General features: G+C 42.2%; 12 protein-coding genes and 2 long non-coding RNA genes across 19 annotated transcripts; 8 read left to right on the top strand and 6 right to left on the bottom strand.

Moving 5' to 3' along the window:
• Positions 1-13,265: 13,265 nt before the first annotated feature.
• Positions 13,266-20,167, bottom strand: LOC114453840 (catenin beta-1-like). Of its 2 annotated transcripts, none has more exons than XM_028433757.1 (17): positions 20,011-20,167; positions 18,981-19,030; positions 18,446-18,655; positions 18,119-18,369; positions 17,738-17,976; positions 16,736-16,937; positions 16,502-16,646; positions 16,316-16,419; positions 16,065-16,199; positions 15,762-15,965; positions 15,516-15,674; positions 15,309-15,428; positions 15,055-15,205; positions 14,842-14,963; positions 14,712-14,772; positions 14,332-14,527; positions 13,266-14,218 (listed from the first exon to the last, which is right to left on the bottom strand). In XM_028433757.1, exons 2-16 carry the CDS (start codon positions 18,991-18,993, stop codon positions 14,337-14,339), a joined length of 2,307 nt encoding a protein of 768 aa, XP_028289558.1. In that variant the 5' UTR covers positions 18,994-19,030; positions 20,011-20,167; the 3' UTR covers positions 13,266-14,218; positions 14,332-14,336. The 2 variants fall into 2 exon arrangements, with proteins under 2 accessions (XP_028289558.1, XP_028289563.1); XM_028433762.1 differs by lacking the exon at positions 20,011-20,167 and adding an exon at positions 19,796-19,888.
• A 1,340-nt stretch (positions 20,168-21,507) lies between these two features.
• On the bottom strand, positions 21,508-28,121 carry dync1li1 (dynein, cytoplasmic 1, light intermediate chain 1). Its single transcript, XM_028432215.1, has 13 exons — positions 27,963-28,121; positions 27,637-27,710; positions 26,479-26,595; positions 26,124-26,354; positions 25,768-25,922; positions 25,538-25,631; positions 24,944-25,079; positions 24,755-24,866; positions 24,601-24,660; positions 24,414-24,458; positions 24,231-24,318; positions 24,000-24,122; positions 21,508-22,489 (listed from the first exon to the last, which is right to left on the bottom strand). The coding sequence occupies exons 1-13, from the start codon at positions 28,064-28,066 to the stop codon at positions 22,371-22,373; spliced, it is 1,458 nt and encodes a 485-aa protein (XP_028288016.1). The 5' UTR covers positions 28,067-28,121; the 3' UTR covers positions 21,508-22,370.
• Positions 28,122-29,051: 930 nt separating this feature from the next.
• On the top strand, positions 29,052-45,667 carry cpne4b (copine IVb). The gene is made up of 16 exons (XM_028432203.1): positions 29,052-29,283; positions 32,523-32,713; positions 34,915-35,094; positions 37,195-37,266; positions 37,477-37,551; positions 38,052-38,135; positions 38,227-38,316; positions 39,892-39,990; positions 40,552-40,638; positions 41,396-41,455; positions 41,568-41,701; positions 41,921-41,975; positions 42,159-42,210; positions 42,747-42,880; positions 43,278-43,514; positions 44,955-45,667. Exons 2-16 carry the CDS (start codon positions 32,543-32,545, stop codon positions 45,084-45,086), a joined length of 1,662 nt encoding a protein of 553 aa, XP_028288004.1. The 5' UTR covers positions 29,052-29,283; positions 32,523-32,542; the 3' UTR covers positions 45,087-45,667.
• Positions 45,668-46,868: 1,201 nt separating this feature from the next.
• mrpl3 (mitochondrial ribosomal protein L3) lies at positions 46,869-52,697 on the top strand. The gene is made up of 10 exons (XM_028398642.1): positions 46,869-47,080; positions 47,878-48,059; positions 48,153-48,244; positions 49,407-49,505; positions 50,726-50,825; positions 50,940-51,000; positions 51,154-51,265; positions 51,385-51,462; positions 51,718-51,795; positions 52,473-52,697. Exons 1-10 carry the CDS (start codon positions 47,007-47,009, stop codon positions 52,620-52,622), a joined length of 1,026 nt encoding a protein of 341 aa, XP_028254443.1. The 5' UTR covers positions 46,869-47,006; the 3' UTR covers positions 52,623-52,697.
• Positions 52,698-63,499: 10,802 nt separating this feature from the next.
• Positions 63,500-71,965, bottom strand: LOC114431955 (chondroitin sulfate proteoglycan 5-like). 3 transcript variants are annotated; one of them, XM_028399648.1, is made up of 6 exons: positions 71,486-71,965; positions 67,188-67,965; positions 66,123-66,311; positions 65,717-65,879; positions 65,452-65,514; positions 63,500-64,137 (listed from the first exon to the last, which is right to left on the bottom strand). In XM_028399648.1, exons 1-6 carry the CDS (start codon positions 71,565-71,567, stop codon positions 63,943-63,945), a joined length of 1,470 nt encoding a protein of 489 aa, XP_028255449.1. In that variant the 5' UTR covers positions 71,568-71,965; the 3' UTR covers positions 63,500-63,942. The 3 variants fall into 3 exon arrangements, with proteins under 3 accessions (XP_028255449.1, XP_028255451.1, XP_028255450.1); XM_028399650.1 differs by having other exon boundaries at positions 65,801-65,879; XM_028399649.1 differs by lacking the exon at positions 65,452-65,514.
• A 2,163-nt stretch (positions 71,966-74,128) lies between these two features.
• LOC114453872 (uncharacterized) lies at positions 74,129-75,175 on the top strand. The gene is made up of 3 exons (XR_003672483.1): positions 74,129-74,165; positions 74,435-74,556; positions 74,644-75,175. It is a non-coding gene; the product is annotated as an uncharacterized LOC114453872 (long non-coding RNA).
• Positions 75,176-76,482: 1,307 nt separating this feature from the next.
• LOC114453868 (uncharacterized) lies at positions 76,483-77,420 on the top strand. The gene is made up of 4 exons (XR_003672482.1): positions 76,483-76,557; positions 76,840-76,894; positions 77,092-77,192; positions 77,329-77,420. It is a non-coding gene; the product is annotated as an uncharacterized LOC114453868 (long non-coding RNA).
• Positions 77,421-78,125: 705 nt separating this feature from the next.
• smarcc1b (SWI/SNF related BAF chromatin remodeling complex subunit C1b) lies at positions 78,126-84,940 on the bottom strand. Its single transcript, XM_028433776.1, has 28 exons — positions 84,764-84,940; positions 84,325-84,444; positions 83,996-84,081; positions 83,792-83,873; positions 83,613-83,705; positions 83,458-83,527; positions 83,292-83,361; positions 83,130-83,205; positions 82,754-82,879; positions 82,530-82,609; positions 82,334-82,440; positions 82,183-82,242; positions 82,059-82,087; positions 81,857-81,972; positions 81,692-81,763; positions 81,495-81,608; positions 81,075-81,228; positions 80,875-80,985; positions 80,551-80,610; positions 80,131-80,389; positions 79,988-80,059; positions 79,852-79,898; positions 79,665-79,770; positions 79,432-79,574; positions 79,046-79,180; positions 78,764-78,896; positions 78,588-78,674; positions 78,126-78,472 (listed from the first exon to the last, which is right to left on the bottom strand). The coding sequence occupies exons 1-28, from the start codon at positions 84,938-84,940 to the stop codon at positions 78,405-78,407; spliced, it is 2,853 nt and encodes a 950-aa protein (XP_028289577.1). The 3' UTR covers positions 78,126-78,404.
• Positions 84,941-85,234: 294 nt separating this feature from the next.
• On the top strand, positions 85,235-88,850 carry aste1b (asteroid structure-specific endonuclease 1b). Its single transcript, XM_028433788.1, has 7 exons — positions 85,235-85,283; positions 85,551-85,801; positions 85,948-86,214; positions 86,331-87,295; positions 87,389-87,620; positions 87,744-87,936; positions 88,120-88,850. The coding sequence occupies exons 2-7, from the start codon at positions 85,564-85,566 to the stop codon at positions 88,448-88,450; spliced, it is 2,226 nt and encodes a 741-aa protein (XP_028289589.1). The 5' UTR covers positions 85,235-85,283; positions 85,551-85,563; the 3' UTR covers positions 88,451-88,850.
• Positions 88,851-89,015: 165 nt separating this feature from the next.
• klhl7 (kelch-like family member 7) lies at positions 89,016-92,743 on the bottom strand. The gene is made up of 12 exons (XM_028398623.1): positions 92,305-92,743; positions 92,093-92,195; positions 91,679-91,772; positions 91,451-91,575; positions 91,192-91,367; positions 90,915-91,089; positions 90,657-90,799; positions 90,312-90,552; positions 89,989-90,190; positions 89,779-89,876; positions 89,484-89,667; positions 89,016-89,393 (listed from the first exon to the last, which is right to left on the bottom strand). The coding sequence occupies exons 1-12, from the start codon at positions 92,428-92,430 to the stop codon at positions 89,228-89,230; spliced, it is 1,833 nt and encodes a 610-aa protein (XP_028254424.1). The 5' UTR covers positions 92,431-92,743; the 3' UTR covers positions 89,016-89,227.
• A 302-nt stretch (positions 92,744-93,045) lies between these two features.
• Positions 93,046-96,047, top strand: LOC114431574 (uncharacterized). Its single transcript, XM_028399118.1, has 4 exons — positions 93,046-93,189; positions 93,634-93,706; positions 93,806-94,027; positions 94,104-96,047. The coding sequence occupies exons 1-4, from the start codon at positions 93,136-93,138 to the stop codon at positions 94,487-94,489; spliced, it is 735 nt and encodes a 244-aa protein (XP_028254919.1). The 5' UTR covers positions 93,046-93,135; the 3' UTR covers positions 94,490-96,047.
• A 548-nt stretch (positions 96,048-96,595) lies between these two features.
• On the top strand, positions 96,596-112,917 carry hycc1 (hyccin PI4KA lipid kinase complex subunit 1). Of its 3 annotated transcripts, none has more exons than XM_028395638.1 (12): positions 96,596-96,771; positions 102,548-102,629; positions 103,132-103,233; positions 103,495-103,674; positions 104,464-104,544; positions 104,625-104,740; positions 105,201-105,296; positions 106,012-106,128; positions 106,417-106,504; positions 108,595-108,757; positions 109,726-110,069; positions 111,359-111,498. In XM_028395638.1, exons 2-11 carry the CDS (start codon positions 102,579-102,581, stop codon positions 110,022-110,024), a joined length of 1,293 nt encoding a protein of 430 aa, XP_028251439.1. In that variant the 5' UTR covers positions 96,596-96,771; positions 102,548-102,578; the 3' UTR covers positions 110,025-110,069; positions 111,359-111,498. The 3 variants fall into 3 exon arrangements, with proteins under 3 accessions (XP_028251439.1, XP_028251455.1, XP_028251448.1); XM_028395647.1 differs by lacking the exon at positions 96,596-96,771 and adding an exon at positions 99,158-99,236; XM_028395654.1 differs by lacking the exon at positions 109,726-110,069 and having other exon boundaries at positions 111,359-112,917.
• Positions 112,918-113,299: 382 nt separating this feature from the next.
• On the top strand, positions 113,300-116,223 carry tomm7 (translocase of outer mitochondrial membrane 7 homolog (yeast)). Its single transcript, XM_028399282.1, has 3 exons — positions 113,300-113,457; positions 115,036-115,084; positions 115,893-116,223. The coding sequence occupies exons 1-3, from the start codon at positions 113,355-113,357 to the stop codon at positions 115,906-115,908; spliced, it is 168 nt and encodes a 55-aa protein (XP_028255083.1). The 5' UTR covers positions 113,300-113,354; the 3' UTR covers positions 115,909-116,223.
• Positions 116,224-117,231: 1,008 nt separating this feature from the next.
• On the bottom strand, positions 117,232-118,421 carry LOC114432195 (interleukin-6-like). Its single transcript, XM_028400061.1, has 5 exons — positions 118,340-118,421; positions 118,053-118,252; positions 117,858-117,947; positions 117,616-117,759; positions 117,232-117,450 (listed from the first exon to the last, which is right to left on the bottom strand). The coding sequence occupies exons 1-5, from the start codon at positions 118,353-118,355 to the stop codon at positions 117,232-117,234; spliced, it is 669 nt and encodes a 222-aa protein (XP_028255862.1). The 5' UTR covers positions 118,356-118,421.
• Between the last annotated feature and the right edge of the window lie 1,988 nt (positions 118,422-120,409).

Genomic DNA, 120,409 nt, shown 5'->3' with positions numbered 1-120,409 from the left:
CGCTGCCATCTGTGTGTGTATGAAGCACAGTCAGCCAGGACTTTAACCTTGATCTGAAGCCAAGAGCAGATAAAGTCTGTACAAAGGGAAGCCCTTCCCATTGCTTGGATCAAGCCGTCTTTCCTTGATACCATGACGCTGTTGTCTAAATGAGCAACAATCAATACCTCCCTTCCCACATGTGACTTCAAACAGACTCCTGACCTGAAGTGGTGTCTGTAGTGAATGGTGGTGTGTCCTGTCCGTGCAGGGCTCTTTGTGGAAATTTCCACACCTGCAAGAGTGTGCCTGTTACACAGTATGAATCTGCCAATAAGTGCTAGTATTGGCAATGAGTGTGTGAAAGGTCCTTGTCAGGATACAATAGCCTCACTGTGGGCTTGTAATGTGAGGCCCTCAATAGGAACCCATTGGACAATAGCTGCATTGGAAAGGAAAAATATAACCACTATGCTAATTTCAGGTCGGAGCAAAGCATGGCGAGCAGGCAGATCTGACACAAAATACCCCCAAAGACACTATAAAGACTGCATGTAAATACAGAAATAAACAACAATATAATAGATAAAAGTACATTTTGTATATAACTTATGTTACATAGTGACTCTCTATGTGAATGTGCATGACTTTACAGCATCTGCAAGCCCACCAGAGATTCAGGTCAGCATATGTGGGTCGCAGAGTGTCTCAATACATGATGATAAAAACAAATGGACTTTCACCTGGCTGATTACACAGTTTGTAGGAGCAGCTGGCATATAAAACACCAAACAGACATGTGCTGCTGCAGCCCTTTGAGATAGATAGATAGATAGATGTCATAATACAACAAGATAAACCCATCTACTGCTCTCTCTCTCTCTGTCTGCATTCTGTTGCCAGAATGAGGGGTTATTGAGTTGTGATATGTTTGATTTCTAGTTCATGACCACGATGCTGTTCAGTGCAAACAAAGCAGGGGAAAAAAGGCAGAAGAGAAAGTCAAAGCTCATCCTGACAGCTGCTGTACAGCAGAGGCTTTTACATTACACATAACATGATTGTGGGTTGTTTCCTGCCATCTGTTTCTTCCTCTCTCTCTCTCTCTCTCTCTCTCTCACACACACACACACACACACACACACACACACTAAACCCAGGTTCATTGTGAGGGTTCAGGCTGGATTCAGCCGGTGATAAAAGCCACAGTGATGCAACAGGCGTGTAAGAAGAATGATTCAGACCCACATGACATGAGTCTGCAGGACACATAGTAAGAGGTGTGTAATAAGTGGAGAAAATAAGTCAGCAAGGTGGATTATATCTGACTTTGTATGTTTGGTTAAAACAAAAAGAGAAGAGGAGAACAGAGAAGTTATTTTTGTATGTTCAGCTGTAAATTTTTTACAGACGTTCTAAAGTTTCTGAAGTTGAAAAGTTACAAAAGTACCTGACGTCCCTGAAGTTGAAAAGTTACAAAAGTACCTGATGTCCGGATGAATCATTAAACATAAACAATTTCCCCCCGGGGATCAATAAAGTATTTCTGATTCTGATTACACACAGCTTGATCTGCAGCAAAAAAGACCATCAAAATTTAACACTTGTGGGTACATGTCTGCCACAATTACACAAGTGATGAGACAAGTGATGAGACAAGATATTCATCTGCCTCACACAGTGCACCCACCGACATTTGGGTAGCTGAGCACACATCCTGGAAACAGGTGGAAGTGGATGTCAGTTCTCGACCACATTCCACCTATGTAACTTACAAATTACATAGGTCATTTTTGTACTCCCTAAAACTGATCAGCCATGTGTTTTATGGACCAATAAACAAAGTTTATTTAGCTTTAAATTGTCTGTCAGTGCAGAAATGACCCCTTCAGCCTGACCTGTATTGATTGTCTCAATAAGATGCAGTAACTACCATGATAAGACTGTTCTCTCTTCTCTTGATGTTGATAAGGCTGTTACTGAATGACTAACCAAGCTGGGTAAATGTTACTGATATAGTAATCATTGAACAGTAAAACTTTAATAACACTGTTTGTTTGGTCTGTGAGCTCTGGGGGGGCAAAGGTCAAACTACCTGAAGCATGCATCCTGATTAAAAATTATGATGACCGTAGGTCATTAAGGGTGACATTGCTGTAATGTAAGCTGTTTGGAGACAAGTCACAGCTACACTGACAGTCAGCTGACATGCTCTGAAGACAAACAAGTCTGTGTCAGCTAATCATTAAAGGCCTTATCTCACCAGGGCATCAGCGACCTTTGGCTTTTTCTCTGAAAGGGAAAGTAATCAATTATCTAGTGTGGACATTTGTGTATTCAGACTGTTTAAAAATGTAGTCAATTGGAAATAAAAAGAGGGAGGAAGTGCGTTCCTCTGGATGAATGACAGGCATGCACCTGAGTGAGCACGCCATGTGTTGCATAAGAAAACAAGACACAAACAGTGAGTTAATCCTCTCAGGGCCAGTGTCACTGTTCGTCAAGTTCTCCACTGCGGCGCTAATATCTTCATCAGCAGCACCAAGTTTAGTCGGAGTAAACATGCCAAGGCACAGTGGGTTCTGATGACACACAAAGCTGTAGTGGCACTGTACAAGATTAGGATTGGTGGAATCCCTTTGATACCCTCTTTCTTTTCACACTTTTTTACCCTGCACCTCGTTCACATGTGGTAGTTTTTCACGAATTCAAGCACACTGCTTAATTTTTACATTTTGGTCTTTCGAGCAGTGGCAGGTCGACCCGCACTGATGAAACTTGGACCGGCTACTAAAGAGGAAACCTAACAAGCCTCTGTTTTGATTCCTGAGTAAAATATGTGAGGTCAGGATGACAGGACATTAACTGGGAGGGAGAAACTGCACCCTGTGGAATACACCAAATTTCCCTCAGTTAAGATATGAGTATTGAGTTTGACTTGCAATATCAGACCCTGATGGACAAAACAAAAAAAAACTATATGAAGGGGAGGGGTGCTCTGTGGCATACTGAGGGAAGCCTGTGAAAACAGACTCCTGCTGTGTTGCAGGTGGGATTCTGTTTTTACTCACACACAAGAAAATTGGCTGATGAACTGCAGGGGGGTGTAAAAGGGTACAAGGGGGTGTTGGAATAGATATAATGGAATATCTAAGGCTTTGTAGAGGACAGACATGGTGTAAAAATGTTTTCATTTGTCCCTAAAGTTACAGATTTCTACAGGACACTCTTAATTATTTAACTCAGCGCGGGTTAAACCAAACTGTACTGCTCCAATAACTGAACGTACGGTACTCATATTTAATGATTGATAGATTGTTTTGGTAGAAAACACAGACCTGGAGCGCTGCACTGCTGTGTTTCCTATTTTATTGTCCAGATTGTTGTTAGTAGTAAATAAGTGAGTGACCTAAATAGCATAGCTGTTAATGATTCCTTAATAACCTCATAGTGAGGATAAACAGTGCTCTTCAAAAGCAGGCAATATAATAATCTATTACTGCTGTAAATCAAAGGTCAGCCTGCACTCCTCAGTATTGTTAATAAAGCTCTAAAACTAAAGTGCTATTAAAAAAAGTAAATATTTAGCACATCGTTTAAAAAACCTTTTTTGGGTTTAAATTATTTTCTTTTTTATGAAAAATAAAATAATAATAATCTGTGATAATGATGACACCGCTGTTTAGGGATGACAATGGCTGCTGTTGTCGGAGGAGGAGGAGGAGGAGGGCGGGACGAGGAAGACGAGGAAGACGAGCGCGACGTGACTGCCGCGCTGCTCGTTTGTTGTGAGCGGATATCAGCGTGGTGCCTGTTTATCCTTTGACGTCAGCGTGACACGCCTCAGGGACACCTCCACGGGACTGCGTGGAGTTCAATCAGTCTGTCCAGGGAAGAACAACCTATATCTGCTGCAGCCTACCTATAGATAGCAACAACCCCGGAGACTGAACTTAGCAGCACCGTGAAGGTGTTTCCTCCTAATACCTATGATACCTACACACAAAACAAACCAATTAAAAGACATCCTGCAACACCCCCCCCCCCCCCCATCCATCCATAAGCATGATAAGACATAACAACTTTTTTTATCTTGTGTTTATAGTGCATTTTGTTGACCTTATCAAAGTACTAAGTGTGGAACTATTTACTATAATAATCCAAACAATGGCAAAGTACCATATTAAATAATAATGGCCATCAGTATTTGTACAGTACTCCAGATATAGCTCTGTCAAATGGGAGGAAATGGAAGTTTAAGAACTAAAATTAGCTGATTTGTCCTCAGTACAGCCGGCTCCCATGGTGTCTCCTGGCCTACATATAAACAAGCGCCAGAACAACTGTCTGGAGATTAGCCTGAATGGACACACACACACACACCTATGAACACACAACAGGTCATGCTAAGAGGTGAGGATTCTTCTGCGAACAGGTTTTTCAAATGTTAGATTGACATTTGAAAAACAGCTACATAGTCGATGACCGTTTCATTGAAAGCAACACACAGGCCTGTACAAGCTAATGCATGTGAGGATTCTCTGCACAATACAGAGTTCAGGGGGATTAATGCTTGTTGAACCAGCAAGTTAATCCGTAACAGGCAGCGCACAGACAGACAAGCTCCAGTTTCATCTGATTGTGCAATTAAAGGAAATGTTGATCCAGTCTCTATTTTTGCTCTGTGTGTTTTTTTTCATTGCATGTATGAAACTCTCACGGTTAAATGTGGGGCATTTAAAACCAAAAACATGAGATGATACGTATCAATTCAGAGATGAATCAGAGAAGATAATGAGAGGCAATGAAGAACGAGGGGTGAAAAAAGAAATGCAGTTTTGTCTTCTGCTCCTCAGTGTGTCACTCAGTCACATGCTCAGTGATTCTGTCTGACTGCCAAACTCACTCTCTGAGTGTAATCTCTGTTGACCAGTCAGTAAAGGGAGGGAGAGAGAGAGAGAGAGAGAGAGAAAAGATGGAGGACAGGAGGGCTGTGTCGCAATCTAGGTCGTCCACCAGTAATCCCAAAGGGTGGAAGTATGTCGTGGGCATACAGTGCCAAATGCTGATCTCACCCAACTCCTTCTCACTGTCCACTGCTCAGTAGATTCTTGTCTCCTGGCAGGCCTCCTTCAGTTTGCCCTCAGCTCACATGCTCTGATGGTATCTGTAAGAGATCCCAGACCTTGACAAGAAGCATTTACATAAAAGCATTTCAATCATGAGAGACTCAGCGAACTGAATGAGAAAGATTTATTAAGTACAAAGTTTGAATGTGCATTGGCGTCCTAGACCCCATCGTGAAGACCACATCCGGAAAGGGAGTAAAAAAACACAAGAGGAGAGGCCGCTGGATCAGAAGATCCCCCCAGGGTCTAGACCTGGTGGTGGTGGAGAGCTGGAGGGCAGGAGATAGGAGGCCTTACTGGCATGGATCTGGTGGTGCTTGGGGTGGAGGGTTCGATCAGAAGACAGCTGGAGAAGAGACGAAGACTTTTAAATTTCGTGCTAAGCTGTGATTGGTCAGGAGAGGGATGGAAAGCGACAGCTGATTGTTGAGGGAGGTGCTTTCTATTAAGCACCTGACTAAGAGAGCGGAAGAGAGGGGGAGCACAGGAGTGAGGGATAGAAGGAGAAAGATTAGGAAGCGGATAGGGATAAATGGTGAATGATGGGAAACAGTCTTCCTGATTGAACTTACACTAAGAGCTACATTTATAAGAATGGGAGTATGAACTTAATCTGTAAATTGATGATAATGTGATTTCCTGCTGCATAACTGAAATATAGACTAAACTCTTGCTCAAATGTCATATTTTTCAGATAATTTGGGTTAGAAATACATGAACTGCACACTATAAACCGCTAATGGAAGACAGTTTGCAAGTGCGTGCAAGAAAATACCTCACAGTGAGAAGAATTGGATCAAATGTTTGGCCTCTCAGCTGAATCTGGGAACTTTTTTTCAGTGGGTAGGAGTCATGTATCAAAAGTTTGGGGTTGGTTTAAGGTCTTCCAGTGTTCTCTCATCCTTCAATGTTCCACTCACTCCATATATTATTTCTTCACTTTCACTGTGCTTGTGTGTGAGCTTCAAACATACTTCTAGTGTTGACTGAGTGGGTCATAAATTACCACCTGTCCTGCCAGTGTCCTGCAGGATGTAGTAATGGATGGAGTGGGACTGTGCTGTTTGGTCGAGGTCATGAACTGTTTAGCGTTTGCATGTTTGTGTGGAACTGTGTCACAACCATGTACAAGAGGTCACTGTGCAAGCAGGGGGGGTATGTTGCTACATGTGTGTGTTGAGGTCTGTTTTTTTTTACCTCTACTTGTCCTCTTGTCACACTAAAGATATAAATAAAGTATTATTTCTAATAGCAGCACATGTGCAGCCTTTGCTGTGAATTGTACCTATGTTCCTCAGCAGGTTCAGAAAAGGCACAGTGTGTATCTGACATGCTGCAAATAGAAAACCAAACAGATTTAATCTACTATATATTTACTCAACTCAACCTCGCCACCTTGGTCAGTCAACTTAGTATTATGTCACCCACTGTGTAGCGTGACTGTAGCCTCAGAGAGCAAGGGTCAAATGTTAACAAGGGCCACCGAGTTTGCATGGTTGGACTTGTAGCTTGTAGCTTTAACCTTTTACCCATCTTGGGGTGAAGCATGCTGACTTTAAAACAACATAAAACACAGTATTTAAAAAGCAGGTGTCAGAACATCATGAATAAGGTAGCACCTGGATTAAGGGGCAGCAGTGGCTCCTCTGGTTCAGTGCACATTCTGTGGATGGGGTGAGCCGGGAGTCCTTGGTGTGTGCTGCCTCCTGCTGGTAAAGGGTAGATGTGAGAGATTCAGTGGATGGAACTCTTCCAAGACATCATGTATATTTGCCAAAAAAAAACAACAACCAAGATTTCAGCTTAATATGAAAGCATGAGAATAACCCACAGTCTTCATTTTTATGAAGACTTTGCAAACAGTTCATAAACCAACTATTCAGCTAATATGTGAAATATTATTTATTTATTTGATCCAATGAGAGGTACCTGGCAGGACTACTGGAAACTGGACTGCTGTCAGATCACTGCAAAGATGGTGTACTCCCACCACACTTCCCTGAGCTGACCGCCATCTTGGAAACAGACAACCTGAGACCATAGGATGGAGTCTATGCAGCTGTCCACTCTCCTGAACCTCCAGCCTCCACCTATTGCTGACAGAAACTGCAAAGAAGATGTGCACAGAACCCTCTTTACCATCCACACAAGTGCTGCTGCTTATTCCACCAGCACACAATGTAGGTACATCACTTAGCCAGCAGATTCCCATAATCCTCCCTGTTTTTGGTTGTAATGTGATTTATGACCCACATGATGTCATTAGCACTTTGTTTTAAATAAACATAAAAAGGTTTGTGTGTGTGTATGACTATTGTTTTAAAATCAAATTTAAAATTATATGTATTTGATATAACAAACTCTCCTTGCAGTGTATTAATCATATTAAATAGACCCAACGTCAGGGAAGATTTGATAAATTTGAGAGGAAAAAATATCCCAGTGATTGTTATTGAAAGTGAAAATCCAGGATCAACAAATTGCTCAGCCTATTGACATTTTGAAAGAATTTTTTCCACATAATTGATCACTGACTTTGAGGAAAGGTTATCGTGTTAGCAGTCTGTGAGTGAATTGAACAGGACTGATGAGGTGTAAGTTGCTGGAATGTGGGAGTCAGAAGCATGATGTTTACACTCCAGTAATTGTCACCTCGTCTGCCAGTGACTCAGGTGGGTAAAATGAACTAAAGCCTAAAAGATACAATTCACTTTGTTCTTGTATAGAACACACTTCACTGAAATATCATAAATACATTTATTTACATTTACTCCACCTTTAAATGTTTTAAGAGCTAACATAGGCAGTCTGCTTCATAAAATATATATGTACAATGTTTCCCTTTGAATTGTGTTAATATAAAGCTGAAGTACTGTGAAGAAGTAGCCGACAGTTACCTCAGCACAATACTTACTGACTGCACCGTGTAAACTGCTGTGTCGTTTCTGAGCCTTGGAGAAGAGCTGAGCTGTCCAGGTATTAGAGCACATGAGTCAGTGCTCCCTCATCTGTGCCTGTCAGGTATAATCTGCACATTTAGAAACTAGAACTGGTCCAGTTCTCTCACTGACTGATTATGATTGTCAGCAGCCTTGTAACACTGCTGTCACTGTGCCTCTGCACAACATGTGTTGTGGCACATTGTACTACATAAAGTATGATAACAAATGTGTCCCCATATAACTGATATGTTATATTATATATAACATATATATAGTATATGTTGATTACTACTAATACTATTAAGCTAAGAATTCCACAATGGGCATGTTCCTTCTACCTGGTCACACCCAAGTCTGAAGGTGTGAAGATGAAATGAGGTGAAAATCACAGCAATGTGGTCAAAAGCTTTCATTCATTTACATAAACTGCATCGTTCATGTTTAATCACCCACCCCAGCCACAGTGATTGTCGCCTCATTGATCTGTGACAAAGGGTGGCTGCACTTTCTAACGTTCCTTAATATTATAAATGTTTGGTTTGGAATGCCTTAATTCTGACTAAATCAGTTCATCAATTTATGATATTGCTAGAAGCAATACACACAAAAATGTCATTTTAATGTTTTATTGAAAAAGTAAATGCTGTAGAGTGCTGGTTTGTCAGGTAAAAAACAAAGACAACATTACAGCCAGTGACAAAGAGCATTGTGGGTAAAAGCTGGAACAGAGTAAGGGATGTAATGAGGGCTGGTGAAATATGAAGCATTGCTGGCTCCTGAGTAAACAGGGAATGAGGGTTCAGAACACCTCCTTTTGGCGTGAGGAGCAGCTCCATTAGCAGTAAGTCCATGGTATGTGCTGCCTCCTGCTGGCCCCATGGGGAAACTTCCAGCTGGAGTTTGAAGGGGCACATGCTCCTCAGAGTCCCAGCTGAAGCTTCTCTTTGTCCCTGCCGGCGTGTGTGTGGGCAGGGGGCGCTGCTCCACTCTGTGTTGCACACTGAGTGGAGCTCTGGAGGCCAGAGCAGAAGCACTGTCTCTCTTCAGGAGGGATTCAATTGAGAAAGGACTGCTGAACTTCACCTCACATTTGATCTGGACAGATGCACAGGCTGCAGGTTCAGGAGGCTGGGGGGGTGAGCAGGGCTTGCTGTTCTCTGTCTCCACCTTCCAGGACAACTCAGGGAAGAGATGCAGGATTCCTTTAAAGTGACGACGCACCATCTTTGCTGTGATCTGACTGCAGTCCAGTTTCCAGTAGTTCTTCTTGCAGTCATGATTAGGGTCCACTGGAATCTGAAATTAATACAGATCAATTACTACAAAGCACTGAGAGGCCATTTCCTCCTTACAGTGTCACGATTGTCATACTGAACAAAATAATGCAATATAAACCATACCTTGATGAAACATTTGTGTGTTGATAAACACACTCGGACGTTGTTCTCAATAGACTTTCTGTCCTCACAGATGGGTCCCAGTCGTTTCATCAGCTACAAGATATCAAGATGTATATTAGACATGTAAACTCTGCCAATAATGCCTCACACTGAAAAGAAACAGGAAGTTAAATGAAGTGAGAAAGATCTCTGTCTTACCTGGGTGAACGTGAGCATCTTGCCTGGAGTGTGCTGAAGGATGCTTGCAATCATAGCCAGGTAGGTGCTGCTCTCTCTGAGGAGTGTCTGCTGGTGGAGCTGAGGTCCAAACTTCTGGTCAGTGCTGATCTGCATGTTGTTTGCTGAAGAGTCCCACACAAAGTAAACTGTGTAGTCACAACCTCAGTGAGTGCTGATGTGGACCTGCAATGGTCAGCTCTGGGTTTAAGTCCAGGTAGAACAATAGGACATTAGAGGGTGTGCACTGCAGGTTAATGGGCACCCTTTGTTCCCTGAATGATGGAGATATTAGGGTGGGGCTATGATACTATTGACTGTTTGCAGTGGTCCACTTTTGTGTAATTAAAGGATAGGAATTCATCAAAAACTATTTTAAAACATTACTGCTCTTTTAACTTTCCAATAAATATTTATCAGGAGAACAGTTGAAAGAGAACAACTGTCTTATTTTTGTCAGTCATATATTAACAATTTAAAGCTTTGTAAAAAGGAATACCTTAAAGGAATAAAGCTAGTTTACTCCCATGTTCATTTTAGATAGAAATACTAGAAATACTAGAAACTGTATCTTAGATATTTGAAGAGGGTTGTATGATCAGAATTCTGAAATGAAAGTTAAAATTCTAATAAAAAAAAAAAATTTTTGGTTTTTAGTATTTGTATTTTCTTACTTGGAATTGCATACAACACTGTACATACACAGATTAACAGTCTATTATTCATTGTGATAAATTGTATTTAAATATAATAAAAACATGACTCCTCACTGTTGATGGAAAAGGATGGAAAGGACCATCAAACACATCATTATGCAGTGTGTGTAGCAATTTGTGAGAATCTTATTTTCTCATATTGATTGTGAAGGTGTGAAGATGAAATGAGGTGAAAATCACAGCAATGTGGCCAAAAGCTTTCATTCATTTACATAAACTGCATCGTTCGTGTTTAATCACCCACCCCAGCTACAGTGATTGTCGCCTCATTGATCTGTGACAAAGGGTGCCTGCACTTTCTAACTTTCCTTAATATTATAAATGTTTGTTTTGAAATGCCTTAATTCTGACCAAATCAGTTCTTTATGATATTGCTAGAAGCAAATTAATACACACAAAAATGTCATTTTAATGTTTTATTGAAAAAGTAAATGCTGTAGAGTGCTGGTTTGTCAGGTAAAAAACAAAAACAACAAACAAAAACATTACAGCCAGTGACGAAGAGCATTGTGGGTAAAAGCTGGAACAGAGTAAGGGATGTAACTATCATGAGGGCTGGTGAAATATGGAGCATTGCTGGCTCTTGAGTAAACAGGGAATGAGGGTTCAGAACACCTCCTTTTGGCGTGAGGAGCAGCTCCATTAGCAGGGAGTCCATGGTATGTGCTGCCTCCTGCTGGCCCCCTGGGGAAACATCCATCTGGAAGTTGAAGGGGCACATGCTCCTCAGAGTCCCAGCTGAAGCTTCTCTTTGTCCCTGCCGGCCTGTGTGTGGGCAGGGGGCGCTGCTCCGCTCTGTGTTGCACACTGAGTGGAGCTCTGGAGGCCAGAGCAGAAGGACTGTCTCTCTTCAGGAGGGATTCAATGGAGAAAGGACTGCTGAACTTCACCTCACATTTGATCTGGACAGATGCAGGTTCAGGAGGCTGGGGGGGTGAGCAGGGCTTGCTGTTCTCTGTCTCCACCTTCCAGGACAACTCAGGGAAGAGATGCAGGATTCCTTTAAAGTGACGACGCACCATCTTTGCTGTGATCTGACTGCAGTCCAGTTTCCAGTAGTTCTTCTTGCAGTCATGATTTGGGTCCACTGGAATCTGAAATTAATACAGATCCATTACTACTAAGCACTGAGAGGCCATTTCCTCCTTACAGTGTCACGATTTTCACACTGAACAAAATAATGTATATATATATATATGTAATATAAACCATACCTTGATGAAACATTTGTGTGTTGATAAACAAACTCGGACATTGTTCTCAATAGACTTTCTGTCCTCACAGATGGGTCCCAGTCGTTTCATCAGCTACAAGATATCAAGATGTATATTAGACATGTAAACTCTGCCAATAATGCCTCACACTGAAAAGAAACAGGAAGTTAAATGAAGTGAGAAAGATCTCTGTCTTACCTGGGTGAACGTGAGCATCTTGCCTGGAGTGTGCTGAAGGATGCTTGCGATCATAGCCAGGTAGGTGCTGCTCTCTCTGAGGAGTGTCTGCTGGTGGAGCTGAGGTCCAAACTTCTGGTCAGTGCTGATCTGCATGTTGTTTGCTGAAGAGTCCCACACAAAGTAAACAGTGTAGTCACAACCTCAGTGAGTGCTGATGTGGACCTGCAGTGGTCAGCTCTGGGTTTAAGTCCAGGTAGAACAATAGGACATTAGAGGGTGTGCACTGCAGGTTAATGGGCACCCTTTGTTCCCTGAATGATAGAGAGATATTAGGGTGGGGCTATGATACTATTTACTGTTTGCAGTGGTCCACTTTTTGTGATTAAAGGATAGGAATTCAACAAAAACTATTTTAAAACATTACTGCTCTTTTAACTTTTCAATAAACATTTATCAGGAGAATAGTTGAATTCTAAAATGAAAGTTCAAATTCTGATAAAAAAAAACATTTTTTTGTTTTTAGTATTTGTATTTTCTTACTTGGAATTGCATACAACACTGTACATACACAAATTAACAGTCTATTATTCATTGTGATACATTTTATTTAAATATATATAAATAAAAACAAGACTCCTCACTTTTGATGGAAAAGGATGGAAAGGATCAATTGGCCCCATCAAATACATGATTATGCAGTGTGTATAGCAATTTTTCTTATTTTTTTCATATTGATTTGTGTAGGAAAAATAAACACACACAAGTCCTACTGTGAATTTGCAGGAATTCATCAGACTTATTGAAGTTTACACAGAGTGAGAAGTTTGTATGTGGGAGCAGAAATATTCTTCTTGTGATAAAATGCAGGTTGTAATGTGTTGTTTTTGTTTGTACTGAAGTACTAAAGTTCTTTGTTGAAACTTTGTGCCCATCTTGTTTACTTACTTTACCCTAATCCCATACTTATGGCAATAATGGACAGAAAACACCCACAAAAGGCACTGAATAAGCATCCATATGAGCCACTGGACTGGACCTATTGTCATGTACTTAACCCCCACCCAGGAGTTCAGATCTGTTTTACTATCAAATGAATCCTCATTTAGGCACACAATTCAGCTCTAATGTCCCATTGATCTTTAAAGACTGTGTTTAGGACCTAACATTGCATATTTGCAAGTCATTTGAATAATGGAGCCATTATTCTTTAATGGTGTTGGGAAGGGCACTCAATTCTGTCTGCCTGTGTTTTTGGTGGCTAAAAATTACATGTAAAAATTAGAAGCCACAGCAGCTTCACTGCTTTATAAATATAACCGAGGCAGAAAAGTTATAGTAAAGATAACATTTAACAATAGTGACATATCTTGATATCTTTTAAAAATTTAAATGTTATATAATTTTAAATAATATTCCAGCTAAACATTTACTTGGAACAACTGATGACACGAGGGTCTAAAAGAACAGAAGACACAAGACAGACGCTAAATGAAATAAAATGCCGTTTTATTGTTCAGCCGTGTCATAACTTCGTCTTCAAAATAAGCACAGCAGGACTACAGCTGTTCATCGGACTAGCTACCTCTTGATAGCACATAAAACTGGGTTTTATTACACCACCAATGATAGCGTTAGACTTTTCTATCAGACATCCAATGATGGCATACAAAATAGTTGTTAACCTACCAGTGATACTGTATATAAAACACTTGTCTCTAGATTTATCCCCAACCCACCCTCAAATTTTACCCATATCCCCCTCTTTAGAACATTTGTGACACTGACATATTTTATGCTTAAACAAGCACATATTAAGAATGCATAATTCTCCATTTTTGAGATTATAAAAAAACTACACAATGTTACACTTTAAGTCAGAGTACAATTCAACTGATTATTAGTGTTCTACACATTCGACCATAAACCAAAGGAACATTGTATAATATCACTATAACTTAACACTACATGTAATATACGTTTAAAAAAAAATTACAAATGATTAGCATTGAAGAGAAAATGAAGATGGCTAGTGCGAAGGCAAGCTGGGTCAGTACCATAACAGAGAATGAGTAATACAAAAAGAAATAAAAAAATAGAATAAGAAAAATAGAAACAAAAAACTGATAAGAATACAGGCAAGGCTAAACATATGTGTTTCAAACTTTTAAGATCCACCTCATGTGCACTCCATCCATATAGGTAACCTGCTCTAAGACCTCCATTGTGTGATTCCACATCTCTCTGATACTTTAACCCATTCTTTTCCCCCTGTTTCGACTTGCTTAAACATTCCTGTGGCAACCATCTTCTTTTGTTTTCTTGTGTCAGGCACTTTCCAAGACCCCCTTATTCATTTCTTTACCTTGAACACTCAACAGGCCAATCATAATGCTGTTTGAGACAATATAGGCCAATCACAATGCAGGTTCTAACAGAATACAACTGCAAAGGGACAAAAGGAAAAAAAAAAGGTTCAATGAATATCATGTCATTCAAAGTATATACAGACACATTATTCCAGAAATAGGTATTTCTGTGGTTCTGGGGCATCTTACCAATCCTACAGGTCGGTGTCAAACCAGGCCAGCTGGTTGCTGTCCATCAGGTCTTGGGTGTGGCCAAGGTCTGGCAATGGATCGGTGTGGTGACCCAGGTCGGGCAGAGTGTCAGTATGGTAGTCAGCACCTTCCAACATGGGGTCCAACAGTGTGTCCTGGCCATAAGCTGCTGGGTAGGCCCGATATGCTCCATCTTGAAAGCAAAAGGTGCAAACACTGAATGTTTTATACTGCAAAATGACCAGGCAATAATGTCAAGAACTTACCAAGACATCATTAATCAAAAGGCAGGACTGTGTTTTATTATCTATTTATGAACACATAAACTAAGATGCAGAAACAAGAGAATGGATTTGAAGACAAAACAAAGTACTCACCATCCTGCCTGTATGTCAGAGGGTCTCCCTGTGCTCCCATATCCAGTCCCAGGTCTCCAGTCTATAAGTAAAGACAGTGTTAAGTAACCTTGTTGGTAGGTTTTGCGTGTCTGTGTGTGTGTACACATACATCGTTCCAGGCCATGGGCTCAGTTCTGAACAAAGAGCTGGTCAGCTCCACTGACAGACGTTTCTTGTAGTCCTGGGGCTTGTCCTCAGACATACGGAACAGGACGGCCGCAGCATAGGTTGCTACAGTGTAGTGCACAGCAACACAAATCAAGTTACTGCAGTGGACAGACAATTTAGAATGTTTACAAAGTATCTGGACTAGCATTCTCACCGACGCCCTCATTACGGGAGTGCAGCAGCTCAGTGAGTGGTGCAGTGGCTCCTTCAGCTTCGATTGCCTCAGCAGCTTCCTTGTCCTGGGCCAGTTCACACAGCACACCTGCTGCCACACGCTGGATATTTTCCACTGGAGAATACAGCAGCTAGATACAAGAGAAGGAAATGTATGATAAACAAAAAGAAGCATGTGGTGGATGCATTTTAACTATAAGGATTCTTTAGTACAAATTACAGGTTAGGTTTTACCTGGACAAAGAGTGGAATGGTGTTGAGCCCTCTGATGACAATTCTGTTGTGGACATCCCGGGCCAGGATGTGCAGAGCTCCTGTGCAGCCTTCCACTATCTCCTCCATACGCACACCTTCCTGTTGTGTTTAAATAGGGCAAGAAGGCAATTAAACTCACACAAATCCACATGTTCAATTACAGAACATCTGAACCTGGTTACGCACCACAAACTGCTGTTGGTTGCCTCCCATGCTTGTGCGCCTCTGAGTGTCCTGGTGAGCTCTGACGAGCAGTTGGACCAGTCGGGGGATGGCTCCCTGTTCCCGCAAAGCACTGTGGTTGGCCGGGCAGAGAGCCAGGTTGCGAATCAAACCAACTGTGGCCTAACAAAAATGAAAAGTTAAGTTTTTTTTTTTTTTTTTTTTTAACTATAAGTATAAAATATGTACACGCAAAAAAAGAGTAATTACCTTGATTAAAGGCCAGTGAGACGGAGGGTGCAGTAGTTTGACCACCACAGGCAGGCCGTAGTGAAGACGCACAGCATTCTGGGCCATCTCAGCATCCTGGTGGCGGGAGGTCAGGTGACGCAGGGCACAGACTGCTGGCTCTGTGATGTCCTCTCTGTCACCAGCCCGAAGTACTGTTCGCACTAGAGCCTCAATTCCACCAACCTAACATGACATCATTTACAATTTACATCAGAAAAGATCTAATCTGTGTCACAAAGACACAGTTATATTCACATATTTAAAAAACTGTGGTCTACGTACCTGACAGACCATGAGTTTGTTACTATAGTTGTTGCAGGTCAGGTTTGAGAGGATGCCAGCAGCACATGTCACTACATTGATGTCATCACTGCCAAGTAGCTGGACCAGGGTCCCCAGAAGACCTTCCATTCCCTCCTACAGAGAGCAGGGGAGATGATAGCAAGAAAGACAGAGAAGGGTAATCAGTTAATGTTAAACCTGTGTTTGCAAGTAGATAGCAATGTATGTGAGGGGAAAAAGGCGTGTTGTACCTGTTTAGTGGCAGCATCGGAAAGATTCCTCAGAGTCCAAAGGCAGTTCTGGACCAGACGCTGACTGGGGTCTGTCAGGTGAAGCCCCAATGCCTGCATACCTCCTATGTAGAAAGTCAAACAAATTCAAGCACGCCTATAAACCTGAAGTTAGACCTGTTATCTGTGCCATGACTATGTACGTACCAGCCTCTACAATGGCAGGCTTGTTGCTTGAGCAAACAGAGAGCACCTTGAGCACTCTGCTTGTGGTCCATAGCAGTTTCTCATATGTAAAGGTCCTCATGATGTTGACCAGGGCCTGGGGACCACCGCTGGCCAGAATGATCAGCTTAAAAAAAAGGTTTTGGTTAATGTTTGTGTACATAAGTAAGGCAAGCCAAATTAATACATGTATAGCTGCTTGCACAAACAGCTTACCTTGCTTTCCTGATTGCCATATGCCAGGATTTGCAGGCAGTCAGTAGTGATTGCCAAGAACTTGACGTTGGTGTTAGACAGCAAAGCTACCATCTTCTGCAGTCCTCCAGCTAGGCGCACTGCCATTTTGGCCCCTTCCTGGTGCAACAACAGGTTGTGGAGTGTGGTGATAGCATAGAACAAAACACTGTCCACTGGTGAGCTGGAAAAAATCCACAATAAATAATCAGAAAAACAGGCAGAAAACATTTGTTACAATTCATCTCTGCTTAAATTCACAGAACCAGGAAATAGTTAGCACTGTCTCCTTGTAATCCACTTAGATTTTTTTGTAAATTACAAAGAATAAATAGCAAGCATAAAATAACAGGGAAAAAAAAACAAGCTGCATGACTGGCCAATATAACCAATATAACTACTTTCAATGAATCTGCAAAATTATGGGTGGCAGGGGGCTTGTACTACCTCGTTCACCATTCTGTGCTCATCTGTACTAACCCAAACTTTCAGCAAACCTGAACATAAAACACTTTTCAAAGCAGTTGAGCTTTAGAAAGGAATACAAAAAAAGTTGATAGAATAGCAGATAATCCAAATCTCTTCAGCAACACAACAATATTGCCATCTAACAAAAGGTAGCAGTTAATCTTGTCTCATGCTCTTGCTGCACCCTACATCTAAAGCCTGACAATGTGAATTCAGGTGCAAATTCAAGCACACACAACATCTAACAGGTCACTACTTGTCAGAGACCTAACGGTTTTGGCTTTTTAATGGGAGAAACAAAGAGGCTGAAGGGGGAACGGCATTTTAACTGTTTCAAACTAAACTGGGAGTTTGTTATGTAGCTGGTTGTGAAGATTTGAAATTTGATATGGTTTTGATTTTAATCACAACATCAGGTGAATTATAGAATACTGTTGCATTCATACAGTGTAAACATATAGTAGAAAGTGAGAGGGAAACAAGCATCTGAGAGAACTATTCCCAAGCACTTCTTACCCCAGCATCTTAACCAGGGCGGGGATGCCTCCAGACTTAAAGATTGCAAGGAGTCCTTCACGGTGGTGCGAAAGGTTGTGCAAGGTGCCAGCAGAGCAACGAGCAGTCTCCACATCACCAGTGTTTTGCATGGCACGAACAACTGCTGAAACCATTTGGGGCGAACGCATCAGGGCATGGCGAGAAGCCTCCTTCTTTGACAACTGATGCACCATTACAGCGGCCTTATTCACAACAACCTAGAACACAGAACATGTTTGTGAGGGATAAATAGTTACAAAGGTTTTTTGAACTGTATCGCTACTACTTTGTTAAAGGTTTGGCTGGCAATTTAGGCATTTTAGTGTTAAAAAAATGATATTTGTTCATTTGTACACATACCTGGTCCTCATCATTGAGCAGTTTGGTGAGCTCAGGGATAGCACGAGTGGCCAGCTCAGCATCATCTTGATAGTTAATGAGGTTGACTACAGCATGCTTGAGCATCTGTGAGGGCTCTGCCAACCGCTGCACTGCTGTCGGGTGGGCAGCATCCAACTGGGTAGGTGGGATCTGGATCCCCTCCTCCAAGGTCTCAGGGAACATAGCAGCACGTACACGCTGGGCCCGGGTCATGGCATAACCCTCAATATCTGAAAGAAAAGCAATATAAATACAAGACACAACACTTTGCATGTTGTCTCACTGATGTGTATCAGCATCACATACCTGTAGGCTCAGGAGTGAAGGGCTGGTTAAATTCCCAGTCGTACAGAGTTGGATCATCCTCTTCTGCATCAGGGTTCCCCTTGCCACTAAGAGATGGGGCTGTGGTGGTGACGCCAGACTGAATGCCTGAATCCAGATAGGACTGCTGCTGCCACTGGCTCACAGCAGCCTTGCTGTCACCCATTGCCATGTCCAGCTCCATCAAATCAGCTACACAAAAAGGGAAGAACACACGATAAATGATATACAACAATAACTGTGGCCTCACCCATCCATAAAAAAGTTAACAATTTTGGATACAAATTTCAGTAATGGTATTTGTGAGGTTTTTTTTGTCTAATACACTCATGTATGTAAACATCAAATTCCTGTTACATTCCCAGACATGTTTATTTCTCTGCATACTGAAATCTGAATAATGTTAGTTAGTTTGGCTCAAACAAGCTCCACTAAGTTACTAAGAGATAAAATATCTGCTGCATTTATATTAAGACAAAACAAACTAGTGATAAAATAAATCATTTTCCACACTCACACTGGGTAGCCATTGTTGTTGCCTGCCCTCAGCCCGCACAGCAGAAAATTCTGTAAAAAGAAACAGGAGAAAATTACACAACTTATACAAATTTCTTGTTTGTCAAAACCAGTCATATGCGTTTTCCCTACGTGGTCTCAATGCTAAACCTACTGTTTTTTAGCGCTACCTGTGTAAAGTCCTAGTGATTCATCGGACGCTTGTTTGGTTTGCTAACGTAGCTATGAGGGGAAATGCCGAGCCTCCACCTCCAACCGAGAGAGCAAAGCGGTGGGTATTTCCAGGCCAGCACGAACACAATTCACCATTCAGCGGCAAAGAACATCAAAGGCATATTTCCCCCTCCCCCTACCACGGCCAAGTTCCGACCTCGCAGCTTGGGTTTCCAATGAGAGAAACTAAGCCCTCCGCCCTGCAATCACTTCCATGACTCCTCCTCTCGCGGTGGGTCTAACTACGAGCTTACCAAGCTCCCGAGATAAAAGTGAAGACAAAACACCGTTAATTGTATAGGTAACATCAACCACCCAAGCATACTCAATTCGTCTATAAGTCATTACCAAAGCGCTAGCCTACATTAGCCACCACTGGTAGCTAACAGGTTGGCTAGCTTACCTTGAAGGTTCGCTAAGCTAACCTAACATGCGTAGCTAACCTCTTCGCTAGTTAGCTAACTAGCTAACATAAACAAACACCTTTCGGGGATTTGGCCACTAAGTAAAACCACGAACAGCTCATCCGGAAGCGCAACCAGTATTAAAAGCGAATATTTTTACACACGAGTCCATTGTTGGAGTCGTGACTTTCAAGCATACCCCAAATGTTTAATTCTGCTGTGATTAGCATCGGTAGCCAGGACGTATGAAAAGTAGATCCAAGCGCCACCGTACAAAACCTGCTGTGCTGCCAGCCAAATCAGAAAACCCCACCGGAGCCCCCTCCCCAGCCAAAGATGATTTCCTTTTCAGAAACAAGCGTTGACGCGCTCTTAAACCGTTAATTAATAGCTGTACAAAACAATCGATCTTACCAGAGTCGAGCGCCTCCTCCGTGGTTCTTGTCAGGAAAATTTTCTCCTTTCTCTTGGCTGAAAACAGGAGAAGGGCTGCTAGGTGAACCACCCGTAGAAGTCCGAACCACACCCGCTCTTGCTCCGCCGAAGATGTTGCTTCCGCCTGTGCCATCGAACATCAAGATGGCGATAGCAGAAAATACAGTATTCTGCCGCACTGGAAAAAAGTAGGGCGTCATTTTAAACAAAGTTTTCGCGTCGAGACAATTATTTTACAGTTTTTTCGTCAGATAGAAACGTCTTCTTTATTTTACGGAAGTCCCGTCATTTCAGCTGTGCGGTTATTCATTGACGAACATAAAAGTGGTGGTGGTGGTGGTTAGTGGTGGGGGGGGGGCGAGGTGCATTTATTAGAAAGGAATGAGATTCATGAGCTGCTGTGATATGACAGGGATTTAATTAACATGCAGTTACCTGGAACACAAACATTTTCCATGACATGCCTATATCAGTCATTAAATCAGATTACTTACTTAATAAGTTATCATTTAGATGGCACAAGAAATGCATTTTACACAAATGCACAGTGGACATTGTTTGAGGTTGAGGAGGAGGTATGAGGACACATGGCTCACAGTTTGATGTAGATGTGCAACACATGTGCAAAATTAATTATGTATTCTTGACATCACATAGTGTATATACATGCATTTTGTTTAGGACAAAATTTTGCTTTTTACACACAAAAGCACACCATGCGTGAATTGAATTAACGAAAAATAGTTTTGGTATTAAATAAACACAATGAAAACAGAAAGTGTCCATGTGTGTGATGCATGATGAACAGACTGGGAAAGGTCAAAGTCTAAAGTGGCACAGAGAAGCATATTTGTTGTTTCTGCAGGAAGTGTAAACTACGATCAGTTACTAAGCAACACTTATCGGTTGAAGGACTTTCTGACTTTCAAAATGAAAGTTTTATTAACAAAACCCAATGAACATCTACTTCATGTGCAGAAAAAAATGCATTGTTAAGGATTCAATTAGTCTGAGCAGCACACAGAATTTTGGAAAATGTAACAGTAACTTGCTCAATGTGACTTGATCTGTGGTGACAAGAGGTAAGAAATATATAAAAAATGCAAAGTAGCCAAGTGGATGAATCCGAATAAATACACCTTTTTATTTGACTGATTGACAGATCTGATTATACAAACGCCAACACAGAGCTCTGAAATAACAGGACCAATCAGCGAGACAATGACTGTACATTCTGGATGTGACCCTCCCATGTTCTGACCCCAATTCCCAACCACTACCCTGCCAGCAGAAACTACGGAACTTAATCACTAGTGCTTTTTTTTCTGTACAAGTAAAGCTCAGCTAGCCACCCACCCTCCCTTTCAGTGCACTGTCTGTTATCTAGAAGTTTATCTTTACAGCATGTAGTACCTCGTGGGGCAGTTTGGCCAATTGTAAAACTGGGTTCCATGATGGACCGTAGAACATAGTGTGTTGAGTTTAGAGTTTTATTTATTCATTTTAAATCACAGCTGCTGTTAGAGTCTGTAGTGTACGAGCATAGTATTGTATTTTTGCCATTTGGTTGAAATGCAAACAGTCAAAAATCTCTCAACACATGGGTTAGGTTGAAATGACATCCTTCATCTTCTCTATTTGCCTTCTTCCTACACCCTCATACACACTCACACAAACACACACACATGCACACAAATACTGGTATGTTTTTTTCCCTTCATCGTAAAAAACAAGACTGTTTCCATTTTGTTGTTTTATGTCTTTTTTTTTTGTTCTCAATCTCTCCGTCTGGCCAAGAGTGACTTGCCCCACATACATGAAACACACAATCATCCCTATGTTACCTAAGTGCAGTTTCTTCACCATGCGCCCTCAGCTTTGTCTACAGTAAAAACACAAACTGTACCATCACAAAAAATGGATGGATAAAACACCCTCACTTTCATTCTTCCAATCAATCTTTATCAACCCACCTCTCGCTTCTTCTCTTCCCAACCTTCACACCCCCATTGGTCCCCCCCTTACCCATATACTCTCATGTAACAGACAGTCTTGAATGTAACAGTGACAAATAATTGTCCTTGGTGTAACAGCCAGGAAAAAAGAAAGGGTGGGTGGGAATGAGGTGTAGGTAAAGGCGTAGGGCAATGCAGGGAGAGTTCTTCTCCTTGAGGAGTAAGTGAAAGACGATGGGGAAGGGAAAAAAATGACCACCTCTCCCTTTTACCGCACATCTTTATGATGAAATGAAGGGTGAGAGTGGAGGGAACAAGGGAGGTGGACGGTGACTGAGGTGGAGTCGGGGGAGAGAGGGAGAGCAGGGTGAAGCGTGTTGGTCTTCATGTGTCCTGGCCATCGGTGGCAGGGGTCTCGTTGGCATTGGACAAGTCTGAGTCAGTCTCCCTGCTGGATATGCGGTCCAGCTCCGCCTGGACGTCGCTCAGGCCCAGCTTTGAACCTGTATCAAATCACACTGATTAGTTCTGTCACAACAAATACAATCAAATGAAAATGCTGCTAAGACAATGCGAAAATTTTTCACAGCTCTGCTTAAGACACAATGCAATAAACACAAAGCCTAGTGCACATGGTTGAAATAAGAGCTGGGAGAAATACTGATATATACAAATCATTTTGTATATATATCAACATTGACATATATGAATACTAACACTATTTTAGTATTGTTAATTAGGCTATTTTATTAGTCTAATATGACATTTGAGAAGGCTGCACTTTTTGACAGCGGTCTCATTAAGTCCCAACACATTTGCAAGAGTGGATAAGAGCAGCAGCAAGAATAAGAAAACAAATGTGAGAGGCAGAAAGACAGAGGGGGTAAAAGGCTACAGCGGCAATGTATGGCATGAGAAAGATGACTTTTTTAAACATATGATTGACCCTGAAAATAATTTTATGAACCTCACTTGGCACCTTTGCTGTATTAAAACACATAAAAAGTGTAAAAACTGTCCCTACTGGTATTGTGTGTTTAAAAGGTATTAGATATATATCCCAGCCTTAATTAGAATCATGTGCATGACAGTGACTGATGTTAGTGATGAGAAATGCAATGCAACATGCAAAAATAAAAATGAAAATTAATTAAATTGAAAAATCAGGACTGTACAGTGGGGAGAGGGTGTTAAAAGGGAAAGATTAGAGATGCAACCATCATTAAGGAATCATTAATTCATGGCTTTTTGCTTTTCTGTTTGTAGAGCTAAATCCAGTCAGTTAAAACCTATGGTACACTAGCCATTAAATACCCATGGGATCCTCACCAGGACTGCTACTTTAGATGCACATATTGTAACAACATAAAGCATATAAAAATATTTGTAATAGGTGAAAGACTGCAGCACAGGTGTTAATGGGTTAAAAAGGAGGCTAGATCCCAGCAATGTTCCTCCTTAGATGCTGGAGAAAGGCTCAGGGAAAGGGAGGTCAAAATAAAAAAAAAAAACAAAACAAAAAAACAACAAGGTGCTCCTGAGAGTCATACACAAGCAATAATACATGAAAAATATCTTGCTCACACACACCTTAACGTGGCCAGCATCCTCTGACTAGCACATACACATATACACATTATGAATGATGTTAACAGTGAGATAGCACAAAAGACCACGAGTGAAGTTATGAAGACATTCACACAGACATTCAACGGATATTGAGATGATGGTGATGGATGTGTGTTTCAGAGATACTCAGAATTGGAGCATAGCCTGTATGAAAGAACTGGACGTTAAACTCTAGGCTTGAAATATTCAGACAATGCAGCAGTGCAGGGTTTGCAATGATTTGTTTCTGCCAATATGGTCGCTTGTAAAAAACTGAGATGATGATGATGATGACAGAAGAAATGCCAAAATCAAAATCTACTGTGATAAGTTGTACAGCTGAATAATTGATCACTGTTTTGATGATTAAAACAGAGCAGCTCTGACGGCATAGTGTGTACCCACCTGACTTGCGTACAGTTCCTGGAGTATTGTTTCCACCACCTGGTGTCCCGGGCCCCGCTGTCCCTGCTTTCTTTGTCAGTAGACTGTTGAAGAAGTTGGCCAGCACGCCCTCACTAGTCTGACCTGCAGCATAATATTACTAGGGTTTAAAAAACACGCAGATAATGGCAGTGCACAGACAGCAGCATTAGAAATGAGTGGATGTGTGCAGCAACAAAATACCCAACTTACCTGACTGTGGCATGGCGTTTGCTACGTTAGCCGCTGCAGATCGATTACTCGTCCTTGGGGAGCCTGTGGGTGCTCTGCTGGTGGTGTCCTTTAAACAACAACAGCAAATTATTTGAGACCAACGGACACTGGAGGGAGGTGTATTTATCGCATGAGCCCAAACCCGAAACAAGGAGCACTCACCACTGGTCGCCCTGTTGTCACAGCAGGCTGTTTGGCGAGCAGCGACTGCAAATTAGAGCACAATAATCACACTTACTCTAATTAGTATTTAATTAACGTATCAAGACCCTCAAGTCAGATTTAATTTGAGTACCCACAAGCAGCAAACAAACAAAGAGGTATCAACACAACTGAAATGTTTTCTGACCTGCAGTTTAACCAGAAACACTTGGTCATCTTCTGCTTGAATCTCCTTTTCATGTACAATCTAAAGAGGAAAATAAATATATACACATATATTATTCAACATCTTAAGCAGACATACTGTACATCAGACTGATATTTTTAATGTGAGCGTATACCTTTCTGACAGGTGGTTTGACTATTACGTCCTCAAAGGTGTCGTCTGACTTTACTGTTTGGAAGTTCTCATGAAGTATGGCAATCTTTTTCTCATTATCCCAACCTGATGGACTGGCAGAGAGAAGCGGGAGGGTTACAAACCAAATATAAGTGATGTTACAGTCCCTGGGACATATGCACTCACTTACATGAATACAGCATCTCTTTCCACCACTTGTGCAAGGCAGTGGAAGGGAAAGCCGTAGAGTCTGTGGACCAGATATTTGTACAGAATGTCCAGGTTCTTCATCTCCTTCACTGATGTGTAAATCAGAGAGGCACCGTCTAACCTAACTGTCAAGGAACACCACAGCACTATAAAACATTTTCTAATAACACTAACAAATACAGATGAAGAAAAGCTGGTTTAGACCTATTGTTGCAAGCACACAGAAGGAGTGAGGCAGCATGCTATCTTGACTCATATTAAACACAATAAGTCTTGAACATGTAATATGGTTTCTATTCAGCATCGACCGGAGAAAATTATGCTGAAAAACAACCAATTCGAAGCAGTACTGGGCAATCTACGACTTGTATTGAACTTGCTTTGCAGCAACACAAAGCAATAACAATAGTTCAATAGCTTACAGTGACCAAACTGCTACAGTAATACAGCATGGTATTGAAAGCAGATGAAGAACCAAGATTATAAAAGAATTTCACACATTTCCATTTTGTCCTCTGCACTACAGTGAAGCTTTGCATCAGCCAAGGTCAAGGCTTTGTTAGCTGAAGGATACACTGCAGACAAAAACGTCTGATGTGAGACTGGATGAAGTCCAGGTGTTCGTCTCTGTAGTCGTGCTCCTTCTCCAATGTGCTGATAGCATCACACTGAGGACAGATAAACAGGAGCTGGATGTGAATGCTGATGATTAGACTGTGTAGGTATAAAATGACCCAGAAATGTGAACATGTAAACTTAAACACTCACACTTTTTACAAATAACAGGACAAATTATGTGTGTACCTTAGTGCAGACCACCACCACTGGTATTCCCAGGTTGTGCGTGAGTGTGTTGTCTCCTAATGGCAGCAGCACGCTCTCCTCCTCTTCACTCCTCCTCTGCGGTGTGCCATCCTCCCCACTGCCTGGCTCTGTGTACTCCTGGAACTGTTTAACAACTACACACATACACCCACAAACAATATTAACATTTTACACTTTTAACCACAGGGAATGTAACAAAAACCCTGAAAGGACCATTGTAAACTTGGATAATAGTCCTTCTCATCTAAACATTATTTTCATACCACTAAAAATATTTCTGTAGAGAAACACTGATTTATCTACTCAGACGTCTGATTGCTGTCAGTATGACTCACGTCTGTGCTCCAGCTCCCGCAGCTTTTCCGGAGCGATTCGGAGTTTGTCGATGTGTTCCCTAGCAACGGCAGCCCACTTCTGGAGAGAGTCGAGGGCGTTCCACGGCCGTGACATGTCAACTGTTATCAGCAGCAACGTGTTATCGATAGAGTCCACCGGTACAGCTACTCCCTGCAGACCCTTGTGGTAAAGGTCTCCATCTAACACCCAGGCATTACATCTAGTGTGATCTAAACACAAACACACACATACAAAAAGTCAACAAAGTTCCAACACAACTTACTGATGTGTTACTCATATATTTCCTGTAGTGCTGCAGTGACAAAAAGAGAAACACAGCCAGTTGTTGTTTACCATCAATGTCATCATCATGGACACTGAAGTAGAGGTATTCCAGGCCACGCCCTTTCATGTACTCTTCAACTCCTTGTAGCTTTGCCACCAAGGTGGTCTTCCCCGAGCCCACTTCACCTAAACACATGCACACATCAGATCAGTCAGATGCAATACAGCTTCTACATGGCCAATAATTCAAAGCTATACATAATAATTCAAAGCTAAATATACATGTACATTCTTACTTGAAAATACCACATAGTTGTTAAGACAAGCACAGCTGCTGGAATTTTGTGCCAATCGACCCAATGGGTTACTGAATAAATTTCAACAGCAATAAGCAATGTGTAGACACACAGCAAATCAGTCTGATTACAGTCTTCAATGCTGCGTTTTTTTTTTAAATCCCAAATAAAGCAAACATGTCCAGTGTATTTTTCCCTGCATGGTTGCTGAATTCAAAGCTGATAGCATGGCACTGTTAGTGTTTGTTATAAGGTCAGTTCTGCATCCACACTGCATCCTGTGCCATATTAACTTAAACCGACAGGGGGACTCGATGCATCATAAGGCAGAGCTTGCTGATGTTGTCATAGATCGCATAACGGGAAAAATGCTTCACAGCCACACTATACGACTAACTCGCTGATTAGCTGGAATGGGTAGCAGGCTGCGGATTATCTCAGGCGGATGTGTTTTGTATGTGTGTGTGTGTGGACACCAGCGGGACACGAGGACCGAGCGAGACAGGGAGGCACCCTCGCTGCTCCACTCGCATAAAGCCCCGTGGCCCCGTTTAGAAAACACACAAACACACACACACTCACACGCCGTTGGGTTGTCTCGTCTTCTTAAAATCATCTAGCTGCTAGCATCGCTGCATGCTAGAATGACTTGCAAGGTTTCACATCGCAGCGATTCACTCTCATGTGTTTTTGTTGATGATGATGGTGTGTGTGTGCGCGTGCCCATACGCCAGTGAGACATGCACCTGTCTCTGGCAACCAGCAACCAAGCTTCAACACAAAAGCACCATCAGCCCAGAGCGAGCTAGCTTAGCTATTGGGTAGAATTAAGTCTGGCTACAAGGATGAGGTGATCACCAGCTCCGGGGCTATTCGAGCCAACGATGCCTATTGGTTAGCCAGGAGACTGCAGACATACACAGATACCCACCCATGACCAGGACATTTTTCCCCGACGGTAGTTTTGATCTTGAATGGGTTGACACTTCACTCAGGATGGTGGACCTGCAGACAGAGCAGCCCCGTTACAACCCAGCCACAAGAGGCTTGTTCATTCATTAACAAACAACGGCTGACAGCGAGAAGCTAACGCGAGCTAGTGCTGCTGTGTCACCAGTGTCCAGTCAGTCTGGTGCTGATGCTAGCTAGCCTCGTTAGCAGGCTAGCTGTCAAACCATCCTTATCCCAGCACAGCGGGCTCTCTACGCGTCCCACACTCTGCTCACAATAAACCGACTTTAAACATTCATCGCCCACCATAAGTTCTGTCCGTCATCCTCCTCTGGGTTGGAGTTCTCCGATGTGCTCTTAGGTCCAGCTGAGGTGGAGGATAATAATGCACTCCTCCCTGTGGTCGCCATCTTCGCAGGGTTTGTAAACCGAACGGAGCGCCCGGATGTAGCAGCGTGCTAAGCTAGCCTGGTGTACCGCACGGCACGCCGGGGCCGGGGCGTGGTCCGCCCGCACAAAGCGACAGACGCAGCTCCAGACATGAAATGATCTCATCCACAATACACAAGCTGAACATCCACTCAGACCTGAGCAGAGTGTAGCGCCATACTCTGTATGTAAACATCTGTTAATAATAGGAAAGGGATGCAACGTTCACGTGTAACATTATTTTTTTGTACTCTGGCTGTTTTATAATGATTTATCAATTTTTTTTTATTAATACGTTTTCAAAACATTCACATAAATCCGTCCAGACAAAATATCCTCTTAAATACTTTGCCTCCTAAATCAATGCTTTGATTTGTGAATTATAGGCAATGGCAGCGAGCCTAAGCCTAAGAAGATAAAGCTATAATTCCATGTAGGAACTGCGTGCACTATAAATTTACAACCAGAGGCTATAGAAGACGTTTAAACACAGTGAAATGTCGATGTAGTGCAACTCACAGGCAGGACACTATCACCAAAAAGACAATTGAAAGCATCAAAAATAAATTAGAGCACTTTTAGTTTGTTATAGTCTGATTAATCTTAGCTACAAAGTTGCTTTATGATTCTAAAACGTTTTAAAATTAATCTATGCCAGTGAATCTGTCGGGCACAGCGTGAACTTTTACTGCCAAGTGGTCTCAGGTGTGCGGTCACCGCTTATTACAAAACCACTGAAGCGCAGCTAGGCCAATCAAATCTGAGAAGCAGAAAATCTGCTGTTATCAGTACCAGTTCACTGTAATGACCACTAGATGGCGCCGGTGCACTGCGATGGGAGAGCTGCTGGTCCCCGGGTATACAGTGCGCTCTCTGCGGCCCCCGATGGAGCCAGCGGATTACAAACTCCAGTTAAGTGGCGCACCGTCCTCCTCCTCCCCATCTTTCGCCCAGAGTAAACCCAGGCGTGCGGAGCGCATCCTCGCCCTGCTCGAGCTGTGGGAATTAGAAAGCAGGTCTGTGTGACTGTGTCCGCGCCAAACCGGTCGACCACTGCAGTGTAGGGGATTCAAGGGGGGGAAACATATAGACAAGGAGAGTGAGATGGGTCCGGAGGCGGTGAGATATTCCGTGATTGTCAAGTAAACGGCGGTGAAGTTCTTCGGCTCCACTCGGATCTCTTTTCCAGGTTGTTGAGGTGAGTTTCCTCTCTGCAGGAGATCGGAGCAGCCCGCCTGGTGCATGAGAGGCGGAAATTCTTGTTCTGGACAATTTTCTGTATTTAACTGCCAGCGATGATGCACACATTATATTGAATATATATAGATATAGATATATATATATATATATATGTAGAGAGGGGGGGGGGGGTTCTTATGGTGCTTAGATAAATTAACTCTGAAGAGTGAAACAAACAGTTTTAAAATGAGTTAGCACAATGTTATTTTAAGGAGGAGTTATTCTCTCTTTAGAATACAGGTATGCACTGTCTTGGCTACACTATTAGAAAGCCTCTGATTTAATTATATTTTCCTGGAGTGCTATAAGACATGATAAGCCATATGACAGGAGGAGATCCACCTCATTCTCCATCCCCCTCTCTCTCTCTCACTTGCCTGCCTTTTCTACAGTTCTTTCTCCCTCTCCATCACTCTAATCCCCCTATCTTACAACCTCTGTCTCTCTCTGTGTCAACTCTAATAACACTTTGCAGCACCAGGCATTTGTCTCTCATTCTTCTCTCAGCTCTGGGCGCCTTTAATGTGTCCACTTCTTTAGCTTTTGGTGTCACCAGCAATAAATTAATATTATATATATATATATATATATATTGATACATGGAAGACCACCTGCTATTCTTTAGACTGTAATGTGCGCAGTGATTCACTTTTACTGTCTGACAATCAATATGTGACCGAGCTGTCACGGTGTATGTGGGTGTCATGAAACCAGTAATATCACATCTGTCACGGTCCCTCCGCATATGTATACATGTGAAGGTGAATGATCTCACACACACATACATGTGCTTGCACACACACAGCGAGAGTCAAGGGTCATGGCAGCTGAGGTGTTGGATTGTCACAGTGTGGAGAATAGGAGCTAGAGTAAAAACACGTCTTATCAATCAGTCAGTTGAGGGCTTGAAAATTAAAGGCGTAAAGCTCAGCCTCTCCTGTAGTTTGCACCCTTGTTTCTATCAACAGTAATACAGAAGGACACACGTTTTTGTTGTCAAGTGTTTGAAAACTTGTTCTTGAAAACAGTTCTAGGATTTAATTGTATGTTTACGTTGCATAAATATAGTTAATTAACCAGATGTCAATTCTGCTTGTTGTGACTTTCTTCCCACATGAAGCTATCATAAGATCCTGTGATGAAGTGTGAAAATGAGTGAAAATTAACTGTCGCTTCAGGCAACACATGTGACAGCAGATGTACTGTAAAGTCGGATTCTGCACACAGCTCTTATACAGTAGCTGTGGCTGTAAAAATCTTCCACATCCCCCGTCACTATCAGTGTCATCTGCTGTCAAGCGGAACCGACAGGCATCTGCTGCTTCCAGCACACACACTCTCTGTCTCACACTTACACACACACACACATGGAGAAAATGTACCACCATGCCATGCATAGAAGCGCACGACTAACTCTACTCCAGCCATGCACACAGGTCTATTGTATGTCACACCACCTGCCCTGTGGCTCAGCCCACAAGGTGAGTTTGTCTGTATACAGACCATTCACTGCTGTGCTAAGCTAAAAATAATCAGCAACACACACATGGAACATGAATTATGGAAGACAGACAGAGAGAGAGAGAGAGAGAGAGACATTCAGGTCAGAGTCAGACCCAATTCCAAGAGCTCCAGTCCCTAAGGATGATGCTACTAGTCCATTGCATTAGTATTCAGCTTATACCATATTCTGGTCTTGCTGGTTTTGAGGGTCCCCAGTGGTTCAACCCAAGGCTTTGTGGGCTGATGACACATTTTGAGTTCACATTTTGAGATTAATTATGCACGTCTCTAATGTAATTGTAATAAAATCACAGTTTGGTTTAGTTGGTTTTAACCTAATAAAGGTTGTAATAATCTGTTCTAGTAAGTAAGTAAGTAAGTTATGTTTTGTTTTTTTAATTAATTTATTTAGTTTTTAACATTTTGGAAGTGCTTTTCATTCCTGGAAGATTGATGCCACCTTAAAATTTCAAGTCGCAATAAAGATAAAATATAGAAAATAAAGAAGAGCTAACCTGGCTCTGTTCAAAGGTTAACAAACACCCATCAACACCTCTAGAGCCTGCCAATTAACACCTTGGTGTTTTTACACCTAGATTTTTTAATGTAACATGTTATTGTGTGCCCTTTGTTCCAAGTGCCCTTTGGACATTTGGAATCTCTGTAGATTGTTATTAAAAAGGACTAAAAATTACAGGTAATAATTATTTTCCTATATGTTGAACTGTTCCTTTAACCCCCCCCCCCCCCATAAAGCACTCGAATAGGTGCAACAAACTAATAGGAGATTTAAAACAAGTGACAAGCTGAGTCTGCATGCACACATGCACACAGAGACACACAGCAGTCCAGAGAGGAGGTCTTATTAAGCAGAGTAATTAAAAAAAACACCTGTGTGGGTGGCTGATGGATGCATGTGCCTTGTAACCCATTAAATTCCCTTGTGTGTACGAGATTGACTATTAGTCCTTTGTACACACATTCCTGTGAGATGCTTATCCTTTAAACTCTAACCTTGAATGAGTGCCAAGCAGCACGTGTATTAGGCCTTATCGTGATCATATACTCGTGAAACTTTCCTGTAAAAATGTGATTGACAATTCATTCCACATTGTCACGGGAGAAATGTCTGCGTCGTGGTGATTGGACTCTAGAAAAATTCTATTTTGGGACTCTGAACGTTACACTGTCAGTGGAAACCTGAGGAGAAACCAGACAAAATGTTCTTGTTACTCAGCAGAAAGTACAGTAAGCATGCACAGACAATTATACTTTGTGATGATCTGCATCCTTTATGCATACATGCATCCAAATGTGTGCTTGTATTAGCATATGTAAGTGCACAGTTTTGTTTATACTGTGTTTGTATATGTGTATTTGCGTGCATCTGGGGACCTTGTAGGATATTCAGTGGCCTCAGAGTCCTGACCTTGAACAGTTTGAGCCCTGTCTGCTTAGTCAGGGCCACTGCATCTGCTCATGTCAAGGCAAACAAGTTCAAATGAACTGCAGTGCACAACATTTCTATCTATCTATCTATCTATCTATCTATCTATCTATCTATCTATCTATCTATCTATCTATCTATCTATCTATCTATCTATCTATCTATCTATCTATCTATCTATCTATCTATCTATCTGTCTGTCTGTCTGTCATCATCAGTAATCATGAACCCTATCTTTCTATTCTCAGTGTGTGATTGCGTGTTCAGCATGAGTAACATCTACGAGTCTGCAGAGGCCACGCTGGGCTTCATCAGCTCTCCATGTCTGACCAAAGTGGAGCTGAGAGTGGCCTGCCGGGGGATTTCAGATCGTGACGCCCTCTCCAAACCTGACCCTTGCGTGGTCCTGAAGATGCAGTCGCATGGACAGTGGTTTGAGGTATTGTGATGGGGGATGTGGGATGAGGCAGGAGAAAATGTGTGTCCAGAGACTGCTTCTTGACAGAGTGATCAATCAAAGTGTTCTGATACGTCCTCATAGTACAGATTCACCCACTGTATGGAGGGTTATCACATGACATTGTCATGTCTATGATTTAGGGAGCCATTTGAACTACTCTTCACAGAAACCATGTGACAGTTCAAGGACATGGTGTTGTGACGGAACATCACAGCCTGCAAATCCAGTCTTTGAACCCTCAAGTTTTAATTGGGAAGAAAACCTGACGTCCTTATTCACACTACTATTGTCACAGTCCGTGAACTACAGTGCCAGCCGTGCTGAGTACACACTGTCTTTGTAATAATTGCAAATAAATCTTGGTGAGCTGCTTTGCAGACAACCCTTGAAATTATTCGTGTGTCATTGAATGTATGCTCTAAATGATTGTAATCAAGGATCCCGGCTACCATGCAGTGCTGTGATTGCCTTGTTAATATTCTCATACTAACTGATGACGATCAATGGTAAATCATAGGTTTTGTATATTAAACAAACATTCAGGATTTTTTTCCACCTATTGAAAATAATGACAGCACCAGATGGGATTCTTGGGCTCATTGTACAATAAAATGTCTCAGATAGGTGGAGATAACATCTTAGAATAGAGTGTTAAGCACAAGTTAATGGATAACTGGTGTTGCTTTAAGTGTTCCACTTACCTCTAAGGATCCGCTGCTCATTCAGGGCTATCTATGAGATCATTTATCTCCATTGAAGCCCCATGCAGTGGCAGCAACATATAGTGTACTATCTGAACTTTGCAAGAGCACAGCATGAAGAGAAAGAAGTAGATCTTCATCCTTTTAGCTGTACTTCTGGGACAGATAGACAGACACTGAGTGCACTGTCTCCCTTTTAAATATGTAAACACACTCACCCACACATCTACGCACATCCTCACACATTCAGCGCAACAGTGACCCTTTAACAAATGTGCATACACATGCTAAGATTCACACATGTCGCTCATTTACACACACGGTCAGAGACACAAAAGCTACACTGCTACACACACTCACACGTACACAGACTCTATTTCCACAGGGGCTCAAGATCAAGTACTCAGAAAGTAGTGCAGCATTATTCTGTCTTTGGAGACACCACAAAAAGCTACTTTGTACAGTGCACTGCTGTGTGTGTGAGTGTATGTGTGTAAGAGAAAGAGAGAGAGATTTTTGTGTGCCCCTTTGCAGCAGTGTGTGAATGGACAAATGTTATCACTGCCCATCAGATTCACGGCCCTTTAATTGGATAATTGTTGAGAGTGTTCCAGCCTCTAGCTGAGTGTGTTTGTTCGTTTACATGTTTATGACTTTAATTAGCTGCCAGTCTATTGAGGTAAGTGTCAGAAATAGGCTAAAATGTGTGTGTATGTTGTGTTTGCTGGTGTGCTATTCAATTTTGTCAATGTGTGTGTGTGCGTGTCAAAGGGTTATCAGTGATGAAAGAGACCCAGTCACTGCTGCTGGTGTTGGATAGGTTTCTGTTGGCAGCACTGTTATTCAGAATTCTAATCCATTCTGTGTTGAGCAGTCGGAGAAAAGAAAATGTGAGATCAATGTTACACTGACTGTGTAGTCAAACAGCTTGTGTGATTTTGAGTCATCAAGAAAAATCTATATTCAAGCTGGTAAGTGTAAACAATGTGGTAATGGCTATTTGTGGTAATTGCATTGCTGAGGTTCACAATCAATGCACATTGGCAGTTTAAGCTGAAGTCCAGTTTAAAAAAGACCAAAAAAAACTTTATTTAAAGTAAGACCGCCAGTAAAAAACAATAGCAGAGTCATATGAGATTCTACTTTCAAATGATGTAAAGTCTATACACAAGAACAATATGAGAGTATGTTTTAGATCCAGGCTGATCATGGCCTCTTTGGTCTGTTATTTATGAAGAACAGACTCAACTGACATGGAGGCAGGTTATTATTTACCAGCTCCATGATAATGTGGCCCTCAGGATTTTTTCCTGTGGCAAACATCCCCAGGATGTAGATAATAATGAAAATATTTTCATTTAGAAGGCAGCTGCACTTTTTTTTTGCATTCGTTCAGGTGCCAAAAATGTATTATACTTGCTGTACCTGGAGGTGTTTATGTATGTCAGTTCTCACCAGTCTCTCTGCGTGGGTTTCCAGGTGGACCGTACTGAGGTGATCCGCAGCAGCAGCAGCCCAGTCTTCTCCAAGATCTTCTTGGTAGATTACTACTTTGAGGAAGTCCAGAGGCTTCGCTTTGAACTTCATGACATCAGCTCTGGCACCAACGGCCTCCGTGATGCTGACTTCCTGGGAGCCATGGAGTGCACCTTAGGACAGGTCAGTGTGTCTGCTCACTGGTGAAATGACGACCATACTACATTTCCTGTTGCTTTAATAGACCTTAATTTTTCATCAACCACTGTACACCATTTAATAAAACAGACATGTCTTACACATGTAAGACACAGAAGTGCATGATGTGAGCACATGCCCACTGGTGAATGCATGCATAAAGGGCATTTATGTGCCTCACTGAGTGAACCAGCAAACAACATATAACACACAGAGTAGGTGCTTAGCAGAGCAGAGCATGGAGATCTGTCTCTCTGAGGCATGCATGATTGAATACAGTGTGCTTACACTTAGGGTAAGAATTACAAAGTGGAGTATATAATCCTTTGTAAAGTTCATTCAGCATGTGAAATATATGTATCAGATAATGTGTACTGTAATTAGGGTGAGAAACTTCAGCTGTGCATAGAATCCTAATGTGATTTTTTATTTTTTTTTTTATTCGAGGTCAGCTACTATCACTGTCGGCATCAGACTGTAATTCCTACGTCCTTGAGTCTTTGCCTACATAAAGCCCTGAGGATCATTTAGACTGTTTTCAAAGCATTTATATGTGCATAATGATAAACTCGTGGTCTTGCTGCTCGCTTAAGGGGTTGCTACTCCTCCTAATGATGTTTTGATCAATGTTTAAAGATTAGTTTTATTTACGTCCTTCACTCAATATCTAGAAGCATTTAAGAAGAGAATTGTTATTGCAGTAGTACACATTACCAAGTTGAGTAAGTTGATTTCAGTGAATTATTGTCTAATGTCATATTGAATTGAAGGTAATTGGAAGCAAGGGCAGCATCCCAGAGCGTTACGATCTAGACGCCTGTGTAGGAGTGTTTATTTTCTCACGGTGAGAGAGGCTCACCAGCATTAAGCTAAAGGAATCACAGGAGTTTGTAAACCTGTGATTATTATTATGGAAGAGGAAGACATTTAAAGACCAGTTTATAGAAAATTGAATAACATGCATACAAACATGTGTCTAAACAAAAACAGCATTATGTTAATGTAATATGAATTTACAAGGTGTGTAACTGCCACCGACTGATCTTTGAATAGAAATCAATTTAGGAAAAACAAAGACAATTTAAGCTCTAATAATGTACTAGTTACCATTGTCATCCCTGGGGATTGTAGCTACAGGAAAGGCTTGTCACAGACACATTCTGTCAGTAATATAATCACAGATAGCACATAGCACTTATTATAATGCTCTATGTAATGCTTCAAGCTGCAATAATCAATATATAATAACATTAATGAGCTTTTGTGCTTCTGCAAGTTGCTCAACTGAAACGACCTGGATGCTACCTTCTCACCACCAAAGTCCAATTCACCCATGTTCCTACAGACTTATTGTCAATATAGTATTTGTGATTTAGGCTTCACTTTAATAAAAAGACAACAAAAGTGTTTATGTACATTTGCTGTCATGTCTCCCCTGATATGTTAAAGGTAGGGTAGGAGATTTCATTCTGATGCACCTTTTGTTAACCACTTAACCAAGGACTGCTACAGAAAGCAGGGTGTGACAATAATCTTTTACTACTACTCTTTACACTATATGGCCTGCATAAATGATAGACACAGGTATTTATGGCGTTATATATCCTATACAAACCTGATGGAGAGATAAAGCCACTATTACAATTTCGTCTGCCATTCCAGCACCATGGACAGCACCATAATTCTGTCACCATGCAGACGTATTGGTTGTTTGTGTGACCTCAGTCATGTAAAGGATCATAAGTCAGGCACACTACTATTTCACCTAAACAACTTCTTTACATTTTCCTTATTTAAAAAGAAAGAAATGGCACGATAACAAGGGGAATGGATTAAAGGCTTTTTGTGGGAGGATGTCATCGGCCTTTAAACCACTCACTATTAATAGGTAAAGACAACCCCAGATTCTCAGGAGTTGGCAGATCAATACAAGGAGTAGGAAAGGTGACTCCATTGCACTTCTGGATGTGTAAATAGAGTAGATAATTTTATGCCAACATTAAGGAGCAGTGCCAGGGAGGCGCTAACAGACTCCTGCTTTAAGAGGAATATGTGAGCTAATTTCTTCTTACTCCTTGTTTTCAGATTGTCTCACAGAGGAAACTGACCAAAGCTCTGCTCAAACAGGGAAACACTGCTGGAAAGTCTTCCATCATGGTATGACACTCTCTCCACAGTCAGTCCACCCCAGTCACACACAGCCACACATCACACACACTGCTCTTCCACTCGAAACACTCTGGAGGTAATTAATTTGATGATGTTGCCCATTCAATCTGTTCTGTTCCTCATTTCCATCTCATTTTCTCTCACCTCCTTACACCTTGCTGTCTGTCTGTCTCTCTCCCCACCCCTCCATCCATATAGGTGACAGCTGAGGAGTTGTCGGGTAATGATGATTACGTTGAGCTCTGTTTCAGCGCTCGTAAGCTAGACGACAAGGTCTGTGCACTTCACTGTCTTCAAATAATTTTAGGGTTTGATATGCGAGAAAGATATGAGGCTGTGTGTGCGTGCAGCCAAGTGTGTGTGTGGGTGGACCAGTGGGATTTGATGATGAAGCAACTTACACAAGACACAGCAGTCTGGCATTAAAAGAGGCCTGCTGAGATAGGTGGGTACCCCTCCAATAACCCTGTTTTATCTCACCAACCCTACCTCACACACACACACACTGATAACTATATTAATTTTGAGTCTCAACATGCACACATGCATGGCCATGGATGACTAATCCAAACAAGTTGTGCCCCAGGGGAGAGATGGAAGAAAGCAGGGGAGTGGTGGATAAATTGGACAGGACAGGAAAGGGACGGGTAGAAGACACAGGAAAGAGAGCGAAGAAAAATGGGTGAAATCATGATTCTGTTAGTGTATGAATGATTTATGGTGATCAAAGATAGTTCTGATGGAAGGTTTATATGTGTGTTTTCTCTCTGAAGGATTTCTTCAGCAAATCAGACCCTTTCCTGGAGATTTTTAGAGTAAATGTTGATGGAACTGAGTCACTTGTGCACCGAACTGAGGTAATCACCCTCTATATATATAAATACTTATATATACTAGGCTAGTCGACTGTTTCCAATCTGTAATTAACTATATTTTGAATGTGCACAGACGGTCATGAACAACCTGAGCCCAGTTTGGAAATCCTTCAAAGTTTCCTTGAACACGCTCTGTAGCGGTGACCATGATCGGGAGCTTAAGGTGAGTGTGCAACTGTAACTGTTCTCAGTTGGTAAAAAGTGTAGCCACATCATTGTATATAACCTCAGCAGGACAAACACGCGCCTCAACACCTCTGGATGATTTACTTTTTGTGCCACAAACAAAGCATGAGACTAGAAGTATCAATTCCTAACTGAATAGAACGACACAAGCCATACACAAAGCATCGCTCAGCCATTTCTTCAGGGCTGCGTGAGTTCAGACCATGCGCTGTGTGTCCTGATAAGGTTGTGTTATAGGTGTGAATGTGCTCAGTGGTCATCATAAACACCCACTTTACACACCAGGAATAGATCTGACGTGTGTGTGTGTGTGTGTGTGTGTGCGAAGTTGTAAAGCAGTGGCTGCTCATCAGCTGCAAACAGTTATTCTTCTCATGAATAAACATGAGCTTGTTCATTAAATATTCAGAGGCATCTTAACTCTGCATGGTTCCTGACAGCAGGAGAAAGGGCTTGCACGCTCACGCTCACACACGCACACACACACACGCACACATGCACGCCATCGGCTATGGTTTCCAGGGCTACCTGTTTGAAGCATTGGAGCTATAGTGAGAAATGGCAGGGCAGAGATTCCTATTCAGACCAGTGCTTTCTTTTCACCGGGGTCTTAACTGACCAATGCATAAATGTATAACCCTCCTCTGCAGTGTCACGCCGTCTCCTCTTTTGTACTTCTCCTTACCCATTTCTCTGCCTCTACTTTTCTCTCCATCCCTCGACTGGTCTATCCACCCCCCCACCCCCTCCAGTTAGTATTCAGTGAATGGAAGAGAGGTTCTTCATTTTTTCATTACTCTCCAGCACAGCTCTCAGAAACTTCAAGTGGGAGCAAGGCTGCAAAAGCAAGCTTCCTCACGCACAATTACTGTCAAAAACACAAACACACATTTCCACATTACACACACACATTGACGAAAATGACACACACACACACACTTCAGGTGGATGCTCTCAGCAGGTTAAGTGGGAGACAGGAAATAAGGGGATTACTGGTGGTCATTGTTTTTAATCAAGCCTTGTTGGATTGGATCTGATCGCTGGTCGCTGGAGTGACCTTAGCAAAGAAGGTCACAAATCTGTACAATAAATGACTCATTCACAGCCAATTAAGCCTTCGCATTGGCAAAGATTTTTTTTTATTATTTCTATATTAACATGTGTCTCTATTGAGAATCTTTATTGAATTATTGATTGTAGAAGTGCTACATGACAGCTCAGATACTTGGTGTCTTTTGTCACACAAGATAGTTTGGTTATGAGGTGCTAAGCCTTGGCCTGTTGACCCCTGTGTGATTGAGGTCATTTATCATGTCTAGTAGCTCCTTTGAGAGAAACAACTTATTACACACACATAAAGCTTTCTCTTAAACCGCGTCCCTCTCAGCAGCCTCAGATTAATATTTCACCGCTCCATTGCCCCCCCACTAACACCGCCTTATCAATCATTCAGCATGGCATTTCCCTAGAAGCCTGTGAGCATGTGTGGTTTAGGTAACTGTGTTGGAGTTGAGTTCTAACTAAATGAATGTGTGTATTTATGTGTCCAAAGTGCACAGTTTGGGACTGGGACTCCAATGGAAAACATGACTTTATTGGGGAGTTTCAGACCACATTCAAGGAGATGAGGGCAGAGCAAGAGGGCAAACAGGTAAGACTGGGAATATTCTCTTTCTAGTCTGTTTGGAGGACACGCTTCACACAAGATGAAAATAATGGAAGTGACATAAAGAGTATATTTTTCTCTGCAGACAGCTTCCTTCCCCTTCAAAATTCATCTCTTTCTGCCGACACACACGTTTTATTTCCCCATATTTTGGGCAGTTTCCTGCCATGTGTTATTGTTTCTTTATTTTGTTTGGATTCTTGTAAAGATGAGTTGCGGGTAGCTCCAGACCTCTATCCAAAAACATTTTTCTTAAGCCACATACCTTCCCATCATTTTGATAACACTCTGACCTGCTCAACCAGCAGACAGGAAGTGTGATTTTATACCATTAGTAATGTATGTAATACATGTTGTTTTTGCTTTGTTTATGTTTTGCTCATATCTGGACATCCATGGAGTCTCCTTACACTCTGTGTCCTGATCATGGTCAGATGCTAAACATTAAATAGAATCAGCATTCCATTTTTATGTGCTCTGCATATAATTAGGCACACAATTCTTTGCTGTGTGCCACCATATAATTGTATGTGTGTTCTTGCCCAGATCCAATGGGAATGCATCAATCCTAAATATCAGATGAAGAAGAAGAATTACAGGAACTCTGGTGTTGTCATTCTCAACCACTGTAAGGTGAAGAAACACAACTAACACTTTAGATGTTAATCCTTCACAGCTGATTAATAAATTTGAGAGAAAAAAAAGCACAAACTCCCACTTGAGAAGCAAGAATCAGAAAATTAGCTCGTCTCATGGATTGTGGATTGTATCATAATTTCAAGCATCATCACTCTTTACACACATTTGCAGCACAGTGTCCTGTCATGCCACTAAATCTGCAAACAGATGAATGTCTAAAATGTGGATGGATGCATGTGATAATGTGAAGTCCTGTTTTTCCTGTTGCTCAGCCACAACAGGGGAAGTGATTACATTGATTGGCTCTTTACCATGGCACTTAGGGTCAAGGGGTGGAATATTGTGTAATAGGCAGCAAGCAAATGGTCACTTCTTGTGTACACATTTTAAGCAGGAAAAAGCGGCGAAGAGTCTGTTTGAAGCTGCCGTTCGTTGCCTAGATGGTGCCTTGAGCTGGATGGAGCACAGGAATGTGTATGTGTGTCCTGTACTCGGAGAGGAGATGGCAGCAGGGAGGAAGATGCTGGAGGCAGTCTGATGCTCTAGGCAATGTTTTGCTGGGAAGCCTTCATTTTGGACATTTACGAGGATGTTATTTTGACAAATACCACCTACAAGATTATTGTTGCAAACCACACATGCCACCTCATGGCTTTAGGCAAGCTGTTTTTAATGATCTGGCTGATCCATGTATAGGTGCAGACCCCATGAATTAATGAAATAAAGCTATGTAAACAATTCCTCCTGACAGATCATCAAAATGTATTCCTTCCTGGATTACATCATGGGAGGCTGCCAGATTCAGTTCACAGTAAGTTCTCTTACATATAATCTCCTCTATATTTATGTTTTCCTTGCCTGTTTTTTCCCACTCATGCTGTGTGAATGTGCACTGTATGTGTGTGTATTTCTGTACGTCCCAGGTGGCAATAGACTTTACAGCATCCAATGGGGATCCTAGGAACAGCTGCTCCCTCCACTACATCCACCCTTACCAACCAAATGAGTACCTCAAAGCGTTGGTGGCTGTAGGAGAGATCTGCCAAGACTATGACAGGTAGAATGCACTCCATCAATCATTGTTCATCTAAAGCTGACACACACACACACACACACACACACACGCTGTATTTTCCCTCTGAGGATCAAACCCTTCGGGGATTCTGTCTTCTTATTAAGTAAAATAGTTCCACAGGTTTTGTCTGTCATGTGCCCTCGTCTCTGTGGCCTTCTTCATATTTTTCAATAAGTCATGTGTGTATTTTTCTGTCTTCAGTGATAAAATGTTCCCTGCATTTGGTTTTGGAGCTCTGATACCTCCGGACTTCAAGGTAGGACATTTGGGGTGTCTGTATGCAGTAGCAAGAGGACTTTAAATTCTAGATTTCTTTTGGAGGAACAGGTTTCTTTTGATCAGCATGGAAGCAGACTACATCTGCCGAGCTGTAAAATGGACGTGAACATGCTGAGTGTTTGGTTTGTCCTAACCCTGTTTTTTTCTGCCCCCTCTGAAGGTTTCACACGATTTCGCTGTGAACTTCGACGAGGACAATCCTGAATGTGCCGGTGAGCACACACACACTTCACATGCACGTTCATGCATCGTGAAACCAAACAACAGTATCACCCCACAAGAAAGCGTCCGTCTCTCCCCTTGCTGTCAGTCCCATATTTCTCCCTCTATATCTCTCCCCTCTGTTTTCACCTCTCTCACACGCACACATGCGTGCGCACGCTCTTAAACACACACACACATGCAGTCGGGAGATTTGTCACTGTGCTGCAGGAAGTATTTCAAGCACTAAGACACAGAGAAAAACAACGCTAATCTGTATGTGTGAAATGGGCTTCTGTGCTTGTCTCACTGCACAGCTGCAGTGCCTGCGTGCGTGTGTGTTTGTCTGCACAATATGTGAATGCTTTTTGGAAAATGCCTCGTCACCTTGGAGTGCAATCACATGTGCCAAATCGGATTCATTTTAGCAGATGCGTTTGCACAGTACAAGAACTTTGACTTTGTGGGGTCAGCACAGTGTAGTACACGGGAAGGCAAATAAACAAGTGGCATAAGAACCACACATATGTGTGTGTGTGTGTTGCAGGAATCCAAGGTGTGGTGGAGGCCTACCAGAATTGCCTTCCTAAAATCCAGCTTTACGGGCCCACCAACATCGCCCCAATCATCCAGAAAGTGGCATCCTCTGCCTCCGAGGAGATGCACACCAAAGAGGCCATGGTGAGAGAGAGAATGAGAAAAAAAAGTTGTGACTGATAGTGTTTGCACTTGCTGACAGGGAGAGAAAGAACGAAAAGGCGAAATGTGAATCATCAGAGGAGGTAAAAATGGGACAAAGACAAGGGAAAAAAGAGATGAATTGAAACAAAGAAGGGGACTGATTGATATTAATTTAATTCCCGTCACAAATTTTAGAGCACAAATTTCTCTCTGCCTTAATGCCTCCCGTTTCTCTCCGGCTCTCTTGTGGATTAGAATTAGTTTTATTCAAATTAGCCCCTGACAAGAAGCCATTTAAAAAAAAACATCTTTACCTCCTTCTTTCCTTCCTTGTTCCACCCTCGAATTCCTACCATCCCATCTCCACTCACCCTCCTCACGTTACCTGTCCCACCAGGAATACTTCATACTGCTGATTCTGACAGACGGCGTCATCACCGATATGGCTGACACACGGGAGGCCATCGTGCACGCCTCCCACCTGCCCATGTCTGTCATCATCGTCGGCGTGGGCAACGCAGACTTCACAGACATGCAGATTCTGGATGGAGACGATGGAATCCTGCGCTCGCCTAAGGGCGAGCCTGTCCTACGTGACATCGTCCAGTTCGTCCCCTTCAAGGACTTCAAGCATGTAAGTGGTGGTGATGAGTTTTGCATTGAGCGTATAACATTTTGGGGGAATGTTCAGTCCTCTCTAGGTCATTTTCTGCCAAATGTGGTTAAAAAAAAGCTGCTCTGTAAAACATTATTAAGTATAACATCAATAAATAATGAGAAGCCCTGAAACAAATTTTGAATTTGTTTCAGGGCTTCAGTAAATTGATTTAATTTGCATCTCAGACCTAATGTAAAATTTCAGACGTTTCCCCTTAGCAGCAGCTTTATTTACTGCATGTGCCTGTTTGCCAGAATCATCCCTCGTTATGAGGACCAATTTGAGCATTATTAGGCATTAGGGGAATGAGGGAGTAATTTCTGTGTGTGTTGTTTGGGGGTGGTGAGTGTGTGGGCGTAATAAGCTTGGCTTGCTCGTCAAAACACATCAGCTGTCTGCTCTCTGCATATGTGTGTGTATCCCACTCTCTAATTTTGCTTTGGCCAGATGTGTGTGGCGCAGTCTTTTATGGTGAGTTTGGTTTGTGACAGGCTGGGAAATTAACCAATTACATCCCCTCTAAAGTAAAAGAAAAGCTGAGCTGACCTCACAGTGAGTGAAGGAGAGAGCAAACACGCTGTTAAACCAAAGGTATACAGAGGGGAGAATTGAAGAATATATTGGGAAGGGTGAGGAAGAGCAGAGGGAGAGCAGCAGCCCACTGGCAGTAGCGGTGGTGTTTGAGGGGTGTCAACGGGAGACCGGAGCTAAAGACAAAAGGGAGCGAGGGAGTGTGTGACAAAGGTGGAGAGGTGATTTTCTGCTCTGTCGTTTCTTTTCAGAAGGGATTAGCAGGACGGAGCTGCTGGGTGACAGGCAGAGTCGGGGATAACAGGTAGATAGGAGCAGAAGAGAGAGAGTTGGAAGAGCGGTGGAAATGAGAGGAGGAAGAGGAGGAGGCAGCGGGCTGAAGAGGTTGGGGTGGGGTGCACTTTGATGATGCATTGTCTCAGGGAATTATGTGAGACGGAGTACGACAGACACTCTGACTTTGAGGATTCAGAAGTGTGTGTGTGTGTGTTTTTGTGTGTGTGGCAGCATGTGTGAACATGCAGAGGAGTGGTTGCTGGCAGTGTGTGTGTAACTTGTGCGTGTCTGTGTGTAGCTGCATTGTGAAGAGGGATATGCAAGAGTTTTTTCTTCCTTGTGTTCTCACTGTAACTGATGTCAGTGTTTGCATTACATGGACATTTTCTGTTTTACTGTACATTCTAAAGGTTTTCTTATCTACTTAATATGGTCGTATGCTTCACATCGTTTGGTAGAACAACTTTAGTCTCATATCTGCAAAATGATCCTTGTTTTTAGCTGAATTATTGTGCGAGAGGGCGGATGTATCACATGACCTCACTTTCACTGCTGTAGACCTTTGGCAGCTTCAGGTTCAACAACAAAATCTTGATTGTGTATTTCCAGGCCTCCCCGGCTGCCCTGGCTAAGAGTGTTCTAGCTGAAGTCCCTAACCAGGTGGTGGATTACTACAACGCGAAAGGAATTAAACCCAAGTGCATGTCGGACTACGAGTCCACGAGAACCTTCAGCCCCTGACAACGGACTGTGCGAGCACACACAATATTCTACATACACACGCATATGAATCATATATACATTTAAGTACTGTATAATATATAAACAAGCACAAACACACACACACAGATTAATACGACATACAGTAGTCTAGCTCAGAGAATTAGCTTGTTCTGGTGAAACAATTTGAACTACTCTATTGATGACTAATTGCATGTTTGGCCACAATGGCATCACATGGGAAATTATTACTATCTACTGTATACTGGAAAGATATTTATAGAAATAAGAACAGTCTTCTGAACCAGCATGCAGACCATAGCCCACCACGAAGAAATGACACTCCTACCTTATTTAGATAACTAGCAAGTACTTAGACCGAATGATTTGTGAGTAGAAAAGCCAAAATACAAGTGCTTAGAATTAGCATTGCAAATGTTATTTATGGCAATGGTAGCATTTCTGTTAGTGTACTGCATAAATGCATGCATATTTCATCCATCCCTCTAATATCCAATCTCTAGTTGCCGCTTGCTAGTTATGAAATAAAGTATCTCTGTCATTTGTGTGAGATTCGGGGTTGTCTTGGGTGTTTGGGGTTCTTTTCTACAGATTAGTTTGAGATTTTGCTAAATGGAAATGAATAACTTAATAATTGTAATAATTTCTTAATAACCTTCTTACATTGTAAAGAGTTTTGGGGAAATAGACAAGCGTGTGTGGTAGACACTCATCTGTGAGCTGAAAATTGTTTCTGTATTCTGCATGTTTATTATATAATAAAGACTTTGGTTTTCTCATTTCAGTGTGATATGAGCTTTGTGTGCGTGTGTGTTGCCACGTTGGGGCTCATCTCCTTTTTAGAGCCAAAAATTAATCTCTGCAGGATGAGCGATTAAGGATTGCAAGTTAGGGATGCAGGTTTGTAATTATGGTTTAGCAGTCTGCAGTGATTTGATGAAAGGAAGTCAATGTCTGTAGAAGCAACAGAACAACTTGTGTATATATGTGTGTGTGCATATAATCATGCTGAACATAATCAAGAGTAACAAAGAGAGCATGTGGCAGCCTGATTTATTTTTCTCAGCCCAGTGAGCTTCAGCATTTGTTTTTCCACTGAATATACAGTCTATTTGTATATGCAGACCTCCAGTGAGGTTAGAAATTACATCTCTCTCTCTCTCTCTCTCTCTCTCTCATGGACAGGCATGCCTCATTATTGAATGAGCTGAAGCTCTACAACCAGTCATACTGCACCATGCCTTAAAAGATCTTTCTTTCACCTCTGCCCATACAGACATTAGAATGCAGGAATAACTTATTTCCTTAATCTCAATGCAGTTAATTAGGGCACCATCCAAAGTTGGGCTGTCCTGGGAGTATACTTTATACGTGCCTCAGTCACTGACAGTGTGATCAGTATTCATCACATGCACCTCCTGATATCTGTATCTCTATCAGTAGACAACCCACATCAGAAGTGCTACACTGAGAGAGAGACTGAGGAGATCAGTAGAATCAGGTTTTTTTTTCAGCTGGAAGTAAGATTTTTTTTTAGTCTGGTTGAATCGATTTAGGGTATTAAGACTAACTCCTTTTTCAGTTAAAAAGCTTGTTTTACCATTCGGTGTATTAAGAACACTGGTGTTGAAGACCTCGCGGAAGGAAATAAAATATAAAGACCTTCAATAGCAAACAGCGTCGTTTATAATTACAGTAAACATTTGATTCATTAAGTTAGTAACGCTGTACGGAACCTTAGACATATGCCCCAGTGCAGCGGAACTGTTTTGGACACGCACCGGAAGTATTCAGGGTGACATTTAGAATAGGGCGAAAACGGAGGCATGTGTTTGCATATGATCTCCGGCATCATATCCTCTTAGTGCATATGCAGTTTTCTAAGTATTTTAAGTATATACAAGTAGATTAAGTAGCGCCATGGCAGTGTGGGGCTGTCGGTTTCTTCTTCAGCGCGGAACCCGACTCATTTCTCCTCGAGGAGCAGCTGAAAGGTAGCGATGCTAACTGGCTAGTTGTGCTAATTAGCTACATCTTGTAGCTAATGTGGCTACAGTGCGCAGCTGTTATGTTGTTTAATCAGCTTTCCCGTTACTGTTAGCGGAACCTTTTATCTTACCACTTCTAATAACCCCGGGGTTTCTTTAAATCAATGTTTGTCGTTGCTTAGAGGTTCATCCGGACAGTATATGCTGTTTAATTGCTTTTCAGAACATTGACATGGACATGTTCTGCGTTCTCAGTACTTAAGGATGAATCCAAAGAAAGTCTCCATAGTCCAAGTCAGTACGGTAACAAATTAGTAATGCTGGCAGCCATCTGCACTCACTTTAAAGTGGCGGAGTTCATCCATCTCTGGCCTTTACACGTCATTAAGCAGTCACTTTGATGCATTTAAAATACGCTTATTTTGTGTGGATCTGCTTGTTAGTCATCAGCAAGGACACTTCTGTGACCTCACAAACTGCAGCAGACTAATAAGTGATGCCATCTGTTCTGTATGAGATCTGGAAAAGCAATGTGGGGAATGCATTAGCAGTGGGTGATGATTTAAATTTTAGTGTTTATGTAACACTTGCTGAGTGCAATTTGGAAAATTGAAAATATTTCACTGTGGGCCGCTGTTACATTGCAGTATGCATACTTAATATCTTACTGACATGCTGATCGCATACAAATGATCACTGTGTTTATTATGTTATTGCAGCAATACAATAAATAAGTTCAGTATCTTGAGTCGCAATGAGACTTCAGGGCTGATTGCAGATAACAGTTGATTTTTCTCTTTCAGTCCCACCCAGTTTGCAGGTTGTATCAGAACTGTAAAAACCACAACATGGTTCGAGGAACACCTCACAGAGGATAACCAGCAGTACATGAGGAAGATAATGGCAGAGGAATACAGACAACAGACGGCTGAAAAACTCAACCCACTCAAAGATGAGCCGTGGCCTCGACAAGACTGGACAGAAGGTAAGTGCCATGATTAGTGAAAGCTGTGACCAGCGAGAGTCCCTGTTTCTGTTGGCTGGCAGGTTTATTATCTTTTCATCTCTCCTCTTCCAGGGAGCCGAAGAGTAGGATTAGTTGCTGTCAAGTTGGGGATGGCTCCTATTTGGACGAAAGAAGGAGAACGACATGTAGTCACCATGTTACAGGTAGTGCACACTTGTTTTTGCTGTTTCTTAACTTTGCACCTAAATTGCTTCAGGCATTCGTTGGGGATGATAATGTGTGTTTATGTTTGTCATCCATAATGAATTGACCAGCAGGTCACAAAAGCAGTCGAACAAATTGGATTGTTCTGTGAAGTGTGAGGGAAGAATAGCAAATATTGAGCACCTTTTAAATTTCACCTGCAGCCTTTGATTGTGCATTTGAAATGCCTCAGCAAGCTGCTCTCCTCACTTACAGCAAGGTGTGAACAGAAGACGTTTGATGTCAGGTTTATTCAGATCAGGTTTGAATCTCATCGACTTTCCTGTCAGTAAAGTAAATCAAAAGACAATCTTGGCTGTGTCCTCACTTTACCCTTTATTGATCATGACATACTGTAGTGGGAAGCATGCCAAACCCCTATTTCGAGTTCATCAGTCCATGCAGAAGCTAATATTCCTATATTTTTGATTCACTTCAGTTACAGTTGGTCACTTCCTTGTATGCTGTAACTGGATTCTGTATATAATTATACAGAATCCAGTTAAATATTTTCAGTGAAGTTTATCTGTTGCTTTAAAGGTGGGTAGGAGATTTCACTCTGATGCACTTTTTGTTAAATTAGTGTAACTTCTCTTTACAATCTGATAGCAACCGATTAGTTCTTCAGTTTCGCATTAAAACGAAGAATATTAATCATCTGTGGAAGCTATAAAACACTAAAAACATCAGCCAATCCTCCTCTGCGCGCACCACAGAGGTACGTGCATGATGGCCGAAGTCACAGATTGCAGCCCGTCTTCAGGTAATGCGCGTCCATGTGATTGGGAGGCGTGGCTTTGGGGTGAGCTCCGAGAGAAAGGGGCGTGTGTTTACTTTCGAAATCTGACTGACTCTCACTGAGTTTTCAAAATCTCCTACCCTACCTTTAACGTACACAATGACATTTTGGCAGTACTGTGTCAGTTACAAAGACAACCAGCTCTGATGTGTTTGACCTAGCTATTATAATTAATAGATATCAAATTCATCCTGTGGTATTAATACTTTCCTCAATGGACTTCCATCTAATTGCTCATCTATTTATGTCATGAGAACTAGGTGGGGCTGGTAAAGTGGTTACATTTTCTTCATGATTGTTGATATTGTATTCATTTTTTCCAGGTCCAGGACTGCCATGTATTAAAGTACTTGTCCAAAGAGGAACACAATGGACGATCTGCTGCTCTCATTGTTGGGGGGAAAAACGTTTCACCATTCTGTGTAAGAAACATTTTGAGCTGTAAATGTGCATTTGTGAATAACTTGGTCTTTAAAAATGTACTCGGATTTGAAGACTTTCTAAAAGTTAATTTATTTGGCTCAGTCGAGCTGTTCTGTGTGTTTACCCAAGGGATGAGCAGTAGCAACAATCTTGTTGAAGTGTTGTATTTGTACTGAATTGTAACACAGTGTCAGCTAATGCCAAACACATTATCACATCAGTGTCCTACGCATGCACCGTGTGTGCCACACACACACAGCACACACAGTCACCATTTAATCATAACACTGCTCAGACATGCTGTTAATGCCGAACACAGTTTTGATAATTTTAGCGCTTGCTGTACTTCATACACATGCATAGAAAATCTAATCTGCGTGACAGCTTTATGGATACATCACTGAACTGTTGTCATATCGGGCTTCTAGGTCTAAGATGTTTTATGAATACAGATAGGAAATTATAATTCCCCACTAACAATCAGTGACTCTCTTTTGTCTAAATAAATGAAATCCAGTAGCTTTCATTGATGTTAAATCCCACCAACAATGATGAGAAGACTTCATTTGGAAAATGTTTTTCATGCTTGTATTGAGCTCTGAGGTCCAATTACTGCCTCAGACTGCCTGTCAGAGCACTTGAATACAAATACAGACAACTGATGTGACACAGCAGCATCAGTACAGCTGAGTATTATCTGAATACTCTAACCTGCTTCCACCAAAAGAAGTAAAAAGTTGTATTTAAGAAATGTGTCATCCATCTTTTTTGTAAGTAAAAACAAAGAATGACTAAATCGTTATTCATTGGATGCACAAAAGGGCGGGTGTCAATATTTCAGTTGTCGAATGTGAAGTTGTTTTCAATCCCTCTCACACAGCCGCATCAGTCTTTAGTCAGAGGCAGAGTTTTTTGGAGTGTGAAGCTTTGGTAGGCTGGTTTTCAGTCAACAGAAGGGGGAGAGAGAGAGTGTAGACTGACTGGAGGCGCTGAGATGAGAGCGAGCTGAGTGAAAGCAAATGTCAGAGACGCCCAGTGCCAAGTGTGCGTGTGTGTGTGCCTGTGTGAGTCCCGGAGAGTGTGTGTGTGTGCGTTTGGCTTCCCTACAGTCATACTAGGCCCATGGTTAATTTTAAAATGCCAAAGTCCAAATGTTGCATTCTGCTTTCATGTCTTCATTTTTCCTAAATGGTTTTCTTTCCATCATAATGACCAACAGAGGTCTGAGTCAAAGCTGGAGATGTGCAGGAATGCAGGAGTGCCTCCAAAGCAGAAGGTCACAACCTTTGCAGTCAGTGACAATGCCATCATCAAGCCAGGTATTAGATGGTGCCCAAAGAATAGCCCTATTTTCTACACTCAGTAGCATTCTAATGACACATTCTGGCTTTTGTACACATTTTGTAATGCTGTCTTGTTTATCGTGTGATCAGGCACTCCTCTGTATGCAGCACATTTCCGTCCAGGCCAGTATGTGGACGTCACAGCCAAATCGTAAGTTCTGTTTTGCCAGCTTTCTTTCCTGGCACTTCTTTTTGGCTTCCTCACTTACTTCTTGCACTTTGTCCCTTCCAGCGGCAAATTTGTATTTTAACTTAAGAAGAATGTCTGATGAGTCTTTCTATGTTGGCATGTGTTTGTGTGTAGCATCGGTAAAGGTTTTCAAGGTGTGATGAAGCGTTGGGGCTTCGGTGGGCAGCCGGCCTCCCATGGCCAAACCAAAACCCATCGTAGACCAGGAGCTTCTGGACCAGGAGGGGTAAGAAAGACATATACACACACACACACACACACTTTAAGATGCTCATCCATGCCAAACATGAACAGTTGGCCTCCTATGATCCATTAATATGAGCATGTGTGCCATTCATCATCTAGGATCCTGCCAAAGTCTGGAAGGGAAAGAAGATGCCCGGCAGACTGGGCAACATCTACATCACAGCTTTCGGGCTAAAGGTACGCAGACAACCCCCCCCACACACACGCACGCACGCACGCACGCACGCACGCACACACACACACACACACACACACACACACACACACACACACACACACACACACACACACACACACACACACACACACACACACACACACACACACACACACACACACACACACACACACACACGGAGTGCTTGTTTCAAAATGTATTGTCCATGACAGCAATATCAGTTCAACATCCTCTAACCTGGCTCTGTCTTTCAGGTATGGAGGGTCAATACCAAGTATAACGTGCTGTATGTCAACGGCTCTGTTCCCGGGCACAGAAACTGCGTACTGAAGGTAAAAACATACACATACACACACATTCACTGAGCGATGTAAAGTCAAAGGTCAATCCCAGCATGCTTAGTGTTTGACAGAGAGGAGTGACCTTGCACCTGTAAAACGCTGTCACACCTGCAAGACAGTGTGATTCATCTTCATTGACACTGTGCTTTATCAGCAGAGTGTGTGTATGTGTGTGCATGCATCTGCTTGTGTTTGTGTTTTTCTGTGAGGGGGAATGGGAGCATGCACTTTAATGATGTTAGTAATATCCACAGCATCCATCTCCATACTCAGCATGTTGTGCTTGCCGTGTGTGTGTGTGTGTGTGTCTGTGCGGTCATACACACAGGCTATTATTTGTTTTGCAGACAAGTGATAATGAATACAAATGTGCGTTGTGCAGCGCAGTGTGGCCCCACATACACACCTGGATTCACTTTAGATTATATTGCCCCAAAGGGTACACACGCAGGTTAATTGTGTTTGTTCATTATTTTGAAGAGACCCAGAGTCTGTATTTAAATGAGTTAACAGCCACATTCTATTGATTTGATTGATTAAAATTAAAATTATGTCTAGCTAATAATTTTTTCATTATGGTTTTTTTTACAGCTAATTGGTTTATCTTTTAATGCAGCAGAGGTCAGAGTCTCTTTTTGGGTTTATAATGTGTTCGGTGTGTGTTCCAGGTAAGAGACACTGTACTGCCAAACAGGAACTCCACCCTGCTCAACCCTCCATTTCCCACCTACTTTTCTGAAGAGGAAAGCGACCTGGACGAAGATCTGTTTGATGAGAACTTGTGCACACACACAGACCAATCGCTAACTCTCACCTGACACACTCGGATATAACGTTTACACCCAAAACCTGCTAACTTTATCTGGACCCTGTAATAAAGAGTAAATTCCTCAGATTGTCTTGAGCCCCTTGTTGTGTGAGAGAGAGCTGCACCAAGCCTGTCTGTTTGATCCAAGCATTATTACAGTCTCTTTCCCCTGAAACCATGGTAACTGTAGGAGTGATGATGTCACTAGAGGATCCCCAAGCAGAGAGAGGAAGAAGGAAAAAGAGACAATGAAAACAAAAAAAAGGGAGGCAGATATGGTGGAGAAATGTGCAATATCTATGCAGGACACAGGACTGAAGGAGGAGGGGTGAGGTGGATACAACGAGTGAAAGAGTGAAGAGAATACAGACAGAGGAGGGAAGGGATGTGTTTGTGGAGGTGGAGTAATGAATTGGGTATGGAGGCAAATACAAAAGAGAGGAAGAGGAGAGGAGCTGGTGAAGGTGTGGAGGTTAGCCAAAGGGGGCAGAAAGGGAGAGGCAGGGGTGAAAGCTGACAAAGGTTGACATTTGTGCATAAGAGGATAAATGAGGACATTAATGTTGCAGGAGGAACCGCTGGGCGCTTAAGCTGGTGTTTGTGTTCAGCAGTATTTAAATGAGAACGACTCAGCTCAGGGGTTTTGGCACTGTGTGGGCTCCTCTCCTATTTGTAAGGCAATACATAATCAAATAAGCATCATGTCCTCCAAAATGTTTGACTGTTGTTTAGTGTGCATGTGTTCTCGGAGGCCTGCATGTGAATCAGTCCCTCTCTGCTGGTCTCTGCTCTGTATCTGCCACGTAATTGACAGCAGCAAAAACAAGGCTTTTGTTTGTAACACTGACAAGCGGCACGATCCCTCACAGGATGCAACGAGAGCGGATGCACACAGCATCGATGCCTTTAATTGAAACGGCACACAGCAACTCACAGTCTATGTTATATCGTTTAGATGAAAAGATTTACAGTGATGATGCAGTTAGTGTCAGATTTACTGTACGTCATGATCCATGTAACATGCCACAGCTAGTAGGTCTGTAAGGCAGCAGCAGGTTCTTTGAAATGGTAATGATATCGTTTGAAAGTCCTGCTCTGTGGAGCCTGCACATCATCAGGCTCTTGTGGGGGTGGAGGAAAGCGGAGGAGGGAGGGAGGGTGGATGGATGGGGTGGAGTGGGGGTCTCTGCCTGTTAAAGCAGCAGAGCAGAAAAAGGAGACGGAGTCCATCCTGGTTTGTTTAGCTGGGGTCTCCTCTGACTTTCACAAGACTCTACCTGCAAACAGAATGTGCAGGACTGTGTGTGTGGACCAGGCAGTTAGACTGTTAATGCTGCAATACATCCAGTGATCGCCTGATAAAAGGTTCTAAATATCAATGCATGGAGACTGACTCATCAAAACCTGATGAGGACATATTGGTGTCAGATTTTGACCCAAACTGGTTTAGGTGGCACAGCAGGTTGTTCACTAATGACCTCCGGCACCTCTGCATGCTGACGTGTCCTTGGCAGAACAACCGTAATCTGCTCCCTGGGTGGGACTGTGTGTGAACAGGTGAAAGAGAAGTAAACATATGTCAGAAGCACCCAGGTTAGAACAGGAGACGTGTTGAGTTAATGGTTATGTGGAAATCTGGCCACAAAATAGTGTCATTATTCACACTTAAGAAGCTACAAACCAAAGAAATGTTTTTTTTTAGTTTAAAAAACTAAATCTTATCATTTAATGCTTTAATTTAGAGTTTGTTACGGTGACTAATGAAGCAAAAGGAGGGGCAAACAGTATGCCATTTGACATTTGAGATGCTTTAATAGGAGTTTCTAGTGAGGTTGCTTCTTAGGGGGGAAAAAAACCACACAAATCTACATATTTAAGTGCTCCCTCCCACCTGTTTTATTGCCCGTCTAACAGCCTGATATCTGATTTCTAGATGCACTTTGTAATTATGGAGCTGGCTGAGTTTCGGCTGAATCTTAACATTTTGGGGTAAATTACTTGGAGTGTTTGTGAGATCGTCTTGCGATTTTGTCTGACATGATGGATCTGCTGTTCTACTTCTGCTGGCTCAACACATGAGAGAGAGCCGCCTTCCATTAGTAAAGAGGACACACACACACAGAGAGGCACACACATTATTTTAATGACTCTTTAGTGAGCAGAGTTTCTGCATCCAACACTTGTCAGCACTTACGTTGATACATCCTTGTTCTCCTTAGTCAGAAATCATTGAACTGGCCTTCAACTTGAAACACACACACAGATCAGTATGTGTTGTGGTGTGTGCCTTGCAGTATGAATTATTGAGTGTGTTATTTGAGGGACAGCTGGCTCTTGAACACATTAACTCCCTCAGTCAGGCAGCCAGTTATAAGTCCACAGTGACAGGAGTGAGCAGCCACTAAACAGAAGAGAAGAGGGGGAGTGGGAGAACGCTAATGCAATTTCACACTGACGTGTATCAGTGGACAATGATATCACAAAGTGTTTATTGAGCTCTGAAGCCAGTTACTATGAAGAACGAAATAAATTAAGCTTTCCTCCAGAAAAGGTAATCTGATTACTCTCACATTTAGAGGCTGAGTCTGAGTGACTGCTGAAGTTCATAATGGAGTCACTCATACACTGATTGTTCTAAATTAATCCCTTCCTCTGTACCATGGAATGTTTTCTTTCTTTTCTTTCCATGGAAGATAATCTTGACTGAAATGCTCCAGTTGTGCATATAAACCTATATTTATGAAATGTTGTTTATTAAGCTGTAATCGAATAAGAAGCCTAAGTGAGAGTTATTTTGTATGCACATGTATCATCCCTCTAAGCCGCGCTGTCGGTGGTCCTGCTGTGGTGGCGCCCCTCCCTTTTGTGCACACCTGCGTCTCCAGGGTGTGTGTGTGTGTGTGTCTGTGATGCCTCCCACCCATGTTGGTAAATTTGGGTTCCTTCCTTCCAGCACCACTGGGTGAGAGCAGGGTGCAGCCTTTGGGTCCCCACTTTCCACTCCACAGGCGTTCCCATCCTGCCTTCAGATTTATGTGTGTGTGTGTGTGTGTGTACTTTGCCTTCACTTGTGCGACCCTAAAAAAAGCACACTTTCTCACTACCTTTCATTGTCTCTGTCTGCCTCGCACTTTTTCCCCTCAATTAAAGCCCACCTAACATCCTGAGACATCGCCATGGTAACAAGGAAAAATGAGGAAAGATGAAAAAGTTGACATCAGGGCAATGAGCAAGCTGAAGGAAAAAGTTGTGTTTCGATGCGTGCTAACGACACTCAGACCTTTCACTCACACCTCTCAGTAATATAACAAAGTGCTTCATTGTCCCATTAACTCTAACTTCCACAGCCTGGGTGTGAAATGTTAAAAAGCCTTGTTGTGACTGGGAGGTAAATGTCAGTGGTTTTCAGCCGGAAACCTTCGCCACAAGAATGTGACCACAGGATACCGAGTAAATCAATATGAAAGCCAGGGGAGAGGGCCTGAAGCAGAGAGGAGGGTGTAGAGAGAGGCATGATACATGAGGAGAAAGAAAATAATAACAGAAAAATAAGGAGAAGGATGAGGGGAGGAGATGAATGTTAGTTAATGTAGCTTCCTGTTTGACTCTGATATGTGTGGAGGAGGTTAATCTGTGACATTATCTGTGTGTGTGTGCACTACTAAACCACAGAAAAACAAGCCATAACAAAGCAGGAGTGAACTGTTACAATGCTGCATTAGTACTTTTATTGGAGTAAACACTTTAAATACCGCCTCCACTACTGGAAGAGACTATATATATGTATATTGGAGGAAAATGTAATAAATTAAATCACACTTCTCACTGCAATGAGCATTCATATGCTGTGAAATAAGCACCCTGGTGTATTCAGGCATGTTTATAGGCTCTCATCACCCTCACACAGCAGAGGTTGTGTTTGTTGCATTTTTTAAAAAAAGAGAGAGCGTGTGTATGTGTATATAGCTAGATAGATACTGTAGATAGATAGATCTGTATAAAATGACCCATATTGTTGTCACATGTCACCCATGAATGCACACAAAAGTGGTGATATTTCTAACCCATTTAGCCTGATTTACAGACAGGAGAGGACACAAAAGCAACAACACAATAAAAGAGGGAGGAAGACAGTGAGAGTTGTGTTACTGTGGAGGCTTGGCTTGAAAATCATACAAAATAAAACTGAACTACAATGGTTAGTGTTAGAGCTCTTGATAATTTAGATTATTATAGGTGTAAGTCTCAGTCTTTATCATGTTTGCTGGGGCAGATCAAAGCTTTGTCAGATATCCAGTATTATATTAAGGATGCAAAAACAGCCTTTTCACTACATTGTTTTAATATTCAACTAATTATGGAAACTTTCATCTGCAATGAGGGCATCCCAGGAGAGTGTGCGTGGGGAAAAAGACAGGAAGTTATATCTGTTTTGGGTCAGCAAAAATACTTTGTAGCCTCACTTAAAGGGGCAGTAATGATGCTGCCAAAAGCCCGGGCCTCACACACCTTACAGTGTGCTGACATATCATCTGATCAGCCCTGCACAGCATTAACTGTACAACACACACACACACATACCTGGGCACTATCCCGGCTCTCATCTCCTCTCTTGCAGAGATTGTAAATATGTCTGAGATCACCACAGATCATCCAGATATCTGCATGATAACAAAACCAATTATCAGGGCATCATGTTGAATCAGCACACATTCCTTCAGTCGACACACAGTGAATGCCAATGAAGATGCAGATCAGCGGTTTCAAAGTGCCAGTGGCTCTTATCTATGTTCACAGTGTGGGTGCACTGCCGGTCTGCGGCACAGCGCTGCCGCTCAGTGGATCAATGAGGAGCTGCACACACACACACATAAATGCAAAGAATTGGGGCAGGCTGGAAGAGGGAGGTTGTGTAAGGTAACATCTCACAGGGGTTAAGTGTATAGAAAATGAGATATTTCCCTCAAGACTGAGTTACATTTCTGCATGCAGAAAGCCGATTAGTGAGGAAAACATCTGCAGCAGCTCATTTTTGGTCATAAAAAACTACTTAGTGGAGAGCATTTATGAACAGCAGTGCAGTAAATATTTTATCAGTTCTTTCTGCAAGACAGCGACTCTGAGAGGTTATTTTAAAGAAGTCTTTGTTCATCCTGCTGTATGGAGGGTGACAGCTGACCTCCTAACAGGACATACAGCGGAGAGCCGCGCTCACTGTGCTGACCTGCACGTCTAATCAAGCCAGGCGCAGAAATCATCCCTATACTGACCTCTAGAATGTGCACCCTGCTAAGATAACAGGACCAGAGTCTCCAGACAGCCGGGTGTGTTGTTGTTGGATTAGTGCAGGACTCTCCTCTGAGCTGTGACACATTGTTGTAGTGTTTCATTGACTTTTCTTTGTTTGCTCTGGGAAGAATGTAATGAAAACATTGGACAATAGGGCTAGAAGATGCAGCATGGAGACCTATTAAGGATGAACTTACCACCAGGCTAACACCTTGACCTGTTCTGGCATTTCTGTGTGAGGGTATGTTGGGGACACAGCAGGTGGGATGGATGATGGATTTCATACTTGAAAGCTGGTGATCCTGGTCCAGTATTTGACAAATGCTACGTCACTTTACATCTTTGTTTATGTGTTTGGTTAGGTTTGGAAAAAGATTATGGTGAACTACTTGTTGCAAGACAAACATCCTCCATCTGCAAAACCATTTTCTTCCAACTGTACACACCCACACAGTATACTTCTGCATCAATGCATCAGGTTCAAAGAGGAAATCTCCCGAAGATTTACAGGATAAGAGAGAAAAGAACATCAGCTTTATTTATGCAGATTGACAGGGACACAGAAAAAATATATATTTCACAAATAGTATTTTAGTTTCAGGGTCACTCGGATATAAAACTTTATAAAGACGATCTTCTGTGTCCCTGCAGGTGGAAAAACTCGATTATTTAACAGCTACAAAAGAAAAAGACAATGAGGGACACCCAGAGGACACACAGTGAGCACCTTGCATGTGGAGCAGGACAGAAGGGCTCTTCAGAAGCATTGAGTGTCAGTGAGAGACACAGACACTCCACTTTAAATCCTGCCAGTTACTCTTTTCATGTCAGTGTAGCCTATTTCTGATAAATGAGAACAGGCGGAAGGTTAACTTCACCTTCACCTCACCCATCTGGAACCAGGAGCTGCTTTTCATTCAGAAAAAAAAAATAATAATCAGAGAACAGAAGAGCTGAGCCGCTCTGGCCTACAGCTGTTAAGCACCGAGAGGAGGTCACATTGTTGGAATTAGATGTTTAATTTGAATAGCCTGAAGACACAGAAGTACCTGCTGCATAAAGACACTCCGACCCGCAGCCCTCGCATTATAAATAATATAAAGAGAAGGTGTATGAGACACTTGCTGTGCTTTAAGGATTTTTCAGTTTCTGAGGGAGTAGCACGTCTTCACCAGCCTGAAAAAAATATGACCTGGACTCCAATTAACAATCACTAAATCACATTTGCATAATATTTTCTTCCTGCTGAAGGAAAATGTTTTATATTGACTGGTGTATTGTGTCAAAATAGTTTTTTTGTTTGTCTGTTTTTGAAGATATGGATGGATAGGTCAATGCTTTGTTTTGTTCAGTCAACATACGAACACCTGGAAAACACATCTGCATCTATGTGTCTCCTAAAATATCTAGATGGAGGTGAAAGTCAGAAGTGCATTCATATGACGCAAACATGATTGATTTTTTTATTGTCTTATTTAATGCTTTGACAGATGATCCAGCTATTCTTACTAAACTTGAACTGCCACTGCCACAATCATCATGTTGCAGTGCTCTATTTGTCCACAAGGGGGTGGCAGAGTTCCTTCTTTAACTTGTACCCTGGCTACAATCCTCGGCATCAGCTCCTCTTACCTTGTTGATTCTCTCGCCTTTCTCATCTTCAGAACACAATACTGCATGTTTTATTTTAGTTATTTATTTATTGAGGATTAGAAACATGAAAAAGAAAAACGCCTATGAAAACATGACATTTTCTTACATACTGAATAGCAAAAGATTCATATAAACCATTGATCACACTAAAGCTGCTGTAAACTTCTATGAAATCTTCATAAACAGCATCCTCAGCAGTTGCTGACATTGGCACCATCCTATAGGAGAAAGTGTTCACATGTAATAGTTCATTTTGTGCTTGAGTGAGTTGAAACCTGAGCATTCAGAGGCTGTTATTTACGAGTATGTGTGACTGAGTGACTGCACAGTGACTTCTATGTGCACTTTGGTGCATCCACATTTTGCAGGGTTGCCCCAGTTCTTGTTTTCTGGAACAGGACCAGCTGCTGTCCTCATCCTCTGGGTATACAAAGGGTGGAACCGGGGTGCAAAAAAATGGATAAAGAGATCTATACATTTACTAGTAAAAAAGTTAGAGCCACAAATGGACAGATCAATGAATACATTAGATGGTAACAGATGTTTGTGTGTTGTAATGTGTAAATGCTGAATGAAGGCCTGGTCAGGAGAGAGGTGGCAAAGATCGGGTGCTGACTGGGCTGCACTTCACCTTGGATGGTGATGGAGGAGGCTGGGTAAGATGAGGTGATGAGGGAGAAGGGCGAATGTGTCCACATTGGTGCTCTCTCCCGGTCCCCGAATAGGCCGAGCTCGGAGCCTGAGATCGACCTCTGGGCCTGCGCAACTGAGGCGGGGTGGTGGAGCAGGTGGGCATGCCTTTATAATGTGAGGGAGAGTGGTGGGAGGATGGATGGCAGGTAGGGAAGGAATAACACTCAGGTGCTGAGTGACGGATTGGTGAAGTGTGGCGATGAGGTGAGTGTTGACGGCCAGGTGAGGAGTGCCTCACAGACAGGGGTTCCCGGGTACAGGGTGAGTGTTCCTTGGGATGTTTGGGTGATCTGGGTGACTTTGGCGCTTTGGGTGACTTGAGTTGTTTGGGTGTTTTGGGTGATCGAGGAATGGGATGAGCGGTGGAATAAGAACTGGGAGAGTGAGGGGGAGGGCCTTTGCTGGGAGAGGTGGAGTCTCCATTGTTGGCAAACTTGTAGAGGAAGACATCATACTGAAGGGGCTGGCTGGTCTCTGGGTGGAGCCTGGCCTCTTTGGGGAGAAGCACTTCCAGGCCTATAGTGACTCCATCCTGATGTAGAAATATGGTAAGTAGAGAAGGATGCAACAATGTAGGGAGACTGACAGAGGCACAAATAAAGATATACAGACAAATACAGGCATAAGTGAACAGAATGATAAATTGTGGTACCAAAGGAGACCAAATGGTACCAAGCTTGATGCTCTTTTACTTAAACAGCTAAACAATTGCTCGATTTATTAATGGGTCAAAGTGACAAGCAAATGTGTTGATGCTTATTTGGAACACGTGACAGCATTTCTCTGTATTCTGTTCACATTTTTACAATCAATTAATTTTTTCATCACTTAGAATGACAAATATATTGCAGCTCTTGCAGTGAATTAGAGTTTTTTCTGTTTCTGTGCACCTGATGAATGTCATTCTAAGATTCACTCTTGTATTAGCACTGTTTCTCGTTCTTCTGAACAAAGGTGGAAACAGTATAAGAGGAATAACAGTGGACCAAAACACAAAAACGTGAAATGTAATGATTAGAGCCACCTTAAATACACTCAACAAAAATATAAACGCAACACTTTTGTTTTTGCTCCCATGTTTCATGAGATGGACTTGAAGATCTAAACTTCATTCCAGATACACAATATTACCATTCCTCTCAAACATTGTTCACAAATCTGTCTAAATGTGTGATAGTGAGCACTTCTGCTTTGCTGAGATAATCCATCCCACCTCACAGGTGTGCCACATCAAGATGCTGATCTGACATCATGATTAGTGCACAGGTGTACCTCAAACTGCCCACAATAAAAGGCCACCCTGAAATGTGCATTTTGTTTCTGCTTTATTGGCGGTCTGGGGACTCAGAACCAGTCAGTATCTGGTGTGACCACCATTTGCCTCATGCAGTGCAACACATCTTCTTCGCATAGAGTTTATCAGATTGTCTATTGTGGCCTGTGGAATGTTGGTCCACTCCTCTTCAATGGCTGTGCGAAGTTGCTGGATATTAGTGGGAACTGGTGCACGCTGTCGTATACGCCGGTCAAGCACATCCCAAACATGTTCAATGGGTGACATGTCCGGTGAGTATGCTGGCCATGCAAGAACTGGGACATTTTCAGCTTCCAAGAATTGTGTACAGATCCTTGCAACATGGGGCCGTGCATTATCTTGCTGAAACATGAGGTGATGTTCATGGATGTATGGCACAACAATGGGCCTCAGGATCTCATCACGGTATCTCTGTGCATTCAAAATGCCATCAATAAAATGCACCTGTGTTCTTCGTCCATAACAGATGCCTGCCCATACCATGACCCCACCACCACCATGGGCCACTCGATCCACAACATTGACATCAGCAAAGCGCTCACCCACACGACGCCACACACGCTGTCTGCCATCTGCCCTGAACAATGTAAACCGAGATTCATCCGTGAAGAGAACACCTCTCCAACGTGCTAGACGCCATCGAATGTGAGCATTTGCCCACTCAAGTCTGTTACGGCGACGATCTGGAGTCAGGTTAAGACCCCGATGAGGACGACGAGCATGCAGTTGAGCTTCCCTGAGACGGTTTCTGACAGTTTGTGCAGAAATTGTTTGGTTATGCAAACCAATTGTTTCAGCAGCTGTCTGAGTGGCTGGTCTCAGACGATCTCGGAGGTGAACCTGCTGGATGTGGAGGTCCTGGGCTGGTGTGGTTACTCGTGGTCTGCGGTTGTGAGGCCGGTTGGATGTACTGCCATATTCTCTGAAACACCTTTGGAGACGGCTTATGGTGGAGAAATGAACATTCAATGCACGAGCAACAGATCTGGTTGACATTCCTGCTGTCAGCATGCCAATTGCACGCTCCCTCAATGCTTGTGGCATCTGTGGCATTTTGCTGTGAGACAAAACTGCACATTTCAGGGTGGCCTTTTATTGTGGGCAGTTTAAGGTACACCTGTGCACTAATCATGATGTCAGATCAGCATCTTGATGTGGCACACCTGTGAGGTGGGATGGATTATCTCAGCAAAGCAGAAGTGCTCACTATCACACATTTAGACAGATTTGTGAACAATGTTTGAGAGGAATGGTAATATTGTGTATCTGGAATGAAGTTTAGATCTTCAAGTCCATCTCATGAAACATGGGAGCAAAAACAAAAGTGTTGCATTTATATTTTTGTTGAGTGTATATATTTTTTGGTTCTGGTGTTGGTAAAAACTGTCACAGCAGTGCTAACAGAAGATGATCTTAGATATTGAATGGTAGTACCCATTGATTTCAGGGAGCTGTCCTTGGTTCTGAATGGGCACGATTGTGTGTGTGTGTACGGTAATCTGTGAGCAGCCTACTGTAGCACAAAAGCAGGGTCAGCCGTGCATTCAGTTATTATTAGCATGAGAGCAGTTTGGAAGAGTAGTTAGCTTCATCATGAGCAGACATGCAGAGAAAGACAGAGCCAGAGAGAGCGTGGAGGGGAAAGTGGAGCTCAGAGCAACACACAGGGACGAGCTGGATAAAATTAAAAAGATTTATTCCAACAACTGTGAACTGTAATCCTCCATGTATACCCAAAAAAGTACAAAAGAATCTCAAGTACATTAAAGTATTATAAATCACATTGAAAACCAAGACACAGTGTGTGTATATATTTATATATATATAGATTCAAATATCAACTCCAAGCAATTACTTTGATCTCATGTAATCTAGACATATCCACTTATTAGCAATATGAATATTTCGCAAATACAGATTCACTTAATTTCCACGTACTTCTTTTGCAAATATTACGTTTTCAGACACTTTTTTGTTGATAACACCAATGCATGCGGGCAGAGAGAGAGAGGGAGAGAGAGGGAGAGTAAGGCGGGGAAGGCAGTGTGAGGGGGTGGGGGCAGGAAGAGAGACAATAAAGGAGTTCATTGGCCAAAGACCAAGGCAGGGCATCAGTAGAGAGGAAAGTTGGTCCAAGCCACAGGTTTTAGTCCAGTGTAAGAGGCAGAGAGGAAAGCAAGGAGCGGCGCCACTATGTGATCAGTGTTGGCATGGCAGCCGTGTAAACAGGACCATTGTGCTTCTCAAGTTGTAGCTTTAAACTCGTGTTGTGCTCACTTCTGACATTAGGTCTTATTAGACTGTATGCACGTTACAAGGTGTAAATGAGGTTAGCCCTAGGAGCTCTGCTCTTTGTGCACACCTTAAACAGACGGTGATATTATACCAGGTTGTTCTGGAGCATGTTTACCTCAGCATTTTCCTCTGTGTTGTTAGGGGTGTGGCCGTCGTCGTGGACGGCAGAGGCCGGCCGGTTATTCTCATGCTTGGGGGAATGAGAGTTGAGGATGTTCATGGACCCCTCTTCCTTGCACTGCGGAGACTTAACTTGGTCGTCCTGCTTCTGAGGCTCATCCTGTGGGGAGAGTTAATTACTCTTCACACATGTGCCTAATAGATGGCATGTTAAAAACACACATGTTATGTGTGTGCATGTGTAAATGTCTGTCTCTCACTGGCGCAGGTGGTAATTCAACAGGAAAATCTACTAACTACACAGTCAAAATGGAAACTGAAAACATGCAATAAAGTGATGCCCAAAGTAAAACATAGAGCCATCTGCTAGAGGAACTGCATGCTCAGACCTTTATCTAATCAACTAATCATACCCCAGCATTAAAAAGAAAAATATTACCTGAACTCTGACATTTAAAAAACCTGCGTGCAGATCATGTGCCTGCAGGGGATTTTTAGCCTCTAGCCCTGACATTTAGAACATCCAGAAGTCACAGAAACTCATCTATAATCACTCCACTGAAATGCCAACATAGCTCAGAGAGCAGTGGTTTATAAAACAACAACAAGTATGCTCAGTGAAGAGATTTAACATGTGAGCTTTTTAACATCACATCAGCATGTGCAGAGCTACGAGTGTGTTTGGTAAAACTGCTTAATTAATGTCTCTGTGTCATGTCTGTTTTTTTTAACCCACCCATTGATTGGCATGTCACAGACATGTGAAGGTCACAGGGACAGCGGGCAGTAAGTAGGGCGCCATTGATCAGTCCCACTGCACACAAAGCACTAAATGCCCTTTCACACAGGAGACAACACTCAGAGGGCTTTAAAGTTGTGTTGACATAGAGGCTGTGTGTAGCATCAATTCCACCCATGCACCAGTAACCTTTTATTGTGAATTGGCTTAGTAACCCAGTATGATTGATGAATACAAACAAGGGCACCCCACACACACACGCACATACACGCACAGCAACTCAATGCATATTCACACACATTTACATGCTGCTACAGAATGCACTTTATGGCAGCACTACATGCACAACCTCTGGAAGAGGACTGGGTAGAGGGGGGGAAAGGGAAACCTGCTGCACAAGGAACTAAAATGGCTGTTTGTGGGGAGCGAGCAGCAAGCAGTCGAAACAAAATGGTGGCACAATTTTCTCACTGAGCTTCTGAGGAAGCTGCAGAGTCACAGGTAAGAGAGGCAGCAAACCTATTATTTGTTCACACTGCAGTGACTACTGGCTGTATGGAGCCCTAACAGCAGGTGATTAATCATTTCATGGACTACAGCCAGTGCAGTATCAGACGCAGGGAGAGGGTTGTGGAAGTGGGGATTTGCAACAAATGGAGAGCTGTAAGTTGGTATCAACGTAAAGCCAGGGAGGGTTAACATCTGCAGGCAGAGTGGCATCTCCACTGGGCTTACCTGGAAGTGGTTATAAGGATTTCTGGGTTTATATTCCCAGGTATAGCTGGCAGTTGATGGCCTCTGAGGGGATTGGTGAGTGTGAAAAGCATTAAATGCACACATACTTAACTGTAAGTTAACTGGATTTTTTTTTAATGAAAAGGTGAGTTGTGATGTTTGTGTGTAAACTTGGGTTAGTGTGTGAACACCAAGGAGAAAACAGATGCAGGAGAAAAACAAACAGACAGAGACAGGAGCAAACATGAGGAGAGCTGGGGCATACCTGACAGATAATGTTGTCATAGTACGCCATGTTGTGAGTATGAGCTTGGGGAGCAGGCGGAGGGGTGTCACACAGTTTCCTTACGTTTGGCTGTGAGCCGTCAGCTGTTGTGGAAAGCGAGAGACCATCCGTCTGTGGCTCAGTGCTCTGTGGGCGATACTTACTGCAGGAGGGCAGGGAGAGATAGAGAGAGCGAGAGACACTTGTGTGATAAATATTTGCATATTTTAAAGCTTTCTGTGCATAGACACTGCACATTTAATAATACTCCAATCCCTCTCTGACTGTTCACTTGGTGTTTTTTTTTACTAGGAATTTGGCAAAGCAGTAGACACTTCTAGCACCAGAACTCACAACTCATATTTTTACATCCTCCACCCTCACAGTCTCACACACACACACACACCTGCGTTTGCGAAGGCGCCTGTTCTCGTTCTTGAGGCGGTGCAGCCTCTTGGCAAAGAACACAATGATCATGAGAAGCAGGAGGAGCACGAACGAGGCCACACCCACCACCACACACAGCACCTGGAACTCTGTGACGGCCCAATCGCAGCGTGTGCCTTTGTTCCAGATATAGTCCTGCATGTTGCACCTGATCACAAAAGGAAGAGAAGAAGAAGGATGTAGAGACCCAACGTTTCTGGTTTCCTGACCTAGTTTAAATAAAAGCCATGAGCTTTTATCATAGTGTGTGTGCACATTGTGCCATCGTATTTGACAATATTATTCCTACATCATGTAAGAGAGAGTAAAATGTGTAAAATGGTACTGATGACATGGTGTCCTGAGGTCTGTCCAGCAAAGCAGGGATTCGGCCTGCAGCCCAGCCCTTAATGAGATCAAGGGATCAGGACGTGAGTGCATGTGTATACGTGTGCCCCTTCCCTATTCCTGCTCTTTTCCGTGCATGTATTTAAAATCTGTTTAAACGAACCGTGTGTCCAATTGCTCAGCAGGTATGATAAGATGAGCAACAGTTTGCCTCCAAGCTTACAGTGTGTCAGGGGGAGGGGACAGATGGTGCTATCGAGGCGTGCATGTATGTAAATGTGTGTCCCTCCCTGACCCTACGTCCATATTTTCTTCCTTTTTTCCATGTGTACATGCTGTGTGTCTACATCAGCTGTCAGCATCCTATCAGTGCACACACTCTTCACCCCCTGCCTCCAAAACCGAGCTAATCCTGCAGCGACCCTGCTGTGATCTTGACAAACCCTTCTGACACATTAAGCCAGCCTTCTGTCTTTGTGCTTGTGAGTGTTTTCGGTTATCTGAAGTGTCCTAAATCTTTGTCTTTTGTTTTGAAAAACAACTACATCCAAACAAGAGAAATTCAGAGGAGGGTGTTTTAACACATTGTTTACTATTAATAATGACAAAAGGAAGGCTGTGTAATCTTTGTTATAATCTCCAACCATCCAGCCGTGGTGGTTTATCTGTAAATTTACTGTGTTTGCCTGTTTCTCACCTGCAGAATGCTCCCATTCCTGCAACAACAGTGCACACCCCTCCATTGAAGCAGAAATTGGGTTCAACGTCACACTGAGACACACACACGCCCGGTCCAGACAGCACAAAGCCCAGCCTGCAGCCTCCTGGCCCCATGGCACCACCTAAGTCTAAAGTATCTCCCTTGTCTGGCCCTGGCATAGGAGTAGCTGGTAGGGACGGCCCACTGTCCACGTTAGGCTTCACGTTGTCAGGAACAGCAGGAGAACCAGCCAGGAGCGGGTTCTCGTCCTCCATGTCTGCTGGAGGTGAAGGGGTGGGCTCAGGTTCTGGGGTTGTATCTGATGCCGAGAGGTCATCATCAGGGGAAAGGTAGTCATAAAAGTCGGATAGCGTCCATGCAGTAGGGTCTCCTGCTTTCTGCTTCTGGGGTTTAGGAGCTTTTGCCCAATCCAGAGAAACATCAGAGGGCACGATATCTGGCGCAGGGCTGTGAAACTCTACGGTTATGACGTCATCTGTTAAGGGGTTCCCCGGCTGGTCTGGACCCGCCCCTCCAGCAGTTAGCTCCTCTGCCACAGGTGGGTCCTCCTCCACAAAATCCAGGTGGACACGTTTATGAGAATGATGATGCCTGGAGGAGCTGAGAGGAAGTTTGGCGCCAAGCCCAAGCCCCGCTCCAATCAGGTGATCTCTCTCAGCCGAGTCATCACTGAGCACCATCCTGGCGTTTAAGGCCTCCTTGCTGACTGATGACTGGTTGTGGTGATGATGGTGCCTGGCCAATGAATGCCTCCCTGTCAGGTAGACACAAAAATATTATAGGAGAGTTCAGAAAATAAAATTGGGTCAACTTTTGATCCCATATCTTGATCAAATGGAAAATAAAGTAGCCCTATTGAAAATGTGTAGTCTATAAACCCAGACTTTTTGTTTAATAGATAGGTGAAATGATTTCCAACACACTTTTACAAAAACAGTATTATTGTATCAACTGTTTGCATTTGACAGTTATTATCTGTTTTTCGAGACACCAGAAGAGGGGGTATAACAAAAATAATTGGATCCCAACTGTGCTCATTAGAGCTTTAAAACTAGAGAAAGCACTTTATTCTTCACAGAAAAATGACAATTTGACAAAAACTACAAAAAGAGAGCTGATTTAAGGGGAAAAGTGTGGCAAAGCTTATATTTAGAAGCTAACTGTGCTGAAGACTCTTGTCTTGAGCGTGTAATCAGAATGTGGTGATGCAGGATTAGGCACATTGACTAATGTGCTCTTGTGACCGAGACTGGGTGAGGATTAGATTAGGATTTAGAGCTATAGGTCAGCGGCTGGTAAGGCACTTCGCCTTTGCTTGGCAATCTTCAAAAAGGGATGCTCACATTTAGCCACAGGAGGAGTAGAGAGGTGTAGATGAGAGCAGGAGGTCAGAAAGCATGCAAAGGGACAATAATGGGCATAAATCCCAGTTTCAAAATACCAAACTGAAAAATAGGAAGATTTCCACAGCAAGAGGAGCAGCTTAGTCTCCAATCACTTTAACAGCCCCCACCTGTTAGATCTCAAAAAGTATGAAAACAACTCAAGGATTTCAAATCAACAGTGCACTTTCTCATGTCACAGGGCTAAACAAGCTGAAAGCAAATGGATAAAAAATGCTAAAAAGGAATAAAACTCTGCTTTGGGGATACTTTTCTAGCGTTAATGTTCCCACAGTCGAGTGAATTTTAAGAAGCCACTTCTTCACACTTTTCCACTGGCCTGGTAGATCTGCACAAACTCATCCAAAATACTTGGCCGGGAGGCTTCTCTCCCACTGCCACCCTGAGCTCACTGTGTCCAATGAGATCACTGCTTTCAATGTCTGGGACTTCATTCAGAGCTAATACAAAAACCATCTGAACGTGCCTCCAGTCACGAAGACTAGTGGTGGCTGAGGAGCCATGAGATTCACCTCACTCACACACACACACAGTGCAGTTGCCATGGTGAGATGTAAAGAGGTGCCATGTTGAAAGGAGGAACGGAACGAGGGAGTTGCAGTGGAAACAGAGAATCCAGTGTTAGTGCTCTCACTTTTTCTGCCTCTCTCTTGTTTTTTAATCAATCAGCCCGCCCGCTAGTCACTAAGTGTTACATGCCAACTCCATCTCTGGAAAAACAGAGGTAGAATGAACCTGAGAAAGAGACGTGCTCCACCGATTAAAACTGATTACAACGGATTGAGATTTCATTTAAAGGTTCAATCTGCCAATTTGTTCTCTGTTGATACTTTGCATGCTGTTAGCAGCTGGCAGTGTTTATGGCGCTTACAAGAGCAAAAGGGGAACATGAAGAGATTACAGGGGTGAGATGATCAAACTGAAAGCATGAGCCCTTTGCTTAGCATTTTGATTTCCAACTTAGAAAGGGATTTGATTTGTGCCTTTAACTGCCACACGGCTTCTGCAACTTCTGGCATCACACTGAGCATGTCACCATGGTAACAGGTTTTACCTGAGGTCACTGTGATTGGCTAGAGTGCAGACTCCTAGAAGGCTTATTTACAGGACACAGAGGAAAATTGAAGCCCTGCACACTGCAGGATAGAGACTGCTAATGTCCACCTTTCAGTCAGGTGTGGGTCCATGCAGAGCATATCATCAAAAATAAAAATCAAGAATATGGTAATCATTTATCTTAATGTGTTCTCCATACCTTTGAACTTGCTTTTTGGATTTTAGCCTATAAATAGTGTTCTCTGTCTGCTAGGGTGTGTGACAGAAAGGGAACTGGGTAGAAGCTGATGATCTGATCTGTTGCGACATATCATGAGGTTTCTGGGGCTGCAGGGCAGATGGACCTCACAGTATGCATGCACTCAGACAGTGGACACACTCACTCTCACATGGCCGTGCACCCAAGAGTCTGGATCAGATCCATATTGTTTTAGATAGAGGACCTATCTGTCTGATCATCTTCTTATGTGTATGCCATTAGTCAGCAAATAAAGACAACTGATAACTGATTATTTTTTTAAATCATGTATCAATTATTGTAACACATGGGCTGTCTAATTAATAGATAGTCATATTGATTAATAATAATCAAAATAATTGGTTATTTGGCCTGAAAATGCAGCAAAAAGTATTTATACAGACAGAATAAAGGGACATTCCCCCTCTTCTTGTGTGCTTGGTCTATTCCGAAGTAAATCTTCCAGCGCTGTCGGTGTGAAATAATAATTTAAAAATCACCTATAGATCGGTGATATTGTCATATATCCCCAACCACGTGGTCTCTGTTAGATTAAAGATGAGAGACAGGACGCCAGGCATATATTAACCGGTCAATATGTCACAGTGTTAACGCCTGGTTACACATTGAGGGCGCGAGATGCGGCGAGAAGGGGGGAGGAGGAGAGGGGGGGGGTGGAGCGCGTTCCTACATGAACCCCAACGACCCTCTCCGTGCACGAGCCACCCTGTTGCTGGGCAGCGCTCAGATTTTCTACATTTGTAAGATTTTCCATATTTCTACTACTCGGGCTCAAATACACCACACACACACACACGCACAGACACACAGCTGAACCAGAGACTGCGTGTGCCAGGTTTTCTTTCCCACACCATGGCAGCGCGTCTCTCGGGATGGACAGTAAATGAGAAGGCGGGAGGGAGGAGCGGTGTTTAAGCCTTTCGGGCTTTCCTTGCATGTCTGGAGGAATTCAGTCCCCTTTTTTGCGGCACCGTGAATGGGCCTCCTGTAGGTTGGCCACTGTGCACCTAATCCCGCCTTTGTCTGAGATGCGCACCGCCGCTGCCAGTCGCAGCTGCGGCATTGAACTGTCAAATGTGTCTGATCATCCACAGTTCTTCTTTATAAAGACGCAGCATTGAGCTTCCATCAGTTAGGCTGCAGGAGTTTTAACACACTGACATGAAATTGGCTGAACCATGGCCACAGCCAATGTCATTAAAGGCCAACAGCTTAAGAAGCAGAGAGTGGGTTTCCCTGCCCTGCTCACACAGTGATTGCCATTTGAATGCAATCCTTTATTTAACAAATACCATTTAAAAGAAACCCCCAAATAAAGTGGCTAATCAATATATTTAAAAAAAATCAGTACCAGCCAATGATGACAGCAAACACATATTGAATATTACCACATTGTACATGACAGTGTCACCTCCATTCTCTGTAAATGGACAATTTGTCTTTTTTGTCTTTTTAAAATCACCAGGTGTGATCTGATCCACGCACGTGCGCGCCCCTTTAGCACAGACCACACACGCACGCACAGGGTGGGACGCCGGTAGTGGCCGCGGACTTACCGTGAGCAGACAGCGGGATGATGACCATTGAGATGGTCAGCAGCACCTGCCAGGTCCACAGACGGCTGTCACCGCGCGCCATGACGCGTCAGGCTGCTGCTTTTGACACGGTGATGCAGGCTGTGATCCCTCTCTCCTCGTCTCACCGGTCAGATTGTGCTCCGTCCAATAATCCTCACAGCAGATCCTCCAAAGTTCAGACCCTGTCCGTTTTCGCCATGTCGCCTTTATCTCCCTCAACGTTTGATCTCTGTCACCGCGGCAGTGTGTGTGTGTGTGTGTGTGGATATGAACCGTTCAACGGCACGGGTTCGGTACCATTGTTCCGGGCGGTTGCCCCCCTTGCTCCTCCACACCTTTTTGCGCGCGAGTCGCTCTGCGTTTTGGGGGTCCTTCGAGGAGTTGTAGTAGTAAGCGAGTGCGCGCTACCAGCGGAGGGTCTGCGGACGAGATTTCACAGAGACGCGTTTGTCTGTGAGATCTGCTGCTCAGCCTTTCCCTGTGGCTGGGCGCGCGCGCACTGTGCGCTTGAGTGTCAAAGTGCCAACACACACACGCACACGCGATGCTCAGCTCGGCGCGTGCAGAATGGGGGTGAGTGGGGGATTTACGCAGCGTCTGTTGTCACTGGAAGTCAATATGCTCCATTTTACAGCACAGCTGTGTGTGTGTGTGAACATCATGTCCAAGTCTCTGTCTCTCTCTGTCTCATGGTGTCAGGTGGTTATTGTTTGGCTAGGAGGAGAGGTGTGTGTGTGTGTGTGTGTGTGTGTGTGTGTGTGTGCTGGACGGCTGGATAATCCTCTTAGTGTTATATTAAGATATAGACTCCAGACAATAGCATCTGCTGCTGTGTCACCCCCCCACGGACACACACACACACACTCTTTAATATACCGGTACTCTCTCCAAAGGTACACGATTATCTGCTTTCTCCACTCACCCAATATCTCCTAACACACACTCACACTCCACCTTTCTCCCTGCCTTTCTTCTACTATCATACTTTCTATCAAACACTGAAAACCATGCATGTCATCACTGCTCTGTGACACTAATCCATTTTCCTGTCTCTGTTTCTCCTGTTTTGTCATAAACCTCTAACAAAATGGCCCTGCGGAGGGCCGACTACCCACTCTTCTGAAATTGGATTATGTCAAATACATTAGACAATTATTGTTTCTAAACTGCTCAGATTCTCATCCTTAATGGATCCTAGCTGTGCTGTGCTTTGTGCCCACTGTGTGTCATCAAGCTCACATTCCCCCATCCTACAAAATATCACTCCTAGAAAAAGCATTAAAGAGCAGGGGCTTTGTATGTGAAGAAGCTGACAGTGTGAGTGAGGCAAAGGCACAAGAGAGGTAGAAGGTGCATGTGATGGGATTCAGAGGATGGATGGGATTGGGTGAGTGCAGAAGAGAGGGGAAGCTGGAGAGTGGTAGAGACTGGGAAACAGGAAAATGTTCACTGATGCAGTGCCAAACAGAGCAGAACAAAATTGCTTCCGCACCCGCCTACTATCCCTGCACACACACACATTTCTACCATGATAGATAATACACACACATACATTTATCTTTCAACTCTCATGTTTTCCATGGCGACTGAATTAATTCCAGTATCTGGCCTTTTACATGCAGACTGTGTGGCGATGAAAGGGAGGAAGCGTTTTCTTGTGCAGGACGAACAGATGGATCGCACTGAGAAGCAGAATGGGAGAATAGCACACCTTAGCCGACGCCAAGCGCTCTGTGTGTGCATGTGCCTTGTGCATGTTTGTGCACTCGGGCCACGTTGCTTTTTCCATCCTGTTCCTGCGTTGAACAGTGAGGGGTGGACAGGATGTCCAAAGTACCTCCAGTGCTGACTCTGTGTGTGTCTGTGAATGTCACAAGATTCACCGGGAGAAAGAACGGATGCTATTTAAACTATATCTGCACCCATACAGCCGTCAGTCTTTTCACAGTCTCTCTCTTTTCATCATCCAAAAATAGTTTGAATCTCATTCCACAATAATAATGTTTATCAGCTTGTCGGTCATGGACACTGTGAAGGGATGATGCTGGATATGATAGGTCACAATATGACCAACAACATAATGCAAAGGAGCTAAAGTGAACAAACTAAAAAGATTCACCAGCTGCCATGTTACATTTATTGGCTGTTATTGAGTATTTGTGCTAACTCTGCAATTTATACTGAACTTTAGCACCTGATATGCTCTAAATCACACCCTACACTACATTTAAGATAATACAATGAACAATATTTTTATGAAGTTTCACTTTCTTTATCTGCAGCTAGATGGGCACAGTTCCCTTGAGAGAAAGATGTTTATTACCTGACCTCAATAACAGCTATACAAGCTTCTAATTAACCTGTGAATAAGTTCATGCAATGTGTTGAATAATATATTTAAATTGGTGTTATACTGAAAGTATTTTGTATATTATTAAGGTCAAAATATGTCACATCTCTATTTAAAGACCCAGACCGTGAAATGTCAAAATAATAATAATATAAAATGTATTTGAGGGGAACTCCTTGATTTCAAATGAATCATTTACTATAGTTATCTTAGAGATAATAACACCAAGGATGAGGACAGTACATAAAGGGATGTATCGTATTCTGAGGAAACAGTGCACCTGTGAAGAAGCAAGATGCCTATATTCATGTAAGTAACTTCTATTCTAAGTGAAATTTTATTAATTAGTGAAATATTATTAACAGGGGAGAAACAAAATGAACACATTTATAACTGTGCTCTTGTTTCTCTGTAATTTCTGTTTTTTTATTTAAATTTCCTCTGATGCAGTTAAAATTCTGAATTCTGATGAGTTAATGAAATGTATTTCTGATTAGGATTACACACCATGGCCAGATGGCCACTGATTTTAAATAATCCAGTAAAATTGTTGTGCTACTTTTTTTCTGTTGTTCCAGCAACGCGTTGTCTGTGAAAATCGGAGCTGCAGTGATTACATGTACAGCGGTGTGCATATCCACTGCTGATATAGCGTTGATAGCCGCAGCTGCAATAGCAATTATATACATATACACAAACGGTGAGCTATTGAACCATTTTAAAGAAAATCAATTTGCAAATACACACTTAATATTTACAGTGTTTTTCTGTTGCTGTTTCATTTCAGGAACCTCCTACACGGGCACGTGTGCATATCCCACTGAGAAGAGAACCCTGGGAAGACCCAGGACGCTCTGTGTTGGCCTGGTAAAGCTTCAGGATTGCCCTGGAAGAGGAGGTGTCTGGTGAGAGGGAAGTCTTAGATTGCTGCCCCTGCAACCCGGCCCCGGATAAGTGGTTGAAAATGAATGGATGGATTTCATGAAACTCTCCAGCATACAAACCATCTAAAATGGAAATCTGGAAAAACTTTTTCACCTCACTGCTCCAAAGTGACACTCCAACAAGAGATGTTGCGTATAATTTAACAGTGAGTATCACTGTTGACATTTCTGTGTACACATTAGCCACTACTTGGCTGTACTTTCTAAATATTGACCTTTGCTGATTCATTGGTATTTATGTAGCTGGAAAAAAAGTTATTAAACTAATAAAATGTTGCATGTTTTTGCAGCGAAGTCACCAATTATGTCAAAATGGAAACTAAGTTGACAAGTGGAGTCATTGCTTGTGACATTTCTGCTTCTGTCAAGTGAAAATAAGCCACAAAATACACAAAAACACATCAACATAAAAGTATATGATTTGCTTTTGGAAAAATCTAATGCAAAACAATACACTGTTTGCTCTTGGATTTTCATTATTCATTCTTATTGTCACAATTTTTGTTTTCAGTGCAGTTTCCAAAGTGTGTTTGATCACTTAACTGTCATTTTAAATTGTTGTGATGTAGTGATTTGTTTTTCCTCAAATGCATAATATAGATGCACACACACATACACACAACAAAAATAGATCGTTTCATATAAAAGCAACCTTTAATGAGTCGAGTTCTTTCTCCAGATTTCTCAACTCTGACATCAGAGCACAAATTCTCACAGATATCAGATCAGATCATGGACACTGTGGAGGGTTGATGCTGGATATGATAGGTCACAATATGACCAACAACATAATGCAAAGAAGCTAAAGTGAAGTTAAATGATCACATCTGTACCAGTTGCCATGTTTCATTTATTGGCTGCTATTGAGTGTTTGTGCCAACTCTGCAATACATACTGAACTTTAGCACCAGATTTATCCTAAATCACAATTTCTACACAGGACTGTATTCACAACAAGTTCAAAAAGTATATCCAGAAGAAAAGTGTATGGACACATTGAAATGACACATACCAATGACAGCTACTTGTATGGCAAGCCAGTAGTGACAGAAAAGCACCACTTTCTAATGCTTCTTTCTTTATGCCGCTTTTTAATAAAAAGAAGACGCTGTTAAATGTGCAGTAAATACGCATAAAATGCACCTTTCTTTGCATTTTTACACTGCTTTTAAGAACTTGTTGCAGTTTTTTTACAACTGCAGGGTGTGCTCTTTTTCTTCTATGATAATGATCCCCTAACTTTATTTTTCTCAGCCACTGAAATTGTGCCCAATTACTGATTAGGCTTCATGGTGTAGTGTTTGGAGTGCTGGACTGTGGGTGTTACTTCTTTTTATTCCCTTTTGTTATTTTCTTCTCGAATGCTGAGAGCAAGAAACAGTTTCTCTGTTATCGTGAAGTATGGAACCGCCTTAGTTCAGTTCCAGATACCATTTCGAATTTTTAATAATTTATTTGGTAGAAATTCAGACTTTACTCAGTGTCATTATTCTTCGTAACTTTTTTACTTCATACTATCAGTTTGGTAAAGCCTCAGTATGAGTCAGAACAGTGTACACAGGTTCTTTCCCACTGATCTACCCATGTTTATAGATATATTTATATACCCATATTTGTTTTGGAAACAGTTTTCGTAATGTCCTCCTAAACTGCTAAACCTGCCAAACCTGCTCAGAGAAGCATCCAGAGCAAGAACAACTTTCTTTCATTACACGGAGTATTCCTGTCAAGCCATTTCGAGTCCCGGCGTTATTCAGGTTGGTAGTCTTTTGAGTTCCTTTTGTGTTGTTCTTTCATGTTTATTGTCAAGTATTTGACCATTGCTTTTGTTTTTTGACTTTGCCTTAGCTCTAGCTTTTTGTATCTCAGCCTAGAGTTTCTATTGTATGACCAGTTTGTTTCTTGACCTTTTTTACCTCAGCCCTGAGTCTCAAGTGAATGACTTGCTTCTGTGTATGATCTCTGCATGTTTTTGACTAGCCTAACTTAGCATTTTTGTACTGTTACTGACTGATCAACCTTGGTCTTGTTGATTTCAGAATTGCCACGTTTGTGTCCACATTACCCTGACAGCAAGATGAATCCCAATGCGGCGTAAGTTATTTAGAGAAACGTAATGAACACAAGTTTGTATAAGTGCACTATTGTTTCTTTGTAATTGTTTGTTTTTTTGTGTAAATTTCATCTGATGTGGAGTAATGAAATGTATTTCTGATTAGGAGTACACACCGCAACTGATTTTAAATAATCCAATAACTACTGAAAAATTGCTGTTTTGTCTGTTATTTCAGGAAACTTGCTATTGGACTTTCAATCAGCACATGCCCACAAATTGTGGCTGGAGCTGCACTTGTAGCTGCAATACTATATTTCTACAACCGTTACACAAACGGTGAGCTATTTAACAATTTTAAAGAAAATCAATAGTCTAATTTATCGAATATATTTAATTATACTATTAGTCAAATAGTATAGTCAATAATCAACATCAATCATGTAGTGTTTCAATTTCTTTGCTTTCATTTCAGGAAACAAGAATCATGCAGCTTGAGGCAAAACCTCAGAAACAAACCATGATGATCAATTAAATCTAAAATTAAAATCTGTAATTTCTTGTTCATTTTTTGGGAAATTTGTGATTTTCTATATGCTACATACTGCAGACAATAAACAGATTTATAGCATATATATTTTGAAAATAAACATTAAGCTATCCCAAGAACTAAAAAGTAATTGATAACAAGACTCAAAAAGATTGCCTCACAGCTCCAAAGTGACAAGATGATGCATCCAATTTCACTGTTTATATTCTGTGTACACATAAGCTACATGGCTGTACTTTCTAAATATTGACATTATTCTTCATACCGTTGCTGATACTTTCATTTTCATTGGTATTTATAAAGCTGGAAAAAAGTTAATGTCACCAATTGTGTCAAAATGGAAACTAAGTTGACCAGTAGATAAATTACTTCTGAGATACTGCTGCTTCAGTCAAATGTGAGAGAAAAAAGCCAAAAAAAACACAAAAATGTATATAGTATATGCAAAGTATTGCTTTTAGAAAAATGGTTAATGAATTCTATGATCTAATACAAAACAATAGACTGTGTTCTTGTGTATCTTGGATTTTTGTTATTCATTCTTATTTTGACAAATTTTGCTGTTTAGTTTATTTTCCAATGTTTGTTTGATCATTTAGCTGTTGTTTTCAATTGTTTAGTATTGAGGGTATTTGTTTCTACTTAAATGCATAATATACATGCACACACACACACACACACACACACACACACACAACGAAAATAGATCAGAGGATAAAACCTTTCATTTCATATAAAAGCAACCTTTAATGAGTCGAGTTCTTTCTCCAGATTTCTCAACTCTGACATCAGAGCACAAATTCTCACAGATACTAGACGGACTGAGCTGCTGACCAAACGCACATCAACTGTGTTTATGTGCTTGTGAAGCCTTCAGCCTTCTATAAACGTGTGAATATTGAAGAGTTACAGACTTCATTTTAAGCAGGTCTTAAACATTTATGCCAGTGTTTCTTTACTAAAAGAGGACTGGTACGTTTGTGCCTGGTTTTGTCATCACTTCAGCTGTGACCGGATGGTGGAGGACCGGTCTGAGCAGACGCTATCCCATCAGGCTGTGAGGACGGGTCTGAGACAGTAACAGAAGAAGTTAGTGTATCATCACACACATGAATTCAGACCAAATATGTAGAATACTTTTAATCTTTCCTCTTAAGCCTATAGTTACAGTAGAAAATACTCACACATGCCATTTGGAGCTCCTGGGTGTCGCGGGGCCATGGTCTGGGCAGTTCCTCCAGCAGACAGCATTCGGTTTGGAATGGACTGACCTGTGTTATAGAAGGGTTAACATGATTTGTGGGCGTGTCATTTCTTCGCAGATGTTAAAGTTTCTGTGTAGGTGTTTGTGTATCCAGACCTGAATGCTGCATTGTGTAACCCGCCTGCCCCTGCTGCTCCCTCTGCTGGCGAACCTTCATCTCTGCCTGTTTCAGCTGTTCAGCGTGGAAAGTCTGTCTCTCTGCTAAGAGCTGTTGCCGCTGCTGCTCCAACTGCATGACACAAAAACACACACAGACGTTAGGTATTGCTGAATTAAGCTTGACTTCTTATCGCTTCTAGACATAGTGCAGTGGAAAGTAGATTTTCAGCTAATAAAAAAAAAAGTGCAGCAATTACAGAAGATGTAAAGTTCACTCACAGCCTCTTTCTCACGGTCCATGATGGTCTCCAGCTCTTCAAAATGTCTGAGCTTGATTTCCAACTTTTTCATCTGGGTCTCAACAAGCAGAGCCACCAAGGATTTGATCTTTCTTTCCTCTACCGCTGCCAAGTGCTACAAATACAGAAGAAAAAAGTTGATGATAGTTGGAGGAGGATGAATAATGTACTGCTTATATTTGTGTCAAGTATGTGTACAAGGCAGTGGTGTGTCTAAGTGGTCTCCAAGATGGAGCCTGTTTTGGTTGCTAGGAGACAGTACATCTAAAAAAAAAAAAAGCTCCAACTTAAACTGACACTCATTTCAACACTGCATGTTCATGTGATGTGATTGCTCTGTTTTAAAGCAGGGGGGGTGGCCTATACCTTAGCCTTTGTGGCAGCTGAGGCCAGAGCAGAAGCTGCTGCCGTGGTAACGCTGCTCTCCACCAAATCTAGCTCCATCACCTTCCTTCCCTCATCCCCATCTGCTTCACGTTGTCCTATGCTGTCGTCGTCATCTCCCTGTCCTGAATTACAGAAAGAAGTTTGTTAATGTAACTAGCCATGCACACACACATATACATGCAGTGCCTATTTACAGATTTGTGCATATTTACCGTCTCTATCTTCGCCAAGTATGTTCTCAGCATGTTCCCTTTTGACTCGTTCTACCTCGTCTTGTGGCCCACCGGATTCCACCTTGAGTCCATCCATCCCTACAGCCTAAAAAAGATCCAAATGTTCACACACATACATTCACATTAAGCAATACAAATTACTAACACTACTGTGTGGTGCATTTGCCTGATGAGGGTTGGAGTTTGTCTCCAGTTTTTCTGCATCCATGGATTCTGTAAGATGCGGAAGGAAAAAAAGAAGGGATTACAAACAGCAATGTGAGACACACTGTGGAATTAGGTACAAATGCATTTACTCATACCTGCTTTCTCTGGCTGGTTTGTCATTTCAGAAACTTTAATTACCGATTCTTCTTGCACTCGGGAGAACTCCTCTGAAGACAAAGATAACCAGTCACTACATGTTATAACCTTAACCTGGACTACACAAAAATCCAGCACGTACCCAGTGCAGCCTTAGCTGCAGACGACGCCACACGTGGATCCACCACAGACGCTAGGAAGGCCACAGTACTCATGACGGGGTTCTCCGACTGGCTGAAAGGCACGGGCTGATATGCCAATGGGCCCAGAGAGGCTGAAGAATCTTCCAGGTAAGGATCTTCTATAGGCAGACGAAGGAAGTGGAGGATACATTCATCCTGTGTTCTGGAACCCACATGCTCTGATACTTTGTTCCAGTCATCTCTGTAAACCTCTAAAGCCTGAGAGATAAAGACAGGAGAAGATGTAAGGCAGAGAGCAAGCAGCTTTGAGCTGTAAGGCTTACGTAAAGGGTTCATAAATAAAAAATAAACTTTTCCCAGTTTAGGAAAGTCGGTCAGTCATGTGTAAGGTAGACAGAAAGAAGAAATAATTGTCTTACCTCCAGGAGCAAGAGCGTTTCCTGCTCTGTCCATTCTCTGCCTGCGAGTGCTCCTTTTGTCTGAGAAGAGCAAACAGTTTAAGATGAATAAAAATAACATTTGACACTTTATTCCAGAAATTGAACTTAATCTACAAATAATAACAGTAACATCTTACATCACACAGGACAACTGATAAAGATATTTCAAATTGAGTAAATGCATAAAACCACTTTGAACATGTGATAACATGAACTGGCAGACATTGTATATATATGTTTAAATCTACACTGTGTGACACAGATGTCCTTTTCAGCATGTTTGTACTGGTAACTGTGTGAAACCTTAGGGTGCTTCTTGGTGTAGATGTCAGTGCGCAGTCCGAAGTTCTGGCAGTCTGAAGGCTTCTCTCTGCTCTTTTCTGGGAAATACAACATGTGCTGCGATGCCGACACCTGCAAGAATAAGTGCTTATGAGGAGATGTTGCAGGTGATACAAAACGTTTTAAAGCCTTGATCTCTGTGTGACAATGGCTACACAAACCTGTAGGGGTCTATGTTGTAGGGGGGCCAGCCCAGAGGGTGTGTCAGCCAGTACGTTAAAATGTGGGGTGGGTGGAGGTCCCATAGGAAGGGGTCTGCTCTCTGCATCCACTTGGTAGTTAATCAAACCCCACTGCTCCAAAAGTGCATGCACCCTGGACACAAAAAGAGACCATTTCTTCATATTAATTCCACATTGTTGCAACTAAAACTACCTCCATGGGTGATAAAATGTAAATAACCTGATAAATCAGCGTGAGCCACTTTAAGTTGCTTTTAAACTACACCACATACTGTGCATTCCTTCCAAGCATTAACAGATTTAATTCATTATCACGGTCACAAAGCTGAACACCCACTCAGAACACCTAATTTAGCAGTTGCAGCAGTTGCATGGCAGCACCCACACACTAAGTTGTACCTCATGAGAGCACAAACATCTCCAGTGAGGTTGCGTCTACAGGACGTTGAACTGAGGTATTCCTGGGGGTTGAGCCGGTACGTGTCGATCATGAAGTTACGATATGCCAGGTAGCTGCAAAGCACACAGAAGATCACACTAAGGGAAGTCCTCATCATTTAAGTTCACAGTAACATCCAAACTTCAGCAGTACTCACATTTCAGGAGATTTTGATTTGTTCTTTCCATTGAAGAATTCAGGCAGTGCACGTTTCTCAATCGAGTGAATGCTGGACATCATGAACAGGAAGGATTGTTGGTATAAAATAATGATGAAGCGATACATGTCTAGTCCATGTCAACACAAATGTGTGTTTGTTTACCTGTTGTAATTGAACCAAGATGTGTAACTGGGTATTATAATATGATGAGTTTGTTCTGTGATACTGTCCTCCCCCTCTGAGAAACGTGGGATCTCGCCTCTTCCCTCCTCATCTTCCTAGACACACATACAAAGAAAGATGTTAATAACTCATTTTACAGTAGAGATGCGACAACTCCACAACTGAGAAATGATAGATCTACCCTTCCTGCGAAGTCATCCTCTGGTTCATCTGAAAGAGAGACAGCAAGAAGAGCTTGAAAATGTGTTCACACAAACAAGAGAAAAATTACACACTAAAAATTGTTTTAGCTCAAGTAAGCTCACCCAGATCAGTCATGGTCCCTCCTTTCACAGGAGTATTCTCACTGTCTTTCTTCAGGTTAACTACGCGAAGTAAGAAATTACAAACAGCTTAGTAAACAAATATAACACACTGAAGCACCTTTATGAGAAATACATTCTTGGTGTGTTTTACCATTCTTGGGTAGTATGACCTCCTCCATGTTAGGCACAGGGGTAGGGTCTTCCATGTCTTTGGTCAAGTCCTCTTCGGGCTCTTCCTCTGGTTGTCCACGCCTTCTCCTGTGTGAGAAAACAAATCAGTTCTGAAACTGGGCACAGTGGCACTAAAGCAGAGTTATAACTCTGGACAAAAAACACTTGTGTCTTACCCCTTCTTTCCTTTCTTCCTGCCATCAGAGGGAGGAGAGGGGGACCGTCTTCTCTTTTTGGAAGGGGTGGACTTTGAGTCCTATGATATTGTAGGAATAGATGGAGATACAAAATTCAGGTTATTCTAAACAAAATCAATATGGGCATCTTGAAGAGGACAAAATGCTTCACTAGAGAATTACATGTTACATCAGTTGTAAGCTATAGAAATCTTTGTACAAACCTGGTGGTCTTGGAGGTGAATACGCTGACGGAGGATTATTGGTAAATTCCTCTCATTCACACAATAGTCTTCCTCATTCATCCACTCATTGAAAACATCGGTGTCCAGAACCCAGCCAGCGTGGACCTGGAACAAAACACACATATAATGACCATAATAAGTGACTGTATGTCTTATAAATATTAACATATATCGGTAAAAGATGCCTTTGGTAGATTATTGGCTTCACTTAGCTGCTATTTTAATATTTTAGGTGGTATTATATAAAACCATCCATTATTCACAGTCTGCACTCTGTTCCTGTTCCCAAACTTCCTCAATGCTTTTTGTGTCTACTACAAAAACATTCATAATTACTGTGTGCTACAACACTAACCCTCCATGGCCTTTCTACGTGTGGCAGTTCTTCAACTTCTCCTTCAACGTCACTTGAGGACAGCCAGCTGTCATAACTGTAATGAAGAGACAAGAGATGTCATGTCAGTCTAGTTCTGTCCAGCTGTGAGCATCTGTGTGTGTGCGTTTGCTTGTGTCTTACCTGTCAGGGTGCATGCCCCAGTGCACCAAGACATGCTTGTCTTTCCGCATGACAGGACGCATCCACTCATCTGAAAAAGAATGTGTGCAGAAAACATATTTAAGCTGGGTTAGTATGAGGCCTTCTAGTTTTAAGAAACACACAAATGTGCAAATTATTAGCTGACCCTCATCTGTAGAAGCAGGTAAGGCATAGATGTGATGACTGGCAAGTGTTCTGTCCTCAATAATAGTACCCTGTGGTAAGGATAAAATGAATAAATAACAGTGAATTTTCTATTCACTCATGTGTATACTTATAACCACATCTACAACACCTTACCTGGTGCTTTGTGATGATACCAGTCAGTCTGCTAGCCAGCTCTGGATCCACTGTAGGGTCCAGATATACCACAGGCTGTGACATACAGTTATTCTGTTCAAAGAAACATTTAAGCACAAATCCGTCAATGAAAAATACTTGATGTGTATGAAAATGTGTGCATTCATATATCATGTTACCTGAATCAGTGCTTTTTCAATTGTACCAAACATCTCCACATTCCTCTCAGTTCTTGATGGATTCTGCAAATCAAACCTTCGCCTGCATTAAGGTAGGAAGGGAACAGAGAGACAGTAAGTATACGGTTATGAGTAATCTGATAGATAGGTTTGTGGGAGTGATGCTATTGTGAAATTGAAAGACATAGGACGTTTGCAACCCACCAGCCTTGTTCAACTTTGAACTTGTAGGCCATTCCAAGAATGTGGCAGAGTCCACCTCCTGGTCTCAAGTCCAGAAAGCACTGTGCCTACAGATACATTAGCAAATCAACACTGTTTTAGAGTTTCTTTTGTCTAGCAAGTATTAAAGTTTCAAGTTTACTGTGTCTGTCTTCACAGATTTAATTTTAAGGAGAAATATTTACATAATATAAATAATCCAGTAAGGCTACCCACAACACTACAGAACCATCCATGGAGAGAGGAGGAGACTTGTGGTGGTTTGTCCAAAGGACGATGTTTCATCTTATCAGTGTAACAAAGAGACTTACAGGCAGTTTGGTGAGGGCAGGACTGGGCGCCTGTCGGCCAAAAGCATCCTCTTGAAACTGCAGAAGCTGTAGAGTGACTGCAGCCAGAGCCTGACAAGATGGGGCATCCACCAACAAATACTAATAGACACAGACATTCGGAAAGAAATTAGTAAACTGTTTTACTTCATAAGTTTAATTATAATCAGTTACATTACTGCATTTTGCCGAGTCCTGTAGTTGAATATTGGTGAACACTCAATACGATTGAGCTATATATGCAATTCATTGATTTTAAAAAATGTTATATTAATTAATTACAGCTCTGTAACTTGATTACACAGATTTTATTCACCACTGTACTAATACCGTTATACAGCTTGAGATGTTTGTTTACAGTGTGAGCTATTGCTAGCAGGGGGCGGCTAGCTTGTGACTAGCTTCCTATTTAGCTAACTACCTTTTTGTAGTGCTTCCCGATCCACTGTCGCACCACCTCCAGCTGGGCTAAAGTATCCGGACTCTCCCAGAACCTTGCGGACGGGCTGCTGTCTTTTTTCCGGTGCGCGAATGCTCCAGAACTGCCTTGGCTTGTCCCGGGAATCCCGAGATTTGTTCCTCCTGACATTGTGGCCATAATAAAACGAGATTAATCTCAAACGGAGAAACAAAACTGGCTAGCGCGCTCGCTAGCAAATGTGTTCTCGCTTTCTCTCGCGAGAGGTAACGACATTGTCAGTATTCGACATAAAAGTTTTTTTATTTTTTAACTCTTCCTTATTTTTTTATTATGGAGAGTTTAACATTTGTATTTTGTTCTTTGTTGAATTGTAGTAATATTTATGTAAAATAAACAAACTGTCATTGTATGTGCTTCAGTAAACACACCTTTCTTACATGCTAGTTCTTTTATTTTGAAATATCACATAAGGAAGTAATTTCGTCACATGAAAACAGGCTAGAAGTACCAAAGCTAAAAGGTTAGTGTTGTAGCATTCTTTAGTTTTTTAATTGTCTTATTTAAAAAAAATACCTTACATTACACAATATATAGTAGAAAATAACATTGTTCACGGTTAAATTATTTGCAGGGACTTTATATAATCTGTTGCATTCATTTCCGTTGTGTCTCAATTGTCCCGCAGACAGTTGGAAAAACAAACCATTTATGTTATTGCTTTATGTAACAGATGCACATAGGCTGCCCTGCAACATGGTTATCTTATTCGCTTCATGGTTTCCTGCAGGCCCTGAAATCCCATGGGTGTCCAGGGTCTGACCACTTTAGTGGAGGGGAACAGACATTACTTCCAAGATGTGAAATTCAGAGACAGTCGCCTGGTTATTGATGGCTGCTGTCTGTATTTCCGCCTTTACTTCAACCACGGGTTGGATCAGCAGCACGGAGGGGACTATGATGAATTTGCTGACTTGGTCACTCAGTTCTTCTCTGCCTTGTCAGATTGCAACATCCAGCCATATGTGGTACTGGATGGAGGTAAAGTTGCTTCACAATTGCAACACAATTGTCTTTCAATTTTTAGTTAAATAATGTATTTTTTGTGATAGTGAATAGTTCTTGTCAAAAGTAACAGCTGGAACATCTACCAACATGTAATTTCCGTCTGTTTTTATGATCTAAAGGGACAGATCCCAGTGACAAGAAGTTTTCTACTCTGCGACAGCGTCTGCAGTCCAAGATAAAGGAGGCAGACAGCCTCTCTCGTGGCCACAATGGCTCTGTTCTCCCCATCCTTGCCAGAAATGTCTTTATTCAGATTCTCATCCAGAGAGGGGTCCCAGTGGTACAGTGCCCAGCTGAGGCGGACTGGGAGATTGCATGTTTGGCTCACCAGTGGAACTGCCCAGTGCTGTCTTATGACAGTGACTTCTATATTTTTGACCTTCCAGGTAAGGATCATAGCAACAGGACTATTTTCTTCAACAAAGATCAAAAAGTCAACCTCCTCATTGCACATGTTATGTATTACATTTGTGTGTGTATGTGCTTTGTTTTCCTATCTTAGGTGGTTACCTGCCATTTCGGTTTTTCCAGTGGAACAACCTGAATGGTAAAGCCTCTCAACGCTACATTCCAGCTCGGCGCTACACCACTAGCCGTTTGTGTTGCTCGTTTGGGGTTTTGAACCAGGAGTTACTGTCATTGTGTGCTGTCTTGGCCGGTAATGACTATGGAATCCCAAAAGAAGCTGAAAAAGCTCTTGCTCTGTTAGATTTGGGTGGGTCAGTAAGAGGTGGTGGCAGGGGTAAAGGTAGAGCACCCATTTCCCCTATTGAGGGCATCCTGCTCTGGCTGTCCTCTTTTACATGTGCAGGAAAGGCCATAGAGGAAATGAATGAGCTAATGGGGGAGGAAGGCAGCCACAGCAGAAGAGGGCAGAAGAGCAGCCTTAGTTCCCAGCTTTGGGCAGGGATTCAGGAGTACAGAATTAAACCTCCGAGCTCCCTAGCACGCTGGTTCTCTGAGGGTAAGGCAGCTCCAGGTTGGCAGTCCCCTGGGTTCACACAACTGCCAGAGTGCTTGTTGCTGGCTGCAGCAAAGGGACTGCTTGCTCCCCAGGTGGTGGATGCTTTGGTGTTGCACAGAGTTCTCCTCGTCCCGCAGGTGGAGAATTGTAAGCTAGCCAGCAGCCACTGTAGTTCTAGGTCCATACGCCAAGCGTTATATGGGATTGTACTTCAGCCGGTGAAGGGACCACAGGATGTCCAAATGCAGGGCATCAATCACAGAATGAGAGGTGGGAGAGGGCAAGGAGGAAGGGGGGTTGGAGGCAGGGTTCAGGGCCACATTTCACCCTCACAACAGGGTGTCAACACAGGATTCAATATGCAACATGGTGCTTGTGCAGCTCAGGGCATGAGCGCTCCCACTTTTGTGGAAGAGTATGACCGTGTGGACCTAAACTATCAGAAAAACCAAGTAGAGGCACTTCCTCCCAGAACCACAATACACCTGGATAAACTTGGTCAGGTAAACATAGTTTAATTTTATCAACATTATGAGGTTTTTAAGCCATTGTAATAATCTATATTCTATTTGTAAATGTTCCTTAATTTTATTGAGGCCCCTGTGCCAGCGCGACTTGGTGTCCTGTTAGAAGTTCTGGGAGCGAAGGAGTCTGCTCTAGCACCTGTTCCTCCTCACCTGCAGCTGGTTGTAGCAGTGACGGGATACTGGCTGCGAGAGGCCACCCCAACACCCTCACAGCCACAGCTACAAGCCTTGGTGTTAGGCATGGTTTATGGAGAGGTGTACCAGAACAACCAGCCTGGAGCTACCAGCTACCAACATACTGGTTAGTCATGCCAGAATACTCTAGCTCTCAAGTTTTCCACAAATTTAAGAAGACTAAAACGAACATTGATACCATTTTAATGGTGATTCACTTTTAATTGATGTAAGTGATCCAATGTTCCAGTCCCACAGCTAAACTGGGCTAGTGAGCGCAATGTGTGCGCACTGCTGGATCAACAACGCGTGAGACCGGGAGAGAGACGCGGTGTTGATATTGGAGCAGCTCACAGTCTGAGCCAATGGCAGTCCTGTCTCTGGAGCGCACTTTGTCTCAATCAGCTATTGCTCCTGCCTTTGCCTGAGCCCCATCTGTCATGGTAAATCATAGCCTAGCTACATATTAACTTTTATCTGACAAATTATTGCTTGACAATTGTATTTAGCCTGTATTGGTGTAAAGAGTGATTTAAGTGTGGCCAGACAAATTCTATCTTGAAATTTTGATAAATTGTGTTACATTTCTGAATTTTGGTTTCTTCCTTCGTGCCTGTGTCTCTTAGGCTGTACAGAGGTACCTTGGTGCACGGCCTACTCAGGTATCTAAAACGTGGCCAAACTGTTGAAGCACTGCTTGCTGGAAGGCCCCTGTCTGGACAACTCTACGCCTCTCTGCTGGATGATGTTAAGAACTGCAGTTCAAAAGCCAACCCCACCTCCACGGCTTCAGGGAGAAGGGGGAGAGGCAGAGGTCGGGGAAGGAGAGGAAGAGGGGGAGGCGGAAGAGGAAGAGGAAGAGGGGGTCAGGGTTGGGGGCCAGATGCAGAGGAGATGAACAACAGATTTGCTCTCCTTCTGGAGGAGGAAGACTATAGTGATGACTATGTTCACTAACTTAATCTTCCTCAGTTATATCTGAGTGCTTTTAACATTTAAATGTCTTCAAAGTTAAGTGATGTCAAACCTCACTCTTACCATATTACAGCAGATTCATAATAGCTTTTATCATAGTAATCTCAATCAAATTCATGTAATAGTTTTAGCCTGCTTCATTCAATTATGTCAGCACACTTAAATGCCTAATTTGATCTGATCTGTTGACCAGTTGTACGGCAGCTAATGTCAACCTCAGAAATTTGATGTAATTTGTACCTTAATATTTATGAATTTGCAACTTTGCTTTGTTCTGATGATCTTTATATATGAAAGATGTAACTGAAATCTATTTTTTAATTACCTTATTCTATTTTTTACTTGTAACTTGGCATACATTTAAAATGTTTATGCAACATTACAGAACATTTCAGTGGCATTATTATAATACAACCCTATCAAACTTGTTCCACCACTGCTTGATGTCAAAGCAAAAACAGGTTAAAAAAACAGTTTTTTATTAACAGTTTAAAGACAAAGAAAAAACATTTGTCATAAAAAATTATCTTAGTTTCAGAACCCTTTCTCATCAAACAAAAACATGTGGTCTGTGTCCCACTGGCACTTTAAGACCTACATCACATAGTTAAAGACCAGTTTGCTGCCTCATACAAACACACATTTTCAAATTCAGTATGAGCAGTTCAGGCATCAAACGACTTTTCCTGACAAGACTCGCATAAAACAGCTCTGTGGCTGTCGCAGTAAAAGTTATCAACTCTGTACCTGCCTCATGTCCTATGAAGATGATGAAGTTGAGGCAGATGAAGAGGCTGTGGATGCAGCGTGTGGCTGAGAGTCTATAAGGTCCATGTCTTCGTCTTCGTTGACTCCACATGTGTCGACCACACAGATCAGGCAGCTGGTGACGGGAAATGCTCGCACCTTGCTGCAAGTCACCCACCTAATTGATGTCAGACAACAAACATGAGAACGACTTCACATTGTTTACTTTTAACTATTCATTACTCATATGAAGTTACACTACACTAACCTATCAGTTTCCGTATGGTACTCCAGGACATGTCCGAGCCTCCCCACACCTTGGAACCCTGCCAGCACATAGATGACACCACCAACTGCAGCGCACTTCACTGTTAAACCCCGCCATGGCATCGGTGAGGCAGCACGCCACTCATTGCTGGCAATATCATAGTATTCCACCGTGTCCAGTCCACCTGGACAAAACACAAAAACAGCACTTACGGCTATAGTAAATTCATGCTACAATAACGTGCAACCGTTCCGATTATATTATTGCAGTACTAATCGCAGCAGTGATATATTACCCAAAGCCCCCTGCCCTCCAATTGCATAGATCCTGTTGTTGACAACCACCAGCCCATGGTTCTTCCTGGCCTCTCTCATGCCACACAACTCCCTCCATCTGAAATATTAAAACAGAAATCTAACAGATCAATTATATTACTACATCTAGTCCCAAGATTGTTAATATAACATAGACACCCTATACAGGGCTGCATGTGCATGTGACTCACTGTTGTGTGCTGGGGTCGTAGACCTCACAGTTACTGAGGATCCGCCCAGAGACATTATTGCCCACAGTTCCTCCACAAACATAAATGAGCCCATTGGCCTCCACAGAGCCGTGACTGCAGCGTGCCAAGAGCATGCTGGATTTAACCTGCCATGACTCTGTCCTTGTGTCATAGCACTCAAAAAGGTCCAGGGCCGAGCTACCTGTTTGCACACATAATTAAATGCAGTTAAACATGGGCGGTCATTTTCCCAAACTTGATAAATATACACAAACACCCAATTACACATGTCATATTCATATGTCCCTCTTTCCCATGCTCACCCACTTCTGACCCCCCGGAGGTATAGATCTTGCCCTGGGCTGCACAGGCAGCCAAGCTATCACGAGGAGTGGGTGGACCCAGCTTGGAGTACCAGCTGTCCTTCAGAACATTATAACAGTCCATGCGCTTGATTGGGAAGAGCTGTGAGCCACCCAAGATGTAGACCACATTGTCCCAGAAGATGGCTGTGGCGTCCCGGCGCTTCTCGAAGGGGCAGCGAATGTCTGTCCAGCTGGTGTCCTACAAAGAAAGCCATACAGGTACTTGATAATCATAGTTAGAACAGAATGATGTATTAATGTCAAATCTAAAACTACACTGTGGCTAAAAAGTTAGCTTGGTACCTTGGGGTTGAAGTAGCGGCAGGACTGAGGCTGCGAGCCTCCAAACAGAGCAATGCGGTAATCGTGCTTCTTTCGCCTTGGTCGGCTGCTCTCTCCTAGGTCCTCCCGATCCTCCAGTGATAGCAGGTGGTACCGCATCCCACCTTGGACAAAAGCACATATGTTGTCAGCGCCTTTCTTAACAATACATTGTTTTGTACATGCATTATGCCCCAGATGCCCTTTTTTAAGTTTGTGTTTCTCTCCCTTCCTACTCACTGATAACCATCTTCAGGCACTGTGGGTTGTCTTGGATGAGGGGCTCAGCCTGCACTGTCTTGGAAAGGAATGTTTTGGAGACCAAAGGAAAGCGGACACACCCCAACACCTCCACCATGTACTGTTGTCTGTTACACACGTCGTACTTCAGCCAGCGCATTGCAGCATCGTAAATCTGAACAAAAATAAAACAGTTCACATACTGGTTGTAGTGGTTACAGATTCATGGGAAAAGTATACGAAAAAGAACGTAAGCATATAGTGAAAGGATGTGTACCTGGGCCTCAGCACGCACAGTGAGTTTGTCCTGGTGTAGTAGATGTGTGAGCTGTGTGACATCCAGCTGAAGGAACTCATCTAATTTATAAACTTCAGTGAAATGAAGCTGGAAAAAGTCCTCAGCTGCTACCTTCAACTCTGGACAGTCCATGCAGTCTGCAAGGGCTGAAATACCTGCAGAAGCACAGAACAAAAGAATACATATGATGTAACATATTACATAACCGAGAGACCTGTGTTTGCACTTGAGTTGTTACCAAGGCAGTTTGTTGCATCTATCTGTCCTTTCAGGAACTCCACACACATCTTCTTTACAGGCTCAATTTGATACTGGTTAGCTGCATCCAGCAAAGACTGGACGTTCCCACTGTTCACTGAGATTCTGAAACACACACACACACAACCTGTTCAGCAGAATCACACTGGTCTGGTATGTACATTTCAAATGTGTCATAATGGACACATCAGTTATGCAAAATCCTTACCGTGCGGTGTAAATAAATTCAATCAACAGCTCAATGATCTCTGGCTCAGCGCTTCTGAGCTCAACCTCATGTGACATCGACTCCATCATTCTGGCTGGAATAAACAATGCACGGCGTTAATAAACATTGTTGATGAGCAAATATGTTGGGCTGTGTGGTGGATTATGACAACTGCATAAATAAGGATTTATAACCATACACCATGATTTTACCTGGTTTTATTCATAACAATCATATCATTTAGTATTACCCATTTCCACATACTACATGACTGGGTGAAATTATTGATGACAGCAATGTCTTGGTTCCTGTTTTTAACACATTCATACTATCGAATGGGTTGTGTGTGTATGCGTGTGTGGAAGCACTTGTTACAAATATTACTGTATAATAAAACCACACAATCACACTTACTGGTGAACATGAGGCTGAAGAAATGGCTGGCAGCAGCAAGGACGACTCTGTGGGCAGAAAAGTGTTTCCCCTGGACCACCAAGGTCACATCACAGAGAGTGCCCTGAGGAAAAACGAACACACAGTTATCAGATTATCAGGAGTTCATACAGGTCTGTCCTATGTTATTGTTTTCCTCCCTCTTACACACACACACACACGTACAAACACACCTGTTTCCTCAGATTGTTCATGACCCCCATGATGCTGGACAGCTGCTTGTACTCCTCTTTGGCACACTTTCTTTCACTCTTCTTCTTGGAGCTTGATGCCTTCTCTGGAGAAGCCTTGCCAGTCATGTCAGTTTGTTTGTTAATATCTTTTCACTCAAACTGAACAACTCTTTCAGCACCACTGCCAGCTGAGTGCAGCTACAGTCTCTTTGTTGCCTCTCAGCCACTGACAGTTTGCTAACAGCAGCCAGTTCGTTGTAAATATATGAATTTAAAATCCGCCGACAGCTTCTCTGTGATGAGCGAAAATAACTTGCTGACAGGACCAAAAATAATAACAAAATATATTCGCTAATGCATGTATTAAAAGCTAGAACTCAGGACGTCGGGCTCTGAATGTTTTCCGTTCTTCTTCTGCGGTTTGTATCAGGGGGTTACAAACACGCGCCATCGCCCTCTATCGGCAGATATGACAAATTACACATTCACCGGCAGGATTGCGGAACTGATTTGTACGTTTTCATAGTTTGTAAAATAAATAGTGCGTTTCAGCATTCGGAACAAAAACGTCTTAATAATTATTGAGACATAAGCTTGTTTGATATTTAACCAGGTTATTGATTTATAGTATTGATGCGGATTATTAGTTTCTTTTACTCCAGCAGCTCACCTACACCTGTCTGCCATATTGATTCATAACTGTACTGTATGTGAAAAAAAAACATAACCAGGAAGTTTTCTCAGGAGTCGTGTGACGCTGACGTCACGCGTGAGTTCGGGGTATATTGTTTGGAATAATTGACCTGAAAACAAATTGACTGAGCTGCAGAAATGCTGCGTTTTCTCTGCTGTTGTTGCTTTTCCTCGGGGGAAAACTCTAACGAGGTAAGTACTTTATGTAAATCGTGGCTACGTTAGAGTTCAGGTGAGAAGCTGATTACTGCGTTGTTTCAGTGAAGTTACAGGATCAGCAAAAGAACAGGAAAGTCAGTTTATGTCCGGGGACACAGCATAACTCTAAAACGAGACTTTAAAATTAATATTTTGGTCGGCAGTAGGCCATCAGATCGTTCACAACAGTATACCACATCTTAGATACAAGTACAGTTTAACATTCACAACTTGAATTCACTTGTAACTTGAAGCTTACAAGTGTACATCAGATGGGTTGGTGCTCTGTAGTTATGTATTTTTTGTGTTATTATTTTAGCCCCATAACTAACAAGTAGGCATTCAAGTACTGTAACCTACAGAAGCTGAGGACACCCATGCCTTGTTTGTGATCCAACTTCCTGACTAAAAAGAAAAAAATGTAAACAACTTTTTCAGACGCAGCCTCTCCTGCAACCCCGACCATCTGAAGTGAGTGGATCAGCCAGGCAGACCCGTCCAGCACACAGTGGTATCATCATCTATGTCATCTATGTTACTAAAAAATACAGGTGATTATGAAATACATGTGGTATGTGTGAAGTGCGTAATCCTTTATTTCTCTGCCCAGATGCATGGACTGTGAAACGGATTGGTAGGCTGGTGATGAGACGAGTGTGCGTGCCAGAGTTGGATCAGCGGTTTTCCGACATGGCCGAGACCTTCAATGAGCAGCAGCAGCGGTATGAGGCTATGGTCAAGCACATCAGAAACCTGCAAAGGAGCTGTGACTGTACTAATAATGACAGCCTTGCACTAGCTGAATGTGTGGGGAAGATCAGAAAAGAGCATGGTGAGTGAACACTGTCTTTCATTCAAGCAATGTGACAGAGATGTCAGATTTATTTTCTGTCTCTCTCTATTTCCAGAGTCAAAGTGTAGGGTCTCTCTTAAGATGAAAGGCTATGACTTCTCCCTCAGTGTGGTTGAGGGTGAAAGCCTGGGTAAGTCACTTCCTTCACGTCTGCAGCTGGCCCAGCATGAAGTGAAGGACATTTCTGAGAACGCCAGGGCCACCATCTCAAAGGGTACCACACTTCAAGAGCTTATTGGCTGGCTGCTCCGTAGCCAGGACCAAATGGCTGACCAGGTAAAGGGGGCGGCAGAAACTTACCAAGAGCAAGGAAGACTGAATGAGAACCTGGAGGAGAACATGAGGGAAGTGAAGAGGGCAAAGGAGCTGTCACAGGGGTACAGGCAACAGGCCGGGGAAGTTCTCACAGAGGCTGCACAGATAGCAGGGGCGCATGTTTAGTTCATTTATAGACTTTGACCAATAATGTTAGAGGCACAGGATTCATCATGTACATAAAGTAGATACACATTATAGGCAAAAGGAGGCTGATAATTAACTTACATGGAACATGTCCAGTACCAGTCTCTACCCACCCACTGTGTGAATTTGTACAGAAGTGCCAAAGTCTTCTCCATTCACATCTGCAGCAACTACACTACACAACATTTACACTGCACAATTAAGCTAGAAGATAGAATAGAATGTCTTTTAATTGTCACTATACACAAGTACAATAAGATTAAAGTGTCATCCAGTTTCAGTGCAAAAAACAAGAAATATAAAATTTATTAAAAAAGAGATATAAAAAAGATATTAAGAAAAATATTTACAAAATAAACATAGAAGTTAGTGCACAGTCCTGAGAATATAAATATGGTGTATATGCGGAATTTAAAGTATGGAAGAAAGGAAAATATTGCACATGTTATATGTTGTGAATATAAAATATTGCACATGTTGTGTATTGTCCATCTGAATATGTAATATATTATTGCACATTAAATCAGTGAGTGTGAGAGTTCAGGGTGGGTACAGCTTTTGGAAAGAAGCTGTTTTTGAATCTGTTTGTCTTTGTCGTGATGCACCTGTAGCGCCTCCCAGAGGGTAGCAGGGCAAACAGACCAGTGGTGGGAGAGTTACTGGAGTGGGAACTGTCCTTGATCATGTTTTTGGCTCTGTTGAGGCAGTGGGAGGTGTAAATGTCCATTAGGAAGGGAAGAGGGCAGCCGATGATCTTCTGTGCTGTCCTTACATCTCTCCCTAACCTCTCCCTGTCTGCTACAGTGCAGCTGCCGTAGCAAGATCAACTACTGCAGGGTGTTCCAGATACAATTTGTATGTGTGGATTCCACTATACACTACAACTGATGTTCTGTCAGCTAGGTTTTTTAAAAAAAATAAAAAAATAGCTGATTGAACATCAGTTTTAGTTGATTAAATAAATGTGAATATTTGAATATCTACTAGTCTTTTGTGTACTGTAGAAATTCAGAATTGTAACAGTTAATTATTTGCCAATAAAAGAATGCAATATAAATAGGTTAATGTGACTAATAGTAGCCTAGTATTTCCACATTGATCAATAAACATTGCAGAGACTAATTCTTTACATTGTTTGAGTAGTCATGTCATCTTAGTAGCTAACACAAGGGGGCATTGTAGACTCACTTTACTCTTTAACAGGCTTTTTAATGTAATTTCCCTTGGCCTCAATTTGGTCACGATTCTATAAATCCTCAAATGAATATAATACATTTTTTGTGTTGTGCCATTTTATATAGATTTTTTTTTTGCAATACTTTGTCACAAGTGTGTTTGTTCTTTCACTTACCAAATGCAGGATTATTTAAGTAGTGAGCAGCACCACACAGTAGCCTACATTTCTTTTATAATGCCACAGAGGTACTGCTACAGTTAACTGTAAAAGTGGTGGAATCTAAGGTGGAGATTTACTGTGTTTGTTCACATGGTGTTTAGCAGGAGCAGATTTGCAGATTATTATCCACATTGCATTTACTAACCGATTAAAAACTGCTGCTTTCACACTGTTATTAATGTGAAAGCAAACAAACACATGGTCATATGCCATCTTGATTATTAATTTTGGAAAAAATCCATTGTTCCAGAGGTCACTGTCTAGTGGTCATGTATTATTTATCAGAGTTTTAGAACAGCATTGTTAAACAACATTGAGTTTGTTTCTTAAAAGAAATGTTTAGTAAATAAAACTAATACATGTTAATAAAATATGTTATTACAAAGGAAACCTATATTAAATAGGCCTATTTTGCTTTTGTGATTCAAAATCATTTACCCACGACTAACATTTTTGAACTGAAATCTATTCACAACAGTACAGATTCTTTAAGTTAGTCGTGATTTATTAAAATTAAATTTGATCACTGCTGTCAGAGAGCAATGACTGAATGACAGCGACAACCTACGCTGATCGTGGAAATTATTCACTTGCTGTCTATTCTCTAATTTGATTGGATGGTGTTCTGAAGGGCGTGACAAATAGTTTATATACTGTCCGTTGATTCGCTGAGAAAGCTGTCACTCGACTGACACCGAGTCCCCTTGTCTATCGTAGTCTCAGTAGAGAAAGTAATGAAGATGGAAGGAGGTGATATTGTTGAATTATTGAGGAGATTTATGGAGTAGCTAAGTGATAGCCGTTCACTCCACTCGTCGGAACGATAGAGGACAGTGATACCGGGAAATTGACAGATAGCATGCCAGTAAGTACACTGTAACTTCCTTAGTTTAGTTAGTGTCGCGCCTTAGCCGAGCTAGCTAACTAGCTAATCTCTAAGCAACCGCAGTGACAGATCGAAGTCATTCAGCAAGCCAAAATAGAGAGTGTGTGACGGCGGAGGATTAATTTACAGTCTCTGACTGATATTGGTTAAGAAAATACCCTGAAGGAAATGGTCGTGGGACTTCCTAACGGTTTCCAATGAGCTAGAAGTACGTTTAACCACATTTAACGTTGTTTAAACAGTCAGTGTGGCAAACTAGCGGGTTAACAGTGCTCAGGAATAAGGTATATTTTAGTCATGTTAGATAACATGACACTGAGCCACAGATAATATGTGAAGGCTTCTAACATGTTATGTGGCTAACAACATATCACTCCGTATAATTTTCTACTGTAGCCATATCTGTTATCTGTTTTGGCAGACTTTGTACCTGACTTTATCCTGTTCAGTAAGAGCTGAGCGTGTACTAAGATTCCTCAGGTGATTCCTCTGTGTGTTTGGCAGGGGAAGTGAAACAACAGCAGACAAGTACGTTAGATAATGCGTTGTTAGGATTTTTCTAATAGCTGTCATGTGATGCAGCTTTTCGCCCTGCCACTAAGTCACTTCTGGGGTTTCCTGTATATTAGTGTGAAGCTTTGCCACAGCCTCACAGCTACATGCTGTCAAAATTAGTTTCCCACTCTGTGTCCTTCACAACAACAGGCACAAGTTATTGTTAGATTAAGTTATAATTTGTGACCTGATTCATAGGATGTCTTTTGCTTCTCATGTACTTGACATTAGGAAGAGTCTTTGCCTTTAGCAATTGATGTTTTTGCTGGATGGTTGATTGTGCACTGTCAATGTGGTATCATTAGCGCGCAAGTGCCTGTGTGCATGCTCAGATGCATAGAAAGCAAACACATACTTGTTATTGTGGTGCATCTATGCCTGCTTGTGTATCAGGCCCCTTAATGCTTTTTGACAATAAAGCGCAGCAGGTCATGGAGCAGGAAGATAGTGCAGAAAGATAGTCACCCATGCCTGTGGGGTTGTAAATTATCTCGGCAATTTGAACAGTAAAAACTGTTGAAGTCCCTGGTGCTTACATTTACTCCTCAATAAAATTGTGTATCTAGAATCTTTTGTTGAATTTGAAAGTCGAATTTCAGAGCAAATGCCATCATTGCTCCAAGATGTAACAAACATTAAGCCCATTGAGAAATGTTGAAGATCTACCCTCTAAATGTGTTTGAATATGACATTATGGGGTTGAACATGAATAGATTATGAGTCAGTTAATTGATTGTGACAAGTTAAGCTGAAACAAATGAGTGAAAAAGCAGAAAGAGTGTTAAAAAGTCTCCTCGGGCTCAGTTGCTGCAGGAAAATGAGAACTGGAGGGGCAAGAGGAATCACAAAGATGCATCACTGGCTTAGAGGCAACGGAGAATAGAGCGTAGGCTGCTATAAGAGGATTCCTTGCTGTCAGATCTCGGTCTTCCTCAGCAGCAAAAACCACACACACAAACCACAGACTCTGTTGTCATGTCTACTTACCTACAGGCTGTCCTCTGCTGTGTGTCTATGTGTGTGTTTGTGTGTGTGTGTGTGTGTGAGAATGGTTTAAAAACAGAAAAGCACAATCCATCTATTCATCCAAGCTATAAGCAACCTGCTATTGAAGAAGACCTTAGGGGAGAGCAAGGTGGGAGGTGATGATGCAGTAGGGTTACCCGCAGGGCAGGATGGTCCAAATAAAGAAGATGGAAACAGACAGCATACAAAGGAAGTGATATAAACTGAAGAGATGTGTCAAAACATAATGTATTAGTCCGTGGGAATGGTGTAAACAGCTCTTGGTAGGGCAGGTAAACAGAAGGTAGGGTCAAGTTGTGTACTTTATGTATATTGGGGTCTTTTGGGGCCACAGTTATATGCCTCCACCTTCTGTTGGACACCCCACAACACCTCACAGTACAACATTTTAATTCCATTCACTTGACAACAAGATTGCAGTCACCAGCCTTGCTCAGTCACTGTCACATGGCTAGTTACTGGTCCTGGTTATATGGTTGTATGGCTTTTAGTGGTTTGGGTGTGTCTGTACAACAGCAAAAGTCAGCTGTGGATACTGTGGTAGTTAAGGGTGTAGCTTAAAGTCTTACTAAGGCAGGTGTTGGTGTCAATATCTTGCTAACCAGTAGTTTGTGTGCCTACACCCTGCACCACAGGAAAAAGCAGCTGGGGCAGCTCAGCTGCTCTTAGAACCACCCACTTCTGTTTTCTGTCTTCCCTCCATTGGCCTACTCACTTCCTCAAAAAGAAGTTTCCAAACTGTGTGTGTAATAGGAAATGAGGTAATCAGCAGATAGGGATTCTGTGTGTGTGAGTGTGAGTGCCCCTCTAATTCATTTTTACTTGGACCTGTTTTGGTTCTGTCTACCAGCTTTCTCAGGCAGGTATGTTAGTTATGTTCTCACTTTACCTTTGAGCACCTGTTAAAATGTTTGTGTTTTGTGTGTTTTTTTTTTATCTTAGTCCATGTGAAGATTTTAGTGCAATATTACGTTTGACTGCCTCAGGTGTTTTGCTGTGACTCTGTGAAGACATAAAAGCAAGCACACAACCACACTAGGAATGTTCACTCAAAGGAGACCTGTTTGTGTTGGACAAAGTCTTCAGAAGGAGGAGTCAAATATAAGCTCATTTAGACTGGCAGGCCAGTGTGTGTTTGTGTGCATGTGTCAGAGAGTTAAGGAGCAGTGGCGTAGGTGTAAAGAGGGAATGAGCTGTCAACTTTTGCTAGCTCACAGGAACAGGTTTTGTCAAACCAGACATTGAACAAACACTGTTGCATGCACACACTTGTGCAATACATAACATGTTCTCTGTCACTTCTTGACAAATAATTGGCTCCATCACAACACAACATTTGAAAAACTCAGTTTGGTTACTTAAAGTGTTTGTTGTTGCTCTGGCCTGTTTAGGTTACGGGGTGGTGTCAGTGTCTTTCCTTACCTTCTGTGCTGCTCAGAGGCTGGGAGGTTGCCAGAGGCGGCACAGATCGAAACCTAATGAACTCTCTCCTCTTTTATTGACCCTGCTGTCTCACTCCTTTTGAGTTATTCATCCCCTTGAGTTGTCATACATTTCTTTCATCCCCCCTCTCTCTACACATCCATTTAACTATTGATCCCCTGTTCTATTCATCATCCTGCACTGCTTGTCTGTACCCCTCCTACATTTATTGTGCATATACTTATTCATCTCTTGTTGTGTTTATTTGCAAAGCCTGCTCAGCCACTTATCCTTAACACTGTTTTATTCATGTGTGTATGTTGGTAAGTGTATTTGAGCTGTGCCAAGCACACTTGCCAGCTGCTGCATTATTTGTCCAAGTTTACTTTTTTGGCAAACAGTATATTGATTTTTGTCATGATCTTAATGTTTATAAAGACATGTAGATGGCTAACAATTTAACCCATGCAGGATGGAAGGCAAACATCTGCCTAATAAGATTAAGATAATTATGCTCTATGGTGTACTCCCAGGGCAATTAGTATTCTATTTTCCTCCACCACATGATTGTGGCATGATTGTGGCAGTCTGCAGTGTGTTAATAGAGCCGAGATGTCTTTGAAGCAGTGTTTTATGTGGTAGTTGTAGCACTGTCTCTTGTTGAATTACTACCATTAGTAAAAAAAAAAAAAAAAAAAAAAAAAAAACATTGCTCTGTGAAAATTCTGAACAGCTTTCTCCCCAGATTTTCTAACATCTTATAGACACAATTATTTGTAAATTCAGTGTTAAATAATGTGTGCATTTGTACTTGTACTTTCTTTTTTTAAAAATAAATATATATATGTATGTAATCAGAGTTTTCTGAGCATCACATCACTCCAAAGCTGCTCAATGTGGTCTTACAAGTGTCCTTTTTCTGGATTCAGATGATGCAGATGGCACGCTCCAGATGCAAGAACGAACAGAGTTTGATAGGTTAAATGTTACTGTGTAGGAGGAGAATTTGTCCCCTTACAGGACTGACTCACACACACACTTTAATCACAGCCTTTTTTGTTACTCAAGTTAGCCTGCCATTAAAAGGCATATGCTGGCTTTAGACATTGTTGTCTTCCTTGTTGTCTCCACCAGCATGAAAAAATAAAACAACAGGCTGCCACAAAGGACTAATTTCTCTAAATGCAGGCTATTCTGCTTTATAATCCTTCCCCATTTCATGAGTCACTGGCACCCCTCCCCCCTTGTCATTCCTGTCATTGGTACAGTCCAGAAATAGGCACCTGGCTGCCATAAAGGGACAAGAATAATACAAAATAAAGCATTTCGATGTATAAAAGATGGATAAAGAGGCAGGGATGAAGATGTGTGGGAGGATGAATGGAGGACAAAGGGAACCTGGGAGCCAGAACCATGACACAAATATTAAACTTTTTGATAATTAATGTCAGTTAATCAGTTGTATAATCTGTAATCTGGTTTATTTCTGTCATCATTTCCAGAATATAATCTTTCACAGCCAGCCATGTGAGCTGAAATGTTAATACTTTTTAAGATGAGACTGTGCGAAGTGAAGGAGTAAAAAAAAAAGATGGAATTATGCCATCTTAAGCCCAAATCTAAGCACATGTTTCAGGGTGACGAGTGTGCACATAGAAGGACTGCTTCCTCCTTTTCCTCCGGCTCTATTACCAGTCATACCAAAAATGGACTTTGTTTCTGCATTCAGCAGGCAATTTAGCCTTGTACTTGCGCAGGGAACAACAAACCCTTTAATGAAAACAGATAATCCATCAGAAATTCATGTCTTAGGTCAGCGACTGTCTAACATTACTTTCACTTTAATTAAATCACAAAAGGCAAAATTGAAAAGTTCAGTGTGCAAGAGCCATTGTCCTTCAGGATTAAAAATCACAGACGTACATGCAGGAAAAGACTTGAAGCACGTTTTTTTTTTTTCCAGAAAGATATTTTGAAATGTGGTTATAAATAACAGCATAATAGTTTTTGTTGTCTGTGTCTCAGTAGATCTCTTTCTTCTATTTCATCTCTTCCTTTAAAGTGACTACAGGACAAAAAAAGGGTTTCAAAGAGAAGCAAGATGCATGCAAAGAGGGATGTTAGCATGCAGACAGTGTAGGTACTGTGATTGAAAGCCAGAGATATTAAAAATAAGAAACACACAGGGAGGCAAAAAAGGAAGGAGCAGAGGATTCTACTAAAGTATGAAATAGCATTTTTTCTGTCTGGCTCTGTTTATAGATGTCTAAACTGTACATCCTGTTCAACGTGCAGCTACCATTCAGCTGTGCCATTTTTTTTCCCTCATCAGCACTTCAACAGTGCAGCCAGGAAAGCTTTTTTTCTGTGTGGGTGATTTTTAGATTTGAGAGCCTAAGTTGAGAAGGTACTTGCTGCAGAGGTGTGTGTCTGGAGAGCAATGAGAGGGGAAACTGGAGGAGAGCGAGGGGGAAGGAGAGACCTGCGCTTATTTTGAGCATTGAATTGAAGCCCGGAGCGTGTTCACTCACAGTCCTTCACGATCATGATTCCATTTGCTCTTTGTGAAAGAATATTTTTCACCGAGACGATGGCAAATAGATGGCTAGCTAACATGGATGGAGCTTTGTGATTGCCTGTATGTGTGTGGCTATACAGGTGTACACTGTACAGTATATTTGTTGCATGTCAATATAATTATGCAGATTGTGTATTTATAGAGCATTTCCTTCTTTCTTTCTTTCTTTCTTAGGTAGAGGTGACGCCACTGCAAATGAGGGAACATGTTGGCTATGGACCAAGGAGTGGTGGAGGAATGGCTGTCAGAATTTAAGGTACTGCTTCCCTCTCTGTGTCGTATGTGTTACTGCTCCTTACTGACAGAATGTATTTCATCCACATAAACAAGTACACTCTCTGAAGTGCTTTGTTGCCAGGAAATTACATGCTCCTACTCAACGCTATGTGACTGGCACCACAGCTGCAGCTTAGTCAGGAATAATGATAAAGGACCAGATGATATTTTTCTGTGTGAATATATATGGACCAGTCTGCTGTTCCATCTTGTTGAAGTTGACCTTAAAAAAATAACTTGACTGACAGCCTCTCTCGAAACACAACCACTGTTTGTCTCTGCAAACTCTATTTTTAGGGCATTTTTCCTCAGTTACAGCAGCAAAAGTGAATGTATTGTTTTGCAAACTCTTTTAAAAATTGACCAGTTCAAATTTAGATGATGTCAAATATTTGACTTCCCAGTTGTCACTTCTCTACTTATCATGCTGTGCGTTTATTTTTGAAATATTACTAATATTTAAGTTTGGGTTTGTGTTTCAGACCCTTCCTGACAGCGCTGTCTCCACTTATGCTGCTTCACTTAAAGACAAAGGTGCCCTGGTCCCTGCTCTCTACAAGGTCATCCGGGAGAACTACAGTGATGTATGTACACACAAATCAATTTAAAATACTATGTTTTGTTTTTTTGTACTGTTTAGTTGTTGTACTTCATGTTATTATTTTTTTAATTTTTGCTTTATGGATCTGTCAGACTGTCAAACCCATTGCGCCTCGCCAACAGTGATGTGCTTTATCCAGCTTTATTGATGTGCCATAGAGGCAAAATGCAGAATTAATAACAGTTGCACTGGCACGTGTTGTGTGTTGATTTATTTACTTTTTTTGGCTTTCTGTCCTTCCCAGTTGCTCGAGCCAGTGTGTCACCAGTTGTTTGAATTTTACCGGAGCGGCGAGCCGCAGCTGCAGCGGTTCACGCTACAGTTCTTGCCAGAGCTCCTGTGGAGCCTCCTGTCCGTCAGCGCTGCCAGAGACCCCCACACCTCCGGCTGCATTGAGGCCCTGCTGTTGGGCATTTACAACCTGGTAGGGAAGAGGATGAAAGCATTTGCAATTTAAATGTTTACAGGACCAGATTTTTAGCTTGCACATGATCGTTTTGGGCATTATTGTTAGAGGATAACTGCTTCTGTTAATAACAATAAAAGGCTCTCAGTGTGATAAGCACAAAATAAAGAAACACAAGAAAAGTCTGATCCTTATTACGTTTGTATAATCATGCACTTACCAAAGCAGGCGACTCAACTGCTCAGCTATTTCTATGATCTGCATCATGTGTTTACTTCATGGCCTGTCTGCCTTGGTAGATACTGTGCATGGGGAGTATCAGAAACACAATGACTTTGCACATATACATTATGGATGGACTGCATCTTACAAATGCCCATACGGTTCTCAGAGAGGGATGCCAGCGCTAGTAAATATTAAAGAATTCTGAGTTCTATTTTCATCCATTTTGCCTCTGAATGTTCTATCTATCAGCTAAGTGCAGCACTTCCTCTCTGAATACCAGAATAGGTCAGCTGTCACTCAGCATACTGGTTGATTCCCATTAATCTGTTTGACATTAACATGCACACAGGGGACAGCAAAACCCTGGGGTTTGTGCATGTGTGTGCACACAACATTCACTCAAATAACGAAGCACTCGCCAACAAACTGAGTGAGGCAAAGGAGACCCTGAGGTTCAAAACACAAACGCCCACGCATAGCACATGAGTGTGCTTGAAGAGACCAGCACACACTCTTTGGAGAGAAAAAAAGCTTGTTTTTTGCCCACAGAGAAATGTTCTTGTCTGTCTGTCTCCTTCACAGGAAATAGTTGACAAGGATGGACAGAGTAAAGTGTTATCTTTTACTGTTCCTTCTCTCTCTAAACCCTCAGTGTACCATGAGGTAAGTATCCTGTATAGATATGCTAATCTTTAATTTATATTTGCAAGAATGCAGTTTAATTGTGATGTTGCTGCCTCTAGCCTTCAGCTATCGGCTCCATGGCTCTTACTGAAGGAGCTCTAGCCAATCATGGCCTGAGCAGGGTGGTGTACAGCGGGCCACACCTCCAGAGAGAAACTTTTACAGCACAGAACAGGTAAATGTCAGCAGAGGTTGGTTTTAAAGGGTAGTGGCAAACAGCAACAACAGACTCACATAAAGATGGATAAACAGGCACTTGTAGGGTTATTAATGGCTAATTATGTTTGTGCATGAAGCACTAGTTTCTGTGATGACCCATGGCAGTTGTCCTTGGTTTGTTGGATCTGAAGATGTTATATTGTTCTTAGGGTTTCTTAAATGAACATATCCGCAACAAATCTCTGGAGGTTGCAGTGACCTCCTTTTTAGAACCGTTTTCCTTTTCTATCTGGATATAAAAAAACACTTTTGCATTTCTGGTTACTTTCTAAACAACTAGCAGAGCATTAGCCTTTAAAAAATTGGCACCCCAATTTTGTTGTTGTTGTTGTACTGTTAATTTAAAGATTCTAGTATTTCTTTTTGTAATGTAATTGGACATAACATGTTATTAATGGCTTGTTTATGTTATTAAGATTTGAGGTGCTGACCTTCTTGCTGCTGTGCTACAATGCTGCGCTCAGCTACATGACCTCAACCTCACTGCAGTCCCTCTGCCAACTCAGTTCCAGGTAAACAACACACACAGATCAGCATTTTTAATATACTGTAGCATTCATGGGTCACTTAACTTGATGACTTTTTACAGACACACATGCATGCTTTAGTACTTTTTGACTTTGGTGTCCCTCTCATCATAGTTGTCATCATAGATGTTTTTGTGGAGGCTACAGATCCACGCTGGTTTCTGAGCTCCTGCTTATCTGATTCTTCTATAGACTTTTTTGTGCCAGAGGGAGCCAAGATACTGCTATTTGGCAACGAGCTGCAATGTACACACACACATCCCAGCTCAGTGATTTTGGTAATCTTCCAACTGCAGCTGAGCATTGGTCTGATAAGCACAGAGCTGAAGCAAAGTTTTCAGCTTTGATTTCCCCTTGACAGTTGTGTCAGCTGTGTGTATTATTTTACAGTCCCCACAGATTTAAATGTATGGATGGTAAATCACTTTTACTTGATTGCACTGTAATTTGTATGATAGTTGCATGAAAGCAGTTTGCTAAATTAATGTAGGAGACTGGTAAATAAATTATGTAACACTGTATATTGTGTGAGTGCATGGAGATGTGCATGATTGATTATATGGTTCAATTATTTGTTTGTTATGGTGTGCCAGACCACAAGGAACTAATGACTTAATGGAGCTGCAACGAAGGTGCCCAATGGAGTAGTTTCTCTGTTTCACTGATACTATGCTGTGTTTTTGTATTGGGTACCCTGCAGGGTGTGCATATGCGGTTACCCACGGCAACAGATGCGGCGCTACAAAGGCATTAACGCACGACTGACGGTCACGTCAGAGTTCCTGGTTCAGCTCATCACAGGGATCCACTACGCCTTGTAAGTGTGAACATGTGCAATCACATACAGCATAGCTCACCACACACTGTTTAGTTTTTATATTTCTTACCCCATGTACATCTATGTGTGATCTGTAGTTTGTCATACATCTGTGGCATATGCCTTATATCTTGCATGTGGATTTAAAAATTAAACGGTTTCTGATCTGTTGACTAATATCTTTAAGCTGTAATTATTTGAATATGTATAGTTGGATGGTCTGAAGTCTAATCCTCTTTATTCTGTGTATTAGTTACATGGTGCTTCTGTGTTCCTCCCTGTCTGTAGGTGTAACGGTGAAGTTGAACTGGGATCCAAAGCACTGGATGACGTTCTGTATCGGTCCCAGCTAGAGTTGTTCCCTGAAGCTCTATTGGTGGGTGCAATAATAATTTTCTACTACTATCATGTCTCTTATATACTCTCAAACACACTCCCACACCCAATGTGCATGTGTGTGTTTGTGAGAGAGCATGTGATGGAAATGCACATGCTGACCTGTGGTTTTGATTCATGCACAGTATGCTGTATTGTGTTGGTCTCTGTGTGTGTCAGAGACTGCAAGCACAGTGTAATCCCACTAGATTATTTACATGCTTTCCGCTCTGCTCTGTTAAGCTGTAATCCTTGAGGCCCAGGGAGTAGAGGATTGAACCTAAGCTCACAGCATTACTACACAAGTCAAGGTGTGCTCCTCTATTACAAACAAAGCACACAGCATTTGGAATTATATTAGCAGGAATTGGGTTTATGTCCAAGAATATGTTTTTTTAGAATGGTGGTAAATGCACACGTCATATATGGTTCAAATATATAAATATATGTTTTATATATATTTTTTGTGGGTTTGTTTGTTGCAAGCACACCAGGTGCCTGTTAGCTTAGCATATTTGGTGACGTGTCTCTCACGAGACCAGTGTTCTGTAACTTCGCAAACAAAAGACGTGTTGTGTTGTGACCATGATGCTTTCTTCATTTCTTACGTATTGAACTGTCACATGATCATTAGTACCCCTTGAGATTTTCGAACAAGAGCAGAGGTTAAATTGTGTAATGCTGTTATATGGAGGGAATAAGACTTCTACTCTACTTTAATTTCTGGTCTGCATGACTCTGTCATTTAGTCCTGCACTTTCAGATGCTGTGCAGCATAAGGAGGGTGGTAATTGAATTATTGATAGGATGTTATTGGGAACTCACTGACGTGTGTGATCATTGCATACCAGTTTGCAACTAGATCTTTGTAATATACTGACCCTGTATATTTTCAGGTGTGAATTTAATTTGAATTAATTGCATTTAGCTACAATCCAGCGATTAAACCATCATTAGCTACTTTCACAGTGGTCACACCATAAGACTTATCATTCTACCAGCTTATACGGTGTAACAATTACGTAACTGCCTGTACCTTTCACATAGAGCAGGGAGCCAGAATAAAGGTGCAACAATCCAACAATGAAAAAGCTGGGTGAAATAGTGTTGTGCCAGTTGGATGTTGAATCCAAACATGTGCATTTAGTTTGCACTCCCAAGACATTCATCTCAGTAACATGATGATTGCCAAACAAAGACTAAATCAAGCTAGGCTAGTTGCTAATCGTCCTGCAGACCCGTAAAGCTCTTGTCTAACTCTACAATCTTCTTATTGATATTTGTGAATATTAGGGGTGGAATGGTTCACCAAATCCACGGTTTGGTTCATATCACGGTTCTGAGGTCACGGTTTTCGGTTCGGTTCTGTTTACCATGTTGAGGTTTTCTGGAAATACCAGATGAGTATAAAATACATAGCCTATTTATCCAACATTCAACATATTTACGAATCAGTTCAGTGTTCCCCTATCATTATATCAGGTCAAGTCAATTTAATTTGTTTTTAAATTCTAATAGCACCAGATCATAGACACGTGTGCACACACCGTTAGTGCACACCGTTGGACAGAGAACGTGTGTTGTGTTGTCCACCGTTGCTCATCACATGCTAGTTGGATAGCCTGAAACTGACTATGCTAGGCTAAGCTAACTTATATAATATAAATATAATGCTATTTACATCCCGTTCTATAAGCTGTGACAGGACCTTCGGCAGCTTTGCGCACGATTAGACGCAGAGTGGGTCTCCTCTGCTCTGCCTGCAGCTGAAACTGCTGCGTGAAGCTACTGTCAGAGTGAGTGTTTTGAGGCGAGAGAGGAGCTCACGGTCGCTGCTTGTCAAGAACAGTAGCCTGACTGCAGAATGATACGTGCTTTCACGTCAGTTTCCAAAAGTCACCAGAGAGACGCCAAGTTGCCAACACTCATCTCCATGCTGTGGTAAAAATGCCTCTCTGCATTACTTGATGCACATGTCCAGTACCGAACAAAACACTCGCCCCGAACCGAAACACGTGTACCGAACGGTTCAGATTTTTTTCCTGAACCGTCCCACCCCAAGTGAATATGTTCTTCTTCTGCTCCTCTCAGGTGGGTAATGCCATTAAGTCATCACTGCATGGTGCTGCACTGAAGAGCAACAACAAGGAAGGTGCACGGAGTATCCAGGTGGAGATCACACCCACCTCCTCTAGGATCTCCCGTAACGCTGTCACCTCCCTATCTATCAGGGGACACCGCTGGAAGAGACACGGTGAGACACATACACAAGAAACAAAACCTAAACTGATGACTAGACGCAAAAATGTAGCAACCCACTCAGAAGAAAGACAGAACAAATCCACGCCAAAGGAGAGAGCTTTACATTTAGGTCTCCTCATTGATCATTTACCCACTTCACTGTCTTACACTGTGTTCATTAAGTGTTGTTGTCTCATATTTACCCATCCATAGCTTGCTAGCCTATACAGTCCACTCCTCCATTGTACAATCTGATTTTGCAAAACCATAACGATAGGTACAGACCAGACTGAAATTCAACAAGGCATTTCAACTTGATTTGACAAAAAGCAAAAAACAGGAAGCCAGAGTGCAGGTTTGTTCTTGTAGAGGACGATACAAATTTCAATTTTTTTATGTAGTGTCTGCTTTCTGCAAATTATTTTTTTTAGAATGTATATAGAATTGTGTGCTCTCTAAATGTGTGGGTTAGAATTAAGAGAGAGCTGCTTTTTTCCCAGAGTACAGATAAGTCAGGTAAATTACAGCCTTCAGATAGTTTAATGAATAGGTTTCATCTGCAGCTGAACACCCGCTTTTCATTTCATGGATCCAGCTTTATTGAGCCCTTATCAGAGCTGCTTGTTACGGCATAAAACAGCTTTTGTTGTGAGTAGATGATAGAGGAAAACATCATTCAATATTCATTCATGTGAAGGGAGTATTTCATTGAAATACTATGTTCATATTCATCTTCGTATTGCATGTACTTTATCCATGTTTTATGTTCTGATCACTATGTTTTTTTTTTCTTTTTATTTTTCTGCCATTACATTGATTACCTCTGTGTGTCTTGTGTTTTTGTGGTCATGTGTGCCTGTGCACCTGGCCGTCTTTTTTATGTATGTGTGCATGACATGTTTGTCTGTGTGTTTGTGTTTGTGTGTGTATATATATGTCCATGTACTGTCCCACTGCCCCCCCATGCTCCCCTTCTACCAGAGTCCCAGGAGGTGAGTGTAGACAATGAGGCTGCGCTGGGGGGCGTGGCCATCCCAGAGATCAGTGTGACAGGAGTGAGCGGCGAGAGAATGCCCAATGGAGACTCCATGCGGCCACGCACGGACGGCCGCACCCAACCCGACGGCGACACGTTGGGTGGCGCCTCTGAGGTCAGCCTGGACCCCCGAGGTCATGACTCTGGTACACGGGGTCAGGAGGTCAGGAGGCAGAAGTCTGTGAGGCGAATGGTGGAGAATGAGGGTTCTGGGTCGGCCTCCACAGGGAGGAGCCAGTACTAAGGTCCTGCCCCTCCTTCCCCCTGCCCCACTCCCGGGGTAACCTAGGTAACCATGTGTGGGGAGCGTGATCTGAAAAGCTGCATGATAACTTCCCCCTTTTACCTTTTGCACTGGGTTCCAACACAGTCTCTTCATCCTAATTGCACTATTCCTTTCATCTGTCTATCCAGCGTCATTCATTCATTTACTCTCTCCTTTGCGGCTAAAGCTTCTTCATAACGACTCCTGCTGAGATTCTTATGATTAATTATTTAAACTATAACTGAATAACAGATCAATAACCAGATGATAAAAAAAATGCATAATAATGAAATGTGCTTGACTAAATCATGAATCAAAATAGTGTTGTGTTAATGCGGAGCAAAATGTAGTTTTACAACAAATGACGCACTTTTGCTTGTTTAGTTAGTGCAGTCAGTCTGAAGCATATAATCTCACTTAAGTCCTGATGACCTTGAGTCATAAAGCTCAGATATCATTGTTCCAGGAGACTGACGTTGTTTCTTAAGGAGTCTTAATTTTTTTTTTTAACTGGAGGAAACCGTACACTTGGTCTCCTACTTAACACTTTGCTATGCCTCGACAGATTACTTCCTTCTGACTGTTAGCTAGGAGCTGGGGAAAGATATGCGGGTCTTGATTTTTTTTTTTTTTTTTTTTTTTTTTTTTTCCTTCCAAGCAAAAAACACAACAGTCTGATGACTTCAACATAATCTGATCAGGAAAAACAGGACCTGCCTATCTGTCTTTTTACCAGCCGTTGACTGGCATTCTGTTACAGTGATTAGCATCAGATCAGACATGTGTATTCGTGAATATGCAGGTGGTTGGCCGCTCACATGAGTGTGGATGCATGCCTTAAAGAAAGCAGGAAAGGCGTTTGTGTGTGTCTTTAGAATCAGTAAAGAGAAACAGGCAGTTTGCTTTCCTCTTCTTTCCCTGTGTGGTCCTTCCTAGGCTTGTATAGGTGCTGTCTTCTCCTGCCTTTGAGACAAAACATGCAATCCTATGCCACTAAATTACTGACTGTTATCTTACACTGCTGCTTCTTATTCTAATGTGTGTTAAAGTGGAATTTACACTGTCTTGTCAGGTGGCGAGATGTCCCTTTTAGCTGAGATTACAGTGTGAAGGCGCCATCTGCTGGACAGTCATATACCTCCTCTGTCATCCAGCCACAGTTTCATGCAAACAATTAATACATTACAGATTCTACATAATCTTAAAAAAGCTTGCATCCATTAGATGGCTGGATGCCAGACGAGAATATAAATTACTGCAGTTTTTTTTTTTAATGCGAGTGCTTTGTGGTACCATCTCTGTTTTTATCACAGACGCAGTGGATTTGGGTTCCCCGGATGAGCTGATGGATATTTCAGAGGTGGATGAAGGGGTTTGGCCGGGTGGGGTGGGGCCGGACATGACCCCACCAACCATCACTATCAGCAACAGTGTCACTACATTGAACCTGGGGGCCAAAGCCATGAAAAAGTGTCGGCTTGGCGGACGCACCAGCAAGGACAAAGACAAGGAGCCGGGACCTCTAACAACTGGCCGGGCTGCCAGCGAGAACACAGAGCTGTCTGTCAAGCGGCTAACACTCACTTCCAGCCAGTCTGTGCCCAAGGCCGGAGCTCTCACCAGCCTGACGCGCACTGCCAGCGCAGTCTTTTCCCGCTCATTCGAGCAGGTGGCCAGTGGCAATGCCCCTCCAGCCAGTAACCACACTGCCTCCGAGGTTGGCCGCTATTCCTGCAGCCTGCAGGAGGAAGGGATGGGGTACTTAAGTCCCACGCCAAACCACACACAGCGGTCCCCCAGCATTAGCGTGCACTTTGGCTCTGACCTTTGAAGTCTTTGTGACTCTTAACTGTATCATTTCTTATCCTGTGACCCTGTACCTGTGACCTGGAACTCCAAGCCATGCCAACTGCAGTGGACCACAAACACATGAAGAAACACTCCCACTGTTTCCCCAACCACTCCATCTTATTGGTGTCTTTAGTTCTCTGTGCTGTAAACAGCCCTGCTGTCCTGCTTTTGTCAGACATCTGAAGCACAGTCTGCAGTCTTCTCTAAACCTGATGGTGGGGCAGGGTGTCATGGATACCACTTTCAGCATGACTGACTTCAGCAGTGCACTGTGCACAGGGTGCACTTAAAATGGTTATGATGAACTATGTGGGAAAAGTATTTGGAAAGGTCCTGGAAGTGCCCTGCATGGCTTTTCCATACATCCATCCACTTTTAAAGAAACCAAGCTTGACAAATGATGACTTTTGGGGGAGGATGGGTGTGTATGATTTCAAGTATTTTGCACATGGGTGAGCAAGTGAGTTGTGTTTTCAACTTTGGTATTTTTTAATGAACAAAAGAGCTTTCATTCTCAAATTGTATCTCTTTCCTGTAAGATACATGCTTTGTTGCCCCATTAAGTTTCCCTCTCACCACTTGTGTTGCCACCTATATAAAAAAAAAAATACAAATACCTGCAGTTCATTGTGATTGGATCTGGGGTGACAAGGCATCCTTCCCATCATCTGATCTTCCCAGCATTACTGCTGCTTGTAGTACTTTTAGTGATGTGTTTCCTGCATCCCTTCTCATTGTTTACCACACCATGAATTCACAAGTCTTGCTGATTTACTCTAGTATTAAGAAAAAAAATAAACCTCCAACCCTGTACTACATTTGATGTCCTAAATCAAGCATTCATGTTGCCCCACCTTGAAGCACACTTGTATTCTGTTGTCTGTGTACTAGAGCTGTTGAGTGTTCATAGCTTGATGGGACAATAACAATCACTTTGCTTTGTGTGTGTGGGTTGACAGAATGTGAATTGATAAGCTGTCGTTGTACATCATGCTGTTGTACTAAAGTTGGTTATATTGGCCTTTCTATGTCTGAAAATAACTCACTGCTACAACTTCTGGGAATAAAGTGTTTCTATATTTCACTTGGTGCAGTATTACTGTTGTTTTCTGCCAAATATGCTTCAAACATATGATGACCTGAGCCAGGCTATATCCTGTATGGGTTAAGGCAGGCTATTTGTGTGCTTTGTACAATTATCAGTTTAAAAACAAGGAACTGAATGTCTTAATTTCAGAATGCATGTTTTACAACAGCTAAAAACAATAATTATATTTGACGCATGGTCCTGTTTAATCAAGAAATAATGGTCATTGCAGCAGACTAGCAGTTACAGTTCCTGACCACTAGATGGCGATCAATAACAAATGGTGAAGGGAAAGGCTCTGCCTACGTCACTTCCTCTTCCCTGCCCTTGACAGCAACAGAAGCCATCCTCGCCATCTGGGAAAAATACACATGGCTAAAATAAGCAAAGAGACCAAACAGCGGCTGCAGCAGCTGTTCCAGTGCGGCCAGTTTGTCATCCGATGGGGTTTTATCCCAACCGTGCTCTACCTCGGTTAGTATCCAAACAGAAGCAGGCAAAATGCGGCCAGCTGAAGAGGCATGCTACGCTAATGCTAATTTGTTAGCTCAGTCATTTAGCCTTAAACTATAAGTACCAACACATGTTGTTACAGTTGTGCCCTTAACAAAGACAGCACGTTTTGTTTGCGTTGACTGAATTGTAGTAAGATAAACATTATTCCTAACGTATTAGTACGTTTCCTTCTGGGGAAGTTGTGTTGTGCACGCAAGCATAATCTATGGTGGATGTGTGAAGGTAAAGTCATCTAGACTTGGTACGTTTTGGGCCATTAACAGCAGGGATAAACCCACTGAGGTCCTCAACCACATACAAACCTGCTTCAAGCTCTTGAATGAAGTCATACACTGCTTTTCTGTGAATGAGTCCAGGCTGAAGTCATTGACTGCCCAAAATTGCGTAATGAGAGAAAGTTATAGCACACTGAGATAATGTGAGCAATGGAAAACTATTTTGGGATTATTAGGACCCAAGAGATGGATCAAAAAGTAGTCCTTGGTGGAGGAAGGCAGTATGAACTGGGTAGGAAGTAGGTTCAGTACTGCGCTTCTTCAGACATGCCTGCAGACGTCTTGTTCACCAAAATACCTCGATGTGGGTCAGAGTAAAGTTGGGGAAGTTGAGGCCTTTGCATAGCTGTGGTTTGAAGTACAGAGTAAATGGGGGAAGTTGAAAATTTGTATGTGACCACACAACTGGTGGACTTGCCTGTGAGTGAATCTTCTGCAGCTTCAGCACATTGGAAACACCGATGCTGACGGCATACTTTCCCTCATCTATTTATTCGCTTTTACATACTTTTCTCTCCTGCAGTCAGTTTATGTAGCCTTTTATTTACTTCTTAATCAATTTACTTGACTAATATATTTGCCAGTCAAATGATGAACCTTTGTCGGGTTCATATTCTCTGGGGATTTGAAGATTTTTATTTAGAGGTTTTATCTGGCATCTTACAGACTAATCAATAACACTCTAATAAAAGTAGCCACTTGTTACTTGCGGTCAAGAGAACGCTTGTAGGTCACTGACTGTAACTTATTAGCGTATTTAAAGATATTGGGGAAATGAATGTGCTGCTTGTTACGTTTCAGATGAAAGGACATTATAGTTTTGTGATGCAATGATGTAATTTAATGAAACTGGGATGTTTTGCAGGGGCTGACAGACTCACTGAAATGACTCAGTGAATGTTTTTCTGTCACCCACTCAACATACAGATAATTATCAAGGGACAACAGTGGCGCAGTGGGATAGCAGGGTTGTCCAATAACCGGAAGGTTGGTGGTTCGATCCCAACTCCTCCCTAGTCACTGTTGTGTGTTCTTGGGCAAGACACTTCACCCTAGCCTGTGGCGCGCCTTGCTAGTCATTGTATGACACTGCTTGTGCAGCAGCCGTAACGAATTTCCCTCTGGGATTAATACAGTATCTAAAAAAAAAAAAAAAAAAATAAAAAAGTATATTCTTCCAAGCGGTCCAAAGACTCGGCATGTATCTTTTATAAAATGTAATCTAGTCTCCTCCAACTCTTCCTTGTGGTTTTGTTTACAGGTTTCAAACGAGGAGCAGATCCAGGAATGCCTGAACCAACAGTCCTAAGGTAAATAGTTGTACTTAACCCCAACAATGTCTTGTGTAGCTGTAAACATAGTTGGGAAAGTTAGGTCTAGGCATCGATAGACAGATATAAACTTCATCAGTCCATCATTAGTTTTAGATTCACTTGTGTTGGTGAGCCTTCATTAGGTTGAGCAGTGCTCACATAATCCTTCTCATGCACTCCGATCCATGCCCCCCCAACCTCCAGCCCACTCCCCCGCACACACAGTGAAACAAACAGAAACTTCCGCAACCACAATTTACAAACAAGTGGCCATAAATTACGTACACCGTGCCCTTGGGGATAAGGCCTTTCCTTCCCAAAATGATATAGGGGAAACAACACTGATAGAGAGAAACCTAACATTTCCCCCTTGAGCAAGTTCTGAACATACAGTGCTAGGGGAGGAAAACCTTTTTAAAGACAGAACTGTAGGTTAAACCACACTCGGGGTGGGCGGCTTCCTCCCTAGTCAAACTGCACGAGGGGACAGCACAAAAAAAATGTCAAACTGTTAATGTTAAATACAATCGTGTTGCCAGTAACCGCAGATCAGAGCGTCAGTTCAGGTCTTGACACAGACCCTCTGTGACCTGTACTGAAAATGAATTCATGTTATTCTTAAAAATGGGGATGTCTCCTGTCCAAAGACCTGATATTGGACTCGTGTGGGTTAATAATAAACAATAAAATGGTTATGTCCCTTTTTAATGATGTCAAGCAGTCGACAATGTATCATAAAGCCCATCAGATGTAGCATCTGGAGGGGATGTTATTGAGTTTATCTCATTTTATGTACTTTCTCTAGTTTGCTATGGGGCTGAGGAACATCTTGATGCAGCCAATCGTCTTCTTTCATCCAGACCATGTGACACACCTTACATTAGAAGGACTGGAAAATGGACAACCCCTCTGTCACTCAATCGGTATCACACCGCTCAATGTCTGTGAATAATGAGCAAATGATGCCTGTTCAGCTATTTTCTATGGCTGTTGTACATGTACAGGGCCTTGTTCTGTGTCTGTGCTATGATATGAAATGTTGACTGGGATAGGAGTATTTGTGTGAATCTTCCATGTCATGTTTTTTTTTCTCTTTTTATTCCTAATTTCTGAATATAAAATCCTCAAAGATCCGACCTTCCTGTCTCGTCTAATCCTTCATCATGTTGAAAAAAATCTGGATATAATTGTAAAGATTTAGTGGAAAATATTGCATCAGAGTATGGTTGATTCATGTTTTTAATGCCTTCATTTTAAAGTTAGGGTAGGCAGCCAGATTGCGAAAGTAAACACACGCCCCTTTCTCTTGGAGCTCACCCTGAAGCCACGCCTCCAATCACATGGACGCGCATTACCTGAAGACGAGCTGTGGTCTGTGACTTTGGCCATCATGCACGTACCTCTCTGGTGCGCTCAGAGCAGGAAGAGAGTGACAACCAGCCAATACTCTGTGCAGGGTCGTCCCGGAGAATTGGCTGTTTTTAGCGTTTTATAGCTTCCACAGATGATTAATATTCTTTGGTTTAATGCAAAACTGCCGAACTAATTGGTTGCTATGGGATGGTAAAGAGAAGGTACACTAATTTAACAAAAAGTGCATCAGAATGAAATCTCCTACCCACCTTTGAAGTGTTGGAATTTTCACTGAAATGACTGAATATGCCAATTTATGGATCACTTATAACCTGGTCACATATTTCAGTCTACATTGAACACACAAGAAGAATATTCTGTGTTTGTAAGAAGTGTTTGAATGAAGGAACTTGTCTCTGATATATTCACTTTTTTTATTTCTGCGTGTGCACTGAACAGAATCCCACCTTCAAGGCACTCGTAGTAGCAAATATGATTGATCATCATGCTGTCATGCAGTACATTCAGGTGACATGTAAAAACGAGTATAAAAGTTTTGCTAACAATGCTGCTCCAGTTACTTAAAATCGTCAACAAAATTAAATACAAACTTTTTCTGTTGTGTTTAGCTCACAGTCATAGATTGTTGTTTAATAAATAACACATTTTAGTTATAAATAGTCTGAATAATTAATATTCAATGTACATACAGAGCTTAAACTTAAATTCTGAGAACATGGATTTTCCTTCATAGCCAAAGTATGTTATTTTCATCTTTTGTTTTTTGTTTTTTAACATGTAGCAGTACCTAGCGTCCTGCATATTACTGCTCCTCTTGGCTGCTCCCTTCTACAAATGGATCTCTTGCCATCAATGAGGAACAAGTGAAGGTGGTGCAGGATTCTGCGTGCAGCTATCTTCCTGTTGTAGTCATCGAGGCCGTCAAAGTCCTTCAGCAGGTGCTCCTCCTGGCTGCTGGTCAGCGGCACAACCAGTGCACGGTTTTTCATCTGACAGCCAGAGGAAGAGGATCATGAGACGAATATAATGAGAGGAAGGGCAGTTGTGGGGGTGGGATGTAATTACTATTAAGTCAGGCTCTAGTGTGGTTTAAGTGAAGAATCTAAGCACATCTTCCACCTCAGGCTTCATAAATGTGTGGTTGTGGTTCCTACCTTTTGTTTTATCTCCTCTATCAGATAGCCACTGTAGCTTTTGGCTACAGAGACGTAGGGTTTGCTGGGGTATTCTCTCTCTGCGTGCCTGAGGAGAACCGTGTATTTGAGCAGGCCCTGTGCCAACCTCTGAAAACAAGCCTCCTGGACAGAGGAGACATACACAGACAAATCGTCAGTCAAGTGAAGCCCATCATCACACTCATTGTGTTGTAACAGGATCAGGAAGGAGGAGACGGCACCTTGCTGAAGTTGGAGTCTGGACATTTTTTTGGGAATGAGGATGAATCATGGTCCAAAATTGCCACGTCTTCAGGGAATTCCTTTGCAAACTGATAAAGGGGAAATGATGGATGAAAAAAAGTATTATTGTATGTGTGTCAAGAGGATGAGACTGTAATCAGCCAGCTTTGTAAATATTGACAAAAACCTCTTACCTCCTCCTTGTGGGATTGGAGTGTTCTAAGAAGACACCTCAACACCTTGGAATTGCTCAGCAGGTCTGAGGTCTTCTCCCCTTCCTCCTCACCTGAGGTGTCCCCTGCCGGACTCTCGGTGGTTGTGTCTTGAAGTGGTACTCCGGAGGCGCCCAGCATCAGCAGAACTACCAGCACTGCTGCAGGGAGAAAGTGTGAGCCTGCTCGGAGAGGACAAAAAGCATGAATGAATGAAAAGAGGAAGATGGTGCAGGAAACGTGTCCGCCACAGGCTGCAAATCACTTACTGAATTTAGAGGCCATGACGCGATGCTGGGAAGCACTTGTTGAGTTTCTGCTTATGCTGAGGGCTGCCAGGGCCAGACAGAGTTTGTCTCCCTTTGTGATGGACTGCTAATTTATAGGGTGTTCTCCAGCCTGGAGGGATTTCCCAATACTTAAATTGCAAGCACAAAATTCTTTGCGTCAATCATATGTGGGTGGTTGATGCAAAATGTAATTAATAATGTGTATAAAGTGATATACAAATCAGGCACCTCATTTAAATGGAAAGTCCACTCAAAGCCAAATATTTGCATAGACCATAGAAGAGATATTTCTGCCACATTCTTTGTAGTGCTTCCATATATTCCCAGGAAGGTTCACCCCAAGTCACATGTGTCCAGTAAACATTATCCAGACCCACCAGCACCACCACACGGGCAAGTATTGAGCCATTTAGAGTCATAGTAATGTAAGATAAATCTGTTTCCACCAAACACTTGGAGCTGCGTGTAGGAGCAGCCAAACGTCTTGGATCATTTGTTATTAATTCATGTCTCCTGATTGTCTGCTGGGAATAAACAGGTAAAAATAACACAGGTGTAGCAGGCTCTTAAACCTGGAGGGAAAAACACCTCTGGACTGTGACACGCAAGGAAGGAAGTACAGGAACCCTAAGAACTGGCCTCTAAACATGAGGTCAGCTGAACTAACAGGAAGACAGAAACATGAAGATGCACGAAACTGAACCAAAAACCAGCTGGGGGAAAAAATAATATTACAACAGAATACATCATTCAGTGAAAAAGTAGTCAGCACATAATTGTTAGCAGTCACCAGGGAGGGAACTACAGTCAAGGGTCAGTGTACTGTTCATATGATAGTGCACAGTGCTGATGTTTTCTGTGTGAAGTGTCACATCATACACTGTTCAGTTGTGTGCTTAAGTATAGATTTAGTATATATCAGGTTAGGGTTAATATCGGAGGTGAAGGCCAGTCAGGATGTCAACATGCCTGAACTCTTGATTTTTTTTTCACAACTAAAAAACTGGAATTTTCTTTCTTTGCAATGATGCAGCCAAAAAAAAACAAGTCACAGGTGTGACTCACTCATGGAACAACAATACATCCCGGTTTGTTTCCAGCTCACAATTGCAGCTTTTCATTCATATTTCCAAGCCACTGTGTGTGCAGCTCTGTGGCAGATTAGTGTTGTGTTATTCAGCGTTGTATCCGTCACAGATCTGTCCTCCTAGACCTCCTCGAGTGATAAGAAGAAACCTGTAGACAACTATTGTCCATGTTTCTTAGTGCTTCCCTGATTTATTAATTAAACTCCACAAAAATGACAAAAATGATGGTCTCCTAAACTTTGTCCAGTATGATTAAAGGAGCTGGACGGTGCATGGATGTAACAAAGTTTTTTTTCTTTTCATGTCGGTCATCTAGAGAGGGAGAAACCATGTTTATTTTCTTTCCAGTAATGCCACTCCAGGCAATTAAACCAAAGACTCTTTGGCCCTCAGTGCACTCCTTTGTGGTTCATCTAATAAAATCAAACAATACATTATACAAGATTTATTGAAACTAGAACATTGTTCTCACACACGTTTTTTTGGGATTAAAGATTTCAATTCCTTTTTTATCATCACTTTTCAAAGAACAGTCTCCTATTCTAATAACTTTCAGTTATGTTTTCACCACTGTCTATCACTACCTTTCAAGCACTAGTTTTAATTGTTTCATTCAGCATTGCAACATACAGTAAATGCAAATATGAGGAGATTCTGTTTGATGCTTTATAGTCAAAACATGTCTTTTTGTCTAATTCCCCCCTTCTGTTATTTTTGATCTGAAACTTTCCCTCCGTCTGCTGGGTTTCCTCATGGGGAATCAAAGCAGGGAACCTCTGAACCGACTCAAAATTATGTTGATGAAGACACGACAATGTGGCCAATGCAGTGCAGAATGCTGCCATCTGATTATCAAAGGAAGACAACAAAAGTATGTCCTCATTAGAGGTGGAGGTCTCAGACGTCACCTCTCTGTCACATGGAAGAGTTAACCTCCCATTGGTTCCAGAGTCAGAGACAA

Source organism: Parambassis ranga, chromosome 2 (genome assembly GCF_900634625.1).
Source record: "Parambassis ranga chromosome 2, fParRan2.1, whole genome shotgun sequence".
In the NCBI taxonomy this organism is placed as follows: domain Eukaryota; kingdom Metazoa; phylum Chordata; class Actinopteri; family Ambassidae; genus Parambassis; species Parambassis ranga.
This window is presented reverse-complemented; position numbering and strand designations above follow the sequence as displayed.

Bases quoted from the DNA above. Each gene is read 5' to 3' on its own strand.
- smarcc1b (XM_028433776.1), bottom strand. From the start codon at position 84,940: ATGGCCACAATGTCAGGAGGAACAAATCTCGGGATTCCCGGGACAAGC. The intron at 82,441-82,529 runs GTAAGACACAAG...TTTCTCACACAG, and splicing joins AGGAAGAAAGGAAAGAAGGG to GAGAAGGCGTGGACAACCAG. The intron at 81,973-82,058 runs GTAGATCTATCA...ATGTGTGTCTAG, and splicing joins AGGATGACTTCGCAGGAAGG to GAAGATGAGGAGGGAAGAGG.
- tomm7 (XM_028399282.1), top strand. From the start codon at position 113,355: ATGGCTAAAATAAGCAAAGAGACCAAACAGCGGCTGCAGCAGCTGTTC. The intron at 113,458-115,035 runs GTTAGTATCCAA...TTTTGTTTACAG, and splicing joins CCCAACCGTGCTCTACCTCG to GTTTCAAACGAGGAGCAGAT.
- aste1b (XM_028433788.1), top strand. From the start codon at position 85,564: ATGGGTGTCCAGGGTCTGACCACTTTAGTGGAGGGGAACAGACATTAC. The intron at 85,802-85,947 runs GTAAAGTTGCTT...TATGATCTAAAG, and splicing joins ATATGTGGTACTGGATGGAG to GGACAGATCCCAGTGACAAG. The intron at 87,621-87,743 runs GTTAGTCATGCC...CCAATGTTCCAG, and splicing joins TACCAGCTACCAACATACTG to TCCCACAGCTAAACTGGGCT.
- LOC114431574 (XM_028399118.1), top strand. From the start codon at position 93,136: ATGCTGCGTTTTCTCTGCTGTTGTTGCTTTTCCTCGGGGGAAAACTCT. The intron at 93,190-93,633 runs GTAAGTACTTTA...CAACTTTTTCAG, and splicing joins CGGGGGAAAACTCTAACGAG to ACGCAGCCTCTCCTGCAACC. The intron at 94,028-94,103 runs GTGAGTGAACAC...CTCTATTTCCAG, and splicing joins GAAGATCAGAAAAGAGCATG to AGTCAAAGTGTAGGGTCTCT.
- klhl7 (XM_028398623.1), bottom strand. From the start codon at position 92,430: ATGACTGGCAAGGCTTCTCCAGAGAAGGCATCAAGCTCCAAGAAGAAG. The intron at 91,368-91,450 runs GTAACAACTCAA...GTGCTTCTGCAG, and splicing joins AGATGCAACAAACTGCCTTG to GTATTTCAGCCCTTGCAGAC. The intron at 91,090-91,191 runs GTACACATCCTT...ATTTTTGTTCAG, and splicing joins CTGTGCGTGCTGAGGCCCAG to ATTTACGATGCTGCAATGCG.
- cpne4b (XM_028432203.1), top strand. From the start codon at position 32,543: ATGAGTAACATCTACGAGTCTGCAGAGGCCACGCTGGGCTTCATCAGC. The intron at 42,211-42,746 runs GTGAGCACACAC...TGTGTGTTGCAG, and splicing joins GGACAATCCTGAATGTGCCG to GAATCCAAGGTGTGGTGGAG. The intron at 43,515-44,954 runs GTAAGTGGTGGT...GTGTATTTCCAG, and splicing joins CCTTCAAGGACTTCAAGCAT to GCCTCCCCGGCTGCCCTGGC.
- hycc1 (XM_028395654.1), top strand. From the start codon at position 102,579: ATGTTGGCTATGGACCAAGGAGTGGTGGAGGAATGGCTGTCAGAATTT. The intron at 103,234-103,494 runs GTATGTACACAC...TGTCCTTCCCAG, and splicing joins TCCGGGAGAACTACAGTGAT to TTGCTCGAGCCAGTGTGTCA. The intron at 106,505-108,594 runs GTGGGTGCAATA...TGCTCCTCTCAG, and splicing joins TGTTCCCTGAAGCTCTATTG to GTGGGTAATGCCATTAAGTC.
- dync1li1 (XM_028432215.1), bottom strand. From the start codon at position 28,066: ATGGCGACCACAGGGAGGAGTGCATTATTATCCTCCACCTCAGCTGGA. The intron at 24,867-24,943 runs GTAAGTGAGTGC...TCTCTCTGCCAG, and splicing joins GAAAGAGATGCTGTATTCAT to TCCATCAGGTTGGGATAATG. The intron at 24,123-24,230 runs GTAAGTTGGGTA...ATTATGCTGCAG, and splicing joins AAACGCCATGCCACAGTCAG to GTCAGACTAGTGAGGGCGTG.
- LOC114432195 (XM_028400061.1), bottom strand. The intron at 117,948-118,052 runs GTAAGAGGTTTT...CCCCTTTATCAG, and splicing joins TCCAATCCCACAAGGAGGAG to TTTGCAAAGGAATTCCCTGA. The intron at 117,451-117,615 runs GTAGGAACCACA...TCTGGCTGTCAG, and splicing joins TAGAGGAGATAAAACAAAAG to ATGAAAAACCGTGCACTGGT.
- LOC114431955 (XM_028399648.1), bottom strand. From the start codon at position 71,567: ATGGCGCGCGGTGACAGCCGTCTGTGGACCTGGCAGGTGCTGCTGACC. The intron at 66,312-67,187 runs GTGAGAAACAGG...TTTTGTGATCAG, and splicing joins GGAATGGGAGCATTCTGCAG to GTGCAACATGCAGGACTATA. The intron at 64,138-65,451 runs GTAAGCCCAGTG...CTCTCCCCACAG, and splicing joins ATCCTTATAACCACTTCCAG to GATGAGCCTCAGAAGCAGGA.
- LOC114453840 (XM_028433757.1), bottom strand. The intron at 16,938-17,737 runs GTAAGAAGTGCT...GATTTTTTCCAG, and splicing joins GCCCTGGTTAAGATGCTGGG to CTCACCAGTGGACAGTGTTT. The intron at 14,964-15,054 runs GTGAGAATGCTA...ACTACACTGTAG, and splicing joins CTCCCGTAATGAGGGCGTCG to CAACCTATGCTGCGGCCGTC.
- mrpl3 (XM_028398642.1), top strand. From the start codon at position 47,007: ATGGCAGTGTGGGGCTGTCGGTTTCTTCTTCAGCGCGGAACCCGACTC. The intron at 48,060-48,152 runs GTAAGTGCCATG...CTCCTCTTCCAG, and splicing joins TCGACAAGACTGGACAGAAG to GGAGCCGAAGAGTAGGATTA. The intron at 51,001-51,153 runs GTAAGTTCTGTT...GTTTGTGTGTAG, and splicing joins GTGGACGTCACAGCCAAATC to CATCGGTAAAGGTTTTCAAG.